The 142,830-nt window shown below is 37.2% G+C and overlaps 2 protein-coding genes and 1 pseudogene across 7 annotated transcripts in view; 1 reads left to right on the plus strand and 2 right to left on the minus strand.

The window, feature by feature from the left end:
- Positions 1-57,313: 57,313 nt before the first annotated feature.
- On the minus strand, positions 57,314-66,386 carry LOC117411254 (2-aminomuconic semialdehyde dehydrogenase-like; annotated as a pseudogene).
- A 2,699-nt stretch (positions 66,387-69,085) lies between these two features.
- On the minus strand, positions 69,086-121,410 carry hbs1l (HBS1-like translational GTPase). The gene is made up of 18 exons (XM_034018197.3): positions 121,219-121,410; positions 120,542-120,607; positions 118,710-118,853; positions 116,432-116,626; positions 88,115-88,223; positions 82,804-83,057; positions 79,193-79,358; positions 77,234-77,351; positions 76,504-76,650; positions 76,302-76,376; positions 75,714-75,831; positions 74,715-74,783; positions 74,488-74,592; positions 73,720-73,810; positions 73,183-73,291; positions 72,887-72,987; positions 72,481-72,625; positions 69,086-69,634 (listed from the first exon to the last, which is right to left on the minus strand). The coding sequence occupies exons 1-18, from the start codon at positions 121,259-121,261 to the stop codon at positions 69,623-69,625; spliced, it is 2,067 nt and encodes a 688-aa protein (XP_033874088.3). The 5' UTR covers positions 121,262-121,410; the 3' UTR covers positions 69,086-69,622.
- Positions 121,411-139,478: 18,068 nt separating this feature from the next.
- LOC117410635 (transcriptional activator Myb-like) overlaps positions 139,479-142,830 on the plus strand; it is a 12,763-nt gene continuing 9,411 nt past the window's right edge. For 5 of the 6 annotated variants that reach the window (XM_034017325.3, XM_059025209.1, XM_034017329.3 and 2 more), the window contains exons 1-3: positions 139,479-139,628; positions 141,839-141,956; positions 142,563-142,634. In XM_034017325.3, the coding sequence (XP_033873216.1) occupies positions 139,603-139,628; positions 141,839-141,956; positions 142,563-142,634 (216 nt within the window). In that variant the 5' untranslated portion in view covers positions 139,479-139,602. Of the gene's footprint in view, positions 139,645-141,838; positions 141,957-142,562; positions 142,635-142,830 lie in introns of all 6 variants that reach the window. The other variant, XM_034017327.3, reaches the window with a different exon arrangement.

Raw genomic sequence — 142,830 nt, forward strand, 5'->3', positions numbered from 1 at the left:
GTAAACATGTTTTTTTAATGGTTCATTTTAATGGGACAATAAATAATAGCATATTCTAGGTGCCCTTTAAAAGCCCTTTAATCTAAAAACCATGCCTTCTGGTTTGATTTATATTTCAATGACTTCTATGTGTACCTAATAGCAAAAGAGTTATGCATTAATAATTGATGTTAATTTCATCATCATTTGCCTTTACTGTGCATTCAATAAACGAACCAGGCAATAAATGCATTAGAGAATTGATTTGGACTAATTGTACAGTTCTTTGTGGGAAATCCCTCTAATTGCTATCAATGTCCTAATTAAAACTGATCCCAATTTGTTGATCCCACACACCTTTTCTTTTGTGCTTTGATCAGTCATATTCCCTATACACTGAGCAATGCATAGACTGATGTATTCAGGTTCGCTGAGGTTGCCTTAAAGAAGGAAATGTACCTGAATCTTCTGCAGAATCAGGAAGCCTAGCTGTAGCCATCAATCTTCTGTTTACAAAATGGTACTGCATTAGAGCAACTCGAGAAATTCATTCATCTCAATCAATATGGGGCAGGACAAATATTTCAATTAGGTCTTTGGTGTTAAAGGAAAACAATAAATATGTAATCACCTCATTAGAACTATCTTACAAAGACACCATTAATGACTCATTTTAAGTTTTAGATAGGTAGGCTTAATCTGCAATTAATGAAAAAGCCCCCTGTTTAAGTATACAGTATCTTTTCATTATCTTTAAGTACCGTATTCCTTCGAATTTAAGACACACTTTTTGAACAATTTTCTGCTTCTCAAAAAAAAGCCAGCATCTTAAATTCCAGTACAGTATAGTAATGTGTGTATTAAAATTGCCAATAAACGACATGACTACTCCAGCTCACAAATCTGAATGAATGCCGAACACAGTCACAGGCCTCGAGTTATATGAAGCAACATTTTTAACTTCTCAGGTGCGGTGAGATAATTGTGTGAATATGAGGACCATCTGTATGTATGTGCACTAGTTCAACTTAGAAATTCCAACATATTTTTCAGACTTTGACTTTGTACTTAATACACAAAGTTGCCAAAGGCATTGGGGTTATATTGTCAGTTGAAGTTGTATGCACTTGTTACTCCAGGCTGATTTAAATTCAAGCTGGCTGATGGGATTGGGGCACAAGTAAATAAAACAGGGAGTCTGACAAAAAGTACTGTAAAACACTATAGCTTCAACCTACCGTACAGGACTGAGACCTATGGCAAAGGGAACACAGCAGGTAACCATTTTGTAAATCGTCACTCACATCACACACAACATGTGTTCCTAAAGAAAATATGCAAGTGTATGGTCTGGTCTTCCCCCTACCTGCCAAGATTATTACATCTATAACCCTGTGTCGAGAGAATAAGATTTCTAGACAAAAAGTATTTAATCTACTTCTGGTTTTGGCCCCACACACTTAAAGAACAACCCAGTCCAAACCAAGTGGCAGATTAAAAAAAGTCTAAATTATGTGTGCCACCTTAAGTAAGGTGGGAGCAATGTTGGTATTAAAACTAAATTTCACAATTGTGTCAAATTGCTTGGTATTAAAACAAAAATTGAAGGCACCACACAAAGTGGGATGGGGGCTCATTTAACATGGTTAAAAACACATTAAATCTGACCTCCTTTTCTTTCCCTCCTCCTCCTCCCCCTCCTCTGATCTCTCTATCTCTGTTCCTCTGGAATCTACCACACTCTCTGCCTCTTCCTCCGCTAAGAACCTTGGAGTCACCCTGGACCCCTGCCTCTCTTATTCCCAGCACATCTCCACTCTGGCACGCACTTGCCGATTCTTCCTGAGCAACATCCAAAGAATCCGACCCTTCCTCACCAACTACGCCACCCAGCTCCTGGTCCAGGCCTTGGTACTCTCCAGCCTAGACTACTGCAACTCCCTCCTGGCTGACCTCCCTGCGTCCGCCACCCATCCGCTCCAGCTCATCCAGAACTCCGCTGCTCGCCTGGTGTTCTCTCTGCCTTGCTTCTCCCATGCAACTCCACTACTCCGACACTCCACTGGCTCCCGATCACCGCTCGCATCCAGTTCAAGACTCTTGTACTAGCCTACAGATGCCTTGACCAGACTGCACCCAGCTACCTCCAGACCCTCATCTCTCCCTACACCCCCACTCGACCTCTCCGCTCTGCCTGCACTAGAAGACTGGCTCTACCTCCTCTACGCTTCCCAGTGGTGGAATGACCTTCCTACAGATGTCAGGACTGCCCAGTCCCTGACCACATTCCGACGCCTCCTCAAGACTCACCTCTTCAGAAAGCACCTGTAGAACTCCTCTGTTTTTCCCCTGGGACACATATCACCCTTCCTTAAATGCGCTTTACTTGCTCTTATCTGCCCCCTATTTTACTGCATTTAATCCTGTACTTCAGAGTACTATGATCTGCCATGTGTTTAATCTGTAGTATTTTGTCTCTAGTATACTTTTATATGCTAATATGCAAATATCTGGGCGGTAAGATCAAGAGCATTCAATAATAAGAAAATCAAAGAAGAATACAAGATGTGCCTGTATCAGTTCAGAGAACCAAAAAAAAAAAAAAAATGCATGCACAATTATATGCATTGTATATACATTGGGCCTGTGTTGGTATGTAGAGATAATTCTTTTAAAAAACAAAAGCCATACATATATGAAACCATATACCAAATTTCTGAATGCTGTTTTTTATTAGACATGATGGTTAAATGTTGCTTTAATACTGTTTCAAAATGACCTCCTATTGATATTAATTGATTGATTAATTGCCCTGGTGCTTCATGTAGCTACATAATCAGAAACATGTGCTTTCCTTGCATGTTGCTCAACAAAACAGCTAATCCATTTGTATTTGAGGTTTATGAAAAAATGGATCCATACTGCAGCTACAGCAGGTAGGCTGTCTGTGTCTTTCACGTCCATCATTGGCTGCACTTTATCAACTTCTTTCCAAATACCAGCTTTATTTGAATTTTTGTGTGTGTTTATATATATATATATATATATATATATATATATATATATATATATATATATATATATATATATAAATACATGTGAGAATGTGACTGAAGCCTTAATTAGGTAATTGTTAATTATTGATTAAATTGGGCTCCAGCCACAGCCTATGAAAGCCAGGAGAAATCCTTTGTCTGGGTGGAATATGTTAGCCGCACGCAGGCAGGCAGGCACCCGACCTACTTTTTAACAAAGTTACTTGTTGTGTTTATTTTTTATTTGGATTTTGTGAAAACCTTTACTTTGGCCCTAGTGCCCTTTTGTTTTTGTGTTATTTAATTCAATAAATATCAGCTCAGCAGCGCAATCCCGTTTGTGTACTTCTTCCTGGTCAGATGTCACGCCTACAACCTGTCAGTGAGATTAATATATTACAAATAAAAAACACAGGATCAACACAGCAGCTCTTGAGCCTCTATTTAAAAGTTTTAGACAGCAAAATGTAAATAAACCAGATTATGCGCGTGCATAGTGATCTCTATGGGAGGCCATCTGAGTCAAAAACGCATTGTGCTGCTTTAGAGCGAGTCAGAATCTCATGGGACAGAAAAAAAACAAGCACATCATTCTGAAATGCCTCGCTTAAACAGTGCCCAACTTGTAGTAATTTTTATGTAGATTTTATATATTATATATATGTTGCGACTTTCTGTTATGTGGAATGTAATAACAAGAAACAAAACGGTGAGTTTTTTCCCCTTCATTTTACAACGCCATTTCCACGTTTGTTTTATTTGAAGTGTTTAAAGTTAAATTTCAGTTTTCGTTTGCTTGTTCAGCTACAAAAAGCCACGAGTAAACTTCATATTATTACTTTGTGACAACGTGTCTAGGCCACTGGTTTACTGCGAAGAAACGGCAATGGCAAGGAATGAAAAAAAAAGTTAAAATAAAATAAAATGCAGTGTCAACTTTATGTATTATTTATTTCAGGAATAAACAAAACAACGTTTAGCTTGAACTGCTAGTTGGCATCCTTTGTTTTGTAGTTAATTCACTGGGGTAAAGTAAGGCCGACACAACATATTTTTTACTCCTGTGATATTTTTCTATTTTAACGTGTTACATATTGTAACATAAAGTAAAATAAAGGCACACACACAGGGGCCACACACCCCTGCCCCTGCTGCTATGCTGTCTCTGCCTGCGTTCTTAGCAATAGAATGACTTTTATTACTTTTTGAAAATGAACAAATATCTGAACGAATATTTAAATTATGTGCAAACATATGAACCCCTGAGATCTGTCTATAAAGTATCAGGAAATAAAGAATACATTTTCAACATTTGATGAGATGTATATCCTGAAGACTTAGAACAGGCAATATAGTCAAATAAAAAGAGTATAAACCAGAAATATTCATTAGCTAGATAGTACATTTTCTTTGGAAGCATATTCTATTCTGTCACATTAAAATTATATTTTGATAATAGCTGAAGCTGGCAGCTGTTGTAGTGTGAGAAAGCTTCGGCAAACATAACATCTAGGGCACTGGAAGGTCAGTGTTATCTATTAGAGTTATTAACCCACCTACACAACTGCAGAGTGAAAGAGCTGAAAGTGAATTATTTAAAGGATAATTTCACAAGCAATACGCTGTCCTCATACAGGGTAGAATTATATAACACAGGCAGACTTCCTCATTACTCAAAGCATTACAATGTCTGGTTTTGTAAATTAGAAATTGTTATTTAACCTTAATTTAATATTGTAGTTATTGTAGCACAAACAACATTATATTACCTAGCAGTTAGTCAGCAAGCATTACAGGAGAGGATTTCAAAGACTATTTAAATAAGCAAATTCACTATTTCTTCTAGCAGGCTTCCTTTTGTTCACAAAGGATATAAATTATTATTTTTATTATTTATTTCTTAGCCAACGCCCTTATCCAGGGTGACTTGCAATTGTTACAAGATATCACATTATTTTTACATACAATTACCCATTTATACAGTTGGGTTTTTACTGGAGCAATCTAGGTAAAGTACCTTGCTTAAGGGTACAGCAGCAGTGTCCCCCACCTGGGATTGAACCCACGACCCTCCGGTCAAAAGTCCAGAGCCCTAACCACTACTCCACACTGCTGCCCACACAAGGGGCATTTATTCGCCCACAGATCATCAGAGCACTTGCCATTATCTGTTTAAGGATACAAATCCATTTACCTAGCAAGTTAGACCTATTTTTTCAATTAACTAACATGCTTGTAATGAAATGCTGTACTAACTACGTAATGGTAATACAATCAAAACCAGCAATGAGCTGCTAGTATGCATCTGGCTATACTAAAACATGCAGTAGAATTATTTTCAAGTCTTTTAAAAAGTATTACATTGAGACATGTCCACTGGTTTTAATATATATATATATATTTTATTAGTTAAAAATGTTTCCAGAACAAAATGAGCTGTACCTACTGGTCCCATTTCCTTGTAGAATACAATGTTACTGTAAGCCTTGGTTTACACTGGGATTTAAAGGTAAAGGACTGCATGCTTTTATTATTATTATTTATTTCTTAGCAGATGCCCTTATCCAGGGCGACTTACAATTGTTACAACATATCACATTATACATTATTCCACATATCACATTATTTTTCCATACAATTACCCATTTATACAGTTGGGTTTTTACTGGAGCAATCTAGGTAAAGTACCTTGTTCAAGGGTACAACAGCAGTGTCCCCCACTGGGGATTGAACCCACAACCCTCCGGTCAAGAGTCCAGAGCCCTAACCACTACTCCACACTGCTGTATGCAGTATACTTATGTGATGTAGATACAGAATAACAATAACAGTTGACCCCCTTTCAACAGTTGAACATTTGTTTACAATAGTTTTAAAATCGAAATGTATTACACTGGGTTTCGGTTGTTCAATGTCAGAAAGGTGTTTTAAAGGACAAGCACAGTGGAAATGGAATACCATAGATTGTATAGTCCAGTATCCTTTCATTTTTCCTTTGCTCTCTTCTGCAGTAGTCTCCATGGTTGCTGTTGTGACACCTTCAGTTAATTAAGTTGTGCTGATGTGAACCCGGTCAACTGGGCAAGAAGGTCTATGTCCAGATCTTTGGTTAGAGATAAGGCGGTAGATATTCTGTTCACAGCATGTACAATAACTGCAGATTTTCCTTAATTTCCCATTTGAATTGTGTTCATCCAGTTAAAATGCGATACCTCTCTACTGGTCAGACCTTCCTCACACAAATTGTGTTCTTTTCCATTGTAACACTATATAGAAAATCACACAACTCCATTGGGTGAAGGGACAAGAAGCGCTGAAACTTCTATAGCTTTTGTGGGTACCGGTCAACTCGGCACAAACCCAACTCTCTCAGCAAGCTTAGACCAATGTCATTTTTCCCCAAACTATTTGAATGATGCATGTTTGGAGATGTTTTAAAATTGCAATTGCAACATTCATTATGAAACCTGAAAGTAAATCTCTCTCATATGCATCCTCCAGACGATGGGTGTGTGCTTCAGCATGTTGAACAGAGACACATGGTCTCATCAAACTAAGTGATGATACAATATCAATCAACATTGTTTCACTAATGGCTTATTAATGTAATTGTATCTAAGAAAAAAGGTTCCATAAAATGTCTCCACCATGCACATCCATACATAATACAGGTCTCAAATGTGAAGTTTTGGAAGAAACATATTTTCATTTTAAAACATGCTATCTGGTACCACATTAAGTCGAAGCTCTCCATTTACAAGCCCTGCTTTTAGATTTTCTTGCACTTTGTGTCATTTCACATGGAGAGTGGAATTATCCCCACCCCTTCACTGGCTTCTTTCATGTTAATAACCAATCAGCTGTCTGATTTATTTTCAGGCAGTAACATGCTTCAACCCAGAATGCACTACTGAGGTGACATGACACAGGAAGTGCAGCTGCCAACAGGTAACCCAAGAGGCATAGAAACTGAGAGCTTCCTTAAACCTAAAATAGTACCAGATATCATGTTTTAAAATTAAAATATATGTGTGCTATAAGATAGATTTCTTTCAAACCTGCACATTTGAGAGCTAATATATAGCTAATGGAAGAGCAAAATAGGTACGATTTATGGAATTGTTTTGTTAGCTACAATTACTTTAATTGTGGTGGGGATGAAGAACAAAAATACTTAAAGAAAAAGGTATTGTTGTGAATTACCCTGGGAAATAATGTTGCTTCTATTTAACAGGAGGTATGAAACATAGAAACAGCAGCAAAGGTTTTAAAGCAGTAAAGAGCAAATTAAATTCTCACCCATTTCAATCGTTTTGTGCATCCCGTTTTTAAAGGTCAACAATATTGAGGGGCAAGGACTTGAAAACTTCTGAGATGTTAATAAAACTAGTGATGAAACCATTCATCTAAGAAAACTTGAGCTCCAATTACCTTGGTGAAGCACATTTGTGTTTAAATTAGTGCCAATGACCTAACCTATAAAGCCTGCTTAGTGTTCAGTCATAAATATAAGAAGATGGCAGCCTGGGAACCTACAGTACTTAAATTACAGAGCTTTGGACATTTAACCAGTTCACAGTTCGCTCATATCACCATATTATTATTATTATTGTTATTATTTATTTCTTAGCAGACGCCCTTATCCAGGGCGACTTACAATTGTTACAAGATATCACATTATACATTATTTCACATTATACAGATATCACATTATTTTTACATACAATTACCCATTTATACAGTTGGGTTTTTACTGGAGCAATCTAGGTAAAGTACCTTGCTCAAGGGTACAACAGCAGTGTCCTGTTCACAAGTCCTGATTAGCACCATACTCGGCCCTCTACCTTACTTTAGGTACGCTTGGTTGTAAAACAGTAATGCTAATGGTGGTCTGTAAAACCAGTCAATGATCATTGAACTATTGTAAGTCTGTCAAAGCTCTATTATTTTGTTAAGCTTTCTGGACTCCTAAGTGAATGTCATTGTGAAGAAAGACTAACTGAATTGCACAAGTGCTGCTGTGTTGGCATTTTTTTAAAAGCTTAGTCAGATTAAATTACAGTTGCATAACAGCAAACAGTCATATCAGAAGCTACTGTACATTTGAGCTTTGCATAGCCATCAGCAAGAATAGATTTGAGAAGCTTGAAACGTGTTGCAAACACACCACCAATGACTGCTATAAAAAAGGTCTCTGCCATGCCATGTATGTGTAGCAAATGTGTGCCTTGGTCCTAACATACCCACATAAACATTTTGTTTTAACATGTGGTTCGTGAGCAGTTGTACAGTATCTAATGATGGTCGACACAGTGAATACATCTCTGGTTTCTACGGGGAAGGTGCCTTCATGACTTGGAATCAGCAGGTTGCCAAATAAATTATATTGTTGTGAAGGATTAACATTAGCTCTGACATACAAGTCAATGCTAACAACAACAGTGTGGCTGTAATTTTAATTGAGAACACATGAATGAAGAGAAACAATAATATATGTTGGCAGACAGATTTTTGCAATTACCTAAATTCTATTAGCCTTGTTACCCATATCACAGTTCCTCTCATTCTATAATATCCACCAATGCCAGTGAGATGGGTGTCAGAAATATGTATAATAATTTTCGAATAGCTGCCAGATTACAAACCATTTGCAACACTTTCTATTGTATACCTTGAGGTGAGAAGCTTTTCTTGCCTTTAACCATGTGTAGTATTGCAGCAATAAAAAAGATTGCAAAAACAAAAAAAATGGGCATCGCCAACTGGCTGTCAAATAGAAATTTACAACAATGTACTGCAAAAGTAATTGAACACTGCATTAATCTGATTTACGTGGCACTGGCTGAAAATTACAGTGGTAACGAGTTGGATTTATTTATTTATCCATCACCTGCCCAGTGTGCTAATCACTGGTATATCTGTGAGTTATGTGGGTATAAACAAGGAATATGGGTAGAGATATAATGTGAATCAAATCAAGTGAGACATAGATGGAGGGCAACGGCCTTAGTTTTCAACACTGAACAATAATGGTTCCTGCACTATTTCACAAGTGACACAAAGGAGTAATCTGATGAAACAGTTCCAGTTCAGCAAAGCTGGCACAAATCTGTCTCAAGTGGAACGATTTAGAACGACTAGCTATGGCCAAAAGTTTTGCATCACCTAGTATGTTAGGATTGAGACATACTTTAAAAAAAAAAACTATATCCACATAATTTAGATATTTTATTTAACATCATGTAATCAAATAAACTACAAAATGATATCGCAAAAGTCTACCGGAAGCCAAAATAGTAGTACAGTATTTCATGTTAGATTTTTCAGTTTTTCGTAAAGTATATGGGAAACAAACCAGTATGCAATTCAATATGTTAACTTAACATTATTCAGCGGTTTGATTCAATTTTATGAAGCTAAATGAGTTAATTCTATTGGGTGATGCAAAATTTTGGCTATAGCTGTAACCTATAACCCTTCTTTATGACTCTGATATGGGGAATTCAGTGTCAGATAATTATATAAAGTGATCCCTGCACAAAAATAAAGTTTATTACATCAGTGTGATTCACACAAACATATTTAAGTAAAAATACATCTAATTTCATTTTCAAATGTAAGGCCTATATATTCCCTTATTGTGGTTTATTCTCATGGATCTGACTGCCCGAATGTGACGAACATAAGAAATGTACGGAATAAAGTTTTCAAATGTACTAGTCATTTCAGGGGGGAAATGCAGGTGTTTCTACAAAACATTTTAAACAGTAAATGCTTTGGACGAGCAAGCTAACTAAGTTATACTTGATTAGTTCTGATTTAGCAGATGATCCATCTGTGATGATTAACTTCTGGTACGCTGCAATCGGGACTAAATCAAGTGGACTAAACCTGCTTAATCCACTACACATCAAGTGGACTAAATATGGCACACTGCAATTGAGCTAAGGAGTTTTCTTTCTGAGGGTGTACAGTAGCAACATAATTTATTTTCATTCTCGGATTTCACTCAATGCTGTAGTTGTTCTGTATATAGTATTCTATGCAGGTTTTTGACAGATCATATAAGAGGTGTGTGCAGGGTGGTTGAAATCAGGTCGCCCTGCTGTCGTCAGGGGTGTAGTGCTTGGGCAGGGAGAGCACAGCTTCCATACTTAACGTGTAGAATATTGAACTGCTTTGCTCCTGTTGTTAATATATGGAGATATACATGTGTATAACCCATACAAATAAGCAAAGAATACAATAACCGTAAAAAAAACCTTGAGAAATAAATAATGAAAAAAGTTTGAATATAGCATGCCTGGTCTGGAACAACAGGTGTGAATAATGTGTAAGAGAGGTGAAGGGAAACTGTATCAACGCTGTGCTGAGGTGTCAGCATTTTACAATTAGATGTAATAATTGGAACAGTTCTTATTTTTAGACCCATATATCAGAAATCAAGTAGATAGAATAAGATAAATATAGGGTACCTGTGGCCTTACACATCTTTTTTTGCAAACGGATGCACTTCTGTTTCAAAACCTCAGTCTCATTCACTCTTAAGCGGCTGCAATAGGACAGTGAGACGAGCTGATTCTGGACCAAACCATTCAATATACGAGAAGGGGGAGTGGGGGAGTGTTATGCATAGGATTAATAATAATAATAATAATAATAATAATAATAATAATAATAATGGTGCTTTAATCATGTGTGTATTAGTGTATGAAACTAGTTTTGAAAATATGTACAGTATTTGTGTATTTATTTATCTTTAATATAAATAGCTGTAAGTCTAGTTGCTTTACAATAATACCTCAATACTTGTATTGTCTGAATTTGTAATCAATTGGTACACTTGTTAGCCCTTTCAAATACCATAACTACTAGTGATAGACTGCAGGTGGTGTGATAGGGTTGAGAGAGTGGGGGGGGGGGGGGGGGGGTAGATAATAGCGACCCATCACTTCTAAATATTGAACTACACAACTGTCTGCCACCAAATGCGACCTTCAATATTAATATGGCCAGTAGATTTTACCATAAAGTCGCCACTCATCATTTACAGGATATACGACAGAACTTCGGTTCTGTAATAAAGGCTTTCTGCTTAACTGTCAGAATCTGCACCACCCTGTTGTTCTTGCAGAGCCAATCCTTTCATGGAACCATGGGAAATAAAAATAAAAAATAAATCTCAAAATATCTCTTACTTACCCTAAATAAAATGTAAAAGAAACTGAAGCATCAGTCAAATGTTTTTGCATTTGGATTTGGAAAATCTACATCCTGGCCAACTCCATGAAAATGAGAATGTAACTGAAGGTGTGGAGGAGGAGCTAACAGAGTATATATAGTTCCCTGGCACATCGATTGTATATAGTTCCCCACAATTTAAAAATAACCCCATTACATGAAAACAAAGCATGCAAAAGCAATGGCCACCAGCATACAAAGTGATTTGTCCCATCCTGGGTGTGTGTTATACAGATGTGGATAATTCATGCAAGTCATACACAGCATGCATGTTGCACACAGAGTGTGCTTATTATACGAAAAACATTTTTGTACATTTTTTAATAGACCAATTAAATCAACATACTTAACTAAAAAAATAGAAACACAGAATATGTTCTTGGCATCAATTCTTTTTCCTAGGGAGAAAGGGTCTAGAGGGGCTAGAGGACTGGGATGGTGGAAATGTTTCAGTACAGGTGAGTACAGTACAGTATTTATAGTACATTTTGGGGGCAGAACCTGGGTGATTGGCTTTTAGAAACACACCCAAGCTTTAATTTGAACAGCCGTTATTTAATGGTTGTTTTTAAAAGTATTTATTGTGTTCAAACAAAATAATTAACTTAAAGATATTGTAGCGATCTCAATAAACGCAGGCAGGCGCATCACACAGGGCGAGGCAATCCACACACAGGCGGAGGGCAGGTGTGAACTCAAGACCTCTCACACTAAAGCATAGCGCCGATACCGCTGTACAAAAGAGCCGGCTCCTTTGCAAGGAGCGTATATCGGGCTTATGTCTTCGTGTGTGATTATGTCACCTACCAGCCCTGCTGCTGCCTTCCCCCTACACGGTACAATATATAATATCAGGTATGTCATGGTTCTCAATTATTTTCAAAAGCTATAGCAATACAGTTTTATAAAAATGTTATACAGTACCTAGATAATAATCAATACCACCTTTAATAACATTCTTATAATTGTGGTTGTTTTCTTTTAAAATGATCCCTATAAACTAGCTAAATGACACCATTCATTTGAAGTTTTCTTATTATTTAAATTAAATTCAGCACCATTTCATTATTTATACTAAAATTATATATGGTGTTTTGCTAAAATAACATTTTATGTTTAATTCAAAAAAATATGTTGAGAATGAATAATTTAGTATAATGATAATGTGCCTCTTATGTTGTGAGGGTGATGTTCCCAAAACTGTAGACACACACAATAGTCCTATTCACAACGCTTACTTAAGTGCGTATTTTTTAAAGTCTGTTTTTATTAATAAAATATAGTTTGATCTTCATGAAACTGTTTCAAGAATATTAAATATTATTGTATTCATTAAATCATACTGAAAAAGAAGTATTTTACTATAGCTTTGAATAGGGCTATTGTATTTGTCCAGTTTTGGGCTTCAATCAGAAGTAAGCATATGGGTCACGTGATTATTTCTGAGAGAGCAGACGTGAGTTGGGAAAGATCCTGTAACCCACGAACAGCATAAAACTTTCAAACCCAACAAAGATGAGTAAGCAAATGCAGAAAAATCCAACCAGTACATTGAGTCCAAAAAGGATTCAATATTCTGCTCCTTCTCCAGCGACAACGGAGGAGGAAAGGGAAAACATGACCGACATCTTGACAGAAAGCAGAGCAGAGACAGACTTGGTAAAGTCAAAGAATTAAAGAAGGCACAGGCTTCGTTACAGGCTATGATATAGGTGGTGGCTGAAGACGTCACTGCCATAAAAACTAGCATAGAAACTGTACAAAATAACATTTCTGACCTGTGTTCAAGAATGCTAACGGCGGAGGACCGCATATTTCAAGTATCAAAGACAAAATGGAGGCCATAGAAAATATGGTCACAATGACAGAGAAGCAGCAGAAAAAGCTATGGGACAAGTTACAGGACTTAGAAAATCCCAGTCAAAGTCAAAATATAAGGATTATCGGTGTACCTGAGAGAGCAGAGGAGAGAAATAAGAATACATCGGCCTTCATAGCAAAAATGTTAAAAGACATTTTCAACATGCAGCGGGAACCTGATATGGTAATAGAGAGAACAAATCACTCACTAACATCGAGACCACAAGCAGTACAAAGACCATGACTTCTGATTTCAAGACTTTGGAGATTTCCCGATAAAGAAAAAATAATGTCCAGGGAGAAAGGGAACTTACAGTGGCGAGGACACAAAATCATGAGGCTTTGCAAAGAAGGGAACTTTAAATATGCTACTCTGTATCCAGCAATATTAAAGATTGCAACAGAAAAAAAGACTGTACGATTCACAGATGCAGAGGAAGCCAAAGAATATGTATAGAACAGGGAAACTTGGGGACAGGCTGGAGATGGCACTGCAACTGCACATCACAGAAACGTCTCACTGTTTATGTAAAGAGCAATGATTGGAATGATTATCAGATTTGACTAGTTGGAGAATAATGGTATCAATGTATATAGATGTGGGGCAAAAGCTACAGAATATAATTTTGAAATGTAAACAAAAACAAGGTCTAGTGCCTTATGCTAGAGTGATGAGTCTGAGAGATACCAGTGTGGGGAACTTCCCAGAAGGGAGGTGCAGCCTATTACATTTAAGATGGAATACCTGCTTAACAAATGTTAGACAATAATATTAAAATAGTGACATGGAAAGTTAACGGTAGTAATACATATGTTAAAATGAAAAAAAAGTACTAGCCTACCTTAAACATAAAAAGCAGAAATTCTATTTTTACAAGAAACACATTTGTTGAAACAAGAGGTACATAAGCTCAGACATCCGTGGGTGGGGTCCTCCTATCATAGTACATGTGAGTCTAAGAAACATCAATACTTTTGCAAAGTCATTAAATGTAACAAGAAGGAAATAAGTGACAATGAAGGAAGTCTTGATATTATTGCCAACAGTAAACAACCATAACTGAATTCTGGCAAACTTATATGCGCCGAATGTGGTGAACCTATGGTTCTTTGTTAATGTAGGGAAGCATATTTTGGAGTTAGGAGACCTCCTTGTAGTTATGCTAATAAATAAATAATAATAATTGCCCAGTCCCTGACCACATTCCGGTGCCTCCTTAAGACTCACCTCTTCAAACAGCACCTGTAGAACTCCTCTGTTTGTATCCTGGGACACTATCACCCTTCATTTAAATGTGCTTTATTTTGCTCTTATCTGCCCCCTATTTTACTGCATTTAATCCTGTACTTCAGAATACTGTAATCTGCCAAGTGTTTAACCTGTAGTATTTTGTATTTAATCATATCCTGATGTAACTATCACTATTATCTGCTGTATTATTGAATTGTGGTTTGTCACACTTGTACTTTGCTTGAACAAAAGTTATTGTATTTCTTGCTCTTATTGTATCACTTGTATTGTAACACTTAATGTATTTGCTTACGATTGTAAGTCGCCCTGGATAAGGGCGTCTGCAAAGAAATAAATAAATAATAATAATAATAATAATAATTATAGGGGGATATTTTAACCAGACCCAGAACTTGTTTCTGGATAAATGAACACCAGGGAGTATTAAGAATCCCAGTAACTGTAAAGCTCTGACAGAACTAAGCAGAGAACTCAACCTGATAGATATATGGCGATTAATACATCCCACGGAAAGGGATTATGCATTCTATTCCTCAGTGCACAAAGCGTCCTATAGAACTGACTATTTAATCTCCAAAACTCTAGTTATGGGTGTCAGTAAATGTGATATAGGAGCTAATGAAATATCTGACCATGCGAATGTGGATCTTATAATGGATGTGGAGAGGAATCCAGAAAAATCACTGACATGGCGATTCAATACTAGTATATTACAGGACTCGGTTCAAACAGCCATACTTCAGAAGGAAATTTAATTATTTTTTAATATTACCAAAGGTTCAACACAATACAGCTCAGTGGTATGGGAAGCTTTTAAAGCATATATAAAGGGTTAATTGACTAAAATGACATCCACCAGTAAAAAATAAAAGATTTAGAAAAGGTGCACAAACTTGAAAGAGAAATAAGGGATTAGAGATGTAGCATCAGAATGGATCATAATATGATTCTGTGTATTGAAATTAACAGAATTGAAATATACAGAGGGGAAATATAAGCCATTCTCTGTGTCTGCTTAGTTTCTGGTCACAAACCCTGCCACGGACAAGGAATGCTTTTAAAAAGAGTTATAAAACTAAATACTGGACAAGTGGCTTATCTCCACCATCAGTTGAATGAGTCTTTTGGCGTCGGCAGTATCTTGCAGAGGGTACAAGCCAGACAGTTTTGGGTGCTTTGACGCCTCGGACAGAAACAGTCCATCTCATAAATCCAGCCAAACTGGGGGCGAAACAACTGACCAATTGAGAACAAGGGGCCTTCTCAGAATGAGAACAGCCAATGGGAAACACTCCACGTGGACTCGGGCACAGCCCAAAATAAACAAACTATCCAATCACGGGGGTAAAGAGAAAGTTACAAAAGCACGAGCGAGACATTCAAACAGGGCTCCCAACACGAAAGCCAAGGCTCTTGATACACAAACAAGTCTCTGAACTTTGACAATCTGAAGACCCAGCCTGCGACCGGCTTGTACAGAGATACCGTTTTCGGACACTCTAATATGAGATAACTACTCTAGTGTGTGCCTTGGTGTGGGAGTCCGCTGCATAAGACGTCTAAAATCCTAAAAATACTTGTAATCAAATCTCTAACTTAGCCCCAATTGATCACCAGAGAAAGAGTTGGATGAACATTTGAAGTCGACAGAGATTTAAATATATTCAATCTATTGAGCTAGCAGTCCTGGAGTTTGCAGTGGAATATCCCAGACACAACCGGACAAAGAGTGCACATATTGGTGGAGGAATTGCTGTTTCATTGGAATACCTAAATAGTTAATGACTCTTGTTTTTGCAAAGACATTTCTTTCGTACCCTGAAGTGGAGACGAAATGCGAGGAAGGCAGACCCCGGAACCTGGACCTGTCCTTGCCAGCAGGAGAGCCCTCGAGCACCTGTATTGTTGAAGACACGGATCACCTGGAGGATGCAGCAAACATCTGTTAAGTATTCAATAAGTAGTGTTTTAATCCTCTTATGAACTCAAGAATAAGCAGACCAAAATTAACATTTTGTTTTAGGCATAATGTAAGAAAAGTATTATTGCTTTCAATTCATGTTTTGAGTTAATGAACACTGTAGTAATTGTTTGTATGTGAGTTATACAAATTGATGTGGGTTATACAAGGCAATTATCATTCTGCATTTAAGGCTAGAATCCAAATTTAGCTGTCTTGGTAACAGATGATTCTCAATAGGTTGTCTGGACGCAAAGAGCGTCTTTATCTCGCAAGAGTGAGAATTGCCTTCTGAACCAAAACATATATATGAGACTGATTTAACGATGCTTAAAAGTAAATATTTGTGTTACTAACGATACCCCTGTTAAGACTAACATTCATCTTAAATAGCTATCAGGAATGCAGTTGTAACCTTTAAGGGAATCTCCCATAGATTGCGTTGGATCGCTAATCAACCAGCGGCAGTGGGGTGTCATTGTTTATACTTTCTTTTCTGTACTGTTTAGTTTAGTTAATTCTTCCTTTCTGTATTTTCTTCCTCTCATATGCCTCATCTACAGCATCCTCCCATGGCACTGTTAACTCTATCAGGTGAACAAGGCGTGCTGATCCAGACCACAAGACAATATCTGGTCGAAGGTTAGTGGTGGCAATCTCAGGTGGAAAAATAAGCCGTTGACCAACATCTGCCAGCATTTTCCAGTCTCTAGGGGCTTCCAGTTGTCCTGGGCGAGGATTGGTTTTAACACCTTTTCTTGGTGGTTGCTCTCCTGGGCGGAGGAATGTTGTCTTTTGTGTGTAATGTTTTGATGGAACAGGTGGCAACTTATTGGTCATGTTATGCTTGTCTTCCAATGCTAAGGCCAAACATCGCAGCACCTGGTCATGGCGGCAAGTAAACCGTCCTTGGCTAAGAGCCACCTTACATCCTGTCAAAATGTGCCTTAATGTTGCAGGTGATGAACACAAAGGACATGAGGGATCCTCTCCTACCCAGAGGTTTAGGTTCTGTGGTGATGGGAGAACATCATATGTTGACCTGATGAGGAAACTGATCCTGCTCTGTTCCATTGACCATAGGTCTTGCCAGCCAATCTTGCGTTGTTCCACACTCTCCCATCTCATCCATTCTCCCTGCTTGGCCTGGGAAATGGCCTTTATACACCTCATCCTCTCCTCCTGCTTTTGCACCTCGTTGACTACCAGCTTCCTCCTTTGAGCTGGGGCTGCCTTGTGCCATGTAGGAGGAGCTGAACTGAGACCAAGACCCCCTCTTCCATGCTGAACTTGCCCCATGATATCACCAATTCGAAGGGCAGCCTTTGCATCTTCCACAGCTTTCTTTGCCGCCCACTTTCTTCCAGTTTTCAACACAGGTGCTGCCTCCCTTACGCATTTGTCGCATGACTCTACTAATGTCATTTCCAGTCTGACATTGGCGCACTTAAACTCCTCGGTTAGAGCGGAGACTGGTAGCTGCAGTATTCCTTTACCATAAAGTCCCACTCTGCTGAGGCAGCGTGGAACTCCCAACCATTTCCTGATGTATGAACTGATTAAAGCTTCCAGCTTCTCTACTGTTGTCAAAGAAACCTCGTACACAGTCAGTGGCCACAGCAACCTCGGCAGTAGACCAAACTGAAAGCACCAGAGTTTTAGTTTGCCTGGTAGAGCGCAGCTGTATATGCTCTTCAACCCTTCCACTGCTTGTTGTCTAACTTCTCCCACACGAACTGTGTCCTTTAGATCCCCCTCGTACCATCTCCCAAGACCCTTCACTGGCTTCTCTGACACTGTTGGTATTGCCTCACCATTAATGAAGAATGTTTTATCTACTACTTTGCCTTTAATTATAGAGATGCTCCTTGATTTAGTGGGCTTGAATTGCATTCGTGCCCATTCAATGTTATTGGTTAATTTGCCCAATAACCGATTAGTGCAGGCTACTGTTGTAGTCATGGTTGTCATGTCATCCATGTATGCTCGAATTGGTGGTAGTCGCATTCCAGAAGCCAAGCGCTGTCCTCCTACTACCCATTTTGATGCCCTAATGATTACTTCCATTGCCATGGTAAAAGCCAGTGGAGAAATGGTGCATCCTGCCATTATTCCAAACTCTAGGCATTGCCATGTAGTGCTGAATTCTGAAGTTGAAAAACTAAATTGCAAATCTCCAAAGTAGGCTTTCACTAAATGTGTTATTGTCATCGGTACACTGAAAAAATCAAATGCTGCCCAAAGAAGTTCATGTGGCACTGAACTGTATGCATTAGCCAAATCCAGGAATGTCACATGGAGCTCCTTCCTCTCCTTTTTAGCTGATTGAATTTGTTGCCAGATCTCATTGATGTGTTCTAAGCATCCTGGGAAACTTGGAATGCCCGCTTTTTGTATTGAAGTGTCAATGAAGCAGTTCTTTAATAGGTAAGTTGACAATCTCTGAGCAATAATGCTGAAGAAAATCTTGCCTTCTACGTTTAATAGGGAAATAGGACGAAACTGACTGATGCTTGTATAATCTTTTTCTTTAGGTATAAAGACTCCACCTGCTCGGCGCCATGCTCTTGGTACAACCTGTTTTTCCCATGCCACTTTTATCAATTTCCACAGAATTCGTAGAACTCCTGAAGCACTCTTGTACACTGTGTACGGAACTCCATTAGGCCCTGGAGATGATGAAGCCCTTGCTTTTTTCACAGCTTGCTCTACTTCTTTCCACTTAGGTGCACAGTCCTCCATTTGGTATTCTGGTGGATTGATAGGTGGGATGTCTGACGGAATTGACATAGGCTTCTGCCTTTTTGAATCTGTATGTATTTCCTCCAAATATCTCTCCAGCTCAACCTTAGATGCTTTTAATGTGCCATTCTTCCCACTGGTGAATAACTTCTTTACAAATTTGAATGGGTCTTTATAAAAGTTAGCTCTCGCACGCTCCTTCTTTTTGTAGCGTTTCCGTAGGCGCTCAGCTCTGCGCAATGTTGCAAGCTTATCTTTTATGACCCTTAGTAAGAGATTGAGTCCCTCCTTCTGACTTTGTTCTGCTCTTCTCCATTTCTTCCTCAGCTGTCTCCTTTTTCTAACTAAGCGTTCAATCTCCTGCTGCCGTCTAGACTTTCCAGGAATAGGTATTATATGATTACAACTTAAACTAGTCCAAATACAAATACACCTTGCACCCTACAGAGACAACATATGGAAGTAATCCTTCTGCAGAAAAAAAAATCATAAAATGACAAAAGCTAAATTTGAGATTAATTCAATTTATAATAAAAAAAAGCAGAATATGCACTATACAGATTAAAACAAACCCATTATGAATCAGGGGAAAAGCAAGCAAACTACTAGCATGCCAACTTAAAAATATAGAAATGAACTCCAGTATTCCAGCAATTAGAGATGAGACTGTACAGCTACATACAGACACCAAGTCTATTAATAGCACTTTTAAAGAATACTACCATAAATTATATGAATCAAAATCAAAAGCAGGAACTCTAGATTATAGTAAATGAATTACATTAAATTTAATGTAGAACAAAAGTGTTTAATAAAAAATTACATAAGGGGAGATTACAGAGGAAATAAAATCAATGTCAATAGGGAAGGCGCCAGGGGAAGACGGTCTGCCTAATGAATTTTACAAGTGGTTCCCAGACATTCTTACCCCAGTCCTGTCTGAGATTTGAAGCATGGGATAGAGAGATGTTACCCATTAGCATGAATAGTGCAATAATAACACTTATACCAAAACCCAGAAGATACATTATGGAATGCGGAAGCTACAGGCTGATTTCTCTAATGAATGTAGATTATAAAATTTTAACCAAGGTTATCGCTATAAGACAAAATAAAATTATACATATGTTGGTTAAACCAGACCAAGTAGGCATTGTTGCAGGATGAAATGCCTCAGACAATCTACGAAGGTTAGCACATTTGATATGGGTGGTCGGAGTCCTAGATGACCCATCCTTGGATGCTGAAAAGGCATTCAACACGGTTGACTGGGGGTATCTCCATCACACTCTGGACACCTTTGGATATGGCTCTCTTTCAAACTTTGATAAAGGGGCTTTATGGTAACCCATCTGCAGTAATTTTAACAAATGGTCTGCTCTCCCCCGCTTTCTCACTGGGTAGGGCACAAGGCAGGGCTGCCCTTTATCACCCCTCTTATTTATACTGGCCTTTAGAGTCTTTAGTGGAAGCCGTAATATCTTGCAAAACCATAAAGGGCATTTCTGTGGGGCCCAGGAACACAAAATAATGCTATATGCAAATAATGTATTGATGCTCGTCAGTTCCATCATTGCTTAGCTTAGTTGAATAATTTTCTGTGATATCTGAATACAAGATAAATTCATAAGTCAGAAGTCGTACCATTATCAACATGTTTCCCCTCTTCTCTGTTTGGTAAATGGAAATTCAAATACTTGAAAGATAATCTAAAATACTTGGGAATTCTGATAATTCTAGGCTGGAAAAAATGGTGGACTCCAATTTAGAGATTACTATAGATACAATTACAACCAATTTGAAAAATTGAAGTAGGCTAAATCTTTCAATCTGGGGGGAAAATCAATGTAATAAAAATGGTATGTGCACCACACGTTAACTACTTGACGTCTATGATCCCTTTAGCAATTGAACCTCTTCAGTTAATAAAGGGGGTCATTTGAAATATTATCATTTTGCCTTCTATTTAACTCAAATAGCTTCTTTGAAAAAGACAGGGAATGAAAGACCAGGTTGGGTAAATATTGAAGTGAAGATGCAAATACCCTTTTCCCCAATTGATTACTTGGAACAGAAACAAACTGAGCAAATGTGTTCTAATCTTGTTATAGTTCATACTGTTTCAGTCTGGGGACAGACACATGTTTTGTTCAAAGAGTCAATTGGAGTGCATCAAAACTCTCCTACATGGAAAAATCCTAAAGGTGGTAAAAGTATGAATTGTGGAAGTTGGCAAAAAAGGGGTATACATTATATTAAAGACTTATACACAGAAGGAAGACACATTTGAATTAATACTAAATAAATACAACATTCCTAGGACTGACTTCTGGAGGTACCTGCAGCTACGTCACTGCCAAAGATGTTTGTTAGGGAGCGTAAATGCCACCGGCTTCAGTAGTTAAAGTTTTAAATCAGTGGATGCATAAGTCCCACCAAGCTTCTGGTATATATTGCTTTTTAATAGATAATACAACCCCCAACCTGACTGGAATCAAAATAGCGGAGGAGTGTGACCTGGGTATTACACTGAGTCTGAGACAATCTCCTTGCTAATTTGAATAGACCCATGAAAGAAGCACATCTTAAATGAATACAGTTTAAAATACTATATAGGTTGTACTGGACTCCACCAAAAAGTGGACTGAGGGACTCACCAACATGTTGGAGATGTATACAGAGTGTTGGACATGTCGTACATGTGCTGTGGGATTGCCTACTTGTAACAGTCTTTTGGAGGAAGGTTCTCAAGACTTTCAGCTCTGTGATTGGGATAAGTTAATGCTGACCCGGCACTGTGTCTTTTACACAAAGATCATTTTGAAGGTAAAATATTGAATTTGATTGTGCTGGCAGTTGCAACAGCTAAAAGAGTTATTCTGTGTCACTGGAAAGATGAAACCCGAATCCCATATGAGGAATGGTACAATACCTTAGCTGAGACAGCATCCTATGAAAGATTGATATACAAAATACAAAACAGAATGTGGGGGGTTGAAGAGGTGTGGAATCCCTTTTTAGTCAGGGTGCACAGGGCACAGAAACCACAAACAGAACCTAAAAGCGGTTAAATTACTAGATACTTATTGTCTTGTATCAGTCCAACCAATTCAAGTTAAAGATAGGACTCACTACTGGTAAACTTAAGAGATAGACATAATTATACCACTGCTCTGGTGGGGGGGGGGGGGGGGATTTTTTCTTTTCTTTTATTGCTGTGGGATTGATGGGAGGGGCATGTTTGAAAATGTACAGTACTGTATATTTGCAAATGTTCTGTTTGATGTGTATATGTGTACAACAATAAAAAGATGATATAGCAGTGTGGCTGGGTAAAAGTCCTGCAGGTACACGGTGTGTGTGTGCGGTGGGGAGGGGGTTAAACTTATCCCTGTCAAAACACGTGGGAATGTGGCTGAAGATGACAATTGAATAAATGATTAAAAGATTAATTAGGCTCCAGCCATAGGTGTATAACATTTAAAGTGTTAATTTAGAGTTATTAGGGAATTAATGTTGGTGTTGGTCAGGGTTTTGTTGCTGTGCTGTGCTGTACTGTGTTCATTTTATGTCCGTAAGTTTTGTATAGACCTTTTGTTTTGGCCCTTGTGCCGTTTAATTTGCTAATGTGTATTTGTCTGTCTTGTTTGGTGTTTATTTGTAAATAAAAGTGTACAACAGCTTAAACCTGTAGCTTGCTTGTCTGAGCCTATCTTTCTGCCCGTAACAGCTTGGGCTGTGACGTCACCCTGTCACAGATGATTACAAAAAAAGAAGTAAGCATATGAAACCTGATGCACCGCCGTACATGTCTAAGTAGCCAATAGTCTAGTTAGAAGTTTCCACATAAATTTGTTTGGGAAGAGTAAGTTTGGAAAGATTAAGTATGCTTATGACCTTAATTGTCTAGGTTAGTCTATTTAATAATTCACAGTTCATCCCTAATAATGCTCAATATCTTAAATGGCTCCATACCTTTATTCACTGCCAGCCCTGTCAGCAATTGTATCCCACATGAGTTCCATACCCCTAACGTGTCTAAAATAGCTTGCATGCTAATCACCATTTTCATTGCAGGAAACAGAGCTTCCTACTACAGGACGCTTCAGATGGCCCACAGAGACACCAGTCTGAGAGGCGCTGCGCCAAAGAAACACTCCCTGACTGTACAGGCAGATACCAGGAAATATCTCAAACAAATTGCTAATATTCTTTTTAAAATATGTCACCTTCTTCCTTTGTAAGGTTAGTTTGAGACCCTTTTTAGTTTGTTCTTTTCTTTAAATAGGCTGAGGTCAAATCCATGGCCCTTCTAGAAAAAGGAGCATGATGAGCATTTTCCATTTTTATGACTATCTTGCTAAATTTTTTTATGGGAAATGTGACAGATTTTCTCACACTTTTGTGGGAGCTTCTTGTGTCCTTTAATTATCTGTTTTGCATGTAATGGTTATTTTTGGCACTGCTGAAGCAGCTGCACATAAAAAAAAATATTGAGTGTTTGTTGGCAGTTTTAGGTGTTAAATCTCGAGATGCAATGCACTTGGAACACTGTTGCATTTTTTAAGATTCAGACTTTTACTTTTTACAGTTTGGTTTTTTAAATTACATATTGATCACTGTTTTTGGTTAAAATTTGCACATAGGTAGACAATGAACTACTGATTAAAAATCTGATATTGACATATGTATATATATATATATATATATATATATATATATATATATATATATATATATTTAAATGGTTAATATTTTTAATATGGCCACAGCAGATCTGAAAAATAATGATTATGGTCAATAATTAGTGAGCACTTTCCATAGTTCATATAATTATTTCTTCCACTTTGACTCTCTTGAAAATCTCAAAATCTCACATGCGACCCTATGGTAATTATCCCCTTTGGCTTTTACCCCTTGCTTTTTAACAAAATTCATGTACTTGACTGACCATTGTGACTGATTGATAAACAGTGTTTTTTATTCGGAAACAGAGTTTGTCTTTATGTACAATATTTCAAATGTAATTCTAGAATTCTGTTTTGTTCTGCCAATGTTTATTCACGTTCACAATGTCCTCGACATTTGCACAGTGTTGAACACAACACTTGTGCTCGTTTGCAGTGCCCCCTACATCCCTACACTTTGCATCCACACTTTAAAAGTTCAAGGCAGGATTCGGATGCTTGTGGAAGTGTAGCCCAAAAAGGCTCCCACATCATCTGGGCAAGGCATCTGAGGAGAAGGAACCAATGTCTGTCTCCAATAGTGTCCAGCCTGGTATGCAGCTCTTTTAGTGTGCTGAAGTAAAGCTGCAGCAGTTGGAGGAATTGCATCAATTGACCTGCCTTTGTAAAGAGCTGTTTGTGAGCCTCATTTACACTTGTGCATGTGCTTCTGCTGTCATACATAACTATGACATACCATTCTAGCAAAGGCATCACTTCCTTTATGATATCTTGCCTGGGGACACTGCTCAGAGCTTCAAAAGCTGGTGTAACATCTTCAAACACATTCCATGTCTCCCATGCAGTTTTCTTTCCTCTGCTTGTCACACCCAGTGAAGGCATGAAATGCAATTAGAGATCTTGCTTTCTCTACCCAATGATTGGGAAATGACAGGTGATTGGGAGATGCCAAAGTGAAGAGGATCAGTGCCTTGATTAATGCTCTTAAGGTAGTGCCTATATGCCCTATTCATAAGAATGTGGAGAGTGCTAGCAGTCACCTGGTGGGCACGTCTTGTCCGTGACACATGCAATGCTTTAAGAAAGGAATCTGCTGTGCCTGCTGATGTTATGCCACCTTGCACCAGAACACTTGTCCAGCCACTATCCTCTAGCCAGTCACCAAGGGTTTTGAGCGCAGCCATCTCAATGTGTAGGCCTCCAAACATTATAACCAGGTTGTTTCCTCCATGGGTGTCTGGCCAGTTCCATAGAATGTGTTTGGCAACTGCGTAAAGTGGCTGATCACAGGCTATGACAGGTATTTGGCCAGGATTAAGAAAATGGATGGCCTGTCCTACCACATCCATTGTATGATGCATCATGGCTGCTGACTTTGCCTGCTCCTGCAATAGTGGTAGAAGTGAACTGATATCCAATGGGGAGCATTGATCAATATGCACCTGACCTACATGGAAAGATGCCCATGATGTGTACATATCTTGTGAAGCATCTGTGTCAAGCTCATTCCTCACATGCTCAAGCCATCTGGAAATGAAATGCGAGTGAAATTGACCACACAAACCACACTTTTCTCTAAAAGCATGCACATATGCACATTATTTCAACAGCATAAACTACTTTGATTAGAATGGTATGTGCATATATTTATGTAAATATGACATGGGTCTTACCTGTATTCTGCATCGAAATCTGTAGGAATCATCTGGCAGTCACTGACAAGAGGACCTTGCACTGAGGGAACGGCAGGCTCTTTTTGGGGAGATCTACAGGGGGCTCACTGGAGTATGATTCTGGCAGTTGAACTATGCTCTTCCTGTTGGATGTTGTGCTATCAAGGACAACCACACCATGATCCTTTCCACTGAAGTTTGCACTGGGGTGTTGGAACAAAGATATCCCTGTCCCATACAGGGCACCTTGGGCTGTGGTAGAGCTAGGGTTATGGTCAATGTTGTCCACAGCAGCAGTTGTAAAGATGCCACAACAAAGTTTCGATGTACACACAACCTTTTCTAATTCAAAGTGAGCACATATACTATTTCCCATTTCAGTTGACAGAGACAGTACCCTGTCATAGGAGACTGACAATCCAAGATCGCAGAGCTTTTTCACAAGGCCACGTTTCCTTGTCTCTGCATGCACTAGCAGGCCCAAGTAAATTGGAAGTGGTGGCTCTTGATCTGTTGAGGGGTAAGAAGCTATTGATCCATCACGTCGACGAAGTGTAGCATTAAATTGCAGCAGCTGTGAAATGCTGTGTGTAGCCTGGGCTTCAATCAAATTACTGGACTGAGTTTGGGTATTTGGACCACCCTATATTATGCCAATTAATGTTGTGAGTGACTGAGGAACTGTGTCCTGTTGACAGTTCTTTTCAAATGTTCCACTGAAAACAGACTTGAAAAAATGTCTCTCCGGACAATTTTAGCTGGTTTTGCAAGAATCATGGCTTCATCATCAAAGTCAAACTCACATGCTTTCTGGAGTGTAAGTCCAATGTCTTCATTGAAGTAAAACATTTCGTCCCACCTTGTGAGCCTGCATGTCAGGAAAGTCGGCCAGAATTCTATTTTTTAGATCTGTGGTATGAACACGACCAGCAGTATCTGCTCCAAGCTGCTCCAGATGAGAAGTGTACATTTTGGTAAGGTCTACCATAAAATCTGGGAGCACATCTGAGTCTGCACAGTTTTCCTCTATGTACGTAACCATTTCAGCTAGTGCAATGCCTTGAAACCTTTTGTCCTTTCTGTCTACATTTTTATCAATATGTGTTCTTTCTGCTTTGTTTTGCAGTGTAATCAGACACTTTCCTTGGTAAACTGCATCTTGTGATATAAGGTCTCCAGCACTAAGCTTTGCAAGTAATACTGTGTCCTGTAATTCCAGGGCACATTTTCTAACTCGTTTGTCCATGCTGAATGTTGATGCTGCGTGACGGTCACCAGCAGCCTCTCCACAAAAGAAACACTCCTCTTTTGTTATACTTGTGGCTACACCACAACTATGAAGTGTGATCTTGCTACTGTCAGAAATGTCACTCTCTTCTTTTTTCTACTCTTTGCAACTTCATTTTGTTAAACTTGTTCCTACAATGTTTGTGCCACTTGGCTTTGTGTTTTATCAAAGTTTCTGCCATAGCACTACCCACATCAAGTAGGTCTGAATTCAGAGGCATTGGTAAACACCCCAGCTCATGAAACCAATGAATGTTGCTTGCCAGTGTTTTGTATCCTGTACCAAAGTCAATGTCAGTTCGCTTGGTGTCAGCTGGACACTTCAAGGCTTCTGCAGTAGTTTCCTGGCATAAGATACATATGGCCCAGTTTAATGAGCTCATCTTTTGTGATGGCTCTCGGTTGTCTTGGTCTATGATCATGCAAGTTTTCGACATTTTAAAAGTTTCTAGTTTCTACAGCAATCTTCAAGCACAATGCAATTTCCATACCCCTACTCTTCAAGCATCTATAGGCTGCTGTGAGGAATTAGCTGACAGCAGTGTTTCTGAAATTAAAAAAAGTGTCTTAGCACATCTAACATTGATACTGTGAAATATTACCAAAAATTCACAAAAAAAAATAAAAAATCTTAAATGAAGTGACATTTAAAGCTTTAGTGAAAGGTCTTTTGAGCTACTGGGATTTATAAGTGAATTATAAATACCCCAATTAGAAGCAAATTCATCTAGTGTCCTGTGTGAAGTACAGTGTGGTACACTTTCCTCAATTGAACAGTACATAATAATTTATTTTCATGTTTTCTTAAAATAAGTATTACATTAGTTGCTCACTTGCAAATTACTAGTCAAGCAACAAAAGGTTTTTGAAGTTATTTTTCTTTATATTCTAAAATACAAATTAAGAGCTGGCCCAAAAAATAAGAAAGATACATAACAAAACAAAAAGGACATACTTTCTCTACAATTATAATACAGATGGAAAGCAATGAAAGCTTCATGAAGAAATGGGTATTCTGAGACTGTGAGAAGAAAAAGAAAGCCGTGCATTAATTCTCATCACAGAGATCTACTTTTGATAACTCGCAAGGGTGTAACAGAGTTTGTATATTCAAACAGTACACAAGTAACATGCTCCATTATTTCTGTAGTCACATCAGTAGGATGAGGTGGAGCCAGTGCTGCCTTGCTAATGTTTACTTTGGAGTTAAAGAGCTGAAATGGGGGGGCGGGGGGGCTACCCTTCACTTTTGTTCTATGTGCTTCATCTCCACTGTTGTTTGTCTTTCTGGGAGTCAGAGTAGCGCCAGTGACTGTCTACTTTTGGCACTCACTTTTCCTGTTTATGATGGAGCCAGACTGGCATTCATGTCAGCCATGCCTCAGGGCAGTCAGCTTCTTATACAGGTCCTTAAAGGTCAGTCTCTTTTGTATTGTTATTGTACAGCATCTCTCCCTACTATAGCCTTAGAAAATATTTTAAAGGTAGCATACAAGTTTCGAACCACCTTAGAACTGGCATACTTTAAACATAGAAAAAAAAATGTAGCATCCAGTTTGAAAATCATTTTTGGGAATTGAGGAGGAGGTGCATTGGGGCCGGGGGTCAATGTGGTTTAAAGGATCTTGTAATAGTTCAAGGCCAACACCATTTTAAAATACAAAATATTTAGATGCAGTCAACTATCAGACGGTAATAAAAAAAAAAAAGCTGTTGGTTATTATATACTATAAATCACTGGCTTGGAGCAAGAACAAGATCATTGTTTGAGAAATTAGCATTTACAGATTTTATATTGAAACATAAATCAGGTTTATATATATATATATATGGTTATATAAAAGTACCCACCTTGACAGTCATGTTGAATGAAAAATGATTGTTCACTGTGAAATACTATTGTAAAAGCACAGCAAAGTGCTGCAAGGTAAAGCATTATTTTGACGTTTATAATGCTTTTGGGAGATTGATACATACAAAAGGAACGTTTTCAAAGAATCAATTTCAACAAAACCAACAAATAAGACTTCTAAGTAATGTACAGAAAATGCTTCTGGGGTTACTTTAGGTCATGAAATAGTTTATCCAACAGGAATGTTTAAAGCATTTGTTTGAATTAAAGCTCACCTCAAATCAGTGCACATTTAAGCCCCTTAGGGAGGCCTTTGGGGATTGAATCCACAACTAAAAACTGTTTAAATCTACAATGTATTTTTTAGGTTTACATAAACAATTTTGAATGATATGAATATGTTCACCAGAATTAGTATTTTATGTATTTATTTTCTCAAATCAAAAAGCAATACGTGTGTAAAATGCATTCAGAATGCCTCTATCACTTACGGCTAGTTCTACAGATGCTGTCTACAAATGTATTTGTTCCACTGTATCCTAGGTAACGTGTTGCTGTAAACGCTACCCTGGCCTGGTTTAGAAATAGTCAGAAGATCTTTTTTCAAGTGGGATGACCCCTGTAAAGTTGTTGTCAGCAGCCTCAAATAAAGACCATAACATTGGTATTTACTAACTGTCTCCACTGGGATGTGTGCCGCCCCTAATATGTGCCCTAATCTCCTCTTCAGATAAACATCAAAGTGCTGTAGTCATGGTAGCATACAAGACCCTATTCAACGTAACAGCAAATAAGAATGGATGTAAATAAAGAACATAAACATGGTAAAACATTAGCAGAATATCCATGTGTGTCACTGTGGAAAACATGCAGCAATAACTTGAAAACAGGCACTATTTGCTAACATTCTTATGAAATATCTGGCAGCCTGTACAAACCCTTTCAACACTGAATACCAAGTCTAGGAAAGGAAACTCCATTCAAAACCACAGACCAATAAACTAACATTTTGTTTGGCTCTAATCAATATGTGTGTGTGTGTGTAGATAAAAGTCTACCTGTCTGCAATAGTCACTGTGATGAATCCCTTTGTGTTTATATTTTCCATTTTAAATCAACTGGATAATAACATTATAACTTAATAAAACTAATTTTATAAAGCCCCTTGTGTGGTTTCACTGTATTAATACCTTGCATTCTACAGTAAGCCTGGGTACCGGGGGGGGGGGAGCGGAGAACCAGGTATAGGAGGATCAGACATCGTAGGAACCTGAATAGGGTGGAATTTCCAAGCTAGAAATACCTCTTAAGAGATAAATCCATTGAGTGCTGTGGGATACTGCTGCGTTGTTGTCTGTCTGGGAAAGTGCCTTTGCTGCCTTATGATGTAGGTATTTTTCCGGCTGTTATTCACACTTTTATGGGGCAGATGGCCAAAGTATTATATGTATTTCATAAACAAAAATAGTTACCATGTCATTAGAGCTATTTATATTACCAGTACCAACCTTGAAACATGGGCTCTCTTGGGAAGGGAATGTTGCACATTTTAAATAATTGGGAAGCTAGCAGGTCATTTATTATATGACCTACCATGTTCTTGGGGCTTTTACCAAAAATGTATTGTAATAGTTAGGGATGCTGGATGGTGATGGCTATTGTCAGTGGTGACACCTTTTGATCATTGGGGAAACTGCAACTGCATGTATTTTTGGGTGATATGGGGAAATGTAAGTACTGTATAGATTCTCATGTAAATTGTTCTTAAAACTAAAATGGTTGGAATATCTCATTTTGTACAACAAGTACAAATACTAATTGTTAAATAACTTGTTCATAGTCAGTGTTTTGAAATATATGTTGCATTCTTTCAAACCCAACAACATAATGACCTGGCTAACACTATTCCCAATTACAGAATGACCTGGCTAACGCTAAGCATTGCAGGGCTTCATCTAAGGAAACCAAGTTTCGGAATTCAACAGTTCAAATTACATTTAAACAAACAGAACTTTCTTTTCTATAAGTACACGCTATGAATGTTGATCGAATGATGTGTTTATTTCATTCATGAAGGTGGCTGTAAACAACACACTTGCCCTCTTTAGAAGCTCCTCATTTGTTATTGGGTCATCCTCATTCGTGAAATAACTACAGCATTCACTATTCTCTATAACATTTTAAATGTTGAGTTATACTCTTTTTTATTATACTTATTTCTAATCACCTTAGAATGCTTTGAATTGTTGGGTCATTCCTTCTTGAAACTGGCTAGTGGTTTGTTCATTTTCATTCCTTGAAGTAGGATGCAAAATTAGGTCAGGAAAAGCTCACCTTCTGGAAATGAGTCTCTAACAAACCTGATACATACGCATTGAGACCAGTTAAATACAGCTATTGCAAAGGTAGCTCTATGACAGACTAGTATAACGACAGAAACAGTACATGCCTCAAAGTTGTACAGTATGTCTTTAAAAACTCCCACCAGTTTCAGTTTGAAAAACAGTACATTCCATGCTACCTATTAGACAAGGTATACCTTTCAGGCAAGATGAATCACCTTATGTGACATCATATAGAATAAGGTGTGCCATGGTGGTTCCTTTTCAAAACCGGCTAGAGCAGGTAGTACTCTTTAATCCAGCTCTCTTAGTCTGTTTTAAAGTATTTGTCTTCTTTTACTGGCTTATCACATACTGTTTGTACAAAACACACAGCTATTGAAGTAACCAGTTTAGACAGGTCACACTATAACTGTGCTTAATAGCAGACAAGCTGATAAAGTCCTGATGTTCAGACCTGTGCCATATGATTTGTGCATCACTACAATTGTAACTGGAACCTGCACATTTTTTAAATGTATTAACAGTGAAAACTTTTATGTAAGCATGTATCATAAAATCCACACAACAAACACAGACGATCAAATTAAATTGTGACTTGCATATAGCTCTTAATCCATGTTTGAATTAGCAGAATCCCTGGCCTTTGCGTCCCTTGCGTGGATGTTATTTGACAGTAATGATTATTTCTGTACATGTCCTACAGACATAAAATAATCTCTTAATAGCCTAATAGGTTTTTGGAAATGAATATGCTTGTTACTCTTTATTTTAAGATTCTTTTTGGACTCCAATTAGATTATGGGACACAAGCCACATCGTTAGAAATGTTATAAATAACTATATATAATATATAAAGACTTTAACAGTATGGAGTCATAACTAACTTATTCAATTAATGTTTTTGAACACAAACAACAGTCCCTGTCCCACGTACTGTAGATGCCCTCTAAGCTATCAGGACTTTAGAATCTCCAGGGGAGGTGGGATGGGAAGTTAAGCATTTAGTGAAAAACAAACATTCTGAAACTTCCTATCTGTCCTCCTCCTTGTTCATTACTTTGCCTTGAGTTGTTAAATGTTCACATGCAGATAAATGAGGTGTGTTCTGAACAACCTGACAGGTTCGTACAAATACAGGGAGGTCCATGTTTACAAGAAACTACAAGAGAACAAATACCTCTGCTTGTTTCCGTCTGGCCTTGCCTAACAAGTTAAAAATCAGCTGGTAAACTATCCTGACAGTTTAACTGAACCCAAGCTTCGACTAGCTGGATGTGGTTCAAACTGGAAATAAATGCACTCTGTTGGACTGCAGTGGAAGGGAGTTACAGTTTGGAAGAGCTACATCTCTTTCTTTATCTTAGTAAACATTGGGGCAATTTCCACGGAAAAAGAAAAACAAGTCTCACCTGTGTGTGTTTTTTTAGCCAGCTAAATTGTACAAGGATAGAGTGCTTTCTTATGGAATGTATTATTTGTTAAACATTTTTGACTGCATATATATTTATTATAAACCTATTATACACAATATTATTAGTAGTAATATCATTAGTATTAATATTATTATTGTTAATTTTAATTAGTCATTTAGCAGATGCTTTTATCCAAAGTGACAAGAGACTAGTGGTGATCTATGAAACTGCTGCTGCAGTCACACATCTCATATGAAGGACATATACACACGTGCACATATACATGTACATGTTTTCCTACTATGGAAGGCCATCCAGGTCAAAAATTGCGTTATTTAATACACGTTTTAAATATTAAGTACAAGTATTGATTTGGACCAATCAGAATACATAAAGTAGTACGTGTTCTAAATCAATGTAAATTAACTACACGTTTTCTACATAGGGGCTGGTCATTTTACAGTAGTTCCTACATAGGGGCTGGTCATTTTACAGTCATGCAGCGTAATTACAAGAGTAGCCAATCACCTTCGGGATAACATCTTTTTAATTTCAGACATTAAATACTCTTTAAAAAATCAAGAATAAATAAAATTCTACGGTGCAAATATAGATTTGCTGAGTGCTGCCGACATCTTGAGACAGACAGTGTTGACAGTGACAAGGTACAGAATCGTTTTTTTTTCTAATTATATTTATTTCAGTTTTACACTCAAATATTGAGTTACCATAACTAATATTAGATTCATTGTCAGATCTTTCAACACTTGTTTAAAATTACATATTAATTATAGTGAGGTTACCACTGAATTAAAGCGATTTCTAAGGCTCTCAAACTGCTGGCTGATGCTCGTCTCAGAGGATCCGGGTCTATCCATCTTTCACTAGACGGCAAGTCCATATACCGCAGGGTGTCAAACTCCAGTCCTCGAGGGCCGCAGTCTTCTGGTTTTCATTCCAACTTAAGCTCTCAATTAACATAATTGATCTAATTATTTGTTCATTTGGACATATTTCATATTTTTCAAGGTCTTTTACAGTTGATGATTTAAAAAATGCAGTTGATTCAAGGTACACGACCTATGAAACATTTTGAGGCCTGAAGAGAAGTGTTAAATGTGTCCATTTAAAGTTCTTTTTTCCAGAGAGCAAATCAGGGAAGAGAGCAACCAGGACACAGTTGTTGTCAATTAAAATAATGTTTTATTGCACAGAATTAAGAATTAGCAGCAGATCATTACAATAGCACATAAGTGCTTTATACAAAAACAAACAAACAAGGGTTTTATTTAAAATAACAATAAAAATCCAAAGCATAACAACCTGTTTAAACACAAACACAAAACACCAAACGCCAGTGAGTGCACAAAATACAGTTCTTAAAAGCAACTTGCTAATATACTACACAACAAAGTCCTAGAAGTCCCAGTGGACAGCACTGAGAAATGTGTTGAACTCATGGACTACCGATATACTGGTTCATCAATAACCACAAGAACAAAATATATTATATTATAACCACATTCTACTGGAGAGCCTTCCACTGTCACTGCAGGATTCGAATTCAGGTATTTCTTCTTCATATAACAATAATACATGTACAGAATTTAGAGTTTTAACATCTAAAAAGGGCAATGTGCACTGGGTTATTTCTTAAATCAGAACCACAAAATGGTACGCAACAGTGCAAAGGGTCCGTGTACATTTCAGCCAATCGTTTTTGCATTCAGAAAAATTTCGGTTTTTCATAAAAATTTGTTTTTATGAAAAACCGAAATAGAAAAACTAGTCATACACAGACCGCAAAGCCATAACTTCTCTCCACTGCATTTGGAGACATCAGCGAACGGAAGCTAGCAGCTGCACTCCAAGCCTCGTTTTGAGTCTGGCGTGAATAAGGTGTATTATGAGTGCATACTCTGATGTTATTACGACGTATATGGTAATAAATCATACATACCAGGCTGATCCAGTGCCTTCCCATTACCTTTCAAAACTGTATCTCTATAATTACAATGATCTTTGTCATAAAGCTGTGGGTATTTCTCCATGTAAAGTATTGGTCAATTCTCTAGTTGTCACACGACAAATCACAAAAAAATAGTATTCAATTCTATTTATTTTGTGTCGCTCCAGTGTCGCCCCCGCATCACCTGTCGTGGCGCCTTTGGTGTGAAAGATAATTATCAAAAGTATAATTATCAAAAGTATTCATTTTGTCACATCGCATCTAGTGTGTAGCAGCCTTACAGCAACGCTAATTTAATAGATATTTTGGTACAAACGTGACTTTTTATGTACCAATCATAGATGGTACTTAAGCTAATGTACAGTGAATCTTATTGCTAAGGGGGACGGAACAATCTAGGCTAAAGCAATCAGCTATCCGATGACCAATGACTAAGATAACAAAAGTAAGTGTAAAGAAGGGCTTTGTTATTTATTTATGTATTTATTGCAATGGGATTTTTTTTTATGTGTAGTAGCTTCAGTATATTTTATAACCTTGCTTATACAACAAATTAACTATAAAGCACTTTTTTATGAGTCAAATGGGAATAATCTGAAACATTGAATAAATGGTGTCACGTAAAAATGCCTTGTTCCCTTTCAATCTCAAAATGTCAACCATTATGAGTTGGGAAATGACCCTCGTGTCACATGACCTGAGCACATATTCAAAAAGCTGCCTGATAGGCCCACTGGGATCACATATCTGCTGCATTCTGGAACAAACCTTCGCCATTTGATTCCTCACTCCAAGCAGACGTGTCTCTGCTTGCTTTGTTTTCGTGAGAAAATCTTTCTCTTCGAGACTGTTATTACCTCACAGTAGTTATTTTCTGTATTGATTGTATTTTTTAACTAAATCACACGGCTGCTGTTTCCAGTTTCATTTAATATTTTGGTTCCTGGTCTGCGTGCACACGTTGTGCCAGACCAAGTATTTGTTTTTTGTGTGTCTTGAAAAAAAAAAAAAAAACTCTACTTTACTGTTCCTGTTGTCTTCGGTAAGTGGTTACAGTGTGTTCCAGTGTGCCAGTGCCTCATAGCTCTGGCTCGGCATAACACAGCACATTAACCCAGTGCATAGCACCTTGGGTTTTATTCAGTGGTACACAGCCCTTCTGTGCATAGTACTCCGTACACTCACCTGGTGCCCCCGTGCTTGGTACACCTTGGTGCAGAGCAGTTCTGTGTATAGCACCGGTGTATTACTTTACTCGGGAGCACTTCTATGCATTAGCCAACAGCGTATAACACCTACACTGTGTATAGTGGCGGTTCATCTAATCTGGTAGGTATGGTGTTTCATGACTGTGTGAGGTGCGGGGCCAGTCTCTCTCCGGAGGACAGCCACAATATGTGCATCCAGTGCCTGGGCTGTGAACATGCCCAGCGGGCGCTGGCAGACTACACCTTTTGCAAGGTGTGCACCAGCTTCCAAAAAAGGACCTGTGCTAAGAGGTCTGACCATGCTGAAGGTTGTTCCACTTCTTCTGGCTCTCCGAGGCCATTATTGACGCTCTCGAGGAGCCCCTCTCATGAGTCTTCTGCGGGCCGTAGTGCCCGGTCTGTGTCCCGCTCCCCCAAATCCAAGACCAAGAAGCCTAAAACACGTAGTCACTCACAAAATTAAGACGTGTTAGCCCTATGGGCTCAAATGTCTCAGCTGGCAAGCAATTGTTGCTAGAGCTGTGTGGTCCAGTGGTTAAAGAAAAGGGCTTGTAACCAGGAGGTCCCTGATTCAAATCCCACCTCAGCCACTGACTCATTGTGTGACCCTGAGCAAGTCACTTAACCTCCTTGTGCTCCGTCTTTGGGGTGAGACGTAATTGTAAGTGACTCTGCAGCTGATGCATAGTTCACACACCCTTGTCTCTGTAAGTCGTCTTGGATAAAGGCGTCTGCTAAACAAACTAATAATAATAATAATAATAATAGAGCTCCTTGTTAATCTGGCATCTCAACCTGCACCCACTCTGGCCTTTGGGGTACTAGCCCCTCCTATCCCACAGTCTGAGGTGACTGAGGAGGAGCAGTGGGATGTAGTGTCCCTGGTCGCCTCCATGGAGGAAGGCACATATGAACAGAGAATAGAGGAACCCTCCATCGTGGAGGACTCACTGTCAGAGGGTTATTTGGTTCAGAGCGGACCACTGTCGGACAAGCTAGGAGCCCTCATGGACAGAGCTGCTGCCCGAGTCCAGATTCCATGGGTTGAGGAGACCCAGGTCCGCCAATCGGTTTAGGAGACCTCGGCATCGGCTGGACAACGCTGTAAGCACTTCCCAGTCCTCACAGACTTTTTGGAGGAGGTGCAGTCCTCATGGGGCAGCCCAGCATCGGTGCCCACTTGCTCCAAGCGGGTGGAAGTTTTATATGCACTCCAGGGCATGGAGAAACTGGGGCTTCAGCATTTCCCATCCGTTGATTCCTCAGTGGCCGCCTAGGTGCAGACACTGACAATATCAACACTGTCCCATGTCTTCTCAGTCACAGATACACATTTGAAGAAGGCATACAGTGCTGGGGCACTGGCAGCAAGACTAGCAAACACCACTAGCCTGCTGACTGTGTACCAGACACATCTGCTGCAGGACCTGTCTGCTCTGCCCTCACCTAATACCATTGACGAGCTGAGGCTAGTGAGCTACCAGCTGCTGTGCATAGCTATTATTATTATTATTTATTTCTTAGCAGACGCCCTTATCCAGGGTGACTTACAATCGTAAGCAAATACATTTCAAGGCACAGTGGCCAAGCTACAGGACACAACTTGGGGGCCCTTGTAGTTGCACGGCACCAGCTTTGGCTTTCCCAGGCCAGGGTCCTGGACGCAGACAAGGCGTTGCTGCTAACACACCCATCTCCCCTGGCTACACCTTCGGGCCAGCAGTGGAGGCAATGCTGCAGTGGTCTCACTGGGCAGGGGAGTCGTTGAAACAGAGCTGCATCCACGTCCCACATATGCTCAGCGCCAGGGGCAACAGTGATGGAAATCCAGACCTCTTGCACCCCAGACCATTGTGCGCACTGTCCCAGTGGCTGCTCCACCTGGGCCAGGTAGGCAGTACCCCTGCAATTGACCATTGGCAGCGGCGGGCAGTGCCTGGCAGAGACCCCAGCAACACCCTCAACAGAGGCAGTGCCAGCTGAACACAGCCCAGCAGGCTCGGCAAGAGCAGCAGCAACCCTGACGGGCTCTGGTCACAGGCCCTGCATCCGTTCAGCCAGCTGACATGGAGGCAATGCACCAATGACGCGTGGGTGCTTGCAACCGTCTCCTCCCTTCCAAGGGCTTGTGAGCATCTTGGTGCCCAACCCCTCACAGCTCTCTGTCCTCGCACAAGAATTGGCCACTTTGCGCACACCTAAAAATAAACCCCCCACACATTTACATCACATGTTAACAGCTCTTTGTGCAAACCAATTGGCTCTTGCTGGTTGTGTTATTGCTGTTGTTTTTCTATCCTGGTCAATATACAGAATGAATTGTCTGAGAATGCAGTCGTAGTGTCAGAGCCAGCTGACTGGTACATAAGATCCCAATAGCTGTGGACACAGACAATAGAGCCTAACGTGATGGCTGAAAAAATCATGCTTTGTTAATTTTACAGTTTAGGGAAATAGAATGCCTGAGCTAAATAGCAACTAGGAAATTTTTCTTGTAATTGTTGTATTATTATTATTTTATGTACACCAGAAATGCAGCATGCTGTTTTAAATCTAGAAGTCTGACCTCCAGTAAAAAAAAAAAAAAAAAAAAAAAAAGATGCAGTCACCAGCTCTTACCGTTATAACACTACAGTGTATACTTAAAATATATATATATATGTTCAGCCATAAATGTAAAGCTGTTGAAATAGGAGCCTTGCGTTATGATAGATGTTCACATTAAAATATAAATCGGTAAAAACAAATTAAGATAATGTTCTTAGATAACCAGATTAAACCAAATATCAGCAAAACAACTGTGACAGCTGTTCAGTGATTAAGATGTGAATATGTTCTGGGGGAATTTTTTAATGGGAGTGGGTGTAAATGGAGAATGTGTTGGATTTCCCCTACAGTGCATCTGTGATGATTGAGTCATGCCCTCAAGATTTATGCACAGATTGGATATGGAATATGGCACTGTACATGATACGTAATATTTCGGTATATCAGTCAGCTGGGGGATGTTTATTAAAATACTACTACTTTGTATGTATGTGTGTGACACTGCTTGCTAAGTGCAATATGGGGTAGAGGTTTAATTAGAAATACACCCACAAACAAGCAATTATACAATTATGAAGGAACACCATTCAAAGAGGCGAAAGTTTGAGCTGTATTTTGGGTAAATTTAAAAAAAAAGAAAAGAAAAGCTATATGAACATAATTTAGATCATTTATTTAACATCATGTAATCAAAGACACTACAAAATGATATCACAAAAGTCTACTGGAAGCCGTAATAGCAGTACAGTATTTCATATTAGATTTTGAAATGTCACATTTAATTTTGTTCAGTTTTTCGTTAAGTAGGCCAATATGGAAAACTACAAAGTGGTATGAAATTCAATATGTTAAAGTAATATTATTCAGCAGGTTTCATTCGACTTTCATTTGAAGCTAAATTTGTAATTTTTATAGGGTGATGCAAAACTTTTGGCCATAGCTGTACAGTAGTAATACTAAAAGTAACTTTTTTTTTTATAAACATTTCATAGTGAGGTATACAGTTAAGAAAAGTGAAAGCTATGGACCAGTGCATTTGTTGCAGGACTGTTAGCATATGTTTAAAATAATCTTAAAAAAAGAGTGCAACGTAACACCCGGTCATTGTGCTAAATTTCTATCTTGTTTTGTTGTTGCTTATTATTTTTTTTTTGTTGTTGAACACAATTACCAATAACAATATTTAAGTTTCCAAGGTATGTTTCCTTTTAGACCATAAAAATATTTTTTGTCTTTTCAGGTTCATTACATACTGCATTAAAAAATATTGCTGTTTTAAAACCTTTAACAATTGTTTGTAGATATTGTGACAGAGCAGAAGCCCTGCTGCTGTAAATAGTGTGCGTGTGGGAATATAAGGTTGGCAGGGATGGGGTTAAATCTGTCCCTTTTAGTTCATTATTAAAACAAATACATGTTTATCGTAATAGTCTTGTCTTTTACATAGGAAAATGTGAGACCAACGAAATAATGGCTAAACAAACTTATTTTCATATGACCCCATCATAGCAAATACAATTACATTTTGTTTTAACCCCTTATTCAAACCTAATCCCAGCCCTGACTCTAAACCAAACCTTAATTTATCTACAACTAGTGGTAAAGGATTAAATGTATTGCTTTAAACAGTTAAATGTAAGATATGCCATGTAACTAAAAAGAAACTTCCCAGTAAATACAATGGAATTTTGCTGTGTTCATTTTCATTTAGATACTTAATATATGAGTCATGGTCAGTTGGTGCTGTTAGTGTTATCATACAGACCATTCAAAGCAATTGTTTTAGTGACTGCATGTTTGATAGGTAGATGACCGTGAGGACGCCTCAGGTTTTTGTGACAGGAAATCTGATTCAGGCAGTGTGATTAGTTGCAACACTGTGGGAGTAACAGGTGGTGTGTCAGCCAGTAGCCAATCCAAAAAGAGGACAGGACTATCCCCCTGTTAAGTATACAAGATGAATGTGTATTTCCCAAGAGCTTGGCAGCGCTGTTCTGTCACGTACCCGAAAAACTAGACTGTGGAAAAAAAAAAAATTAACAGCTGTTGTTACACTTCTCATATAAAGGTATAGTAGATTGTAAATAATAATGAAATGCAATATTCATCATAACTGTCATTAACGTAATCCTATAGTGTCTAATGTAACACTCTTCTTGGAGTCTGTCCATGAAAAAGTTAAATAGCTAAGCGTAAGGTCACATTAGATTGCATCCCCACCTTCTCTTCTCAAAACCATCCGTAGCATTCTAATTTCACGCTCTACAGCTCTGGGCTCACTTTAACTAACCCCATGACTGACTGTACAGCACACTCCTCAGCTGTGCAATGCCATCTTCGGATCTACAAATGATTGATCGGCCCAGAATTCTGTGTTCAGCTTAACAAACCCTGCTTTAACCAGAATCCACTCTACAAAATTAAAAGTTGCTAGGATAGGCATTTATCTTGTGAGAGTGCACTCCTACACTGCAAAGTAGCTGACAGACAAAAAGTTTTGAGTTTTACAGCCTTTAACAGTGAATTTATATAGTTTAAGCTTTCTCCTTCCGACTAGTCTGGTATAAAAACCAGCTAACCACAAAATATTCAGATTGGAGGAGACCTCTATGAGGAAATTGAAAAAGTTTTCTATTTCGCCTTTTTAACCAGTCAGTTTGGTTGCCTTAAAAGAGGCATTCCACTGTAGACCAGCATAGTAAGTTCATACAATGGATGTCCCAGTAAACCCTTCCAAATGTAGTTTGCCTGTGTCACTTTACATCCCCTCATCCACTGCAGACAAGAGCTAAAAAATGAATGCTTCTCTGACATCTTCCCATGCTTCTTCCTTGTTTGTCGCATACTTTGATTTTCAACGAACCCTCCGTCCCACCCCTGCCCTCAAGTAGTCTTTTCAAGTGGCTTCTGGATAAAAAAAATGTCCTTTAACATTCTCCTAACGTGACCCAAGAGTGCAGTACAGTATGAAAACAGCAGCAGTTTCACTTTAAAGTCCTTTTTGCTGTGGCAGTATGCAAACAAAATGTCTACACTTTGTTTGAGGGGTATTAGTCTGGTTAATGTAGTTATTAATGTTAGATACTATTTTAACTGTATTTCGAGATGGTATAGTAATTCATGTCAGAATACTTTCACATCCTTTTAAAACAGCATCTAGTTAGCTTTGATGCATCTCTGTGTACATAATCAGTTGAGCCCACTCTTGAGGTCTATAATACATAAGAACATAAGAAAGTTTACAAACGAGAGGAGGCCATTCAGCCCATCTTGCTCGTTTGGTTGTTAGTAGCTTATTGATCACAGAATCTCATCAAGCAGCTTCTTGAAGGATCCCAGGGTGTCAGCTTCAACAACATTACTGGGGAGTTGGTTCCCCACAATTTGCCTTTTTTTAAAATATATAAATAATCTGCTAATCAATTTTACATGCTCAAGGTCAAAGACTGAGCCTAGCCTTGTTATAAGCTGTATGTTCTGTCTCTATTGTTTTCAGCCTTTTACCTTTCCTGAGCATGACATTCATTAGAAAGCTTTTGCCTTTTTCATAGGACAATGAAAATACTTGGTTTTCATTACTGAATTGCTGTGAAATAGATGCACTGAATTAGTGTATTTCAGTTTTCCATTGTCACCCATGACAGATTATACTGATGATGCAGAGGCATTTTGAAACAGTGTTCCCAGTTTGTGGTATGGAGCTCTTGTCATCCCAAATCTAGTTTAGTGGCACTGCATCTCATTTTTTCCATTTCACATAACCAACTCGTTAATCTGGAACACATAACACAGAGACCCACTGACAAAGCTTTGTCAGTTTTTTCAAAGTCTGCTTTTCCAAAAAAAAAAGCAAGCAACAGAATGGAACAGTTTAATGAATAAAAGAGACTTTGAAAAATAACTTTAAATAACGCGCCTTTGAGAATACAGACCAGTAATCAAGCTCTGTTCTTCCTAAGATATCACTGGTTTCTATTGTATTTTGATTATGTATTATATTTTTAGTAGCATACCATAATAGTCTTACTGACACTATCTAAGTTACTGTACTTACTAAGTTTGTAGTGTAAATATAGGTATGTTTGTAGTACTATGCTGTTAAGTCCATTGGAAAATCCTTACAACAAACGTAGCCCCAGTCTTGTAAAAGGCTGGGCACCACCTTGTTATAGTGAATACCTTGGTTTGAAAGTAAGTTCTAAATGCAATAACTTCGCAACCATCTATTTCCTGCTATTTATGGGGTGGTTCTCTTTTTAAGTCAGTAAGTCATCTATTAAACACTATAACCTCAATGCTTGAGCAGTCTGCAACTGTGAAACATGATAGGATTGTGGAATATGTATTTTTGCACTTAATAGGCACAGATTTATCAAGCTTATAGGCCAATACAAAATTTGCCCCTGACAGACATTTTACTGCAAAGTTCAGTAATTCAGTCCCTTTGCATATTAGGCTACAGGAGAGGGTAGTGGGTGAATAGTGGGTTATTATGTACTGGGTTACAGGAATACTGGTAGATCAAAAGTGGTTACAGTCCAGGCTGCTGTAACTCGAACTGCAACCTCACTGCCTATAATGAGTCTGTGAGACATGTAACTACTGCTGCCAGTGTAACAATCCGTGTGACTGGCCCCAGCTAATATGCTGAGTTTCCAATACCTCAGGCAACTAGTGTGTTGCTCTCTCAAAGGACCAGTTAGTTTACACAAGGTTAACCTGGATACACTAAATTCTAGAACAGTTAGGTTCTGGTACTTCTAAAAGATAGCAGGGCAGGAATGAGGAGGAAGGAGTCTAATGAGCCTACATACTACTATACAGTGACACAGTATGTACATAAGAAGATTTAAGTGTAATCTAAATACACAGAAAATTACTCTATATAGAGAGATCCCCAAATTTTGATACTTGTGATAATAAATAAGCTGATAATCGTGGTCGGAATGTCTTTACCAAGTTTCATCACAAATGGTTAAGTGGTTTTCTTGATGTGACAAACAACAAGTGTGACTTACATATGTATGGATGGGTCCTACAGAACTACAAGTAAAAAAGGGGATGTTTCTGCTTTCTTTACACCCTAATTACTGATACAACTCTTTATAATGCCTAAGACATCAACATTCACTCTCTGTCCTTTTGAATTATCTGAGCTTGTTTTGACAATCTAGGAAACACATGTTAAGGAAATGATCAGACAACACCACTTTCGTTTTAGGCATCAAACACCTAATGAACAATGGGGCTTTCCTTTCCAAGGAAGAAAAGCTGGCCTTGTTCATATACATATACAATGAGTGACATAAATGGGCAACATTGTGGAGTAGTGGTTAGGGCGCTGGACACTTGACCGGAGGGTTGTGGGTTCAATCCCAGGTGGTGGACACTGCTGCTGTACCCTTGAGCAAGGTACTTTATCTAGATTGCTCTAGTAAAAACCCAACTGTATAAATGGGTAGTTGTATGTAAAAATAATGTGATCTCTTGTAACAATTATAAGTTGCCCTGGATAAGGGCGTCAGCTAATAAATAAATAATAATTGACCACTCAGCAGGTGTTAGGTGGAACACAACCAATTCCCCACATGTGAGTACTGTGCTTCAGACCTGTATCCTTTGCACAATAGGACAAAATCCATTTTTTTTAAAAAACTGAGCCACTAAGTTTACTTTTTATTTGTATACTGTTCCAACTATCACTGCCAAAATAAAAAGGCATGATATATTGCAAAACTTGACATTAGGTAAAACCCAGAAACCAAAAGAAAATATTAGATGTTAAAGCTACCTGTTCTGTCCTGGCTGCCCATTATAACCCCCAGAACCCACAGTGTTATGTCTCTGGACTGTACCTCTCAATTATTGAATTGTACCCACCACAGAGACCAGTCAGACACCAATAAGGCGTGGCATTCGTTGTTAATAGTGGTGCTCCGCCAGTACTAAACGTTGCAGTGAAAAACGAGAGCAGAGCAGAGCGCTGGTGAAGAAAGGCTTAGAACTTTAGCATGCATACAGAACAGGAATTAAACATGCTGCCTTCAGCTAAACTTCTTTTAATTATACTTAATGAAACTTGGTATTGTAGTCATACGGCACGCACAGAAGCAATTTAGAAATGAATGTCTGTGCTTAGTAATGAACCTCTCTTCTTACAGATGCATTTACAAAGCTTGAACATGATTTTAGAACACAACTTCGCTTTATGGGGTGAACAATGATTACTGTACAGTAGATTACTATGGTAAAAATTACAGAAAATGAGAACAAAGCATTACAGAAAAACCTGTCAAAGCAGAGAAATGTAATACTAGTCAAGTGTTAATATATATATATATATATATATATATATATATATATATATATATATCAATTAACCCTATTATTTAACACATTTGAATTGCGTAAAAGGTCAACCGGAAACTTCAATTTAAATAGTATTGAAATTACAGATTAAATTACTCTATTTGTAAATTATCAGTTTTCAATGTTCATCTCATTACCAAGTAAAATAATTAAGAATTGAAGATTGTAGAGTTACATAAAATAAGTAAAAATAAATAAATAAATAAATAAATAAATAAATAATAAAAAAAGATTAATAAGCAAAGAAATGGCACAATTTGTTTTGCATACAGATTGCATGGTCAAATAGTGTTTTCTGTTTCTTTGACAAACACGTGTTTCAGTAGAGCCCTGTTTCATTATGAGTCACATCCAGTGGATGTGTTTTATTTTTCGCTGGGGCAGTGGTGGTATAAACGAGAGCACAGTGGGGCAGTGGTGGTATAAACGAGAGCACAACCAGAGAAAACTGGTTCAAAGTGGTGTCCCTGAAAACCAAATAGAGACCTGCAGAGTCAGGCACACCTTTCTCAGGAAAACACGTCCATTTTCGGATTTATCTTTCCCGCCCACCAGTAGTTTGAAATGTGTTCAATTCCTCTTAAATATATTTTCTAAATCCAATGTGGCAATCAAAGGTTTTATATAACAACTACAACAGATACATGCTGGGAGGTCGGTCATGGCAGTGTTGATCATGGCAGTGACACGGAGAGGTTGGGTGAGGCTGTGTTGTCCCTCCCTCTCTCTGAGTGGTCGGGAGGCAGGCTGGGCAGGGGGGGGGGGGGGGTTGGGGGGGTTGCTCGACCTATAAAAATAATGCTTTGCTATTCCTTAGCCCTGCCTATCTAGGAAGAATGACAGCGGGAACTCTGGAGTTCAAACCACCACAGAATGCCAGTGTCTGGAGCGAGGAGAAGAGACAGGCAAGCAAGGCTGAGGAAGACAGCCAAACTTAAAGAAAATATTATTAGTTACAGAACCAAGTTGGGATGCGTGCAATTAGCAGGGAAAACACTGGGCAACCCCACAGTGTATAGTAGGAAATAGAAAAGCTTAAGCTGAAGACCCGAGCCGTGCGAGTAGCCACGGTGGGGGATGCTGTAAGAGCAGCAACTTTTATTTGTAGTTTTGTTACTGTGTTTTATTTTCCTTTTTGCTTTCGCCTTTTGTTTGTATTATTATTTGACATACCTGTGAGTGCATGAAATATTCTGCTCCTCCTTTACTATCGATGGTATTGGAGGGAACCAGCAGCACAGTGCCATCTTGTGGCAAAATAAATAAAGTGCATCCTAGCGGTGTGTTTCAACTCGAACTTTCTGTCTTGTGTCCAGTGAATTCCCACACCCTCCAACAGTCCTATATAAAGTTGCTTTAACCTTTAACGATCTGATACATAGGTATGAATGTTCCATGTAATTAACAAAAGTCTGCACAAGAGACATAGAGCAGCAGTAATAGCTAGCTTCTGGTCACTAATTTCTGCAACTGTTTTGCAGTTCCATTTTAATCATTTTAGAGATACCCAATGTGCAGCTGCTTCAGATATCTTAAACTTTCCCTTATAAAAGTTGACCATAGAAAATAGGCCTAGCAATGTGTAACACAGCATAGTAAAAGCATGGTAAAGCACAGCTAAGCATTGTAAAGAAAAGCGAGGTATGGTTAAGCATACAACTGTAAAAATACCATGCAGAAATACAGTGGTAAAATTTTGATAAATCTTACTGTGAGCAGCCTTATTTCATCCCCTATTCATCATTACAAACCTTGATTTACAGTGAACTGTGCTTGAGACAAACTAAGGTTTTTTCTACTATTTCCGTTGCATTAGTCCACCTTTGAACAGCACAGTTTGACTCACCCATTCCAGTACTTTGTCAGAATAGTCTGTCTTCAGTGATTTGTCAACTGTTTTGCAAACAATAAAAGCCATACCTGTACAACTGTTTAGTTTAGTTTGTGAAGTGGGTTACTTTCAAGAGATAGGATTTAAATAAATGTGAGAGTTAGGTCAATCACAGAATCAGTTGTTGACTTCTAAAGCCAAAAACAGTGAGGCATTACAGGAATGTTTTTACAAAACATCCAACTGAAAACATTAGGCAATATGTGGACTACTTTTTTTTTTACCCAATATTAAAAATATGTTTAACTCTATATTTGTCAAATATTACAAGGACCTACTATAACCTTTTGTTTATAGTGCCGGAAAAGGTATTTGCAAAGAACAGATGAAGAAATAAAAAACAGAAAACAAAACCGAATAATACATGCACAATTCACTGCAATATCCTCTACAATGAGTGGCTACACTGCATTAGCCTCTGCAAACTAAAGATAACCTGGTTACAACTGCCTACCTTTATTAACAGTATGTTATTTTGTATCCTATAAATGTTAAAAAAAAAAAAAAAAAAGTTTATTGTTTCATTCCATGGTCAGCACTTGTGAAGCACAGTACCCACATGTGGGGATTTGGTTAAGTTCTGTTCCACCTAGCACCTGACGAATGGCGCATTATGTCACCCATTGTATATGTATATGAACAAGGCCAACTTTACAGTAATTTGAAAGTAACAAAATGCAGTTTAGAAACCAGCTTTGCCATCAATCCCAACACAGTCTCTCTCTACTTCACAGAGTTTGCTGACAGTGTATTACAATCACACAAACAGGCTGTAGAGAGTAAGAAATGTCCTATTACATAGAGAAGCTGTCTGCAAATGTCATAGCCAGCCTTTAGATATTATCCACATTCAAATGTCCCCTCTCCCATCCCCCCCAAAAAACTAACAATCTTTTTGTATTCACTTCTTTAGGTCAGTCAGGAGTCATTCTTGTACAGAAACCTTATCCCTGAAAGGGAAATGATACTTCCAGTGTCAGGAAGCTGCTTTGTGTCTTTGTTGACTGATATCCGACAATGCTATATCCAACAGCCTTCTTTTAACACTATTGCCTTTTATTAAATTGTACCTTGAGTAATTACAGTTACAATTACAGACGTACAGGGGTGCTGGAACTAGGGGTGCTGGGCTGGCTTCCATCATATACAGGGGTTACAGTTTTGTTCAATGGCTTTCAGTACCCCCACTATAAGAATTGTTTCAGTGCCTCTGCAGCCGGAAATAGGTCTTTACATCACCTGCCACATGACCTGAATAGCAGCATGGATGTCATGAACAGGCTTAACTTAAGCTACAGTATGACAGTAGCTTCAGGTTTCTAGTATTTTGCATATGTGGGAGGAGTGTGGTCTTCATTTGTACTACTTAGCTTTCAGAGTGAGTACTAAACTGCTTATGCAAGTGATAGACCTTGTGGTTATTTCATCAAGGTTTGATATATGCACTAATCTTAAGAGGTCAATAGAGGCCTATTTGTAACTTAAAACCCAGAGAGCATTTGGGGTTATTCCATTTCCTGTTTTTTGACAGGTTATTTAATAATGTTTTAAATCATTTTAGAGCCTGTAATGTAAGAGATTTCAATATATTTTAAAGAAGTGCAAACCAGTGTTTTAAAATAAATTGTATTTGCTCTTGTTAGTTTTTGAAACATTCTTATCGAACTAAGAATATTATCACGTATTTCACAAGTGCTGCATTCTGGTACCTTTGCTGTAGGTCGCATGGTCTAATGGAAGTGAGTTTTAAAGAGTAAGTAGTGGGGTTCCAAAAAATATATACGTCCCCATGTGTTGCTACAACTGTTTAAATAACATACCTGTAATTTTTCTTTTCATTTTTAACATCCTGACAACTTTTTATACTTATATCATTAAAGTCTGTTTCAAAGTTCTTTTCAAAATGTCTGCTTAAGGGCAAGGTCTGAGATCTAAATCACTGCAGGAAGAGGGATAAAAAAAAAAAAAACATAACAATAAGTGCTCTGACTTTTCCATACCACATCATGGATCGTTATTGCTGTGTTACCTGTTTGACAATGAGGGCAATAATCCTTACACTATCAGTGCGCTAGAGCTGCCATTTTGAAAACAGCTTTGAAACAGACTTTAAAGTTATAAGTGTAAAAAGTTGTCAGGATGTTAACAATGAAAAGAAAAATTACAGGTAGTTATTTAAACAGTTGTAGCAACACGTGGGAATGGGTAATGCTATATTTCTCATCCCCGCTACTTACTCTTCAACAACAAATTAAAGATATATAAAAACAAAGAACCAAAATATAAAGGTGAATTTTAAAGCCTTAGGCATGACTTCTCTAATTGTTCCATGTTACTGTGTTTAAAACCTGCTTGGGTTGGTTGGGATGTGGGGGAGTTAGAGGTAAGGTAACCACCAAACTTCTAATCGTGTAGCATTATTGTTTTTGTAATTAGGCCTTATAACTCCCAAGAATCTTATCAGTTTTCTTGTGACTTTTGTAAAGTCAAAAATAACAAGCTCTATTACATTTACTCAAGCATTAAGCAATTTTACCAAAGCTTGAGTGAGTTTCAGCTCTTGTAGATGACTGACAGATCAGAAGCTAAACAGAGTTATCTGTCTCTACTTACAATCCGTCCAATAACTGTGCTGTCTTGTCTTGATTTACAGTAACAGTCTATAGTCTAATTGTGTATATAGTGTTCATTGTGTAGAATCTGCTCCTTTAAAAAGTATTGAGGCCAGTGCAAGACTGCCCCTTGCAGTGTAAAAGAGGTAAAGTTGTTAGTTGTTTTCCTAAAAGACCTGCAGAGTCATGCCTGCATAAGGCTGGACTGAAATTAAACTACATTGACTGAAATGTAAATGGCAGAATTTCTCACTGCCATTGCCCTGAGCCACTCCGTATGGAGCTTTACTGAATTCAACAGCAGACAAGTCTGTAATAAGTGAGGCAAATAATAAGTTTGTTGTTACAATAGCACCCACTTGTGTTTTTCTCACTGCCTTTGTTGCCATTGATAACTTTTTGCTTCATTAATGGCCAAAGGTTTTGCATCACCCTATAGAATTAACAAATTATGTTTAATAAAGCCGAATGTAACTGGCTGAACAATGTTATGTTAACATATTGAATTACATACCGCTTTGTAGATTTCCATATACTTAATGAAAAATTGAACAAAATAGAAAAAAGTGACATTTTGAAATCTAATATGTAATACTGTACTACTATTATGGCTCCAGTAAATAATTTTGTAGTTTATTTGATTACATGATGTTAAATAAATTATGCTAAATTAAATCTTTTGACCATAGCTGTATAGTGTACAGTACTTACTTATATATAAAGCATGTACTAGCATGTTTTATGGTGTCCAGATTTGTCTAATGTTTACTATACCTTATTTGCACATACAGTATTTAAAAATAATTAAAATTGCAGGTCACTAAAACGTAATTAAAGAACACTCCTTTTCTGCTTCCTAAAATTAAAACAGATCCCCCCAGCCTTCCCCCAAGGGATACTGTGGTGGTCAGAAATAATAAATACCTACATGCCAGTTTTGATGGTACACTCCAAATCAGAGTCTCTGATAACCTTACAACCCCAGACTGCTTAACAGCGTATACAATGCTTTAAGTTAACTACTCAAAATAGTTCAGGCCGAAACAAAAGCTCAAAAAAACAATTATACTACCTCCATCAACGGGGCATAACAAGCGGGGGTGTGTCCGGAATTCCTGTAGCCTCAGTTATCTGTCTGTCTGCGTTCTGTCCACACTGCTCGCCCAGCACTCCTCCTTTTTCTGATTAGAGGAAGTTGGCGCATGCCATCTAATAACCCTTCTATGATATTTTTGTCTAGATGCATCCCCATTTTCCAGTAGTCAGTATGTATTGTAATATATGTCTTTCTTTCCCTTTTTGTTTTCCCTTCCCCTCCTTCAATATACAGTGTATTGATAAATGATCCACCTCTAATGCCTTCAACTGATTTATTAATGCCTCTCTTTGTTGTTTGAATTTATTACATTCTAATATATAATGTTGTACAGTTTCTAACCTTTGACATTCTCCACATAATCCATCTACACATGTCCCTATTCTAAACACATGCTGACTCAATGCTGTATGTTATTATTTGTTTTTATTTAGCAGACACCCTTATCCAAGGCGACTTACAGAGACTAGTGTGTGAACTATGCATCAGCTGCAGAGTCACTCACAAATACGTCTCATCCGAAAGACGGAGCACAAGGAGGTTAAGTGACTTGCTCAGGGTCACACAACGAGTCAGTGGCTGCGGTGGGATTTGAACCGGGGGACCTCCTGGTTACAAGCCCTTATCTTTAACCACTGGACCACACAGCCTCCAATTCTCAATCTGTTCATTACAGTTTCTTCCGTCCTATTCAATTCCCCTCTAGATGTTTCACTCCCTAACCTGACCTTTGGCTGTATTTCATAATAAAACCTTCCCTTATGATTGTGTTCCCATTGATTTTGCCATAATTCCATAATTTGTTGTTAGTTATTGCATTTATTGCTGCCTGGCACAGAGGGAGTACCATATCTACTTCCTTTCTCAGTAACCCATTTTTTGCCATTAAATCCACCTGTTCATTACCTAGCACCCCAGAACGGCTTGGTACCCATGCAAATATACTATCTATGTCTCTGATTGCGCATTCATTTAATGCTATTAAAATATCATATATAATATCTTTCCTGACTCCACTCCCTGTCTCAATAGCATTCAGTAAACTCAAGGAATCAGTAAACAGGAATGCTCTGTCTGGTTTTATTTCCATCACTTTATGTATCACACCTAACAATGCCAGTGCTTCAGCAATAAATATAAATAGGTGATCAGATAATCTTTCCCTTCAACAAAACTCCATCTCAGGTATATATATTGCCATAGCCACGTTTCCTGACCTTGGATCCTTTGATCCACATGTATATACATGTAATGCTCCCTTCTATCCCTTTCACATATTCATTTGCCTGTTTTTTAATTAGTTGTTTCCCACTGCACTTACCTATAATTTCTGTAAGTTGTTTACAAATTTGGGTATTCGAATATGATCAACGTTTTCCACCTGCTCTAATTCATTGATCTTTAAATCTTCTATCTACTTCCCTACATGAAATCCAAAAGTACCCCCCCTTTTTCCATTGAATCTGTTTATACTGCCAATACTAATATTCATTTACACAATTTCTGACTGGATGCTCCATACTCAATGCCTTAAGTTTACTCCAATATTTAATATTTAATAATACCCTCCTGAGTTCTAATGGCATTTCTCCCATCAAAACCTGTAATGCTGCAACCGGTGAAGATCACATTGTTCCTGAATAAATTCGCAAAGCATGAGCCTGTATGTGATTAAAAACCTGCAATTTGGTTTTGTTTGCAGCTCCCAGAACTTGACTTTCACCCAGCTCTTGTCTGCATTCCCATTTTAAAGCCAGGTAATTAGCGCACATGCCCCTTTCCCTTGCATTCTGCACGTGTATAACAGTGCCTTCTGTAATAGGTGTCTACAAGTGCACATCTAAAACACAACTTTAAAGGATGGGTAAATTGCCTTCCCATGCAAAAAAGCAGTACAATTGACCAAAAACGTTTCCATGGAAACATGTCAGGAAGCTGTACTTTATGCTTATGGGACTTAAGCAGTAAAAATCCTATTTGTGGCATAACCTTTCTACTATAACTAAAAGCCATAACAAGCAGTGATTTATTATCGAAGATCTGCTGGAAGTAGCCCTGGCAAACTTCTTTTAACAAATTGGAAAAAAATAAGCTTACAGTACGAGGGGGTTAGAGACATCTTCATTCAGTCGTCTTTTTTTCTGTGACACCATTTATTCAATGTTTCAGAATACTGCCATTTGACTCATAAAAAGTGCTTCATAGTTAAGCTGTTTTATAAGCAAGGTTATGAAAAATACTGAAGTTACTACAAATAACAAAATTACAAAGTACAAAAAACATGAAAAAGAAAAAAAAAAAGTTCCACGAATTTGTTCAAAAAGACAAATACAGGACTTAAAATCAGCTTGCTGCAAGACTTGGGCTACATAATGAAGTGCTGTGCGAATGTATTAGACATGTTGCATTTTTCTAGTCTGATGCATTATGAGCATCAACAATTTACTCAAAGCCTCCACTAGTGTTTTCTACTATTATAACAATTTTGACTTGCATAAAGAAGAAAAAACATGAAATAACTTGCATCACTCGATTTTCAAGGTGTGGTATCCAAAGCTTAATCAAGTACAGAGAAACATCATCTGTAATTGACAAACCCAGGACTGGAAGACCCCAAAAGCTGTCTAACAAGAATGAGCAATACTTGAAGATAATATCCTTAAGGAATAGAAAGAAGACAAGCGTTGAATTGACAACAGAACTGGCAGAAGGCACAGTTGTCGTTGTCCATCCATCAACAGTCCAAAGCACCTTTAACCACTGTTCCATAGTCCAATTTCTGTGTTCTTGTGCATATTTTAACCTTTTAATCTTGTTCCCCTTTCTCAACAGAGGTATTCAGTCCTGATTTCAAGAGTGACCCTCGTACTGTTGATTTGATGGACAATGACACCTGTGTCTTCTGCCAGTTCTGTTGTCAATTCTACTTTTGTCTTCTTTCTAGAATAATGCAACATGTCTAAGAGTTTTGCACAGCAGTATATATATATATATATATATATATATATATATATATATATATATATATATAGCCACATTCTACTGACGAGAGCCTTGCACTGTCTCTGTGGAAATCAGATTATTATTATTATAAGAACAAAATGTAGTGGGAAATGCGGACGAGTAGGGTAGCCTATTGTAGATTTGCTACCAATATTTAAAAAATGTATTGTACCGCTGCTGAACTTTTTTTTTTTTTTAAATTTTTTGGCTTTTTTATTTAAATAAATTGGTGGCCAAATGAGGCAGGTTGCACTTTAATGCTTCAACACAACCTAAAAACTTTGTGGAAACTCAGTTTAAGAAAGCTGCACGATATCACTAGTTGCGCAAGACCAAATTGGAACAGACAGAAACATTTAAATGTACCCTCCCGTATTTTAATATAATTAGGTTATTTGCATTTGGAAGGAAAAGGTGATACTTATTTGTCTTTTTCCCTGGAAACTGCCCCATTGTTTATTTAGTTGCACTGTACCACAGTATATACACATACTGTAGGGAGCCAGTTGGAATAATTATTGAGACTAATTTCTCTAGTTCAGAGGCCTCTTGCTTTAGTGTGATCCTCCTGGCACCAAGACACCAAAGCAATGTTCCAGACCATGTCTTGGGTGGGTCACGCTAATAGGAGCTACGTGACACCCCAGCTTATCTTCCAGGCCAGACTAACAAAACAATCGTTTCCACTAGGAATTCCCTTACACGTACAGAATAACAGAATATGATTTTATCACGGTGGAGTGCTGTAACTCAGTTCTGATGCTGAAACCAGCACGCCTGCATTCTGCCCTTTTCGCATTTCAGGATTTATGAAAGCACTCTGTTCTTGCAAGTCAACGCAAAATTGAGCAAACCACATGCCCGGACATAACCTTTTTCTGAACGTATTCAAACTTAACTAAATATGGAACTGGGTTATCAGTGACGTTCATGTCAATTCAACAGCACATGTACAATGGCCAAGAGTGCAAAAAAAAATAACTGCCACAGTTCCAATACTTCAGGCAAACACACAAAATAAGAATATATGAATTTATTATACAGTTGCAGATGAAAGTATTGCAACCCTACACTTAATATAAGATAATTCAATAAAAGACCAAAATACACAATTCCTAGTAGTTCAGCAAATAATTGTTATACAAAAAAACAAAAGCACTTCAGCAGTTTCAAATATTTGTTCATGACAAAAGCATTGGCACCATTATCTTAAAAGTCTGTACAAATGTAATTAAACTAATGAAAAAATATATTAAATTGATTGAAAACCATTACACAGTAACTAAGCTGCATTATAAAGTCAATAGCCAGAAAAAGAAGTATTTCCAACATCTGTTGAAGAAGAACATTTTGGCAACACAGCAGATGATGGTCGAGACAAAGAAGTTGGATTCATATCTGAGGAACACACTTGTAGCAAACTACAACAAAAGAAATGGCTATAGAACAGTATCAAATATGGAATACCAAAATCCAATCAGAGCAATGATCAAGAAGTGCCACAGAACAAATTCAACTGAAACACTTAAAAGAAGTGGGCATCCAAAGAAAATACGGTACAGCAGGTAGGTTAAAAAAGTCCAAGATTAACAGCCAAGGACTTAAAGACAGATTGAGAAGCATCAGGCATACTAGTGCACGAAAGACCTGTACAAAGACACCTGAACACAGAAGAGTTGTATGCATGTTGACCTCGCTGCAAAACATTTTTAAAAGAAAGTTCATAAAACAAACTTGCAAATAAATATAAACAGACATTTGAAGCATTCTTCAACAAAATTCTCTGGTTCAATAAGACTAAAATAGAACTTTCTGGACCACAGTATGTTTGAAGAAAGAACCTTCAGTGAAGAAAACCTTGTGCCTACAGTTAAACATCGAGCGTTTTCGATCTTGATATGGGGGTGTTTTAGCAGTTCAGGGACTGAAAACATTAATGTGGAAGAAGAATGAATGAATGCAGCCATGTATCAAAACATTCTACAAAGCAGTGATACCATCTGCTCATAGGCTGATTCGCAACACTACAACGACCCAAAGCATACGGCTAAGTCAACTCTGGAATTCTTGAAGAAAAAGATAATAACAGTTCTGGAATGGCCTTCATAATCACCAGATCTCAATCCAATAGAAATGCTTTGGACTGATCTGAAAAAAGCTGTAGCCAAGCATTATGTATCCAATCTGTCTGAGCTGAAGAATGGCCTCAGATTTCACCAACAAGATGTAACATACTGGTTAAGAATTATCATAAATGTATTAAAGCCATAATAAAAGCAAAAGGAGGACACAAAATACTAAAGCAGGGATGCCAACACTTTTGTCATGAATGAATACTTTAAATTAAATAATCTTGTCTGTTTAATTACTAGAAATTGTGTAATTTTTGTGTTTTGTTTTATTAAAAAGTGGTTAACGTTTACTAAATGCTTGTCTGCAACCGTATACTCTAGCTTCTAAGGAATTAATAAGTCAATTGTCTGAACTCTGTGAACAACTATTGTTATTGTACATTGTAAAGAAAAGGCAGTTCAGTCAAGTCATGGCCCATAGATAACAAAAAGCTTGTACATCCCATATCATATTTGAGAACAGTAGTATATTTTCTCTGTCTTTTTGGTGTATAGTTTTAAATGCTTTTCTTAGGTGTACACCATACAGATCGGCAAACATGTTGATGTATATATATATATATCTCCTGTGTTGTCACAACACAGATAAGACATTTTCAGCAGTATTATTCATGTTAGTGACGCAGAAGTGATGCCATAGATTGTTTGATTATGTGAGAGAAAGTGGTATGCACAACAAGTGAAAGGCCAATCCATGTTTAAACAATGAAACTCACAACAACCTTAACCCCACCACCAGTGCCAAGGTTGGGTCAACACGATTTACAGAAAAACACACAGTAACTGCAGATTGTTTCAACCCACATTCAACACTGTGACTGATAAACACTACTCTTTGAACTACCTAATGTTACCTTTAGTGCTAATCAGGGTATGTGAAACCATTTGTTAGTTCTAATTCAGATGATACTGATTCAAAGTGCTATCAAGCTTGAAGTGTTTGGCCACCACTAAATTTCTTCTGTGAGCTTTATTTTATGTGTATGTTGCAATTGCTTTTATGGAAAGGGATTAACAAGTAAATGATCGATTAAGGTGAATTACGTATCTGTAAGTGTTCCTTATATCTTACATGATCATAGTTTTGAGATATGATCATTTAAAGTTTAAACATTAATGAGACACACTCATATTACCAATTGAATTTTGTAGTTACTATGTTAAGACTTTAGTTTACTGATCCATCATAAACAGTCAATACTGCATCTATAAATGTGCTACAAAGGCTGCTATAAACAGCATTCAACATTAAATAATAACATTGCAAAGTAAGCATTGTAAGAAGGTATGTCAAACAATATGGTACAGCAACTGGAAAAGCAGGGGGAAACTACAAAATCACTGTGCAAATTTATTGTGGTGAACTCTTTAGAGACTTATAGGTGTTTATTTTCTTTAAAATCTTAAAAGGAGCTGACAAAGTTAATCCTAATTTAAATCCACCACAGAAAACAGCAACAGATAAGAGGACACAGCTGGAAATTTAGACAGACTTAGGGTAGGAGGCACTCTTTTACACAGTGCTGAGGTTATTGAATGGGTTACCTAGCCATTTTGTTGATGCTGTATCATTGCAATCATATAAGACCTGACTTGACAAAGGTTTGAACCAGAGAAGCACTCATGGGCTGAACGGCTTTCTTTTTTTAGTGATGAAAAGCATATTAGATTTGAATCCTTAAGGTTTGACCAGTATTTTTTCTTCATTAGTTTTCTTTATTTGGTGTGTAGAGGATCGACCTTTTGTTTATTTCAAGTTTGCGTTTTCCAACATATCGGACCCCCAGTGCAAGACTAGCAATTTAAAACTATTACAGAGCTATACATTTTAACCACTGGTCCAAGGACAGCCTGACTTCCATAGTGGTTTCTCTTAGGAATCCTTGAAGCTACTGGGGACCTGGGGTGCATGAATAATGAGCAAGCATTCAATGTTATTCCAGTGGAGGAAGCCAGTATCACCTGCCCATGCCTTAAGAAACTGCAGCAGCAAACAGAAGCCTCATTACAGCAGAGACCCCTCAGAAGCCACATTAACAGACAACTCTGAAGAGCTGTGGGAAGTCCCAGGTATGGATTATCAAAGCTGTCATTGTGATTATCCAGCAGGATCAACATCATTACAGGGACAGGGGATGAATGTTTTCTTCACTAGGAAAGTCAGTGTTCAATTGTAATGGTCTTGACCTCAGTAAAGCACTCAAAGGAGCCCTTGGCTCCTTCCAGGCCCACCCCGGAAAACTTCATGCCACCGAACGGCAGATTTAGGTCTCAAATTAGCCAGCAGTTGGTCCACACCAGCCCAACCTGCAGTTTCTTGGCCATATGATGGACTCTGCCCATGTCTCTCGACCACACTGTGACCCCCAGACCATACTTGATGTTACTGGCCTGCTGGATGACCTCCTTTGGCCCTGTGACACAAGTCACAGGGCCAAAGATCTCCTCCTGCATGCAGTGCGACTCGTCCGCCACCCATGTGATCACCGTAGGCAGCATGACTTCACAGGTCTAAGGAACTCACTCTTTCACCACACAGCACTTTGCCTCCCTCTGTCTGAGCTATCTTCACATCACCGTTTACCTGGGGAAATACAATTGAGCCAGACTGAGATAATAGCTTTGCATATTCAGGGCTTAGTGTGGTCATGAGGACATTGCAGAGGATACTAATAATATCAGTTTGGGAACACAAATTACTCCAGTAAATGCAAGCATGTTTGTTCAGCAGATTTGCCCAGAAACCTCTTTACAGCAGATCAGTGATGGCATGTGACAGCTTCAATATCCTTTTGAGTGGGAAAACTAGTTTTCAATAAGCAAAGTTAGCAAATTTAAATTAGGACTATATTACTCACCATATTACATTAGGTATACATATGTTTGATGTCAAAGTGAAAAAGCTGACTGTATAAAGTAGTTATCATACTGTAACATTTCATTTTTACCATTTAATAAGATACTTGGATGTTCAGATCAGCCATGTATTTGGTTTAATTTACACAGGGTTCTATTCACAAAATGTTAATGTATGTTATTTATTTATTTATTTTTTTAAAGTCTGATTTCATAAATGAAATAAAGATAGATAGATAATCAAGAATGTTTTCTAGACTGCTAAATAAGCCAATAACAGTTTCATGAATAACTAACTGGATAACAAACTTAATAAAAAAAACAGAAAAAAAAGCTTTGTGTATAAGCCCTCTCCTCTGGTATGCAGTGAGTTTATGCTAATGTGCAGAAAGGTGCATGATGTGCCAGTTCTATATGCAGTACCTGTGAAGTCCTGAAGAAAATCCCACAGCTTGTTCTGTGTCAGTGTGGACTGTATGCCAGCCCTGTATATACAGAATACCTTTTCTAGGTGCTCCTTGCTAATAAGAGCTCCCATGTTGGCTGTGGTATCCAAGGGAACTCCAGTTTTCCAGTTCCGGGCAGCTTCTACAAACTCTGCAGGAACTCATTGAAGATACCGTTCTGTACAAAGATCCTGCTGGTGCATAGACAGACCTCCCCCTGTCAATCAGGTAACATGTAATGAATGGAAGTTACACTCAAGAATAGTACACTAACTCCAAACCAATCCAAAGGATGTGACAGCGTAAGATAGGTTGAAATTTGGAGAAGCAGATCTTTGGTTCTACTCATACCCACAATCAGGTTTTTTTTTTTTTTTTCTTTGGTATTTGCACCAAAGCTTTATGAACTATCAGTTGATATTTCATTTACACAATCTGACAACTTAAACCCCAACCCCAAAGACTGAGTGGCCAATCCAGAAAATTGAGCATCAGCAGATAGAATTAATGTGGAAGTACTGCATAAATATGAATACACTGTGCCAATAGCTCCCTCTTGTGGTCATTGGTTGATATGATTGGTTACAGAAAAGTGCATGTCACAGGCGCTGGGCATGCACCAGGAAGTGCCTTGCATTGTGATTGGATGCACTTACGAAGTATCAAATTCATAAAGAACATCATATTCCAATGTACAGGATGTTAGCAGAGGTTTGTGTTGAACTTTGGATCTGTAGAATAACCCCTTTAACCTGAGATCAGTTACTGCTGTGATACTTCATAGTAAAACACCCCTGACCACTAAATATTATTAAGACAAGTTTTACATTGTGTCTTAAAAAAATGCACACATTAACTGTGTGCAGATTTTTGTTTTGCAAATATAAGGCATATAATACTGTACATACAACACAAATGACCTAATAACCACCATTTAACACACTTTATTACAGTATGCAAGAGGCTTCCCTAGTAGCATTTATACTAATACTGAGCGCTTTTTCGGTATCTTTGTCGTATGTCCCATTCTTAATTTACAATTTGGAATTGTAATATTTCTCAGTTTTCTTTGAAGTCAAGATCTATAAAAAGTCTGACAAGTTCCACCCCTGCCACTATCTACTGGGAATGGGCTGCTTTATGTGCCATTTTTCATTCAGTTAATTGGTTTTACCTTTTTGTTTCGAATTTCTACTTGGTTTATCAGAACTATAAAAATAAAATTAAAAAATCACCATTAAGTCCACTATTATTATTCACAAAACACTAGCCTGTAAATAGACATCACTGGAGTGCCCCTGGTATACTAGTGCTTAATCTAGCCTTCTGACCTTGGTCTTTAGACTCTTCCAGGTGGGCGTTGATGAGGTCAGCCAGTTTGTTCAGGACCTGAGACCTCTCTTGGGGGCTCTTAGAGGACCAGGCAAGAAAAGCCTCCTTGGCTGCCTTCACTGTGGCTTCAACCTTTGAGAAAATGAGTTTTCACTATATTCATCATGAATGTTGGAGCACACAACTTCAAAAAAAACTAAAAAGTACCTTAAATATAAGTATTGGATTGTGTGAGAGGCTCACTGTTGCACTGGCAAGTGTGTGTCACATGCTGATTACCACATTAGTGTGAAATACTGTATTCGACAACACATCACATTTAAACACCTTAATACACAATACAGGCAGAGCCTCTATCTTCATTAATTTTAGTCACTAAAGGAAAGAAAGTTATATCTGTGTTTCCCAGGTACCAACCCAGCAATACTGCCAAAGAGATTACATTTGATTGTTCAAGTAAAACACTTGGTCACACTTTATCAGAAGAGCACTTGGATTGGACCTGCATAACCCTCTTTTGTTTAGTTTGGTACAAATAAATTATTAACATCTAAGCCGTTTAAATTTGACCTACATTCATTCAGTGCACAGTACCAACGGTTGCCTATGAATCATCAAAAAATGTATTTCCAAGGATTAGCATACATGCCTATATCAAAAATACTGTTTTTAGTTTAATATCATAATATGACTTGAATAATTACTGTATATTTTTCAAAGATAGATTTCAAAGGGCAAATACAAATAGAGATTATACAAATCTGTGCAATTCCACATAGGCTGCTGACTGGCGTGTTGGTATTTTAAAGACATTCATAATATGCTTATTTAAAAAAAAACACAACAAAAAAACCAGTTCTACTGTACGCTTTGCCATCAAAACTGTACAGTTATTTTCTAGTCTATTGCTTAATTTCAAGACAAAGGACTTTTAAACATGTCACAGCGCAAACTGGGTACCTGCATTTTGTGTTCACAGAGTAACAGTTTACCACATTTATGGCAGAAACTTGAGATTTCAAACCGTTATGTTGTGAGCATGAGATAAATTATCTCGAGATCTAGACATAACCATTTTTTTCATGTCCTCAAAGAGCCACCTTATGTTTTAACTTGATCATGAATAAATCAGTTTGAGAAATATGGCTCATCAAATCAAGGTTAAATTATGCTACCTGGGCTGTCTGTACTGGGTTTCGTTTTGTTGATACTAGGTCATTCTGTGCAGGAAGCCCCAGGCCTCCAGACTTCTAAGTGGACATGTAGATGGTTTGGAGAAAATACAGACAAGACAGTGTCCTAGTCTACACCTACAGTAAACTGCAGTTCTCTACTAAAGAAGCCTGCAGTAGAAACGTGACTAGTATAACAGTTCTGTCGTTTACACTCTAACTAAAGTATAATGTTTGTCATTGTATGCAACAAAATAATTCCAATACTAAAAATACATGCAGATAGATAAATGTAGCACAGCAAAATATGTTATGTGCCATCTGACACACAGGCAGTGTTCAAATTCAATTCCAGTTTCTTCTTTGGCTTGGGGTGGAAACCTTGGCCAATTGTCATTGTATATGACTTGGCAATTCTACAATCGCTCCAGAAAAGGGGATGGGGCATTTAACAAGCTAACAGTCCGAAATCAAAGCCTTTTGCATTTTTTTTTCTAGAGAATAGGCTGAAGGAGTGCATGGGCACTATTTTCAGAGGAATTTAGGCCTTATAATTATATAATATTTCCGTAGGCATCACTGAAGAAAAAAAAAAACTGTTTGAAATACAAAAGAAAAGCATATGTCTGCTTTTGAAATTCATAGAACTGAGCAGATTTACTCAATCCACTTAACACGTTTTGAAAACTAGGCCCAGTGTGCCACCCATTTGTGCTGTTGGAAATTCCAGAAACTGTTGGTGTCAGCATCTAAGTTGGGTATTTGAACAAATACGTTACAGCCTTTTACTGGGCATCCAGCATGAACTAAAATTAGAGTCAAGGTTTACAACAATTAGTAAATAGAAAACAAACTGTTGACTTAATAAAAAAGTACAGTAAAAGGTTAATGGGCATATTTTCTTGGACCAGCATAACCATCTCCTCAGTCTTTTCAAGCAACTAACAAGCCACTGGCATACAGTAGTGCTGGTGAATGCTGGAACTTCCATCAACCACAGAAAGTTCCTAAATCTGCCCCCATCTCACACCACACCTCGTTTGTTGTACAGCTGCTACACTTGGTTATACAAATGTCATTTGGGGAAGGACTTTTATGCAACCAAGATGCCTCTTTTGAGTTTTGAAAACCACATGCAAACTATTCTAGTTGTTTTCATTTTTTCTTTCAGATTTTATTGGTATCGATTTGTATAACATTTGCAGATTCTTTATTTAACAAAAAAAAAAAAAAAAGTGGAGGCTCCCAAGTGGCGCATCCAGTAAAAGGATGCGCCCTATAGCCTGGAGGTCGTCGGTTCGAGTCCAGGCTATTCCTTTGCCGACCGAGGACGGGAGGTCCCAGGAGTGCCGCCTGGGAGAGGGAGGGCTAGGTCGGCCAGGGTGTCCTCGGCTCACCGCGCACCAGCGACCCCTGTAGACCCCGGGCGCCTGCTGGCTTGGCTGTAAGCTGCCCAGAGCTGCGTTGTCCTCTGACGCTGTAGCTCTGGGTGGCTGCACAGTGAGTCTGCAGTGTGTAAAAAAAATTAGTCGGCTGACGGCACACGCTTCGGAGGTCAGCGTGTGCTTGTCTTCGCTGCCCCGTGTCAGCGCGGGGGTGGTAGCAGTGAGCTGAGCTAAACAAAATAATTGGACACTACTAAATTGGGGCGAAAACAACAAAAAAAATAACTGGCGACTACTAAATTTATTAAATTGAAATTCCATTGTTGGTACCTTCTGTCAGAAAGGTTTGAAGCCGTGGTGCAACAGCACTACCCTTTCAGCTGGGTTATATTCCATTTTAGGTATCAAATTACATGTATTTGGTCTCCCATGTTAGCCCCCAGTACTCAACACAATTGGCCCTGCACACCTTTTCTGGCCAATATTTGGCCATGGAGATGGAACAGCTCCCTCACTCCTAGAGAGAGTGGACCCCTTCTGTGGCTGGATAATAAGTAATAGTCAAAAGACACTGTAGGGAAGCACACATTATCACTGCTTGTTTTATCCCTGATAAAAACATGCAGCTTTAATTGTGTTTGTAATGAGGTAGTGCACAAGCTGGCTATACAGCAGGTCTGTAACTGCTCATACAAACCGTGCCTGTGCACTGGATTGCCAAACTTCTCCATTAGGAAACACTTACTGTGCTAAATAAGGCTCCACCCACTTTTGTATACCAAAATCAGGTGTGACAAGTTCCTCTGAAAGACACTGCAGAACGGCTTGCAATCTCCTCTACATTTCTTTAACAAGAGTTAACAAAACCACATGTTGGCTAACGATTTCAATAAAAACAATCTTGGTTCCTCTACCAACAGCTGTCTACTCTCAGTTTAACCCTTTAAGGACCAGTCATTTGGGACCTGTCTATTACTCAGAACACGCTTTTTTTGTTGTTCAAAGAAGAGCTTATCATTCCATCTTTACAACTGATGATAGCTTTACAATCTTTTTTTTAAAATGAATACTCATCCTGTCTTAAAGGAACTGTATGCTTTTCATGAGCATACAATTAACACCACTGATCTGCAGTTACTTTCTGTCCCTGTAACGATTTTATAACCATTGCATATTGAACGACAGTTAAATCTCACCAACTTCTCATGTAGTATTTAACAGCACCACATACCAGGAACATTTGATCAGTATTCTGCACAAGATAATGCTCACTAACTTTAATCTCCCCAAAGCATAACGTTCTATTTCCTCTCATAAACAGATTCAGATGCTAGGGTTGGTTAAGCTGATATTAAGTATAGATATTTGATATTTAAAAACAAATGTTTGCAAGTCTTTGCCATCACACACTGAAACACTGTCCAGTACGATTAGCACAATAGCAAATGCATAGAACTATAATTAATGACACGGTAAAGCCAAAAATATATTTTAAAAAATGCACTGCTTTTAAATATACGTGTACACAATTCAGCTCCTAAATAGGTCTTTGGGAGACACATGTGAACAAGCTGGGTGTTGTCTACTCTGAGCCCTAAAAGCCTCCAAAATGGCTATCTAATATATGGCAGTTGCCTTTTTTGACCTACCGTATTATCGTGCACATGTACTTATGTAATGGGAGTGTGGTTGTACATGAGATACGTGCATTGGCTTTTATGCAGGACTTTAGAAACAAGTTGAAGTGAAGTGAAATGAAATGTGGTCCTTTATCAATGTTACTGTCACAACCATGTTGATGTAGAGTAAAGCATAAACATCTGTGCCCCATGCCTTGTATTTAAACTTATATGGGGTGCTTATACTCGGACACAAGTGCAAGTGCACATTTTCTCAAAACCAGTGTGTACCCAAATATAAGTCCCTGAGCCTATCTGCATCATTAGCACCTGACATGAGCACTAACAAATGAGACCCAGTTGTCTTACATGGAAACGCCACAAGATGGCAGCATAACAAAGTAAAAAGGGACCACAGGAATAACCCTCTTTTACTCGTTAGGTCTTTTTTACCTGGTAATACACAGTCCTCATTTACGTTTTCTAAACATAATGAATGAAGCCTGAGCAACAGTTTTAAAACTGCATGTATAAAAACAGTTCACCCATTTTTTGCCAGTGAATTGATTCATATTTCTCCAGACAAATCACTAAATACCTGAATTACCCTAAACTACAGTAGCACAGTCTTACTGCTTTTTTTGTTTCAGACCATCATCATATGCAAATTAATAATAATTTGGTATTCTTATTTAGTAACTTTCAGTACTGTTTTGCTTAGCAGAAGACAGAGAAAGTTAGAAAAAGTGCTATAGTAACTGGAAGCCACACACTGCAGATGTTTGAAACTCTTCACCTATACTAGTTTCCTCCGAAACAAATTTAAACACAATAAAGTCCCTATGTATTAAGTTGGTTAAAATAAAAGCTTAATTGAATACATTTAAAAGATAATGCCTACCATGATAGTAAATATGTCAAAATATTGGTGTAACATACAGTAGAAGTATATCCATATAAACCCACAATCTAATCTTCACAATAACTTGCTCTAAAGAATGTCCTTACCAAGTTTCATCCCAATTGCGTACAGACGCTTCCATTACATCACCGGGAATATGCATCTCCAGCAGATGTTTGTTAAACTGCTTACACTGTACACACACAGAACACTACCTGGACAAATGAACAAACTGATAGAAGCTATGTGTTTATGTGTTCATGGATCTATACCGGCCTGCACAACAAGTTTATGAACTGTGGTAAGTAGCTTATTTATTTAACAAAGCTGCTAACAATTCAAAAAGGCATGCCGATTGACGCGTGTACAGGCAGTTGTGATGTCCTGACACCGAGAAACAGGGTTGTGTGGTTGACACGGCCATGGTGGATTCATATTACTGGATCATTCTACAGAACGGGGACAGATTGGGGTTCCAGAAATTGATGTGGTATTTTCTTTAGTGAAACAACCAAAATTAAGTAAGAAAAATATCTTATGTGCATATAACATAACTCATCCAAGCTGAAATTTTTATGTATTTTGTAATATTTTTGTTAAAAAAATGTTTTAGCACATAAATCTGTCATTATCGTAACACAACTAAAAACTGTTGTATAAAGAGAAATATACATCAAATCGATTTGGCATTATAACATTACACATTTGAAAATATTTCTTTCATTTTTCAAAAGGTAAACTTTGATTTTCATATTTACTGATTAATAAAATTTAAGTTAAACTTCGTTTTGCCACTTATCAGGTTTTGTACTGATATTTCTTAATTAAAAAATATGTTGGCAATGTTTAAAAGTATACTGTTTTATTTTAAAATAGGAACCACCTAATCCTTTGCTAATATAACTTTCACTCCTGCCAATGCTGCTGCAGTTTTATTCACTAAAATAACTAGTATTACGGTAATTACATTAGTTATGGTAATGACAGCTTGTTACGGTAATAAGACTTAAAGATTTAAAAAGTGATTTAAAATAAATATGTAAAGAAATAAACCATTTATAATGACACGATAGGTGTAGTGCAAACAATTGTGGCTTTAAAATCCAAATTGCCTCCCGGCCAGGCAATTATTTTGCACTGTGGCCTATGTCAACTTAAGAGCAATGCAAATTACTCAACACGCACAAATAATGAGCTGCAATCATGATAATAAGGGTGGCAATGAGCGCTGCCTGTGCATCGGGATATTTAGCGGCCGCACTTACAGCCCAGAGGTGAGGTGAGTTAGGAGTGCAGAGAGCAGTAGGTGCTGTATGAGATTTGTGGAGCACGAAAATCAAAACAAACTAAATAATGGAAGGCTTGTCACATCGCGTCTGGTGTGTGGAGGCCTTTATGCCAAAAAAAAAAAAAAAAAAAAGTGTAAATACAGTAAAGCATTAGGATATGCACTGACTGGTCACTTTATTGTGTAGATTTCTACCCTGTTGGATTTGGTGGGGTTGAGGCCTTTATCGATCATTTCACCTTACATAACCCCCTGACTTGACTAAATATCTTAGCATTGTTAAATAGAGCAAAAATTATTATATATTAGTAGGCAAATATTTCAATCACAAGACCATCTTACAAGGGAATGGGTACTCCAAAATATTGTAATGACCTGTGCCCTTGATGATAAAGCAGAAGACGGAGAGCGTTGCCAGGTGCAATTAATAATCAATTTATTAATCAAAATAACACGGCCCCTGTTCCTCCAGCTAATGAAGTGATCTCCAAACACATAATAAATACTACGCAAAAAAACACTAGAAATGTTCATTATTGTACCTGACATGTTGTGTACGTTTTGGTGCCTCCGTAGTAACATTCAGGTATCAAGGATGTTTTATGGTTACAGAATTGAAACCAGGAGAACAATTGTCAAATGGCTTATCTTGGACCCATACTGATCTATGTTACAAAAATGTTTGTATTTTAGATAATAAATACAACCGCTCATTGAAAAATCTTCCTGTCACAACAGACAATGTTTGATGCATGCGTCCCCGCACATCCAAAGAGCAAACTGAAGCGCCGGCGCTCTGATTTTTCTTTTTTTTAGTTTTCCATTACAATCTTCTCTTTATTTACTTACATATCTGTGGTGAAAACATGCTAATTAAACTGTATCTTCATTTTAGACCTCTATTGAAACAATTGGTGAAAGTTTGTGAACATCTTCCTTTCACCATCTTATGATTCGGAAAATATATATATATATGTAGTCAAAACTATGGCCATAACGTTATGGGAATAGCATTTAGGAAGGAATAGTTTGTAAACAATTAGTAAAATGGGCCAGTAACCTATGAACATCTACTGGGAATCAAGTTTCCTTTTGCATTGCTGTCAAAATACACTAGGTGTTCTGGATGGCGCCGTCTCACACAACTGTGCTTTTACTTTCCTGATCTAGCCAGTTATATACTGTATATGGAGACAGAGAAACTGCCAACTTAAGAGCTGCTCCTGAAATCAGACAGACAGAAGTGAATAATAGAGCTTGAGTAATAACAACAAGAACCACTCAGAATGACTGCAAACACCAGAATAGGTAAGAGGACATGTTAAAAGTGAAAATGTAATTTGAAGCTTCTCACTCGTTTAGATTTGGTTCTTGGTTACCAAAGTCAGAACTCTCCCACTAGACAACGTCTCCTCTGTCTTTATTAAGGTCACTACTCATATAATTGAGTGGAATTTGCATATGGGGCCCAAACTGCATTCCTTGTAGAGGGGAGCTCCCCTTTTACTAGATGACAATCATCATATAGCCTGTTTTTTTTCAATATTGTACAAAGATTACTGTGATAATGAAACCAAACAAGAACATTAAAAAAGCAATATTCCTGCTGTGTTGAGATGCAAGAAGTGAGTGCACTGTGGGAAATCAACATAGCACATCTCTGGGCGAAACCAGAAACTGTGCACATCTCACAAGAGACCGAAAGTTTGTGTTTCCCTGGAAAGATATTTATTAATCACTACCAAAAAATATTATGCTTGATTTAAACCAGGGTGGTCCAACTGATGGCTCTTTCGCAAAATATTGCTCACAGAGCTCAGCAAAGCGACTTTTGATTGAAAAGACTACAGGGGAATCAATAGTCTTTTATAGAAGCAAGTACAGTTAAAATGTAGAAATAAATATGCTTTGTTTAAACATGTTTAATAAACACAAAACATACTGAAGCTACGTCTTGGTGCAGCCTGGTTAAACCATATAACTTAAAAACGATCAATTAGAAACTCAAGTCAAATAGATACATTTGGCAAGTGACTTTTTCACCTCTTTAAAGTCAACTACAATGCAGTCAGGGGCTTTTTAAATGGAGCAGTTATGCAGGTGTTTAGTGTTCTATGATAGACTGAAACTAGTTGATGTCACTGTACATGTATTTCTGTTTTAAGTAAGTGCTCTCAGAACTATTTTGAGAATGCCTTTATGAGTGAGGTGTTTGAACACCTTCATATATCCATTGTGTGGCAATATGTCAGCTATGTCTCCTAATCTTTTATCATTCATTTTGTCTTTGAATACATTTCTAAAACTCAGATCATTAAAGTATACACCTGGGATTGAAACTGAAACTACAGTGCTGCTTCTTGAAAATACTTTACCTAAGAAAATATATCCCAAATGTAGCCTTTACACAGCATTGCACAATGTTTAAAATACCCTTCCCACTAGATAAAAATTTTAGATCAAAGGATTAGCAACCATAAGTCATACACTGGTTAAATGTACATTCCTAGGGAAAGCTGCATTCGCTCCATGTACATCATTCACATGCTCTGTATGATTAGGAATACAAACAGAGGAGTTAAACTATCAAAGGCTGCATAACAAAAGAACAGAGTGGAAGCTAGGTTCTGCTCCTTGAGGGTGTGATTCTTGAAGGCCGATATTCCATTTGCAGCACACTGTAGTTTTTATATGGTATAAAATATGCAGGGCTAAGCTGAACATCATGTATTATAAAATTACAGAAATGCTTGGGGTGGCTTCTGAGCACTTCATTCCTTTGATTTAGATGCTGAATGTTATATAAACAGGGCAACTAACTTTACTACTAGAATCAATCGTGATTCATGAATCAAAGTTCTGAGGTAGATAATACCAACTAAGTAAATGATTTCATGTGTGTTTTTAGCAAAGTAACCAGAAAGAGACACATATATGCTTAAACCATGGTATACTTTATTATTATTAATTCATTATCATTTCTCCACATTTATAGCATTAGAGTTTTTCACATCTTCCCCCAAAGTATATGGAAATTGTGTACTTGCTACTTCCCTTTCTGGCTGCTGTATACACTACATACAATTCTCTCAAACAGAGTTTCTTAGTTTAGAAATTAACCTGGAAGTAGAGTCAGATTACCAGTTAAATATATATATATATGTATATATTATGCAAGCTTAAGAAATACCTGGATTCAGGTAGCCATTTTCTACTCATATCTGGGACACTGTCAGAGACCGTTGAACACTTCAGCATTGAGGTCACACTGGTTTTAATATGTGGTCAGTTGCAAATCCATAGAGGTACAATGATATATAATATCATAAATGGACGAAATCACATTCACTGGAAGTCCATTTTGAAGAAATTTGAACAATTGCACTTTTTTTTTTGTTTTTGTTAACTGGAGCTCTTGGATGATTAAAGCTGGGAGGTTCCCTCTCACTGAGTTGGGCTGATAAGTCACTTCATTCTTTGATCTAGGGGAATAAAATGGGCTCTTAGTCATTTCAGTTAAAGAAGGGTTAAAAATACTGCACACAGTACTTTTACTTTTTTGCAAGCACACTCACTCAATAGGAGATACATACTTGGTTACAGTTAAAAAGTCCCATAATCAAACATTCAGATAAATGCTTCATATTGACACAGTACATTAGTAAAACATAGCTTTCATTTTTTAAATCAAAAAAGTTCTTCACAGTAATCCGTCGTGTATCTCCCCATCACATCTGCCATAACCGTTTATCGCCATGATCAACCTCTTCAGCAACATTAGTTTATTACTGAACAGAGAAGATTAGTTCAGAGACTGTAGATCCCACCAAAGTTTTCGTACACTGTATTATATGAACTCAGTGCGCTGCCATTGCTGGTAGTGTCACGTGAGCCAGGGCCGGAATGAACCTTTGTGGGCCTGGCGCCAAACAGATTTGTGGGCCCCCATTTGTGGAACCATTGTAAAAGACGGGATCGACACAGAAGTTGTCTTTGACACATCACATTTTTGAGCGTTGCTTAAATATTTTTTCATTATTTTCTTAGTCACTAGTTCTTCCTCTATGCTTACTCTCCCGCGCTGCCTCTCAGCCGCGCGTGCACAGGCAATACACGCTGGTGTAGTACGCTCAAAACACTCAAAAAAACATTCTGGGGAGCATTTTTAGTGTACGTTCAAAACACTCGCTTTAAAAACACTCAGGTCAGGTTCATAACACTCTGCTTCTACTTTCAAAACAACACACTACGTACTTTCAAAACACTCTACAGTACATTAGGTTCAAAGCATTTACGTTGTTTTTTACAGTTATGGTATTACATTTGTATTTTTCTCAAATGTTTTTCAGCTAAAGTGAACTGAATTAACCAACATAACAATGTACTAATAGAAACTAACTATACAAACGTACGGCATATCAAAATACAGAGCTGAAATATAAAGCAAACAAAAAATAAAAATTACCAAAATTAACTACACATATTAAATAAAAACACTACCACATCCAGAAACACATGCACGCACACACCCCAATACAGTAAATTGGAATCTATGGCTAATGGATGGTTTGAGTTGTTTTGCACCAAAAACAACAATCATTCGAGGGATTACAAATGTTTTCGCTATACATGTTTTGAATATTATCTTGTTAATAAGACTTTTTTTAATGAACAAAAAATATGTTTAATTGATATTATGACAAATACTAACATACTGATGTACATGCTGATAGAATGTGTATTTTGTGGCTCACCTTTGTCGTTTTTTTGTGTACCTTGTGTTTGTACATTAGTTAGCCACCTGTAATGAAAAAACACTGGCATTGTCTTCGAAAATTAGCCTTTCTTCCAATGTACCCTTTAAGCGCATCTGGGTATTTTCCGTTTGATAACGGAATATTTCTTGAAAGTTGGGCCCTCTTTTTTGGATAATACTGCTAATCTACACTGTTTATTAATATGATTGTGCTACACAGGAGTGTTTTTGGCGTACATAGCTACAGTGTTTTAGTCCTGAAATGTTCCCTTGAGTGTTTTGAACATGAATTCAAAGCGCAGCAGTGTTTTGAACATACTCTCGTTACACTCTGCTCCCTTTATCCAAACTGGTTTTCCGTCCTCTCTCTCACTTCCCTCAGTGGAGGCTCCAGGGGGATCACAACAGTGGATAAAATGCTTGGTTAGCGGTTATAATGGTGGTCGTCTCCTTCTCCCCCTCATAGCAAGCCTGTAGCCCTTATATACTGTCCCGCCCCCTCTCGCTTCTGAGAATCCAGTTGGCGGAGACCTCTCAGTAGCCTTCGCCTCTCGCCCAATCAGTGCTCCCGCCACCTGTCCATCACAGGGGTCCTCCGAGGATCTTAAAGGGGCTGCCAGCCCTCCCGAGGTTGTTACAATATAAACACACATTTTCTATTGAAATGTATCGCAATGTGTACACTTAAACATATTTAGGTCGTTATGGCCCCTTCCAAGTGTGGGCCTGGCTCCGTGGAGCCATTGTAAACCCAGCCCTGACGTGAGCTGTTCAGTGTGTTGATATGTAAATAAATCCTGTTCGCCTGTGGGGTTGTATCAACATCAACCTCCGTCTCGCTCTACCTGTCACTCAGCAGTGAATGCATGCACCCACGCGGCAGACGGCTACCCTGTCACAAGCATTAATACCCTGTATCTTTCTAAACAAGGGATTTAGGGGAGCTACCTAATACGCTGAATCTCAAAACAATAAGTGTGTGAATATAGTAATCGTTGCAGCTTTCTATAATGGTATTTAAAACAGGACTAATTTAACAGCCTTTTTACATATCTGCCCTTACTCTGGTCCCACGACAGTCGGATATGCGACGGATTACTGTACTGCAAATATCATTTGTTTAGAGAATCTTAAAACTAAAAGCTGTAGTGCAATGTCACTCAAAGCTAAACAAAAAGATTTTTTTTGCCAAATAAACCTTGTTCACATTATAGATAATACAATAAAACAACGAACAAGCTTTGAAGACACCACAACATTTCAGCAGGTATTTTTGAACATTTTTAAGCGAGTTCTATTAGAAATGATTAGTACCTTCACAAACATTTATCTGCAATGCAATTACCAACACTATTTTTTTTTTTTTGCCTTGACATTTTTTATGTCTGTTTTATACCATGAGAATTATTTTGTTCTTTTATGGAGAATTTCCCCGTGCACTTCGTTAAAGGGCATTCAATGTTGATTTATGTTTGCTATTTATAATAAATGATAAAAGGTACCTTTGTTCACCAAAAAGGATTACAATTTAAGCATACAGAAAAGGCAACCATGAAACGTGAAAGACATTACCTCTGTGACAACGCCTGCAGCTATAGTGGATCCGACATACCGCAGCATGAAGCGTCCTAGCTCTTTAAAGTCTTTGTAGAGTTCGAGAGAAACTGGTCTCTGGGTCTGTAGTTCCACCAATGCATTCTGACCTTTAGTCAAGCACCTAGAATTCACAAGGTACTCTTATTACCTTTCAAAAATTGTACTTCCATCCATGCAAGACACGACATATTTAAAAGGGTAATAGATTAACAATTATTTTTGTTTATACATGAGCCTTAAGTAACTGAATAATAATTACAAAAAATATATATACTAACAGTAAAATGTACAACTAATGATAGTTATACACAGCTCTTGAGGGAACTTAGAGGTCTCAAGACAGTTTCATTTTAAAAAAAATTGTAGGCTACACATGACTTACTTTGGCTTCTTCTTCAGCACTTCTCCGCTACTTTTGTGCAGAACACTTACTAATTTTCTAATAGTGGCAGGTTCGCTGACAGTTTGGTAATGCAACAGCACCTAAAATTAATTTATTAAAATAGGAAAAAAATGTTTTAGCTTCAGGTTACACATTCTTGGTACCAGAAATAATTAAAAAAAAAAAAAAAAATGTCCAGGATTTAATTCAATAATTTACGGTAACTTATTTTATTGAGTTTTCAATTCACACTCTTGTAGGTATGGCTTGTGTGGATTGTTGTCTTCCAAACTTACAGGAAATCCTTGTGTTATTGGAACTTCAATATTGAACAGGAGGATCCTCGCCCGAAATCGTGTACACGCTTTAATAGGTTCCTTTGGATCACAAAACACACACCCAACACTGAAAACAGAAAAGGGATGTATTAGTTGTATGAAACTCAAAGTTCTTTATTGGATTAACCGATAACATATTATTCACTGAAATCAAATAATGGTTTGTTTTTTTAATGAGTTTAATTTAGACATGATATTTGATGAAAGCAGTGGGAAAGTCATATTTATAGGGGAGAATCTGACATCAATGTTAATTTGCTTTTTGTTCAGCCAACAGAGCATTATCTTTCATTTTCACTTTTCCTTTAGGTAAAGATCAGTAATACTCACTGATTGAAAAATAGCTTATCAAAGGACAATATGCTCAAGAGCCAAAGACAGAATACAAGGGAGGGACAACTCGAGTTGGAAGTGAAGACTTCAAGGTTTTGAGACGTTTACTTCGTTGTTCTTGACGACAAGTAACTAGGTCTGATGAAATGAGTGTGCACCAACTTGATTTTGATGATATCCATGCCAGTCACTGTGAGACTAACGTGATCTCCGGCTGCTGCCCAGTCGATTGGCTCGTCATGCAACGTGATAGCTGGAAATGAGTCAAAACAAGAACTGCTTGGTCACCGAATTCAGTTTTCAGGTAATGATAGTAGCAGTTTTATACCTGCCTGAGCTTGCTCTGACTCACAAGATTTCGCTATGAACAGGCAGAAACTAAAAACATGCGGCCAACATATTATGCAAATCACCCCCCCCCCCCCCCCCCATCAATTCCAATCTTAGAGATTTGATTACAAGTAGATTCTTTATGTCTTCCTCCCCACGTAAAAGGCTGATGGTTTTCCTAATTCTTACTTCTGCCTAAAACTAACTGAGGGAACAAAGCTGGGGAAATGGAAAATGCCCTTTTTTATGTACAAATTAACAGGTGTCGTGTTATTAGGACACCTTTCTATCCTTCACATGTGTTGGTACCCCTTGTGCACTAATATTTTCATTTGCCTTAAATGACCAAGAGAGGGCACACTATTGTACAGTTCTTAAATAATTGCATTTTTGGTATACAGGGCACATTACAAAAAGCACATTAGACATTTACAATTGAATCAATTCAGTTAAAACTCCAGTATCACACAATTAAAGGCAATGAATTAAGAGCTTGTCTGTTGAAAGGGAATAGAGAACAATACAAATGTAACCAATTAATTTCCATTACTCTTAAATAACACAAGGGAAGGAATATAATTTCAAATTTAACAGGAGTACCTTTAATAGTACAGGTTTCATTCGGGGGCATTGCTAATATCCGGTCCCCTGTCTGTACATAACCTGCTTCTATCTTTCCAGTCACACAGAATCCTGATCCTTGATCTGTAAAGAAATGGACAGGTTTGTCACCATGGAAGGTTCCTAAACAAGTACTGTATTACTCAATATATTTAAAACAACAACTCCATCCTGAAAGAGGTGAGTGGAAGTTTTATCACACACACCTTTAAAAACATCAGAGACACACAGTCTAAAAGGTTTATCCACTGGTCTTTGTGGTGACTTAAAGGCATCTAAAAAAAAAAAAAAAAAAGATTTTAAACATATGGTTAACATACGGTACCAAAGAGAAACAAAAAAATAATCAATTTTATCTATTCCACTGCACCCTAATTTGAAAAGCCCAATTTAAATATTGTCTCACTACTGCAACCTACTTAATTCTTTAGAGGACAGAAAATCAGCAGGCTAGCTATTACTATTATTATTATTATTTATTTATTAGCAGACGCCCTTATCCAGACAACTTGCAGTTGTTGCCAAAATAAAGCTACTGAATCCTGGAGGCTACACAATCTGCAAGTGGGATTTCAACCACGCTCCTATGGCTCACCCCGTACTCCATATAGCAGTACTATGGCAAGTCACTGGGGAGTCTACAACACATTTTTCAATAAACTAATTGTGGTTTAATAATTAAATCAAAATATTGCTCATCCATATGAGAAATAATTTCATTTATTACTTTAAAGAAGTACATTAATATGGTCTTTAATATGGTTAAAGGATCCTGTTACAATCGTTATTATTTAACCCTTTGCGGCCCTATGTCGGACCTGGTCAGACATTGCAATTTTCCCTTTCCGGTCCAATGTTGGACCCTGTCCGACATCATCAAAAAGACGCAAAAAACAGGTCTCTAGTCGTTTTTTCTCCGGAAAAGCCGAGAAAACCATTCAATGGCCGAGTGAGATGGCTAGGAGCCAAGAGAAGCCCGAAAAAAAAGGGGGCGTATCTCATGAATGCAAAAAAATACTTTTAAACAGCGCGTCTAAAATAAACAGCGCGTCTAAAATAAACTGCGCGTGTGAAAATAAATTGGACCTGACGCGCCTGAGACGCGCTGAATAAATGGACCGCAAAGGGTTAAAATATTTTGTACATGGTCACTATTGCTCAGTCTAAAGTGATGCATTCACAATGCCACACAAAGAGATGCTCACCAATCTGTTCCAGAAGACAAGGTCCTTTATACCAAGCGGTGAGCTCGGGTTCTTTACTCTTAGTGGTCACGTTTTCACCAGAGAGCCCACTAGTGGGGATATAGGACACATCAGTCTCCTACAGGGAAAACAGAAAAGCACTGCATGTAAATCCAGTCTGATTACTGGAACACTTTACTAAAATACACGAATGAAAAATAGTGTCTTAGATTTAGGTAGGTCGTTTAAGGTATAGCATAATCAGCCATGGATAGTTAGACAACTTGTTATTAAAATATGTATGTAAATTTAAGTGTGATGGTTATGTACAGGCAGCATAAAAGGCTATAAAAACATGGGCATGTGCATTAAATATGTCTAACTTCTAATCTTATTAAGGCATCACACCTGACATTCCTATCTAAAGGAATACAAAGACTTACCATGTGCCAGCATCATTTTTTAATAATGTTTTTTGTTTTGTATGGTGCATTGTTAACTTTTGTAATCATCCTGTATGATCTTGTCCAATTCTAATTCAAATATGCAAACAGTGAAATGGAAAGGCGGAACAGCAAAACTATAGTATAGAATATGCTTCTATCTTACCTTGAAACCAGCTTGTTTCAAGAACTGTCCAAGTTTAGAGGAAATTTCCTTAAACCTGTCCTGTTGCCAGTTCACCTGTGAACCACACATGTGTTATTAACCCTGGGAAAATACACAGCAGTGGGCAAATGGTGTACATTTTCTCACAAGCGAGAGGAAGTTGTGGTGCACCCTGCAGTGCAGAGATAAGCCTTCAGGTTACCTGATCCATTTTGTTGACAGCGACTGCCAGCTGGGTGACGCCAAGAGACCGAACCAGCAGCCCATGCTCCCTCGTCTGCCCGCCTGCGTCAAAACCTGCTTCGAACTCTCCGCGGCTGGCATCGACCACAAGTACTGCCACATCAGCCTGCCGGAGAAAACAAAACACCCTGACAGCACGTGCAGAGGGCATCCTCAAAACACCTGGCAATTGTGCAGAGGGAACCTCTTTACCTACGTTAGCTAGGAGGGCTAATCTTTTCAGATGAAGATTCCAATTGAAACATATTGCATAGTTCAATGAGTCATATATAATTGTGTGTGGCAATATCTTTGGGTGTAAAAAAAAAAAAAAATTACTTTGTGGAATATTATTCAACTCCTCATGCAACACAGCCAACAGTTATTTAAAGGCTCCAAATATGAACTAATCTGTATGAATGTATAACCGTACTTCATAGAAATTAAGAAACATGAGTAGTATAAATGGCAAGATCATTCTAGTGACACACCCTTACGGTAATGTATTAGCAACTTAGATTGCGGTTACACGATCGGACAGTGTGATAAACGTCTGCTGTTGTGGTGTCTTTGTGTACGTGACCATTAGGCAGTCTGCATGTTGTTGAAAACTGTTAGTTCTCCCACCACATCCCCTAGTGTGTCATCCACCATGTGATGGTAATAATCAAATATTATCTTAAGAACCGTCTGCAAGAAATCTTTTGTACCTGAGCAGCTCCAGTGATCATGTTGGGTATAAAGTCTTTATGACCAGGTGCATCCATTAATGTGATCACTTTTGTCTTTGTCTCAAACTTGGTCATTCCAACATCCATGGTCACACCCCTATGATAACAAAACAAGAAATCAACAATGTATACAAAATACAATTACACAGTAATGTTTTTGGGCTATGTTTAAAAAAAATACAAAACTGCAATGTACACCTATTAAATTTGTGTTGAGTTTCATAATAAACAAACAATTTGGCACGGGTTATTTGGTCCAACTAATACATTATTTATATTTGCACAAAAGTCTAGACCAGCGGCTCTCAAACTTCGCTGCACTGCGACCCCCTTCTAGCATTAAAAATGACTATGCGACCCCACTGCCCTGTGTTATTGCAGAATAGTTAGTATTGATAAGTAAAATATGCATTGCAATAAACACAACTAATCTATAACCATTGGTTATTTGAATTAATTGGTTAAAGTAAAAGGCTTGTAACCAGGAGGCCCCCGGTTCAAATCCCAGCTCACTCACTGACTCACTGTGTGACCTTGAGCAAGTCACTTAACCTTGTGCTCCGTCTTTCGGGTGAGACGTTGTTGTAAGTGACTCTGCAGCTGATGCATAGTTCACACACCCTAGTCTCTGTAAGTCGCCTTGTATAAAGGCATCTGCTAAATAAACAATAAAATAATACAAATTGCACGATTTTTTTACAGCCAACAGTAAAATACATTATTATTATTATTATTATTATTATTATTATTATTATTATTATTATAATATTATTAACTTAATGGGAGGGATGGGCTTGCATGGATGAACCCGGAAAAGGCATGTGTGCTTTCAGAGCTGCAGATGATAGTACTTGGTATTCTTGTCGCAGAGAAATCCAAAAGTAATCAAGAGGTTGTTGAGAAAATTTGAGCTTCAGTGTCTCGTCACAAGAAAGGTCCATTAATTCTTCTCCCGCCGCAAGTGGCAAATTAGTACTTGCAGTCTCTTCTGCAATAAAGGGGTTTCTAATCCACCCCTCTGCTTCCCGATCCGTTTCAGGGAAGTACTCTCCAAACTGAACCTGAATGCTGTCCAGGTGGCTGGCAATAAATGGTTGTAAGTAACTCTTTAACAAGGCACTCTCATCCAAAAAGTTATCTCGTAAAAAAATGGTTTCCAGGCTGTGACGGTTTACGTGATCGTACCACAAGGACAGCTTCTTGATTCAGCATTCGATTTAGTCAGAGAGATAAAGGACAGATGTATCTCATCCTTGGAGTGTTATGAATGTTTAAGCTATCAAAAATATCTGCAAGGTAAGCTAGAAAACTAAGCCTAGCATCTACAAGCTTTTTGAGTGTTTCTTTCCTTGTTGTCGGCACTTCTTTTGCTGCAGTGCCACTCAATTCTGCTTCATTACTCCCGTTTCCAACACTTTTCTTCAGAGAACTGTCAATTTTTAGATATTTATAAAGCAACTTTTTTTAACTCACTTCACAACAAAAATCACAGAGGCTGGACTACACACTACAGAAGTGCATTCCTCTGATTGGCTGACAGGGCAAGTTGGTTGCTAGGTAACCAGTTCAGAACGTTCAGATAGGGTTCAGGTAGGGCGAGGGAATAAAACGGAGTAAAAAATGAACGTGCCTGTTCCTTAAACTATTTTATTTATTTCTTTATTTTTTTAAATTGCGCAGGTATTCGCAATCCCATTAGAAGGCACGTGCAACCCCATTTGGGGTCGCGGCCCACAGTTTGAGAACCGCTGGTCTAGACTAAACCAATGTTCATCTTGCACATCAGCAGCTGTTATTTAAATAAACAAACATAGGACCTGACAGACAAAACATGTATGTTTTAAGTATATTCACCTATCTCTATGCCTTGCTAAAATCCCACTACACTAGTCACTAAAAAAAGAAGCAAAAAACAGGTGTGTATGGTGGACCAAATACCTGTCTCTTTCTTCCCCAGTCTCATCCAGTACCCAGGCATATGCAAAGGAAGCCTTTCCAGCCTTCTTGGATTCTTGTTCATACTTGTGCATTGTCCTTTTGTTAACATTACCCAGCAAGTAAAGAAGATGGCCCATTAATGTGCTTTTACCTGCATCTACATGACCTGCAATTAAATTAAAAGTATATCAAGTAACCATAAATGATTTATGCTGATGCACAAAATAAATACCTGTATGTACAAATGTAAAATAAATGTTCACTGGGGTGCGGTTGAGAACAAAACAGAGTGACTAATCTGCAGCATGCGCAGGGGGTTTCCCTGCTTGTTGCACTGACAAAGATATACATATCTCCATCAATTTAGCACATTTTAAATATATATATATGTTTCATAATAAATGTGCATACACGAACAATATTACATGACATACTGTATTTGCTTCACATTACTCACTTCAGGAATAGCAAAATACCAGTATTAAAAAAATAATACAAAAAGTCTGCAAAAAGCTTAACTGTCCTAGAAAAAAAAAAGGTGTCAATTTGAAATACTCATATAAAAAAAAGACAAATCCAGGCTAGTCATCATCTTTACATCAACACCTAACAGAGATTATGAAAAATAGCAACAAATTAAAAACTGAATATTCTACACAATGTAATGGCAATGGTTTAGTGTCCATTTTGTTCTGGATACGAGTAGCACACATTAAAAAATGTTCTTTCAAAACAATTTAGAAAAAAAGCTTTTGGCCTCTAATCTGTTGTTCCCATTAGTCTTGCAAATGACCCCACCGTGACACAGAAAATTCACTTAAGCGGAAGATCATCCGAAAACACAACACAAGTCAAGCAGTGAACAGCAACATCACAGTGAGCGTCTTCCAGTTAAAGCTACAGTACCACATTAGCTGCACAGTACACAACAGAGTACCATCGTTTTTGCATCAAACAGCAACCCAAATATTCTACATTTGTTTAGTTCAAACAAATTAACATTAATAAAATAAATCTGAATAGTGCAACTGGTCCAGAATGCTGCTGCTGCTGCAAGAATACTGACAAGTACAAAACAAACTGAACATATTACATCTGTCTCGGAAACTTTGCATGGGATACCTTTCAAATATCGGGTCATTTTTAAGATTGTTCTGCTGACCTTCAAGGCTGTCCGGCCCTAAATATTTATCGGACTTGCTACATGCCTACATCCCGAGGTGTCAGCTGCACTCTTCAGGTCAGAGCTGCTGGCTGTTCCCTTGCCCAGGTGTGTCACTCTGGGAGTTGCTGGCTGTTCCCGTGCCCAGGTGTGTCACTCGGGGAGCTGCTGGCTGTTCCCTTGCCCAGGTGTGTTACTTGGGGAGGTCGGAGTTTCTCCACTAGTGCTCCTAAACTTTGGAACTCGTTGCCACTAGTTGTGAGAGGCTCTCATTCGCTTGAGAAATGTCTAATGTAGAAATAGTCTGATGTACCACCTGCATGCTAAAATTGCTTTCACTTCTCAAAATACACTCTAGTAGTTTTTCTGCTACAGACAACAACAATACAACAAATGAAACCCATCAGTTTAGACAGAGCACTCTTTTTAGAAATTCAGGATCGCTGCAAACTCATGAATCAAGCTACATACGATACTATAAGTATAACCATATATATATATATATATATATATATATATATATATATATATATATATAACAAATTAATGCACTTACCAGTCACATATGATTTCTGACTGTCACCAGTTTTCTGATACAAAGCCCATCTCTTCAATGTTATAATTGATCTGAATATCCGTCACAGCCCACTTTTTTTTTTTTTTTTTTTTTTTTTTTAATTCTCTCATGCCAAATCAGTCTGTCTTATATTATGCAGTTACACAGCGCTTCCTCCAGTTTCACCTGAAGAAAATGCAGCCAAAACAAAGCGAACGAGACAAGCTATGGTAATATAACAGTTAATCATTAAACAGTTTTAGATACTGTGATGTATTTTTTTTTTTTGTCTGATCTTTTGTTGCTTTTGTGCATTTTCATTTGCAAGTGAACTGTGACATTAGGGCCTTATTGAGCACAATATTCTGCAATTTTGAATAATGTCTTGGGATACTGTTAATTCTGGAAACTTTTTTTTTAATCTTTTGGTTTTGCTAAACTGCATTACATTTTACGCAGTTCTGTGCATGACTAACATTTAGATTTAATTTTGCTGTTAGGTCGTTAATGGGAAATTTTACAGACCGCTACAATACATATAGATTTAAAAGTATGTACTGTATTACAGTTAACATGTTGTCTCTTTAGTGTTAGCAAGTGATATTTTCAGAATCATATCGTTCTGAATCAAAATGACTACTTTTGTTGAAAATATAGTACTGTACCACCAAAACCAATACAGTACATCTAAATGGAAGCCTACTTATACACAACTGTTTCAGATATGTACTTTTGAAATCTTTTTTGTGTTCCTTGAAAAACAGACAAGGGTTGGAACAGGCCAAAATGAAATAATCAGATATGCATCACACACATTTAACCGTCACTGAAGTCAAAATTTGATAGCGTTTTATGTGAGTGCTGACTGTATTATTATTTTAAAAAGCAATGAAAAACATCAGTTTATGAGTAAAGGAAACCGATAATTGTAAATGCAGTAAAGGGGTGTAATAAACTGACTCCATTGTGATTTAGCAGTTGGTTCAAACAATTTAACAACAATGCTGGATTGTAAATAAATATAAAACTATAAAAGAGAATCCAGAAATAGAAAAAACAGGGTTTTTATGCTGGGTTGTTTTTTGGATGATGATGATGACGATGAGGACGAAGACGACGACAGTAATAAAACAAACAAATGAGATGGATGCAGTAATTGTATCAATTAAATGTGTGATTAAAAAAAAATCTCAGTTAATCTCAATTAATTTTTTTAATCGCTTGACAGCCCAAGTAAAAACATTTGGTAATGGGAGTTTTTTTTTTTTTTATTAATGTAAATTGTTTTGTAACGATTATAATCATGTTTTTATTTTAGTTATGACATTGTACTTTGTATTTTTTATATATATTTTTTTCCTGTAAATCACTTTGGGGTGGCATTGCCATGAAAGGCGCTATATACAAATACATTGATTGATTGATTGATTGAAATATTGTAACCTGGCCAAAACAATAGAAAATACATTCCAACAATGTAGAATTGTTGCACTATTCAGATTATTGTATTAATGTCATTATTTGTTAGAATTAAACAAATGTAGAATATTTAGGTTGCTATTTGAGGTGTTATTTTATTCTGAATACAGCAAAAACGATGGTACTAAGTTGTGTTCTTCGGTGCTAATGTGGTACTGTAGCTTTAATTGAAAGACCGACTCGCACTGATGTTGCTGCTCATTGCTTGAGTTACGTTGTGTTTTTAGATCTTCAGATTGGGGTCGTCTTAAGTGAATTTTCGGCATCGCGATTGGGTCATTCGGCAGACAACCCCACCCCCTAAACATGAAAAGATTTTGAGGTTCTAAAAATTTGAATTAACCCCATTAAAAAATGTTGGGGTCCTAACATATAAACAAAGAGAAAGACAGGCAAGATAGGCAAAAACATTACCTATAACAACAAGGTTCAGCAGAAGCTTTCCTCCTTGTCTTTTCTCCAGTTCTGCTTTGATGTTGATCTGCTGCTTGGCTTTGCTGGACATTCTGACAGGGGTTGGCACAGCTGGAGACTCCTCGGAGAGGTTCTGGCTGGAGGGAGGTGAAAATGCAACTTTGGACGGAGCATCTGGGAGTGCTGGTGGGGGAATTTCTTCAGGAACTTGACCCCTGCGGGAAGTGCTACCCAGTACCCCATTCTCTTCGGTACTGGAATATAGAAAAGAAAAAAATATATATAAATAACTGTTATATAAACTGTTATATAACAGTTAACCGACAACATGTATTTAAAAACATGAAAAATTGTAACATTGCCACAGGGAAACAATACTAAAAATGCTGAACATAAAAAGGCAAAGATTTATCTGAAGAGTTTACACAAAAGTGCAATTTGAACAATTTATTGTAAAAGTAAAAAAATAAAAGTTAGTGACAAAAGAAGTAAACTATTCAGAAGGTTAATTTCATAACTAAAAAACGTTTGTTTGCTACTCAAGTAACATTAAGAATTGTATTTTCCTGTCACAAAAAACAAAATGCACATTTAATTTCGATGTAAAGATCTTGATAAATCTGGCCCAGTCTTTATAACATCTCTATAACATTATACATTTACGAAGAAGAGACTGAACAATTCTGTTACATTTGAAATCCTACATAATAGGTTGTGAAACAATATAAAGTTAATAGAGTATCAGATATTCAATTATTTTGGGAGATAATGTGTGCAAAAAACATATGCATACAAGTCTGTTTCTAAATTTCTTTTTTATGACTATAAAAATAAAACTTACTAATTAGTTATCCTAGGGTATGCTTTCTGTAGTTTAGTGCTGTAAAATGTGCAGACAGAAAGCAGGTTTATTACTATCGTTTTCTAGTTTTGCTTCAACAATATAAATTATCAATGCCTCCTAAGCAAGTAAAAGTTTAGGGAAAAAGTACATTGCAGAAAAGCAACCAGATCAATGCTTTATCATTGCCAGCGATTTACTTCCTTGCAGCCTTTATATAGGTGACATTTGAGGCCCCAAAGACCAAAGTATCTTAAAGAAAAAAGGTTAAACTTATCCACTGCTTCCCACACCACTTGAGCAAGAACAAAAGTGAAAACAGTACACAAATCCATTTTTAGTCCTTTGCACGCTAGTTTGACCAAAAATAGATATGTAGCTACTGGGGGAAAAAAAATGGCCCTACCATACTGAATTAATACCTTTAAACAGTGTTTAAATATTTCTCGCTTTCTAAATTCTACCCATAAAAGCTAATGGTTTTAATTTGCTTAGCTAGTATGCCTCCTGCAAGTTTGTTTTTTTTGCATGATTAAAGCTGCATGACCCTAAATGAAGTATTAAAATATATATTAAAAAATATTAATATTTGTAAAAAGAGATTCAGTTTCTCAAAATGATTAGACCAATTATCCCCCCCCCCCCCCCTCCCATGATGCTATTTCTCCAGCTGCTAATCTGCACTGTGTAACCTCTTGCTAACCAAAGAAAATGGAAGCAACTATTTTAACTCTAGTTATATTTGACTCTAGTACATGTAGCTCAAGTTCAACTGGGGACAAATTCAGTTTAAACAGTCTGTGGGAAAAACAGCTTAAACCACAACTTCTTCCTTTTCCTTCCACCAAGGTACAGTACCTGGTTATTAATTTACACTCTGGATAGAGCAGTAGAATTGATAAGATTAACCCGATGAAACAAAGGAAATAATACATCTGGTGTTACATTTCTGCACACAAGTTTCTCAGCTGTACTACTTCACCAGGTTTAGTTATTAGATTTACAATTACAAATGTAAAAAGATTTATAGGGAATACATATGGGAATGATCTGAATCCACATAGGACTGAAAAAAACTACACTTTACACAGCAGATGATAACCAAACATCATGACATTTGAGACAGCCACTTACTTTTTCTTTCATATCATTATTTTAAAACCAAAGTTTTTGGTTAACTCTCAAATATACATAATGTTTAAGTTTATATATTAACTTTTCTTGATCAATCCAAGCACATTACCTATTTAAAATGCCCTATACAGACTACATTCATAAAATGTGTTTTCCAATCTCCGATATCCAACAAGCTATGAAGATTGTGCCTTGTAACAGTCGGGAGGAGAAACATGGACCTATAATCATGTTCTGTAGGAGGTGGCTATAGGGGGTCAGCAGGACACCATCTTACTTATTAAACGTTGACCAAGCTCAAGTGAACCTGCAACGTGGACATGGTAACTGCTGGTAAGTGCCAACTTCCAAGCACTGCCTACATTGATATATGAACTTCCAAAAATATAAAATAAAACCTACCCTTACTGCACTACAGACAGTAGAACGCCGTCAATGCAGATAATCAAACCAACCTTCTCGCGTTCACTTGTCACGCTGAGTTTTTGCTATATTAATGCTGACAGTCTATACTTTACCGTGACCTGGAAACGTATCAAATACTGTGTCGTCAAAAGAAATAATATAATCATGTATAATAACGTACACATGTGTGTTATATATATATATATATATATATATATATTTTTTTTTTTTTAAACGTGGTTTAAATTACATTAAAACACTGAATGTTCACACTTACAGATTGATTACAGATTTATATAAAACATTTATGGATTTGTTAAAGAAAGTGTTCTATAATATGCCAGCAAGCCAGCGCAACAAAATGAAACAGAGAGCAATACCTATGATCTGTCTAATGACTACTCATTTTTTATAAATAATAATAATAAATAATAAATATAAACAATGATACACATTATATATATTATATATATATATATATATATATATATATATATATATATATATATATATATACACACATACATATATATATATATATATATACACACACACATATATATATATATATATATATATATATATATATATATATATATATATATATATATATATATATATATATATATATATATATATATACACACACACACTGCCTTGAAAAAGTCTTCACACCCTTGAACATTTTTCACATTCTGCTGCCTAAAAAATACAATTCAAAATGCTTTAAAGTAGGAGTTTGTTTCACTGATCTACACAGCAGCATCTACACTTTCAACATGAAAGAACAATTCAAAAAGTAATTTTAGGCAGCAGAATGTGAAAAATGTTCAAGGGTGTGAAGACTTTTTCAAGGCACAATACATATATTATACAGTGTGAAGCGGCTCATTAGTATGTGAGCTGTGCATATACGCTATATATACACACAGTCATGTGATGCTGTTTATATATATATATATATTTTTATATTTGCTGGGTGATATATTGCATCATAATCCAAAGAGTGGTAGGGGGGGGGCGCTCCCAAGTCCTTTAGAATCACAGACATGATCCAAACAACGTTCACTATCCCATTACTCCAGTGGATTGCGGCCTTACAGAGCTGGTAGCGAAGGAGACCCACCTGTTTGCATCATTGGTATGCATGCACTGGAAACACCTCCTCATGTTGAGTCATACAGTCAACAACTGGATTTTTCATGGTTTCTGCTTCGTCTGGGTAATAGTGATTCTATTTGAGAAAACTATGACAGAATTGCTATTGACAAAACTATGATCAAGACTGGCACATATTCATCAACAAGATGTGGAAATTATGACGCTATTTTAATAATTAGTCATTTAGCAGACACTTTTATCCAAAGCGACTTACAAAGACTAGGGGATGAACTATGCACCAACAACTACTGCTGCAGAGTCACTTACAATAGGACCTTGGTTTTAAGTCTCATCCAAAAGATCATGTAGACGATTTATAGATGTGGAAGCTATGTGCAAGAACTTGAGCCTATCTGTGTGTGAAGCTCTGCCCAGAATGCATGCTTTCACAGGCTGTGACACAACCAGTGCATTCTACAGAAAAGGGAAGAAACTCTCCTTTGACTTAATTGTCAACAATGCAGGACATTGTCAGTCAATGAGCAAACTGGAGCAGCATTTTGATACAAGCAAGGCTTTTGTCCGTTCCTTGCAGGAGATGATGTTAATGAGTGCCGTTACAAACTCTTCTGCAGTAGAAATCTTCACAGCAACCAGTTACCACCATGCAGAGCTGCCTTAAAGTAGCACATACAAAGGGAAAACTACCAGGCTGCGATATGCAGGTGCACTGGAAGTTAAACTACACCGGACCATGCTGGACGGTGGTTGAAGGGGATCTCACTTTTAATTGGATGGATAATTTGCCTGCTCCAAATGCCCTCATGGAGCTTGTCACCTGTGGCTATTCAGGGAAATGGAATGGAGTCTGTTGCTCCTGCATCACCAACAAGCTGGCTTGTACAGAACTCTGCAAGTGTGGACAGAGCTGTGAAAACTCTACACACTGCCAAAGTTACAGAAATACTGACAATCCTCCTTTTTTATGTGATCAGAAGACATTAGTGCAGACATTAATTGGGGCAGAATAATCCCCAGCTCCTTTCTCCCAATCAGAGCTTGACTCCAATATCCTGCCTTTACCGTTTTTACTTACCAACTGACTACAATATTTGACAATAAAAAATTAATTTATACAGTATAAAAAACCTAAAATCAAGATAAGTAGTATTATTATGTTTATAAACATGATAAATAACACTTGTCTAAGTAAACTGATATTGTAGAAGTTAGCATTGTGTAGCTTGGTGAAAATGAATCCATCACAAACCTTAGTTTGACAGGGGGTGCAGCCAACTTGAACAGTTCTGGTCTTGGCCCATGGACTATGCTATTTTAATAAGATTTAAGTAACAATTCAGGCACCTGATGGAGGAAGTATATAGAAGCCCGGGGAATCCCCAGCCCCGAACAGTTCAATGAACAGTTCTTCACTGTGAAGGAGTTGCTTATAGAAAAGTCTTTCTATTTTCACCAGAACATGTACATGGTTTATGCTGCTTCCTGTGTGTGCAAATTAAACCAAAACAAAAAAGGGGCAAGGATCTCATTGCACAGACTACTCTATAGAGATAAAAGTGAAACTTTGGAAAAGTGCAAAATTCACATTCCGTATAGCTTTCATAAGCAGCATGGACATTTTTCTTTCAAAATAACTGTGGTCACAAAATGAAATGTGCTATGTAAAAGTTCTGTAGGTATCTTTTTCTTTTGTAGTAGCTTCTGTTTTCCTTATGGAAAGTGTTTGTAAAGCAAACAGATTTAAAAAATGGTTATTAGGTTAGGATTGGAAGTATAACGTAATTAATATAAAAAGGGAAACATGTTTACCTTGGAACATCAAATCCCATTGTCTGCTTTTTTCCAGACACAGTCATTCTGGCAACTTTAGGCACGATTTCTGAGTCAATTTTAGTCACCGTTGGATCTCTTGCTCTTCCTATAAAATAAGTCACAAACATTATCACTGAATCATTCCATAAAAACACTTTTGGGAGGAATAGGTTACTTGATTAAATGCTTCAAAATTGGGATGCATCAAAGTTTTTGGTCCACAGCACAAATGTCCCAGAATCCAATCTACCATAAAAAGAAAGAAGCAGGTATTGAGCAGTTGAAACTGTTCTGTTGAGAAAAATGGTAAGAGACCTCTCCCGGCATTGGACACACCATGAAGAAACTAAAATAAATCATTATGTTGGACAAAATGTTAACAAAAATATATTGCTGTTGCAAGTTTTGTCAATGAAAGTTAATAAGTTTAACTTGGAGACAACAAATAGCTGATTATCTGAAACCACAAGGCATCAATACACATGGGCACCTACAGTAAGATTTTCCCCTTAGAAACAGCTGCAAGATACACTTCTCCTTACACTTGTCATCACAGATGCATATCAAGAAGCTTCAAAAGCCGCCTTTGCAAACTGCTTTGCAGAACCATCAAGAGTCATAATGGCACCTTGACTCATAGTTTGTGAAAAGGTGTTGCTATCTGATCCAAAAGGTAGTCAACAGAGGAAGGGGTTAAATTTGCAACATGTACTGACTGTTACTCTTAATGCTGAAATATACAAAAAAGAACAATAATTGGTATAGAGTTTGAGACAAAACAATTAACCGTTAAGATAAGACATTTTTTACTTAACTGCAAAAACATGCAGTGAGCCTATGAAATGACTAATTATTTCCTTTTTTAGCTATACAATTTTTATTTTATTTATTATTAAATTGTGTGCAGTTATTTTACCCCCGATTTTCTCCCCAATTTGGAAGGTCCAATAATTTCTTCTCCACACCGCAGCAATTCCCCACAGCTCCGGAAATCCAAAGGTTCATTGGGCATCCTCCGATCAAGCCAGGTTGTTGTTTTACATCCAGGAACTCAAGAGCGAATGTCAGCGAGCTACCAACCTCTGGAGGACAAGGGTCAGCCTTGCAGGTTTCAGCTCTGAGCTCACTGGCCAATAGGATTCGCTGTAGTGCGATGAGGAGAAGCAGTCCCTGACGGGTGTGACTCCCTAACCCACAGGAGCACCAGAGCCAATGGAACGCAACTCTGCACAGCCATGATGCGAACCTGCGCTGTATGACACCCTGCACACCACACAGCTGTGCTTTTACCAGGTGAGCCCCAGACCCCAGCTATTCAATTATAAAAGTAGATTATGCCTAACAATGACTGTTTATGGATGCTCAGTAATCGTATCCCGCTAAGCAGTGAATGGCAAAATAACGCCGAATACATTTCAGTGTAGTTCTCGGACTTAACGGACCGATATTAAAAAGAAAAAAAAAGCGTCTCCACAGTGCAGCGTTGGAAGGACTGGCTCAGCAAGAATGGAAATACAAAACGGCAATGAACAGTGAGTAAGCAAGATTCACAATAACTGGACTTTTGCTGTCTGGTCAGTGGTTCTAACTGAACATTGTACAAATTCCCTTAAAATTGGATGTCGGGTCAAAAACCGGACAGTTGGCAACTATATACCCATGAGTTGCAGATTCTCTTTGTCAGTAACTTGCGAAGAGTATTATCCAGTTTTATTAAAATTGTTTAAGCGGTTGTAACTTACAGTATGTATACATAAAGACTGATAAGCAGACAGCTCCTATTATCCCCAGACTCTGATACTCCACAATGTCCTTGTCACGTGGGATATGCATCTCTAGTATACAGTGTAAACAGTGTGGTCAGCAGAATGGTTAGAGAGGACTTTTAACAGTAGTGCTTTTCAGATATAAAGCTGTAACTACCAACATTCATATAAAAAAACATTTTGAATAGTGCTAGTGGAACTGCTTAGTCAAAAAGTCAAGAAAAATGCCCCAAAAAATTACTTGTGTTTTGACTCCATGTGCCAATGCATGACTCAGGTACTCAAAGCTTGCTTCAAACACCTTCAAATACTGAGGATAGCAAACTGCTCTACATTGCATTACAATCTTCACATTGACACAGAGGAAATGACTCAGAACCCCTGAGAAACCTAAAGCAATATTTAACCATGAAAGTTAAAGAATTGTGATGAATCACTACATATGGGCTTCCATTTTTAAAAAATAATATGACAAAACAATGAATTATAATGCTGGGTGAATTAAATAGCCTCACTTGATATTGTTAGTAATAACTGTGTTATATGGTGCGAGGGAAGGATTGGTTTCAATAAAACACATTTTAAAAAGTTTTGAAAAAAAGACAAGAAAGACCTAGAACTGCATTAACCATACCAATCATATGTCACTGCAAAAACATGTTAGCATAAGCATTTTAAGCATACCAGTAAATAACCTGCATTTCTGACTGTACCCAATGAAATATTTTTTTCTGCTTTTTTATTTAATAGAAGTTTTACTGAAAACCAAGTGTACAGGGAAGAAAACAAAACTTAGATTCTTAGTTGTGTGTGTGTGTGTGTGCGCGCGTGTGTGTGTGTGTGTGTGTGTGTGTGTGTTTGTTTGTCAGTCAGTCTTGGGAAATTCCAGGGAACAAAAAGAAAAGTGACATCAATTTAAGGGAGTTTCCATGGGGAGGTTCTGGGGAAAGGGACCTTGGCGTATACAGCTGTAAGACATGTTTAAACACAAAATTAGAGCAATAGGAGTCATAAAAGTGGCCCTTTTAAATTAGGTAAAAGATAAATAAATATGTTGGCATCTATTTGCTGTCATAATGACTGGGTGGAAGATGTGTTATTTTTACTGCAAACAAAAAAATAAAAATAAAAAGGGTTTCTGGAATAGTAACATTCAATGTGATACCTGTTTTTTTTCATTTCAGAAACCCATGTTTGAGATTAAATGTAGAACACATATCCCACAAAGTAATTCTGCATGAGTAATGAATGGTATTTTTATATATATATATATATATATATATATATATATATATATATATATATATATATATATATATATATATATATATATATATAAAAAAAAATCAGTACAAAGTTGTATTTGATTTGTAGGATCACTAAGCTTTCAACTAGTCATCCAATCTGTATTAAGTTATAGATTAGCCGAGATCAATATGCCCTGAAAAATTTCTGCTAAAGAACGACATTTTTATGAGTGGATAGCAAGATACATGGCAATTGGACAAACAAACAGATGCAACTACCCTATATCCCTTTTAGCAAGAACTAGTATTTATTCAAAATTACTCTAAACATTAACAACCATTTGTAGGAATCATTAAATTCATTATTGTATTACTTGTATTGTAACACTTGAAATGTATTTGCTTACGATTGTAAGTCGCCCTGGATAAGGGCGACTGCTAAGAATTAAATAATAATAATAATAATAATAATAATAATAATAATAATAATTAAAGCTGCTGATAGTTTGTGAGAGGCAATCTAGTAGGCAAAGAAACCAATGCCTTCTTTTTCAGAAGGTGGCAAAGTGAAGTTTTCTTTCATAGACAAAAAGATGTTCGTTTTCTATAATTGAGGGAATGAATCATACCATGCGAATTTAAGCAAATTCCATCATCTTCCAGTGATTAAGATGAACACTAATATTTTAAACTCAGTGTGCCTGTCAGCTAACAGGCTGATCCGATTCCCCAAACCACCAAGTTGATTGGAATCTTATACATCTTCTCCGAGGGCTCGGTACGGTAAGGGTACAGGTGGTTCTCCACTGGCTATTTGTCAAGCCGAGCGAGAACCAAACCGTGAAACTCCAGCCTCACAAGACATCTGAATCCGGCTGTGAGCCAAGCCAAGCCAGGGGCAGGGTTAAGGATTTTCGTCATTACGTTGCATCTCTGGACTCTGAATATCTGAAGTCGTGCGTCAGAAACGAGAAAGTTTATGCCCGAATTTCTGACAATTTGAAGCAAATGGACATAACCTGCGGGTACGGTACACAACTCAGACACTCAAAAACACAGAATTCTACCAATTTGCTCATCCTTGGCCTTTACTATATTAATATATAAAAAAAAAAAAAAATGCGGAACATAAAACAATTCTAAACTTATTTACAAAAATATAGTAAAACAAAATACAGCTGTACCACATATACAACTACGGCTCTCGTTGCGCTCACACTTTTTTTTTTGTTTAAGCACCCAAACAAAAAAAACTACTCTACAAAAATCAACTATCCTTAAAAAAATGGGTTAGCTTTGGCAAATCATATTTTTAAAACCTTCTCTCACCCCCCCCCCCCCCCCCCACCCCCCTTCAACAAAATTAATTGAACTTTAGTAAGTCGATATAAATCAGTAAACTTTGTGGATTATAAAAAAATTCCTAAATATATTTACAAAATATAGTGATACAAGACACAGCTGTACCATTGGTCTATTAAAGTTTTGGACGCCATTTGTCTGCGCATCTTTTTAACTGGGTTAATTAATACCAATAATCAATAAAAACTATCTTTTGTTGCGTGTGACGTCAGTAGCACGGCTCGGCTCTGCAGTGGAAAAACAACCCAGGCTCTCCTTAACCGTACCGTGAGGGCTCGTACAGCCCTGGCGTGGGTCGGTTGTACAGTGGAAGAGGCATTGTGGATTTCCCGACTTCTCAAAAATCTGTCAACAATCTCCTTGGAACTGAGCTGATTATTGCTAACCATAATTCAATTCCAGGCCCAATATTTCACTAAAGACTAGAGGGTTCCAATTTAACTACAGTCCCTCCCTGCTAGCGCTATCATTGGCTGCTTCAAGTTTTTGTAAAAAAAATGTTGAGTGATAGGTGAAACCACCAGTTCATAACATGAATAATTTTCTTTTAATGGGCACTTGAAACAACCAATGATAGCAGGGATTTCTATTAAGCCGTCCATTCAGAGAAGAGGGATGCAGTTATGGGGAGTGGAGTTATGGAAGCTCGCTGAGGCTTCTCTTCCCAAACTGAGCGCGGAAGAGAGGAGTCGATGCTTGAAAGCTGTTGCATTTATAAAGGTGAGTTTAAAAAAAATACATTTACTTAACCAGTTTACTTAAAATAATATATTTTTTCCCCATCAGTTATAGCCTTATATACATACAGTTGTGCCGTCAAGCTAACATGTTCAATAACACTTACCTAATAAGAACCTAATGATAAAAAAGGTATGCGAATCCCTGATAATATGGATTGATCTAAAATCAATAGTCAGCAGCTGTATGTTTATTTCACCTACAGGAAGCAAGAGAAAAGCAATAGTATGTAGAATACAGCCCAAACAAGACAAGACGTCAGTAACTGGTTATTCAACCTTTGATGGGAATTTAACTAAAAAGGTCTACAAGCTCAGAGACAAACACCACACCTTAAAACCACAAGATAAACCCAATGCCCAGGTTGGGCTTGTGGTCAGACTTGTAAAAGATACGGTTCATGTTGGGGGAAATAGAATACCGCAAGTAATTGCAGTTCCGCTACACCTCAAGTGCAGAAAGCAAGGACAAGCTCAGTTCATATTACTGTCTTTCCTGTTTTTGATTATAATTAGATACTTTTTTTTTTAATCCACACAGTATAAGAAACAGAAAAAAGACAATGCTTTTTATTGTTAAACTATAGCTAATTATATATATATATATATATATATATATATATATATATATATATATATATATATATATATATATATATATAGGTCTTGTCACCCTTTCTAGAACAGATACCATCCCACTCATTTCAACAATATTTTTTACAAATCTTTTAAGAAAACAACTCTCCAAAAAATCAAAACAGTCTTGGTATTTCCACAGCTCAAAAACTACACCCACATAGATAGCCCACAGGGAGACAAAGTGGTTGTCTACACTTCCGCCTATGCGCTCAGAAAGTCTACTCAGATACCACGTCCTGAGACCCAACATGAACTGAATTGAAAGTCAGCACTGATCAAAAATCAAAATGTTGCAATAGTAAAAGGAGCCATCAAAAGTTAAAACTGCAATACCATGCTGGATTTAATTGACCATTTTTCTCTAAATCCAATTATTTATTTATCTTTTTTTTTTTTTATGAATTGTGTTCACCAGAACAATGTTACAAACAATGCATAAACAGTGAAAGCACATAAAAAAGGTACAGACTGACTGAACTATTGTTAAGTGCAGAAATTTGCATTGCAAATTGATGCATTCTTTGACTGGGCTGTAAATGATCTATCCCTCCAATGTTCAGACTGATTCAACTACATTGGAACACTGGCTATAGAACCAGATTTTGCATAAAAGACCTGGAAATGTATTTACAATAGTCCTATGCTAACCTAATATTTATCATACAAATCCTTAAAGCGCATTTTAGGCTTAACACAATCACTCCCTCACAGGACCTTTTAAACCAAACATAACACTGTAAAATGGAAAGATGTACAGTATGCATAAGATATATTATACTGTACACTCTATGAAATCACCTCTTGTGTTGAAATGTTGTTATTTTAACATTAAACTTAATGATAAGAGGACTACTGAGCAGTTGCTGGAGTCCGTTTATAAAATCTTGACTGCATACCTGGACTACTAACTTTTGCAGAAATAAAAAAAGGGTGATTTCCTAGCTAACAAACCACAAATCGGGGATTTCCGAGGTAAACATATTTTTGCTCAACTTAATGACTGCTAGTTTCACTTTTTTAAATGTACCAAACAAAGTTCTTTCATAAAAAACATCAAACTACTAAGTTTCTAAAGTACTGATCTGGTGCAGTGTATTGACATCACCATGCACTGTCATCTGGAAATTAGGGATCAGATTAATTAGGCAGTTTACTGTTAAACTAGACATTGGTGATTTTATGAACAAAAATAAAGCTTCCCGGTAGCATATTGCAAGGGGATTGACACTTTTGATAAAATGGTAAACGCAGTAAAATAAATATGGAAAAATGAGTAGCCTAATTGCTGCAAACGGTTTCTGGTGGGAGGTTAAAACATATGTAAATCTGTATAAATGATAAAAAAAGCTTTTAAAAATAATTTAAAAGCATATAGTGTCTCTCATTAGTGGCCAGAGGTTAAAACAATGTGGCAGTAAAAAGCTTAACACCTGCAATGGAACTTGGTGCGTCAAACAGGCTATCACAAAAACAGTTCTGCAGAAACCTAAAAAGTTACAAAACCGAAGAATAGCAGCCATATTGAGTCAGAGGCCAGGTACATCAAATGGTCTCTGAGATATTAGGTTTAGAGTGCAGTGGTAATGTCACGCAGGATTCCCCCACAACCCTGCAAGCTGAACCCAAGCCTAACCTGAACAGTTTGGGTCCCTTAATAATTGGACAGAACTGGGTGGTGGTTTGGAACTGGGGACTAATGTCCATTAGACGTGAAAGCCAACACAACAAAACTGACTACATCTACTGTGCCGCAACGATAGCAAAGTATGTAATCAAATAATGTAAAGCGAGTAAATTAAACAAGAGCTTTTTTTTGTTAATTATTATTCATGTTGCAACTATTTCCAAATAAAATAAAAATGAAAGGCCAAGTTTGTCCCAGTTGTGTAGCCTACAGCTTTACAGGGCTGACCCTTTTTTTGTATAACTTTGCCCCTTTCCTAGATGCAGTATCACATCTTTATATGGCGAGACGCTTTACACTAACTGGACGTTTTTGTATACATGAAATGTTTTTGTACAGATTCTTTTAAACCTTTAGCAACAACATTAATGTTCTTCTTTTTCATTGAAGTAAACTGTATTACCAGAAGAGGGAGTATGTGGCACTTGTATATTATGCAGTCAACCAGTTAGCTTCCCAGTTGTCCTTAAATTCAACAACAACCACTTAATTTAATCAATATACAGCTTTTATTGTGATTAAACTGTCTCTCTGTTTGTGTGCATTTCCTTTAAGTGTGCCCTGCTTTTACAATCCAACAATTTTCTGTTAAATTATTCCTTGATAAACAAATTCACCATACAAAAACTATGCAGAGACCGATCATGGGATAACAGCCTGCACCTACCTAAACAAAAGGAAAGTGCCAACAATGAGGAACTTTATTCATCAGTGGTTTATGCTGTTGTACAGAAAACATCTGACTGTTTAAAATCTGTGTCTTATTTATACATTGTTTCTAAATTAAAACCAGATTACTTGTCTCACAGTTTACTGAATAATCTGCGTCAGGTGATGAAGCAATACAGTACAAATGCGGTCACATTAAGATCTATGCACATACAAATTATTGTAGCTCAGGACAACATTTGATCATATTTACAGATACTCACTGCCCAAACAATGAAGACCAATAACAATGAGTAATCATAAATAAAACAATTCTCACTGTCAAATTTCCCCAAATTGAATAAAGTCCATCTTGTGTTTGTCCCACTGTACTGGCTAACCACAATTCACTCAAATTGGTAGAACTGTTTACAGTTGTTCTATGGAGAGTCATTCGCTACCTGGGTACCTGCAACAGAACTGCCATAGAATGCATTGTCAAATCAGATTTAAAATGTCCACAGTTTATATATAAATAAAATTACATGACATCCATGTGAAATTTGTTAAAATCTGTTGCAATAACTGAAAAATAAGACACTGATATTAACATGACTAAAGCCTTAAAAAATGCAGGCAACAATATTTTATTCTTTGAAAACACTACCCTGACCTAAATAGCTATAAAGCTACAGGTGCAAAAAAGTAGCACAAGAAAAACAATACAATGGCAAATCGCACATAAAATGTCATGTTCATCACAAAATGTAGCTTTGTCTGAACACCAGATGGTAAAGTTCAACAGGATTCTAACCTTTCAAAAACAAAAACAGAGGCTTACTATGTTAATATAAATGTAAAAATAGCACTACCTTTGCTATGGTCCTATCCTTTCCAATGCATGAACAGTTTACAATATAAACTAGATAATGTCTTGGTTGTGAACAAGTAGCATAATGTAAATGTTGTATCAGAATAATGCAGCTTATCTAACGTGAATGCAACTTTGTAAGGGTAGTGTTTCAGACAGATATTAAATATTCAAATCTAGGGACCTAATATGCCTTTATGTTATGTGCTTTACTCATCAAAAGTAAAAAAAAAAAAAATGCTTTGAAAGTAAGACCCAAAGTATTCTTTCATACAAAAACCAAACAAGTATGACTGCCATATTAGGTCTGAGGTCAAGATGACAATCACTGTCAAATTCCAACAAATGTACATAACACTATTGTATTGTGGGGAGATTAATACAGAGAGTCAATAGACATTGGCAGGGTTTACATGCAGTTCAGAAACTTCAAATTCTCTCTCCATTGTCCTGAGAATGTGACATAGCACGTGCATATCCAGTGCCGCCCGTTTGCTCGCACAGTCCAAAAGATTTTAGTGAAGTACAGGTATTAAATAAGTTGCAGGAGCTTAAAAAAAAAATCACTGGGCCCAGGTATGATTCATCCAGGGCTGCTTAAGGAAACAATGGTAGAATTATGTATACCACTGGTTACTATCATAAATAGTTCTATAGAAACAGATGAGATCACTGAAGACTAGATTTGTGCCTTTGTTTATAAAGCGGGATAAGACATACCCAGGTAATTGTAGACGTAATAGTAATTCCAGTAATATTGCTTCTATCATCATTCCTGTAATATTGCTTCAATCATTTAGTAATTACTGTAATATTGCTTCTAACATAATATTATTATTATTAGTTTATTTAGCAGACGCCTTTATCCAAGGCGACTTACAGAGACTAGGGTGTGTGAACTATGCATCAGCTGCAGAGTCACTTACAACTACGTCTCACCCGAAAGACGGAGCACAAGGAGGTTAAGTGACTTGCTCAGGGTCACACAATGAGTCAGTGGCTGAGGTGGGATTTGAACTGGGGATCTCCTGGTTACAAGCCCTTTTCTTTAACCACTGGAACACACAGCCTCCTGAGGTAAGCTTGAAGATAGCAACAATATTAGTATTATAGGGGATAGCCAGGATGGATTCAGAAGAGAGGTCATGCTTAATGATGTCACAGCTAATGTAGATGATGGCAATGCTTACGATATAATTTATCTTGGTTTTCAAAAAGCCTTTGACAAAGTACCACATGAAAGACTTATACTTAAATGAAAATCAGCAGGAATACATGGGAGGACATGAAACTGGTTATAAAAAAAAAAAAGCAGTCATTTTGAGAGGTGTAAAATCAGAGACAGGTGTTTGGGGGGGGGGGGGGGGGGGGGGGGGTGTATTACTTAGTGGGGTATCACAAGGGTCAACCCTTACTGTTCCTCATTTATATAAAGGACTTGGACCAAGATCCACATTGCAATACACAGCCCTGGTAATTCAAAGGGATTTGGCACTTCTCTGTAAATGGGCAAACTTGTGACAAATTCATTTAAAACGTTAAAACATGCAAAGTATTGCATATTGGGCATAAAAATCCATGTTATAAGTATTAAATGAACAGGATGAAAACTTTGAAAAGGATCTCAGGGTTATAGTGCAGTCATCATTAAAAGTATCTCGCCAATGTGGTGAGGCAACTACAAAGACAAATAGAATGTTAGGTTATATTGCAAAAAAGCATGGAATACAAGTCTAGAGAGGTTATGCTAAGATGATACAATGCCCTTTTTTACACCCCACCTATAATACTGTGTGCAATTTTAGTCACACTACAAAACACACAATATTGCACTTGAGAAGGTAGAGAAGGGCAACTAGGCTGATCCCAGGACTTAATGACATGAACTATGAGGGCAAGTTAAAATAATAAAATCTCTTCAGCCTAGAAAGGGACAGAGGTGACTTGATTGAAGTATTTAATCATAAATGATATAGATAAAAGTTAACCCAAGAAACTACTTCAAGTTTAGCACAGACAGAAGAACAAGGGGATATAAACAGAAGTTTAGAACAGAAGGTAGGAAGCACTTTTTTTTTTTTTTTTTTACAGAGTTATAAATGCATGGACTAGCCTACCAGTTGAAGTAGTGGGATCTAAAACGCTGGGAACATTTGAAAGGTGTGCTAACAAGGTACAACAAGCCTTGATGGGCCGAAAGGCCTTTTCTCATTCCAAAACTTTTATGTTCTTAAGTACTGAACAATATATTTTGACTCAATAATTTTTACATATTAAGTGCTGGATTTTAGCTTCGTTGGTAGACTACCATAAGGATCCAAATTGCTGAAGCTACGGTTCTGTAGGAAAACTTGTATATATTATATATACACATTTACAATAGGTTTATAATAAATATATATACAGTCAAAAAAGGTTTAGCAAATGCATGTATTGTACATAGTGCTTTCTAATGGAGTGTTTTGTTTATTTTGCATTTATGTAATGCTACATCTAGGTTTTTGTTTCCCTTGCTTTTTTTGATAATATTTTTTTGGTGGGCAAATGAGGCAGGCTCTACTTGTGGTTCTTCAACACAACTTTGTGGAAACCCAGTTTAAGAAAGCTGCACGATATCAGTAATCACGCAAGTCCAAATTGCAACTCAGACAGAAACATAGAAATATGCCCTCCATGTACTTTAATATTAATTAGGTAATTTGCATTTGGAGTGAGAATTTCACTCTCTAAAAGAAAACTACATGGAAACCCAAATAACCTCAAAGGTACTACCAAAATAATGTGAGAAAGTTTAGACTTATTTTTATTTTTCCATGGAAACCCTGCCATTGTTGTGACACATAAACCATAACCAGAAATTATGCATGTCCACTGATACCCTCTCTTTAAAAAGTTAAGCTACATCAGATGAATAATCGTATTTAACCAAACACCATATTGTTGTCCAACAGGAACATTAAATCTTATGATAGAGCAGCTTTATCACCAAGCAGTTACTTCTCTCTTTAATCTGCAGGGTGACTGTCACAAGGCTGGCTGAGTGGCGACACATCAGACCCGGAAGAAACACAGACAGACAGTAGTGGTGAGTGAAACTGAGACGCAATGGTAGCGTTCAGAAGGTTTATTGCAAAATAAAAAGGTTTTAAACACAAAACAGGACACGGCACTTGCGGCCAAAATAAACAGGTAAACAAAACGAACTAACACACAAAACAAGTGGACGAACGTTAACAAGTACTGTGCTGGCACTTCCAGCACGCTGTAGCAGTTGTTATCTTTTTAGTTCTCCTCTCTCTCTCCCGTTCTCCACTCACGAACACCCAACCCCGAGTGAATGAAACGTGCATCTATTTATACTTTTGTGCTGGGATTCAATTACTAATTAATTATTCACTTGAATCCCAGCACGTGAATTGATTATGTGCAACCTCGTGCGCGCATATTACTTACTTTAAATGCACGTGCAGTGATGTGCATTCCCGTGCCTAAATACAAATATACATTTTTAAATACACGTGAAACACAGACCCGTTTATATCCCGTGTACCAATGACTATACACCAACATTAACACACGCACCATACAACACATAACACACAAATGCACACAGGGGCGGGGCACATTGCCACAGTGACCCACCCACATTTTCGAATTCTTCCCTTTCCAATCTTTTGGGTTTTTTTTATTTATGGTAGCACTGCTTACATTATGACACTTCTGGTTTATGGTAATAGTCTGCAAAGTAGAGAGAAGCAATCCACAGGCACAGGGGTGCTCAGATTACAAAGATTCTTATAAAGATAGGTTAAACACAAAACAAATACCTGCAAAATAACCTAAAGAATGTGTACAGCTTCTGTGTAATTAAATACTTCTGAAACTAGCGGTGTAAATTGGCAACCTAATTTCTTAAATCGATTATCATATACACATTTATTGAGAAAATCAAAAATAAAAACACCAGGATTTTATCAGAAGATCCAATAACTAAAAACACACGTGCATAATAGTTAAACAGCAAGGCACAACTTGCATTAAAATAAGAACACACATGACTTGTCCAACGTTCTAGCAACGTGCTCATGCTGGCTACCTACCATACTAGCATTAATATACATGCATTACTACATAAATCAATGTTTTTATGCAAACTGGCAATGAGGCTCTAATTTGCTGCATCGAGTCACCAATTTGTAATTGAAAGCTTGGGAAATTTAAGGACGGATGACCAATAATTGATGCATCGATTAATTGTTGCATCTCTATCTGACACCCAAGTTATCTAAAATTATATATATAGTCTTTGAATCTTATTCATTATATGGTCGACAGATCAATGGAACAACATTGTTTGCTGAATAATACACACACCACCAAGATTTTTTTCTTTGTGAAGCCCCTGTATTGAATATATTGATTTTGACACCAGTGGTAAAAACAAATTGATACCAAGTTATACAAAGTGGTTCTCTAGATGCAAAAATAAATTAAATCGATCCCCAGATTTGGATACTTGTTAAACAACATAGGCTACTTAGGCTATGAAGCTTCTGCTAAGCTATGCACTTTTACACTGTCGTGGAGTTTAGAGTGTCTTACAGTGCTGTGGCAAGGTGCCTTCAATTTCAAAGTACAGGACTGGATCCCTGTTCAGGGTCATTCTGGTCAAAAACATGTTATTTAATAAACATTTGAAATATATTTGTGATATCAATTACTTGAGGTTCTAATCCGAACAATCAGGAAATTAAACAAATACCATTCAAGTAGATGTGAACCACAACGTTCTAGCCCAGTGGTTCCCAGCCTTTTTCAATGTAGGGATCACCTTGGTGTTTGTATCCCCCCCCCCAGGACCACCTACCACACATTTCTTCACAACAGCATTTTGAAACGAATGTGTATAAGTACATGTAGAAAGTAAAAGTATTTATATAACGTACCTAACAAAAAATCCCTGGGCTTGAATCTTCAGTTCCAGTTCATCAAGGAATGTTGTCATTTTGCACATTTAAAGTTGCTGATGGAAAAGTTTCCGTTCCTTATGTTTAAAAAAAATATATATATTTTTTTTCACATTGAATGCTTTGTAGATAAAAGGCGTCTCAATTTTGCAGGTTTAAGAGTTTCGTTTGATAAAACCTAACAAATAATGCACCGGGGCTTTGGGTCACCCTCGGATCCAGTAAATGATCCAGTGCTGGTCCCCCCAACATTTCTAAAGCAACTTTGTTTGCACAGAGTCGCCAACTTTGCTCGACGTACATATAAAAAACACACTGGAATACGAAGATGAGGTGGGTGGGAAGCAATTTGAAAAATGTAAAAATGATTGGAATGTGTACAGGATGTTACATACCACTTCTGGTAGGCTGTGCTGTGTAAACTAAACAGGATTGGTGGTGCATAGTCGATAGGATTTATAGCATTTTGGTTAACTATGACGGTGTCAAGAACAGACTATACACATTATTTCCAGAAGTAGTGTTAAGAGAAGTAGTGTTTACAATATGCAGTTAACCTCTCTAAAAACGTATGGAAATAATAGGGATATTCCTATATTCCTGGCAACAATGTAGCACATATTTTATATTGTTGAAAACAAAAAGTACTAAAACTGTGGTTTTAATGTTTTTTTGTGTTTTAATTTAGTCATTCCAAACAAATTAAGAATATTCAATGCAGCGCGCTACTTTTATGCAGAGCGAAAAGGCTGGAACAGCCAGATTAGTGAATGCTAGATATATATATATATATATATATATATATATATATATATATATATATATATATATATATATATATATATTTTTTTTTTTTTTCAAATGCTGGCTAAAAAAAAAAGTCTGTGACTTCAGACATGACAAATGTGGCTTACAATTATATATAAGATGGTTAAAGCTATTTGTTGTGTTGCTTAGTAATACATTGTAGCACAACGTGTGATTGTGTAGAAATGTTTTTATGCAAGTTTTTAACTGCTTAACCGAATTTTGGGAGCTGTTTGCGGACCACCTGGAGTTTACTCACGGACAACAGCTTGGGAACCACTGCTCTAGCCCAGTGCTATTGCAGAATACTCAGAACCTTTCTCTGTCAGAATCTCTCTGTCAGGCTGTGTGGTCTAGTGGTTGAAAAAGGGCTTGTAACCAGGAGGTCCCCGGTTCAAATCCCACCTCAGCCACTGACTCATTGTGTGACCCTGAGCAAGTCACTTAATCTCCTTGTGCTGCGTCTTTCGGGTGAGGCGTAGTTGTAAGTGACTCTGCAGCTGATGCATAGTTCACACACCCTAGTCTCTGTAAGTCGCCTTGGAGAAAGGCGACTGTCAAATAATAAACTTTACACTTTCAAAAACCTAATTGATTTTTAAATAAAATAGCCTATTATGAATTGTTTCTGACATACTAGATGCTATTTGTGACTGAAATAAGTTTAGGAGGTAGCTCCTGTAAACCGTGTAAAAAGTATTGAATCTACATTTTTTAAATTAAAAATTAGTCAGTAATTTAACTTTTTACTTATGCACAAGTTATCAATTAAACAGGAACTGTCTTCAAGATCCCTTTTCATTAAGTCTATATGCAATAAATAAAATTAAATATTTTAGAACAGTTTAGACATTTCAAATTATATAAGTTATAACAGAAATGTGTGTTATTGTATATTGCTGGAAAGCTATACTTAATTTATATTTGGAAAGATTTTCTGTTCTAATAAAGGATAGAACAAACACAATGGTGGAAATATGGTGCAAGTACCAGTGTTTGATTTGGTTGTTACAGAAGAGCAAAACCATGGAGTGGTTCACTTTTTCCAATGTAGGTGGAGAAAAAAGTTGTACAGCACACTTTGTATCGCTGACATACTTTTTCTGTGAACTAAACCACTTCCTGCAAAAAGCCCACACAGCTCTTTCTTCGTGCAGAGATTCAATTAGCCATGTTGACTTTCGGACCTGCATGATTATCAAACGGGATTCTCAGCACCAAAGTTTCAGGGTTCAGCATGAAAATATAAATAAACCAACAAAACATGAAGAACTCAGTCCCCTCCCAGCACCCCAAATGAACAGAAAAAGGTTCATAGGTCTTTCATATATATATATATATATATATATATATATATATATATATATATATATATATATATATATATATATATATAGTGTTTTAATTCAAGCCATTTATAATGTTGTATAAAAGCTATTTATACAATATTCAAATCACAGTGTAACAGAGTCATCAATGAGGGTTGAAGAACACTGTAAATATCTATAGTTGTACAATACAGTGCAAAGTCTTAGCTCTCTAAAACTGATTTCTTTTTTAGCAAAAACAAAACATGAATACAATACCCCTTTCACACAGACGAGTTATGCAAGGTGGTTCAGAGACGGCGCGTAAGCGTCTTAACTCCTGTGTGAAAGGCTATGCCGGCACTGAAGCGCTATAGTGGGCGTGGATTGAAAGTCAACATCCCACGTGACTGTATACCGGACGTGTTGGGTATTTTTGTCGTTGGTGCTACACGCTTTCATTTTTTTCAAATACAATGGCTGATCAAGAACAAGATAGTACTTGGAGACCGGAAGTAGTTAAGGAATTGTTAAGTTTACAACAGTGGCAGCGACTAAACAGATTCGGCACTTAACTGTGCAGTAGAATTTGGGGCACAGACACTGCGCAAATCCAGTTAATGTGATCGGGGGACTTCGAGAATGCAGAAGAAACTCAAAGCAAGCTGTTTTTTGTAGCTGTTGGCAGTGTATGCAATACCTTTAAGCCTACAACTTTTAATACACTGCAGTAGGTATCAGACGGTTGAATGAAAATAATAATGCGTCCCCACTTTTTATTTCAATTTTCCACATATATATATATATATATATATATATATATATATATATATCTGTATCTATCTATCTATCTATCTATCTATTACATACATGCCAACAGACTCTATATTGTCGGGACAGTCCCGATTTCCTAGCAAATCTGCAGAGTTAGTGAAAACCACACGCTGTGCTCTTCGTGCGGCTGACACATCTGCTAATCACTAACTTATACAAAAGGTGTCTATTTTTACTATCATGATGGTCATGTCATGTTGAGTTGAGTTGAGTTGGGGGGGAGGGGGGGGCAATACGTCTATTATAATGACAATGAGCGTTTTTTGCTTAGGACTCCTCCCATGTGTATAATGCATGTTCACATCCACAACTGCATTACATTAACAATTTGTATCTTCAAAATGTTTTGAAATTTGTCATTTTTCCAAAACTGTAGCGCCAGGCAATTTAAACATGCCGCGGCCACTTTTTTTGGACTGGTTTGCTATATCGTACCTGATGTGGTCAGACCTGGTTGCAAAGGAACTACATCATCACGTAGCAGGGAGGCATGTGCTGGATAAGAAAGCGACAGGGGAACAGAGATACACATTTCAAGCTATTTCCACATCTACAATGGCTGTTGAGAAGAGTTTGATCATTTAAGCGGTGTGTGGGAGAACGAAGCAACGGAGATTATGTTAACAATCTGGACTAACTGAAATCTAGAAACAGTTAATGGGTGCTATGCTGAATTATACACATGTTCGACGAATGTTCTTTCAATTGCAGCATCCATTGCTAGGGCTGTTTTTTTTGTGTGTGTGAATGTAGTACTTCAAAACACTACACAATACTATCTTCACTGACTTTTTTATTTATTTATTTTTTTAATAAATTTAGTCGTTGCCAATTATTTTTATTATTTTCTCCCAATTTGGAATCGCCAATTCTTTTATTATGCTCAGCTCACCGTTACCATCCCTGCGCTGACTCGGGAGGGCGAAGATGAACACATGTTGTCCTCCGAAGCGCGTGCCGTCAGCCGACCGCTTTTTTTCACACTGCAGACTCACCATGCAGCCACCCAAGAGCTACAGCATCGGAGGACAACGCAGCTCTCGAGCAGCTTACAGGCAAGCCCGCAGGCGCCCGGCCAGACTACAGGGGTCGCTGGTGCGCAGTGAGCCAAGGACACCCTGGCCAAAGGAATAGCCTGGACTCGAACTCGCGACATCCAGACTATGGAGCGCCTTTACTGGATGCGCCACTCAGGAGCCCATCTCAGTGACTTTGACACAGGACAAGAACTTCCGAGGTTGGCCACATTTGGAAAAAGCAGTGAAACACGTTTTTCTTGGCTGTGGCAAGTGGAAATGAGGCATTACTTTAACAGCAACACATTATAAGAACAGATAGAGCCTCACTGCCTTGGACTAATAGGAGGCAATCAAGAGGCAGGCACTAAAGGATTGAAGGAATGTTGTAAACCATGTAAAACTAATGATAATTAGAAAATAAAAAAAAGTGACAAATATCTAAAAATAAATAATTAAGAGCTGTTTTTGCACTCTTTTCTCTTTCCATTATTTATATAATGGAAAACAAGCAGATTACTTTCTTATGAAGGTTTTAAAAAGGAGGGGCTTAAAAGGTATGAACACGAGTTAAGGAAGAAAGGCTGACACCTACCACCTTAATGAGCCACAATACACACCTTCACACATTTACCACATGGCACACGTCTGAAATCAAATTTTATTGTAATATTTTACATAAACTGCAATCACAACACCACATTCTAAATCTGCATAACCAGACATTGGTAATATTCCCTGTACAGTAATACTTGTTTTAAACCAATTCATACAATAAAAAACTACAAAGATACTACACCTGTTAAGTGTTCATCATCTTTTTTTTTTATAAAATGCTCAAAAAGGAAAAACAAAATGTTTATGTAATGTAACACCACAAACAGATCACTTTAGCCTTTAAGTCTCATAAGGCTCATAATATGGTTACCTAAAATGCCAGTTTCTATCATAGCTGCATAGTCACCTGGTGCAACACAACCATTAAATACCAAATATACAAAAATAGAACTTTCATTAGATGTACTATTTACATTACAAAGACTCTATGCTTATTTAGAAACCAGTAAAACTAAACAGATTTCAAACAGGTTTGAATTCTGCATGCATGAGAAACTCCAGGTGCCCCTGTACCCCTGAAAGCCTTACGGCTTTAGCTCAGTGTGGTAAACCAAAAGATTACGTCAACTGTTCATTATTTCCAATGCATTTGCACCTGTGAAAAGTCTTTCTTTTAAAACATTAAACTGTGGTTTGCAGTCTCTTCTGCTCATCTAATGTTTCCAACCACTATTCATTAATTTATTTAAACATCTAAGGCTCATGCATACGCTTTTACCAATCCACGGAGCACGGATAAAATATCTTGCTTTTGCTACATTTGTCAGTTATAGGAAGTCGTATTAAAACTATGCATGACTGCCGATACAATAGAAAGATCAATCTCACAATCCATACATGGATTTCGTTGACAGTGCAGCAATTGGTCAACACTAGAAAGGGAAGATTTTAAAAAATAAATCTAAAATATCACACAGGGTTAAATTAATTTGCTTCAGTGTCTTAAAACAAGGTAGAGGTATCATGAGAACAGTAATATTACATATTAAAAAATGGATCAGAGATTTCCTTTAACCTGATTGGTCAATACCAGTGCTCAATACCAGTGTTCTATAGCAGTGCTCTATTACGAAAGCGACTATAAAAAACAATGCAGGAGCCAGTGGCCAACAGCAATGTTCCCTCTAAACTGTGCACCAATCTGGCATGAGCTGCTCAGCTCGGAAATCCTGCTGCGCACAAGCAATTTCGATATCTTGCTAATGGTGCCAGGACAACATTTACTAGTCATTTCTGGATCAACAACTCCCATCAGCCAATCACAATACATATTTTGTCTTCTACTGGCTCTGCCAAGCTACTCTGCAGCATCCTCAATCTGCATCCTGAGGGTCTGGCAATTTGTTTATTTTGCGAAAAGGCTGGACTCCGGAGATTCAAATTGGTGCAATTAAAATTTGGTAAGGTAACGTTAATGGCTTTATTATCCAGAAACGTTATATTTAGAATGGTATGTTGCTGTTTCTCATTTTCGTTTGTCACATGTAATTGTTTGCTAAGAATGTATTATGGTAAAGCCAGATCTATTCTTTAACATGTTCCAACTCTCGAGTCTTAGTATTATTACTGAGTCTTCTAAAACCGACAGATACGCTTTGAAATGGGGGGACGTCAATGAGCAAATCCAGGCTAAAACCAAATTCTGATTGACCGTGTGCCTTGCTATAAAATAAAAATAATAAATGCATTCATGTTCACACACTGATGACCAATTTAACTTGCCCGGGACAGATAAACGATAAAAATTTGTCACTGCTGAGGATGACAGGGAGCGGCACTGAACCCAAAGCAGGAAACAAACAAAAAAAAAAATAGTGGTATTTATTCGCTCATGTTTGATTCAATTATTGTACGCAGTTTTATTGTCTGTTTTTCATCATTATTAGAATAAAAGCAGTGTTTTTATTAAGCAAAAAAAAAAAGTTAATATTTTTTTAATCAAATGATTATGCCCTTTGCAATCATTTTTATAACATTGTGCCATGGAAGCATTTTAATTATTCGATTATTATGATGGCTTTGTTTAAAGTTATTTTAAAGTACTAAATTGTAACAGTATTTTACATAGTATGTGTACGGGGCCCTGATGAGTCCTATACATGTTTAAAACAAATAGAATAAGTTTGTGGGGAAGAGAAAGAAAATTATTACCATACACTTAATATATTACTTGACTGTGTGTGAATTTGGCGTTTAAAATAGGACTTGTGGCAATGTTTGGGAGTTTTATGTACACTAACAAGTACAGTATGTAGAGGAGAGTAGTGTTTGCTTCGAGTAGTAGAGTGTGTGTGTGTGTGTGTGTATGTAGATATGGTTTAAATGTTTAAATGCTGACATTGCAAAGAGTTTAAACGTTCATAAAAATTTACCAAAAGAACATCTCTATAATAGGCCCAAATAACAAGAATGTTTTTTTTTCTGTTTCATTGCTATCAAGCACTGACACTGTACTAAACACTTCAGAACAGGCTGCAGAAATGCTGCCTGGCCAATGGTAGTTGACACAGAGGTGATTCTGGCCAATGGGAGTGTACAGGAGGCGGAGACAGCCTGCCTTGTTGTGGGAGGAGGGGGGGGATGGACACTTTTGAAAAGGGAACTTGGAGAGTATACTGTTTCAATCCACTGTATGCCACACCGACTAGAGCTAGTAATGGTCACTACTCAGCGCTCGATACCAATGGTGGGAAAAATTTACAAAATTCTACAAATGGTTTGGAAAACATACCATTACAGCCCAAAATCTAAGAGAGAGTTAAAAGCACTAGGTGCTGAGTTTGCTGAGAGCAAAGCACATCAGCCAAGAAATGGAAAAACATGCATTTGTTGGTTTTAGCCACGAATGTGTGATCTTTTTTCAGTTTTGTCCGAGCTCAGCCTGACACTGCAAAAAAACTGTTTAATTTTGCCACAGGCTTTTGCCGCACTCAGGAATTGTATCTCTACGATAGAGCATGGAAGTAAAACCCCTTGGTAATGGCTACTTTTTTTCACCCTTTATGAACCACAAAAGCAGATATACACAGAACAGACACCTAGTGTAGCACAAAAAAGTCAAAGGAAAAATCCACAAAGTCTCAGACTCACCAGGGTATAAAATTAAAAGGTGCAGCAGACACATTTAAAGATGATCTACAGATCCCAATACACCAAACTATAACCCTGCAGGAAATGGACAGAAAATCTGGAGATCTTATACATGACTCAGAACAGGATGCAGAGGGTCCCTCAAAAGCAATACACTGCTTTTGTCTTTTGTCATGATGCTTGGCCTGAATCTTTTGACAACCTGTCTGATTTTGGAGAAGAGCAAATAAACGTTCTGCTAAATTGGTATAAATATCTACTGGTGAGACATGGATGCAATTTGGATGTAGTTCCTCCTGAGTGAAAAATGCTCAAATCTCTTGTAAAAGGTCAATTCATGGACAAATCATACCCCGGGCTCTCGGAAATCATTCTAACCAAGGAGCCCTTCTGTTCCAGCAATAAAAATGTCCTGCACTTAGTTGAGTTCTTCCCATCTCTTCTGCCCAATGCGAATGTGGCTTTAGTGCACAAAACCAAATAAAAAAGAAAGTGCAAAATTGTTTAAATGTTTCCACCCTGGAAGTTCTGATCAGTATTAGCTCAGAGGGACTGGAGCGTGAACATTCTGATCAAGACCCAAGTGTGAAACGTTAGCTAAATTCAGGAAAAAGAAGGCAACGGCCCTACTACAGTTGCTGGCCCTGTGACATGGACATCCTTTCAGTGGATTACTGTGAGTCAGCGGATGAGGATTTCTAAGAAGGATGCTTCCTTTTTCTATTTGTAAATAGTTTTGGTAAGTACATTGGCAAATGTAATATTACTGGCATCCAGATTTAAGTCCTGGCACCTAAAAAATGTGGTTGGTAGCCAAAGGCTCCCTAGAGAAAAACTTAGTATAGAGCACTGAATACGAGGGCTTTAATCTCGGATAATGGAAATCAAATGTTATCTTTCGAACTATGCTTAATTACTGTTCCAGATCAATCCACCTGAAAATACATAAATACAGTATTTGTGTACTTTACCTTTTTTCTGCTTGATGAAAGAAATTCTTAGTTCTTGTACATGCCCTCTAAATGTTTACACAAATTATTCTTCCCCACTGGCCTATCTATCTATTTCAATGCAGTCTGATTACTTTTCAGCAACTTTAACACAGTATAACAACACAGGCACGGTGCTCTCTTCTCTAACTATTAACACATAGACTACAAGACATGTTTAATTACTAAAACATTTATTTATTTATTTAGTTCGCTAACACATTTTAGGACCCAACGGTAACTTAAAGACTGAAACTTACAAATACACAAACATGCACGCAAATCCTAATTAAAAAATAAGTCAGATGTACTTTTATTCTTTACATGTTTTACAAACAGTTCACAAATCAAGTTCACCCACGAAGCATCCACTGCTAGAATTACGAGCGAACCGCATTACTCATCAAATGAGTAAAACGTTTTATTCGCAACAAAAACTAGTGCTGCATAAAAAAAAAAAAGAAAAACTTTAAAGGTCTTTGGGTTTTTTACGTATACATTTTCTAATAGCAACAGAATCCTCCATAAGAGGGCTTTATAAGGCTCTTCTCGTCATGTTAAACGCCCTCACCTTCGGCTCGGGACATTTAACTACACGATGCAGGCCTTACCAGATGATAAAGCCTTCCTTCTTCGGGTTCTACTGCTTAATGAGATTCAAAATCAAAAGCACTCCAAAGAGTTTGTAGCAGGAACGTTACATTTTAAACTACATTCTCATTTTGGATTGTTATTGAGAAAATACTGTTGGTACAAATATTAACAATTCTCACAATTTATTTTTTCATGTAAAGCACATGCAAAGAGAGCAGCTGATTTGTCCCATCATAGTGCAATCAGTTCACATTTACAAACTTTCAGCTTTCCCGTAAGTTACTCATTTCCTACTGTATGACCTTTATTCCAGGGGAAAAATAAGCTGCTGTCTGTAATTTATACCTAAATTTGTGAAGTTTAACAAATTAGGCCTAGTTATTTCATTAAACATGATTCTGATGAATATCAAACCCAAGGAACAAAAAACTATAAATTTACAAAATACTTTGGGTTAGAAGATGTTTCTTCAGAAAAATACATTAAAAAAGAGAGGTAAGTAACAAATGCATGTATTTTCTTCTAAATTTTAATCCCTTTTATTGCACTAAGAATATTTTGGTTCTTGACTTATGTTAAGAAAATTATGTAGATAAAATGTTACAAAACCAATTAAATATAAACTTCTGCAACCTGGTACCTTGCAGCTTGACCACTGGATTGAGTGTGAACTACAAGTGAAGGGATTAGGCACCAGGGAGCAGCAGCAAATCTCCATCTCTATCAATAACTGCAAATATCTGCATATTCCAAATTGAAGTCATTAAAAATAAGAACCAAATATTCTTCAACACAAAAAAGCGATAAACCTTAGATAGCAATCCTTTAAGTGGATAAACTATTCAATTATGATACAATTCCTTACAAACTGAAGTGTATTTGTGAACGTTGCACATACAGAACTACAATCCTATCATTAAAACTTCAAAGGTTTCTCGTCAATGAAGGACTGTTTTACACTTCTTTTGGTTAAAAACTGTAAAAATGCTGGTACTGTACCTTGTTTAAAAAATAAAATAAACTTTTAAGACAAAATAACAGACCACTGAAGAAATGTTAGTATAAAAATCAAAGACAAAAGAAATATAATTTAGGTAACAAAATTAAAGTAAAAATCATTAGGATAACCGTCATACTTATTATCTGGTAAAAGCCGCCTTTTGTTGAACTTTTATAATATCATCTGGAGAAGGTGTCTGAAAGTCAAATGGTGTGATTTTAAACAGAGGTCCCTGTTTTTTTCTTTTTACCACTTGCATCTGCTTGCTATACAAGAATGCTTTATGAATACCAAGCACCTTATTCCTGAAATCCTGAGGGGGACATTGAACTGACAGAGTCAAGGCAAATACAGAGGGATTAGCACTTAGGTTTTTCGACCAAGAGAGAGTCATGGTTCGCCTTTTAGACACTTGCACTGTTTTGCCCTTGCACAAGGATTGGTTGTTACCAGGATGGCTTATAATTTGATCTTTTGACGATAAGATTTTTGTCATGTCTACTTCAGGTGGTTTCTGGATAAGCATACTCAAATCTACATTCAAGTCTAATCCCACAGAGGGCTGCGTCTCTGGGACATCGTGCTTATTATTCATTAACCAAGTCTTTGGGGCTCTCTTAACACTGTCTGCAATCAAGCTTGACAAAGACACATTTTCTTGCTCATTGGCTTTGGTAGTTACAGGAGTCAGTAATGAATACAAAGATTCTGTTAGTGGAAGAGAACCAGTTTTGGCCTCATGTTCTGAAGCTAACTCTGACAATGACAGAGATTCAAAAGACAAAGGTACTCTGTCTTCTCCTGCCACTGTCTTGCCCTTGATGTCAAGCAGGGTATCATAAGGACTCTGACTATTTTTTTTATACTGGATGAGCTCTGCCAGGGATGGACATTCAATATGCTGTATTTTACAGCTGTTATTTCCACTATTAATATCTAAGGGCTTGCTCTGAAAAACTGAGTGGAGACTGCCAAATGCCTCAGGCTTCTGGTTTTGCTTTGGATCTTGCATGCTTGTCAGAGTGCCCAGAGAGGAAGTCAAGCAGTTGGTATTGGGACAGGGGGTATTAAAATCATTCAGGCCACCCAGGGCAGAGGTACACTTGGGGCGCATTTCTGCACTAGTGGCTGAAAGCGACACTTTTTGTGGCAATGACAGATCTGATATTTCTGATTCACTCTTGGGCACTGCAGTAGCACAGCCATCAAAAGCCAGATGAGTGAAATGAACGCCTCTTTGACTGTCACGCTCATGCTCTGAAATCAATTGTATGAGACTGGTTTTCCCCAGTGCGTTACCTTCTGTGATTTGATGTTCTGTTTTTTTAAATGATGCATTACTCAGACCTGACAGTGAGCAATTAAACAAATTGTTTTGGCAAGTGTTTGATCCTCCCTCATCAGAACAGTGTATGTTAAGGTTTTTAGAGGAAAGTGTATCGCTTAAAACAACCACTGGTAACTCATGTTGTGCTATAAGGCTGCTAAGATCCAAGGAAGTTGATGTTTCTGTATTAATCAATGTCCTTGTTGCTTTAAATGACCCATAGTGCTTAGATATTCCTAATTTTGATGAACAAAATAGGTCTCCTTACCTTACGATAGCCAACAATATTCAGATTTGATGACGAAAAAGGACAAGAATTCCATGAAGAAGATTGTGATGGCCACAAATGATTTAGAAAAACATGTTGGGAAAAAAAAATAGAAAAAAGGCATTTTATTACTAAATGTTACTTGAAATAGTTAATTAAATTAATGAATGTGCCACCTCGCCAAAAAAAGTAATGGGGTCTATTTTAATGAACTAAAATAGTCCCCAGGGCAGATATTAATACCATCACCAGAAACTTGTAGTTCTGCTCTATATTGTATAGAGCATATTGTATAAAGTTGGATAAATAAAGTAAAAAGGTTGACAATGTTTACATCTTTAAATTAGACACCACTGTCTGTTTGATGGTCTTGACTAGAATGTCCAAGTTGTGTACTATCCTAAATGTGGAAGCCCTAGTACCACCAATGTTCTTAAAATGGTTGTAACAAAAAAATAAATAAAAACCCATGAATCCAGTCGTGCACTTCAGTTTGCTATATACAATCAATTGTGGTTAAAACGTTTACTGTCTTGTTCAGTCGTCTTAAAATAACGTTTTACGTTTTTTTTGGTGGGAGGGGGGAGGTCCTAGTACTTCAGTTTTGCACCAGGGCCCGGTAAATCCTAGCGGCGGCACTATGCATGTATTATATTGTTGTGTATTATGAAAGCATATATTAAATATCATTACAAAGTATAAATCTTTATGCTAAGGGTACGCAGACAGTTGTCTGGAAGGGGGTACGCGACAATCAAAAGTTTGGGAACCGCTGCTATAAATCACTCACAAAATTCGATCTTTTGATTTGTATAATGCATATTACTTAAACAAAAGTTGCTGTACTAAAATCCACTACCAAATCGTTATACGTAGCAAATCTATATGGCACAGCTGCCATGTATGTAGTGCTTCAGTTAAATATGTACTGAATACCTAATGTACAAGAGTGTAAGATAAGTGCTATGGTAGAATGTTTGAAACATACAAAATATACGCTAACACTAATACTTTTAATTTCGAAAAACAGAGCACCGTCCGCCCCTCCCCCCTCCAGCTTGTCCAGAGGCAGAACTTCACTTTCTTCTTTCGCCATCTCGACGGCAAAACGTTGTTTAGTGTAAGCTCTATTGAAAGAAATGTCTCGAAACCCCTCTGCTGTTTGGGATTTTTTTGTTAAAAAAAAAAATAATTGAACGCAAACTGTGCAAGCGACTGTTGATGTATCATGGAGGCACAACCAATCTCTGGGATCACTTGACAAGCGTAAGTTCATATTATTATTTTATTTTTAGTAGTAGTAAAATGTGACTATGACTGATAACCTGCTTGGAACAATGACTGTTAAATAAAGCTTTGTTTTGCCCAAGTCTGCTGCAGTATTTTTATTTTATTTTATTTTATTTTTTTTTAATTTGGAATCGGCAATTGTATTTTACCCCATTTTCTCCCCAGTTTGAAATGCCCACTTCGTAAGTGCGGCTCACCGCTACAACCCCCGTGCTGACTCGGGAGAGACGAAGACGAACGAAACTTGTACCGTCAGCCGTCCTCTTCTTTTCATTCTGCAGTCCCGCCATGCAGCTACCGCAGAACTACAGCGTAGGAGGACCACGCAACTCTGAGATGCTTGTAGGCAGGCCTGCAGGCGCCAGGGCAGTCTACAAGGGTCGCTGGTGCACAGTGAGCCGAGGACACCATGGCTGACCTAAGCCCTTCCCATTCCAGGCGGCGCTAGGCCAATTGTGCGCCGCCTCCTGGGAACTCCCGTCCACCACCGGCAGTGGAATAACCTGGACTCTAACCGGCGACCTCCAGAATATAGGGCACATCCGGCACTCCACTGGATGCACCACTTGAGAGCCCCCGCTGCAGAACTTTTAATTGGCTGTAATGCAAGCTTACTGTATTGCAAGAAGCATCAATTACCTGTACTTAAACGTGTATTTTTATTTAATTGATAAAAACATGATTTCTGTTCGATACAAATTATTTTTAAACTATATGTGAATGTTTTATTCCATTTATATGGATTACCTGTAAAATAATAGGATTTTCAATCAACAATTGAAAATCAACCAGTAAATCATGCAAATTAGTACCATCGAAGGTTCGAACCTTCCTTCAGTAATGTGTTCCGAACCTTCAAAGGTCAAAATGCACCCTTCGTTGTAGCCCTAGAAATGCATTAACTTGCATCCAGATTAGCGCCTCTGTATTTTAGTGCTGTTTTGGTCCTACTGATCCTAGGATGTATAGTGAGTTCCCATAGTGCTCACGCATCAATGCCATTTCCATGAAGCAGCGCAAAAACAGGCGCTGTCCTTGCAGATATAAGTTGAGGTTGAAAGCAGTGGATAATGCACCACCATACATGAAAAAGAAAGATGTTGCTGCAGATTTTTACATTCCTGCGAACACTTCCCGACTATTGCATGTGGATATAAAAGGCAAATTCCATTCAAGTTTGATACGTAATAAGAGCAAAAGCAAATATTGCAAGGTCTCTCTAAAGGAAAATAAAATGGTACATATAAACATACCTTTGGCAGCTTTCCCTGTAGAGACCTCATTGTGGTTTCTTGCACTTGGTGTCTTCTTGCCTTCCTCAGATAACATGAGGTCCAGGGCCTTTTGTAAATCAAACCGGCACTTAAGAACCGCTTCCACCAGAACAGGATCTGGGACAGAGTCACCGAGGACCTCTCGCATCTGATCAAGGCATGAAAACAACTGAGCTGATGGGGGGACAAAAATAAAAATATTATTAATCTGATTTGATCAATTTTAAGCTGCTACTGTAAACAGTTAAGCACTAAACCACTGCATCATAGAAATAAAATGAAGTGTCAACACAGTAAAAGCAATTTGTGTTTTGGGGTGAGAGCAATGTGTTATGATACAAGTAAATAGAAACAGGAAATCCCAGCTTAGTCCCTGACTTCCTTGCTGCCAAAGTATGAAGCAGGACTCGAGAGGTAAGATATTGTTTCAAATTCTAAATAATTTCTTAAAGACCTGCAAAAAACAGTTAATCTTTCCAGTCTAATGTACATTTACCGTGTGTTATGTAACAAACCATGACAATTGTTTGTGGAGAAAATGTTTGTGTCTTCATCCATAATTTAGTGTGTGCAACAAATTTGTATGTCGGGGTGCGAGTTAACGAAATCAAGACACAGTCAACCTCAGTTAACTCGACTGGTGGATAACTCAACACCTTCGCTTAATTCATAGAAACGTTTTTTTTTCTTTTAATTTGTTTTCGTTCGAACACACCGACACTCCACCATTGCTCTCTCAGCTCCAATCTTCCTGGTGACATCACACAATGCCTTCCATCATAGACGGCATGATAGACAGGAACAGCCAACCTCCATACAGCACCCGTAGAGACCTCTAGCGAGCCTCCTGAGCAAACTCACTGTTCAGCTTTTATACAGCAATTTGTTTTCTTCTCTTAAACGTACAGTATCGATTTACTGTGTATGCCACAGTCTTGGTCCTGTTAAAAACTGTTAAAAAGACTAGTGGAAAACTCGACAGTCACCTCACGTAACTGACCGCTGACTGGAAACCGATCGTTCATTCATTCATTTGCAAATACCAAGTGCAGCTGGTTACAGTGTTAGTTCACAATGAGCGAGAAGCGAAAAATTACTTCTCGTTCAATTGGCTTCAAAGCTCAGGTAAATCGGGATAACAAGCTTGTCAGCAGAACTTTTAAAGCACATGTTTATACATGCAAAACAAGCGACAATGTTTGATTTCTGTGTGAAACTTAAGTTGTTTATTATTATTTTTGTTCACCGAATGAATTCTGTATAATGTACATTTGTTAACTTTTGCTATTTAAACCATCAAATTAGACAGTACAAGCCAATACCTAAAAGTATAGTCCAGTTTATGCACAGTTTGTGGCTGGATTGTTTTCATAAAAATAACGCTGTTTTTATTTTATTAATTCTTACTTCAATTGAACTATACGAGTTGTACTGAGTTTATACAGTACTGTATACTGTAATTGATTCATTCGCTGCAGTTCTTTCAACCATTTTCATAAGGACATTTAAGTAGAAATAAAATTGGAAATACTGCAATACTGTAAACGTGTGAGTTCTGTTACTTATATGCATGTTAATGCCATGGCTCATGTGCACCTGTGGTTAACTCAACACCTTGGATAAGTCAACACTAAATGGCATCCCCATGGGATGTCGAGTTAACCGAGGTTGACTGTATTTCTTAGTAGCAAAGGTATGTTTTCAATATACTATTGTTATTCTTTATAACCATCTAAATCCAAACATTTTTGTTTCTGAAGTTTGATCCTTTTGGGGTTAGCAAGGGTACTGCAATGTTTGCAATGAAGAAACCATTTAATTAAGACAATATAACTGACACATGCTCTTGTTTAAGCAAATGCAACTGTTTTTAAATGAGTGTATATGCAATGATTTACTGTGTGGATGTGTAACATGTTTGTAGTGTTGCACTGGTAGTACTTCATGATTTTACTTTGTACTGTTGTCCAATTGGTCAGGTCTTCCTTAAACATTTCAGTGTGATTCTGTCCTGCTTGTTTGCACTAGATATCCCTTTTGTCTTGTCGGTGCACTTTCTGATATATAATCTTTATAGAGTGAACCACTGCATTATGCATTAATATTGGCCTTCTACAATAACGGCTTAGATGCCTGGTGCAGTAGCCATGGACAAACTGATATCACATAACACAATTTAATTTATGTAAAGTTGAGTTTTACTTTGTGTGTATTTGTTTACATTTAAAAACATGAAAATCTGAATTTCTTACAGTACCTTGATCTACTTCACTAAGTTTTTCATGGTTCGTGCTGGGGGAAGAAGGGGGTACAGCCTGCTCCTCAACCTCAAACTTCTCTTCTTCAAGGGGCTCTGTGAAGACTGAGGGCTTATCGCGCTTGGAATAGATGAACTCGGCAGCTGGAAAAAAATACAAATAGGAAGCTTTACCATAAGCAACAGAAAACCTATCAGGTGAAGATACTGCACACTAAAATAAATATCTAGGCATTTCAACCTGCACCCTCCCCAAGAATGCTACTGCATATTATTGTGTACTGAGCAACCTATTATTTGTTTATTTAGCAGACGCCTTTATCCAAGGCGACTTACAGAGACTAGGGTGTGTGAACTATGCATCAGCTGCAGAGTCACTTACAACTACGTCTCACCTGAAAGACGGAGCACAAGGAGGTTAAGTGACTTGCTCAGGGTCACACAATGAGTCAGTGGCTGAGGTGGGATTTGAACCAGGGACCTCCTGGTTACAAGCCCTTTTCTTTAACCACTGGACCACACAGCCTCCTCCTAGATTGCAGTTATCTTTTAGAAAAATACAAATCCATCCAATCAATTAAAAGGATAATCATGCCACAAATAGCAGTTTGTGAGACAGGCCTGATGCTTCTTCCATACTTTTGTTAGACTAAGAACATAAGAACATAAGAAAGTTTACAAACGAGAGGAGGCCATTCAGCCCATCTTGCTCGTTTGGTTGTTAGTAGCTTATTGATTCCAGAACTAAAATGAATGGAATTTAACAACTGCATTATAGACAGAGAAAAGCCTCAGCAAAGGCAATTATTACAGGTTGAAATGTTGCACAAAAGTAGACGATATCAGATCTCACAGTCAAGTTCTATGCTGAGCAGCTTTGTAGCAGTCTCAAGCAATGGTGCTCAGGAACCACCCTATTTTTCACAATATACTGCTTATATATTGTACAGTACTGATCATATTGGTGGTGCTACTTTCAACATACTGTCATTTTAAGGGCTAGTTGTGGCAAAAGCAATTTTTTTGGCTATGTTCATTTACGATTAGGTGCCACCACTTTTGGACAAAATCTCAATTAGTAGACCTTTACTTACCTTTTGATACTAAAAAAAAAGTGTAGCCACTCCCTGCTTCCTCAGTGCAACAAATTGCATATTTTCAGGTTTCAACCTATTGACTACACTCAGTTATCTGTCACCCACTGTTACAAGTTTAGGTGATGGTTAAAGGAGCGATATCTGAATTTATGTACTGGACACTCATATATTATTATTATTTATTTCTTAGCAGACGCCCTTATCCAGGGCGACTTACAATCGTAAGCAAATGTGTGTAGACTGTCTAGTCCAAAACTAGGTTCAAGTGTTCACAATCTTATCACACTTAAATGAATGCTGCCTTTAAAAAAAAAATCTTAACTACAGAATTAGTAATATTATTGTTAAACACTTTTATTTGTATAACATTGCAATCAATTGTATATTAGTTGCTGTATATGTAAAGTGCTTTGAGAAGTTTCTACATGCTACTGGGGCTACATGTTAAGGGCTCCAATAGCATGTTGAATTATCACTGGTACTGTACCATAAATTGTGGTAGAGATTTGTTTTGTATTTTGCTTATTCAAATCCAACAACAAAGACATTTTTGCATACATGTAGTCCAAAAATAGGTTTCAAACTTTTGGAAACCCTTATTGGAGGCGTTGGTCTAAACTTACTTGTACTGGGTAAAACATTTTGTTTTCACGTCCTCGATTTTATGAGTCAAAGCTGTGCCTTAAAAATGTCACAACCCCCACCCGCCTCTCCTCAGTACAAAAGTACACAAACCTGTAGCCGGTGAAATGCAGTAGTCATCATCAACAGACTGCCCATATATATCGTCGTCGTCCAAATCTGTATTAAAACAAATAGTTAGGAGTGTACTTTGTATCTAATAATATTACTTTTATTACGGGGATTAATTGAGGTTTTGGTAAACAAAAAATCGCTTTACATAATTGTTTACGGAAAAACAAAAACGTAAACACTAAACCCGTTCACAGTAGTGTATTGATCAAAATAAAATAAAACAATGCGTTTTCAAAGCTCCAGTTAGTTGTACGGATCTTCATTTTCAAACTGACTAAATGTATAACACACACACACACGCCACGGAAACACATAAGAGGCGACGTGATGAATTAATACAGTCAGCAATGAAGTTTCAGCCGGGACAGCTGTTGTAGTTTCTACGTGTGGACCATGTGTATGTTTGTTTTCTTAACAAATAGATCATATTTCACATTAATTTACAGTGTTCACTGATGAAGTAGACACACTAACACTGCAATATATGTAGTTCTTCTTAACAAAAACGTAAGCTTGAATGATATTAAAACTCTATAACACACAGGCCTACAGCAATGCAGTGAGGGCATCCATAGTCGTACTTCAATACACGACAGCAGTTTCAGAATTCGGTCATGGCATCACTTTACATCCGCGTTACATTTCAGTGTCTCTACCTTCATCGTAGTTATAACCCCGGACATTTCTGTGTCGAGACATCTTTCTGTCTTGGACCTTTTTCGGTGATATATAATTAAATCACACTGTTGGCTACATGAACTGTTATACAGAACTGGACGCCTCACTCTCCTATCGCCATGTTTGTTGTCATTACTGCGCAGCCGCAAAGTCCAAGCAGGCGCACTTGTCAAGCTATGGTAGCGTCAGATTGGGCAGGGTTGTGTACTGTAATAAAAGTATGCAATATGTGGTAACATTTGCTATGTAACAAGGCGCTAGTGTAGCTATCTGCAGAATCTCGAATTCAAAAAATCAGTTACATTTTCCCTTAGTGAATGCCTGAAACACACAGCTTCCCAATCAGATCTATATTCCCAATGGAAAACACCTCACATTTTCTTGGAAGGTTGAATTGCTTGCATTGGTACCAAGATAAGATTTTAAGCCAATTGTTATTGCTTCAATGCAAAGAAATAACTTAGGAGTGCGTGGGAGCACTTATTGTTTTTAGTTTTGAAACAATAGCAGTTTGCATTTCCTTAGTAAATCTAGCCGTTTGTGTTATAGGTGTTTATATGTTTTTGTGATTTCCATATATAGTACAGTAGTTAAAATCAATCAAGAAAATAAATAATGTTGGATATACTTTTTATATATATATATATATATATATATATATATATATATATATATTATTTTAATATTTAAAAATTAATAAAGTTATCCTTATCTTAGTTTTTATTGTCCCTTTTATGATGTTACTCAAATATTGTGGGTTTTATTTATTTATTTATTTATTTATTTATTTATTTTGTGAGATGGCACTGACTCTTACTTTTATAGAGACTTTGGCTGATTTATATACAGTTGTAGTCAAAAGTTTACATACCCCAATGGAAATTTATCATTTCTAGAAATGTCTCGAAAACAAATAACTATGGGAAACATCTTTTGTAGTAAAAATGTTGCTTTTGTCGATGAGGAAAAAAAGTTACAAAAACTAGATTTTTTTGCAAAAAAAATGCTAATTCAAAAGCATTCATACCCTGACAAGGAAAGTGCAATTAATAGCTAGCTGAGGCACCTTTAGTAATAATAACCTATTTTAAACGATTAGGATATTTGTCAATGAGCTTTTGGCATGATTCTTTAGTGATTTTTGACCATTCTTCAACGCAAAATTGTTCCAGTTCATTCAAATCCCGAGGACTTCTCTTGTACACAGCATTCTTCAACTCATACCATAGATTCTCAATCCGATTTAGATCAGGACTTTGACTAGGCCATTCCAGAACCTTGATTTTATTCTTTTTTAACCATTCTAAAGTAGATTGTGATGTGTGCTTTGGATCGTTGTTGTGTTGGAACGTCCAGTTGGGCTTTTAACCGTTTTGTAGTGGAGGATTTCATATGACTGGCCAATATCTTTTGGTATGGAATCCATTTTACCATGTATTGTAAGTAAATTTCCTGTGCCATTAGAGAAAAAACAGCGCCCATAGAAGAATATTACCACCTCCCTGCTTGACAGTAGGCATGATGTTCTTATCTTTGTACGCCTCACCAGACTTTTTCCAAACGTAACGACTATCAGAGTGACAAAATAGCTCGCTTTTTGTTTCATCACTACACAAAACCTTTGACCAGAACTCATATCCATCATTCAAATGCTGTTTTTCAAACTTTAAGCAATTGTCCTTGTGACATTTTCATAAGAGTGTCTTTTTCCTTGGCCTGTGACCATTGAGACCTACACCATGCAATACTCAACCTATGGTTGAAATGGAAACACCAGTCCTACTTGCAGCCAGTTCACTTTGAACGAGTGGTGACGTCAGGCCAGAGTCAGGAAGCAAAACACACAAGGTACTGCAGTTCAAAAAGACGCTGCGCGCACCATTTATTTAAATACAAAAGTAAAATAAAATATTTTAACAAAAATAAACTACACTCACAGAGCAAAATAAAGGGTTTAAACAAAAACAAAATCACGAACACAAAATAATATATAAATGATTCAGGTCAGGCTGGGCAAATCGCCTTCACTGTTCCTAGATTACTTTTTTTAGTTTTAGTTTCGTTTTGTTTCTCTCCTCTCGCTCTCCAGTTCCTCCTCCGAACACCCACCCGGAACATGGAGAGCTGCAGGTTTATATGCAGGTGACCATCTCCCGATTTAGCAACAAATTAATCACTTAATTAGTTCGAGAGACGGCCACCTTCTGCACGAGGTTTTTTTAATAGTGGATGGGGCTTCCCATCCACACTACCAAACGGTACGAAAAAACAAACATTCGGCTACGCCGTCAAATTTAAATAACAAAACCCGGCTCCGCCACTATATTTATAAAACAATAAACCGTAACAATAATAATAATAATAATAATCCAACAACACAACAAAACAAATACAAAATAATACACTGCACAGGGGCGGAGGGGTACACCGTTCCATAAATAAATAAACAAATAACACATACAGGCCTCCTCGCCCTGTTACAATGCACAGGAACAAAGAAATTGGACTATAGAACAATGGCCAAACGTGCTTTGGACTGTTGATGGATGGACAACGACACCTGTGCCTTCTGCCAGTTATGTTGTCAATTCAACGATTGTCTTCTTTCTATTCCTTAAGGATATTACAACAAACAAAAAAAAAGATTGGATCCTAGCCTTTATCGTCCATGCACGAGACATTCTACGCCTCTCCGCTTCCACAATCAAATCTTACATCTCCGGAATTCAGTTCCATTACCATCTCATGTCAGTATCTTCCCCGATTTTTCTGGCCATTCCAGCAATCCATCTAACGCTCCGTGGCATATCTAAGAGCTCCCCTCCTACTTCCCCATCTCGACTTCCCATCTTCGGACATTCTACAGTCGCTCATATCAATCTTGCGAAAAGGCTGTTTCAACCCCTTCGACGATCTCCTCATGGAAGTCATGTGCTCAACTGCTTTCTTTGGATTCCTCAGATGCTCCGAATATACAGTCCCATCCCTTTCCAGCTTCCCTTCTCTTGGCATTTGTTCCAACAACATCTCCTTAGTTCCAGATTCTCATTTCCTAATTATGCTCTGCATCCCTAAGACAGATCAACTTCGTCAGGGTCAATTTATACAGTTGTCAAAGATTAATTCTCCTTTATGTCCCTATAACTCCATGTCTAGATACATCTACAGCAAGATCCTCATGATGGATCCACTGTTCACCAGTTCCTCCAGTGCAGTAGTTACAAGACATTGGTTCTCAACTCACCTTGCCTCTGTCATCTTCAAAGCAGACCTTTCTCCTCAGTTCTACACTCCTTTAGAAATGGAGCAGCCACCTCAGCAGCAAAAGCCAACATCAATTAGCATCTAATTAAGAGCCTAGAGCATTGCTCCTCCTCAGCAGTAGAATCACACATACGCACATCTGTTTTCGATATAGCTACAGCTCACCAAAAAATTGTTAGCATGCCTGGAGTGGGGGCTACCTGATCCGCCTGATCTTGTTTGTCTTTTCCTCCTTTTATAAATGTTATGCATTGGCACGTGAACTATTGTTTGTCTCACGGGTGTGGGGTTATGCGGGGAGTCGGGGGTCCAACCTCTATAGCCGCTGCCATCCATGCCTCCGCCGTGGGGGGGTTCTCACTGCATGAGTCAGAGGGGACCCCCGGCCACACACTCTATCCTTTAGCAGCTCCTGCTCTTTATCTTCCTCAAATTGAGACTGGGCTCTATTTCCAGCTCCCTATTCTATCATTCCTTTTCCAGGTTCTTCAGCGCAAGAGCCTTTTCCTTCTACACGATGGCCGCTCCACAGAGCCTGTCGTGGGCTTCGCCGAGCCAATCTATCTCATGTGTTTTCTGGTTCCCGAGGCTGCAGAACAGCCTGCCTTCGAGGCCACTCTCTCTCCTCTGGCCAAGAAGGCTCCCGCCGGTCGGGAATCTCTTTCCTTTCTTATCCTATCCCCTGAGGCCACTCCTCAAACTACCTCTCCAAGTAACAACCTTTCACTCCAGCCCCGGCTCTCGCCCCGTGGATTGTTAATTATGCTTCAGATACCGCACCTTGAAAATCAAGTGATGCGAGCTATTTCACTCAATGTTTTTCCTTCTTTATGCAAGTCAAGGTTGTTATAATAGTAGAAAACACTAGTGGAGGCTTTGAGTAAATTGTTGATTCTCATAATGCATCAGAGCAGAAAAATGCAACATGTCTAAGACTTTTGAACAGCAGTGTATATATTTTTTTTTTACTTGTTTGAAAAAATGGAAATGTATGGCTATACATTTACAAGGATGTACATTACGGGGCAATTACCATTTGGGACTGGAGGAATAAAATGATATATTGATAATTATTCTATGATTTAGGTAAAACTGTTTTAAATTGTTTAAAATGTAAAAAAAACAAAACAAAAAAAACCTTTCAGAAAGGATTGCAAGGAACATGCAAAAAAGTATGATGCATGCTCCCTATTTGTACACTGCATGGTTCTTCTTAGATGAGTCTCAGTCTATATGTAGGTAGCAAAAATATTTAAAATAAAGCTGGTTTAATCTTCAGCCAAGTTAAGTCAATTTGGTGTTTTTGTAAAAGAAAAGGCCACAGTTGCTGAGCAGAAATGGAGAACACACAGACGTGCTTGGAGACAAGATGAGCATCTAATGATGACCATTTCTCTAGTGCTGTCAATGCTGGGTTTGAATGATGCAATCAACCAGGTTCCTGGAAATGCTCTACTTTTTTTTTTTTTTTAGCCATATCACAGGTCCTTGCAGAGTTTCAGCCACCCACTCTTTCTCAGCAGCAACATTTAATGTAACATTTCAGAGATGTGACCTGCAGTCTAACTGGCAGTTCCATATTCACCAAGAGATTTGAAGCACATCTCTGTCAAGACACTGTGCCAGAATTTTTGCACCAGTGCCAAGTTCACACAAGTTACAAGAATCAAATTAGCAATTTGTTTAAACCTTTAAGGTACAAGGAACATATGTGGCCCACAAAAATAATTATGCTGCATTTCTTATTTTTAGCAATGAGGTGCACGAAACAGGCTTTCAAATGTATTGACAGGCTGGATCTGTTCATCCAAATTGTCAGTTTCCTCATGATACTTGAGTCACTCTCAAATGTATTTTAAGAAGAAATGGTTTGAACAACCGCTCAATTCCTTGTGTATCTTAAGGGGTTAAATTGCTTTTAAAATACGGCTAAACAGATGGAAAAAATGACACAACGTTATTGCTGTTTTTTAAGATTGTTTTTCTGCTTTCAGAAAAAGTGTCAAACCATTGAGGTCCTAGTCCAGAAGTAAAGCTACTGAACCCCTTATCAAATCAGTCAGCGGGTGCCTTTCTCACGCAAGACATTATAAGTGAAAGGACCTTTTTAGACCACTGCACCTGTTACATGCTGGTCAAGATCTCATGTATACCATATAAAAAGTGTTCAGGTACCAATTGATTTACATTTGCATGAAACAAATGGGCACAATTGATTTGCAGCTCTTCATTTCTTAATTACTGTTACTAAAAATAAAGTATTTAAAATGACACGGCGTGTGATTGAGTCAATGATCTTTGCTTTGTTCCCAAGAAGCCTCATTGTGTATGTTAATTGTTATTTATACAAAATGATCCCAGAGAACACCTTTGAAATCAAGATACACACCTCAATGGTTTATTTCTGGGAGTAAAACATGTTTGTCTTGTGTTTTTTAATTTGTCAGACAAGCATGCTGTGTTTGAGATATAAAGCAGGTAGATGGAAAATCTCTAAGATTCAAAGGAACTACTGGTATCAAAAGAAAACAATCTTCACTGACATTGCTGCTTACATGTAATTCAACCTCTGACCATAAAGGTCAAAACCTTTGATGCTTTTATTTGAAGCATGATGCATACAACATGCAGAATTACATCAGTTTTTCCATCACCATTAGTTAAGCATTGCTTGAAAACAAAAACAAGAGTGAAGCTTGTTATTTAAAGCAGCTACACTAACCCACCCTTGTCAGGGGTCTAGGAAGTGCAATGAAAACCATCTTTCCAGAAAGTACATATTCTTTTGCATGTCTGATTTACTTGATAAAATTAGACCTCTGTATAACAGTGTACAGTGTGTGATCTAAATAACAATCACTAAAAGTATACCTGGCTGAATAGTGGTTGCTAAAACCTTATTAACACATTTGCAAGGAAGAGCTACACAACAGTAAAATATTGACCCAACTTAAGAAATGAAAAAAGTTTGCCATGCTTTTTTCATGGTTATACTATGCATTTATTGAGCTTCATCATGTATTTTTTTATTTTTTTTTTACTATGTTTTACAATGCTTGCCAGGCTTCACTGACAGAGGTATTAACTAACTATTAACTTTATGAACATGTGCTATACTTTAACCATAATGAGGGACATTTTATGGTTTCCTGGTATAAAAAAAAGTCATTGGCAAATCTATCACCATTTAAATCATTAAACTGCGGGCTTTTCTGGCTTTTACACACTTGTTCAGAAAAAAAATACCCTGCGTACCCTGGTGTCTCTGAACAGATAATTGTCTCCTCTATAAAAATATGCTAAATATTTGAATGAGCAAGACATTTCACAAGTAGCGTGGGAGTTTGTTGTAAGATAACTTCACTCAGACTACTTTCTCACTAAATACCTTGGTATCCCTGCATAGAAAAGTGTCTCGTCTTTAAAAAATATGCAAGAGATTTTAATGAACAGTCTCTCCCAGAAGTGCTGTGGTCCCCAAATACGTTCCACTTACTACCAATGTGCAACGATTGGGTATGACATTTGCTCTTCATTTTTCTGGCTGAGGACTAACAAGACTACACTACATTGAATATCGTACCAGTCTTGTCACTCACCACTCAGAAAAATCTTTTTTGGGGGTAAAATAGAGAACAAATGCTACTCCCAGTCATTCAGCATTGTTAGTAAATACATTAGGGTATCACTGAATTTGTGAGCCGGATTACTTATCATATTCATGGATACCAATATCTCTGATACACAAAGAGTAAAATAAAATAATCTACTGTAAATAGTGTCAGTATTTATTTCCACCATTGTTTAGATAATTTTAACAGAGCCTAATATCTGCCATCTGGACTCAGAAGAATATTTTCTGATTCAAATAGGTTTTCAAAAACTGTTGTTGGACTACCATAAAAAATATGTGCATGGCTTTCCTTCTTTCAGACACGTAATGTAATAGAAAGGAGCTACTGTGTTCCATTTTTACGTAGGAGCAATCTGTCTGTGGTCAGCAACTGAAACATGGCAAAATAATGACTGCATCTTGGTAAAAAAAACGACATGGATTTCCTCCTATATTGATCTTGTGTTTGGCACATAATGGCTGCCTGTACTGTTGACTTTATATGGAATGCATACCTCCAGCCTAAACACATAAACATTGCTGAAAGCAATCTTGGCTATGAAGCTGTCACTACTACTAAACATTACAGGAGCATCTCTAAGCCCTAGGATTTACCTTATAGGTTATTAAAGTTTCAAAAAGCCATGACCCCTAGGCAGACTTTTTATCACTTCCTGTATTTGTTCTTATCATTATCAGATGTGTTAACCACACCTTATAAAGGTTACAAGTGCTCACTCATGTAACATAGTAACCCAAGTTAATATCTCTGTCAGTCGCAATTCCCAGAGCTAATAGACTTCTTATATGGCTTTGACAGTATCATAAGACAATTATATATGGAATATGTAGGTCTAGAGTAGATTGTTTAGTAGATTTTTTTTTTTCCCCCTCTGTGAAGTGCCCTGGAATACTTGTTATGAAGGGTGCTATATAAATGAAATGTTGTTGTTGTTGTTGTTGTTTAATGTTTTTTTGATAACTGACAAATGAAATAATTTATGCTAGGTGCTTCTTTCCAGCGTACTCACTGGGGTCTCTTCAGTTGATCTAAACATTAGCAGATCTAAACACCACCACTGTTTAGATTGTTAAAATAAGGCCCTTTGTGTGTCAAGGTAATGAAAATCAAACAGCAAACAATTCATGTGAAAACTCCAAAAATGTACTACTTAGATCAGTTGAATAGAAACCTCATGTAGATTTGTACACATATTGCTTAAAGGGGATATAATCTCGCACACTGAAACAGTGCATTTTCCTGTGGACATTCGAAGTGCTTTTAGTATTTACCTTGCTTCACAATGCTTTCATGATGCATTGCTATGGATTTGCCATACTACTCTGTCCTTTACAATGTTTTTGCCTTATAAAAATGTGCCATGCTTTTCCCATAGTTATACTATGCATTTACCATAGTTTACTCCGGTGTCGGTGTGCCATGTTTATTAATATACTTTACCATACCTCATTATTCTTTACAATGCTTACCTACAACAGTACTGTTTACCATACTTTCACTATTCTGTAATACACTTTGCTATGTTTTTACTATGGTAAACTTTTACAGTACTACAATTGATGTGTAGCAATTGTCCATGGTTAAGCTATTTGTTCATTGTTGTCCTGTTTCTGACCACTAACCCTAACCCAAGACTTAGCACCACTGCTGATACAAGACTCTTGATATTGATACAAAACATGACATTAGTTGACACCACATTATCTACAATTGTAAGAGTCTGGAACCAACTCCTCAGTAATGTTGTTGAAGCTGACACCCTGGGATCCTTCAATAAGCTACTAACAACCAAACGAGCAAGATGGGCCTAATGGCCTCCTCTCATTCTTTCTTATGTTCTTATGGTTAGGCAGGAAACAATACACAACTTGGCTTTCAAACACTTACAATGAAGTATTTTAATAGATAAAGTCACTTAACCTAGTCCAAAAAAAAGAAAAAAAAACATAAATGGCTCAAAAAACTTAACAATTGACATAAAAATACTTTAAAAAAACAACTATTCGGAGGTTAGAAATAAAAGGTCCAAATAATGCAACATCCACACACTTTGGTAAATGTGAGTACTGAGAAACAGACATGATAGCATTTACGACCATGCTGTTTGCACCTGTTTGAGATTATTTATAGTCATCAAAGTTTTGTTTTCATTTTAAAACCAAAACAAACAAAAAATGGATGCTTCGGGAATATAGCCCCGAGTGTTGGAGATTAAGAAATTGTGAAAATATTACAAAAATAGCCAAATTTACATTTTTTTTTAAATCAAGTTTTATCATCATATCAAGAGTACCGTATTCCAAATATGCATGACCATTCTCAGCAGCAGTAAAGCAGGAGACTATGTAGTACAGTAGGTTAAAAATGTAGTCATGCAATTTATTCGAACTTCATAGACTTCATAAATATAACTATGCAGACTAGCAAAATTGTTCCACTTACCCTCTAAAGACTGATTTTAATTATCTTTATAGTGAACTTAACAGTAGCACAGTTAGGTTTCTTTCTGCAATGATTTACCATGGAAAATCTCCAACAAACTCATTCTTTCAGGGGGAATACATTCCAAGTGCACATATCAGTGGTCATTTTATACTGGCCTCAATGATGAAATCTCCCAGACTGCCCCAAGGTGAAACATGCCTAGTATCCATTAGTGCAGAAAAAGTAATAATTGGAGATTAGGAAACATATCATGGGATAAAAAATAAATATTATGTAAATTGTGAGAGTATAAAGTGTGTCTTCAAGCATAATTAGCCATGCAAAAGAATAAATTATGAAGTTCTAGTGGGATTCTTTGGACCGTAACATGTACAAATGTGTAAATATGTTGGAATTATATACAGTAAGTTACACTTTTTAATAACACGTACCTTATTTAAAATACAACAAAGGTATAATGTGCCTGCAAAATCAGCCAGTAGGACAAGGGTCATGTGCAGATTTCTACCAGTAAAACTGAGTAAAATATAACACTGATAAGGCAAACTGCACTGAACTTTCTTTTGAATCCCATTATCTGATTTTTAAGTCATTTAGAGATCATAAGAAAGAACAGCTCAGTAAATGGATGATGCATATCAACACATACAGACTTTATAAATAAACTTATAATTATACAATTCTGTAGCTAGGACATATAATGAAACCATAAAACATATGACACTCACAGTTGACTATTAACACAGCTGCACTTGCATCACTCTCTAAAAACAATATGATTTGCAATACTTAAAGTCGAATTATCAAGTATCCTACGTCAGTAGTATAATCTTGAATGTATACCAGCTCCTAAAAGAGTAAAAGAGCCGATTTAGTAGGTCTACTTTCATTAGGTCTACTTATGAAATATTCACCACCTTGGAATATAATCTCCTAAAGCGAAGCAACATTTTATTTGTTTTGTAGGTGGATGGGTGACCTCCATGGAAAACCAGGTGCTGCAGGAACTTTTTGATGCCCCAGTAGGGGGCAATCTTCCCTAGAGAGCTGATGTACTGCAATGGTGTTAGGTGGCACTGGGCTTGATTTTCACAATTTATCAAGCTATGTTAAAAAAATAACTTTGAAGTAGGGACATGCAAAATAAAGTGCAATTCCATTTAAGTGACATAATTATAGAAAGTGGCACTTCAAAATCAAGATTTGTCCTTGCTAACTGTGTTTTTATTGGGTTTCATGTAGGAAGGACTAGCAGCTAAAAGTCAAAAGTCATATAAAAAATGTAAACTATTGTCACATTGTCTGTTGTGCAAGTAATACCATGATCGGCGGTTGCTATCACCACAAACTCAAATTTGATTATGGGAGGTAATGTGGTCTGATGGTTGCAGATGAGTGAGGACTAAGAGCAAGAAGAAGCTTGGTTTGAATCCCAGCTCACCAACTGACTCACTTGACCTACTTGTGTTTGAGCCCCAGATATGGGGTTAAACAAGACCCCAATGCAAACCAATGTTCTACTGAATCCTTTCAAAATTAGAAATTCATTAAATGTCTCACACCATTTTTTCCTTTATTTCTTAAGGCCTATTCACACCATACGCGAGGTGATTTGTCCTGCGATAAAATGATACGACACTACCTTTCACACCAATAGTGACAGACGCGTGCAATATGATAGGCGACTCTCCTCGGATTGGTCATTGGTCAGTTCCCTGCCTGCCGCAGGACAAAATCGCTAAAATAGACACCAATCCTGTTTTTTTACGCATCATTTCAGTGCCGTTTCAGTATCGCCCTGTCGCATCGCAGGCAATGTGATGATTAAAATCAGGACATGTGTTCAGCAGCTAAGTGTATTTAATTAATATAACAGCCAATTAACTTTGGAATTCCATACTGAAAGTGACTAACGTGTCTTTCTTGTTTTAAACTAGAATAACCAGCTTTGGAACCAGCATAACCACCTCCTTCAACCCACTCATCCAGCTTTAACAATTGGAGAAAGCTGACCACCTTAATAAACATGGATCTGCTGTATGCTACATATATATATATATATATATATATATATATATATATATATATATATATATATATATATATATATATATATCTATAGACACACACATACACACACGTACACACACACACACACATTTTGCCCCGTGGGGGTTAACTAGATCAAGGGAAACAAAAGAATATGGCCCTATCCTAAGCCTTGCGGGAATTCAGATAACATTTTACAAGGGATTTGTACTTTGGCAACATCCATGCTTTAGACTAATAACCTCCCCTGTCAATCTAGCCCTACCCTGCTCCTGTGCAGACAGTGTGGACAAACTGAGGCTTGAATCTCAAAGTTCATAGACTCATTCACATATTTTCATGGATCCCGATTATCAGTAATCTTGACTACCTTACCTAAAGTAACATTGCATAGTACAAGATTAGTGCTACCCGGGGTGTGTGAAACCAGCTGCTATTGCTCCCAATGTATGCGTTACAGTAGATGTATAAAATGACAGTGATAAAACTAGTCTCATACACAAACACACACACCTTTTTTATTAAGCATTTCTTCATATCTGGTTTTGGCTGTATGTACATTTTCCTATCTTAACAGACAATAATTTAACTTTTTTTAGTTCTATTATTTTGCTCCAGAACCCCTAAATTACAGGGGCCAGTATGTCTTTAGTGTCAGCTGCAGCTTCCCTCTAAATGGCCAGACAGGATGGATAAGGCGTTGTTGTATGTGCTTTTAATTTTCTTGATATCTAGTATTTGCCCACTCGTATGTATTTTACTACCCTCTTTATATTTATTTACTCAATGTCTTTGACTGGTACTTGAACCTTGGAATCTCAGCACTGCCCCCGCTGTTCTCAAAGAGCCGACTCCTTTAGGGCAGTGGATACAAGTGCTGTACACATTAAATTGTATTTTCTGTACGTGCACTAGTATTCTATAAAATTAGGTAATTAATAGCATATCTGGCCTCTTTGATGTCACTAGTGGTTCCTTTTGGGTCTCTGATGCCTTATAAGATAAGGCCTAGAGAAGACACACCTATATGGGTAGCAGAGGTTTTGAATACATAAAGTGTCTGTCAAAGCTGTATGTCAATGGATAATTTGGAATTTGCTAGATTTCCCCGTAACTTTTTCTCAGGACCATATGAGATTGCTGTTAGTTGTATATTCTCCAATTTACAATGCATTTTACACGTTAGTGTGTGTATTCTGTATACTTGTGTGAATTAGTTATTTTGATTAACATGTACACATTGTAGAAATTGCATATGCAGAGTTGCATGTAGAGTACTACATTAATTACCTAATATGAATAACACATGCAAAAATATGGTTTGTTTTAATATATAACAAAGTAAGTTGTGCTGTAATGCAGAAAATCTAAATGCAGCCATATTTGTTTGTTTGGAAAATGAACAAAATAATTACCCAGTACAGAAAATTGTGGGGTTTAAATTGGGCGGTGCATCGGTAATGCTAGAACAGCATTGTGAAGTATGTTTATTTTATATTATAATTAAATGTACGTAATATTAGTGTGGTTAGTATTTTGTAAGGTGTCAGTCATGTAACATGACTGAGCCGACCCCTGCATATGATGCATTATTTAAGATGAATTACTGTAACTGTTCTGTCCAGTGCTCCCAGGGCAAGTTGTTTTTTGATATTACAAAAAAAACATAGGTGATTCAAGAATTATTAATTTTGATAATTAATATTGGGGGGGGGGGGGGGGCAGGGGATGGGGGGGCAATTACAGCTATGGAAAAGGTTTTGCAGCACCCTACAAGGTTTTACTGGTTGCTAGTAGAATGAAACCTGCTGAATAATGTTATGTTAGCATATTGAACCATTTTGTTGTTTTCTATATACTTAAAAAAAAAAAGAAAAATGTGACATTTACTACTATTATGGCTTCTGGTAGAATTTTGTGATATAATTTTGTAGTTTCTTAGATTAAATGGTGTTAAATAAAAGATCTAAATTATGTAGATTTGATTGACATATGATATGTGTCATTAAGTTTAAATTAAGCGCCCAGTCTGGGTGATGTGCTGCGATGACCACGTAATATATTATTAAACGTGTATGCAGTTTATTTAAGACAAATAACTATTATGTTATAATGCCAAATGCTAAAACACAAATATTGACTTATTTAAGTGAAAATCTATTTGTTCGGTGTCATAAATGCAGTATATCGAAGTGGAATCATGAGTTAAAATGGCAACCAACTTTAACTGTATATTTACAAATGAAAACAACAGCTTTTTTCTACAACAGTTAATGCATTGTTAACAAAGTGTTGTTTGAAAATCTACCATGAATGGGGTTGGAAATCCCTGCTAATATAACCAGTAAAAATGGAAAAAGAATATGTTTGTACCGAAAATGTAAACACAAATGCAAGGAAAGTTAGAGAGAGACTAGCAGTAGAAAAGCCATACCTAGCAGTAAATTAACCTAGCATATAAGTTTGCTTGGAAAATTCCATCAGAACTTGTGCAATCTTGGATGAGTCACTTCATTTTATTATCTCAATAGGTTTTAAATGATTCACTACATAAACTATTGCCACTATTCTGATCTTCTTTAACCCAATGTATTGTTTGGTTTGTAGAAAGTGCATCCTAAATGTGATATACCATGGTAAAAACATATCAAATTGTAGTAATAGTATACTGAAAATAAAAATAATGAGGAAACTCATGGTTGACCAAAGAAAAGCTCTGTACATGCTTAGTACACTGCCCCTTCCTTATTTCATTATTTGAAAACAGTGAAATATATAAAATAGCACATTAGTGAGGGATCTTAAACCGTTAAAGATATTACCGGTGTAGGGCCAGAAAGTGGTACATCGTCAGAATGTGGTACGCGTACCAAATCATGACCCGTGTAAGGTCAGAAAATGGTATGCTGTCAAATTGTTACGTTTGTATTTCAATTATTTAATGCATGTGCCAGTTTATGTACCAGTTCTTTTGACATTTTTCTGATAGCGGTATCGCCTCAAGTACACTGTGAAGCAAGAAGGTTTTGAATAGGCTACTGATGTATGCTTGCTTTTAATATATACATACATTGTGTTCATAAATTTCTACAGACCTTAACATTGCACTAAAACAATATACAGATTTAAGCTTGAGGAATCTACATTATTTTCAAATTTGTACATGTGAATGTGTTCGCTCATTTAAACAGATGGCTAGAAGTAAAAAAAAGTAGTACTTGTAGTGGTACAATAGATTACAATAGATTACCCACAATTCTATAGTTACTGCTTTCTCCCACCTTAACTCTAAAGCTGCTTGTATCCATCCATCTATCCATCTGTCTATCTATATTTTATGCTCAAATATATAGGAAAACCATATTCTTTTATTCTAATACAATTACTCAATCAGAGAAAAAGTTTTTTATTAACAAGTTGTGGCGGAGTGTCCCACCCCTATTTATTATTAGGGCAATAATTAAGAAGTTCAAAACCACTGGAACAGTGGTAAACTTGCCTTGTAGAGGACGCAAGTGTATCTTGCCTCCACGCACAGTGAGGCAGATGGTTTGGGAGGCAAAGGGAAATTCAAGGGCCACAGTTGGAGAATTACAGAACTTGGTTGCATCTTGGGGTCACCAAGTCTCCAAATCTACAATTAGACGCCACCTCCATGCCAATAGGCTATTTGGAAGGGTTGCCAGAAAAAAAGCCTTCATTGAGAGCAACCAACAAATGTAAGCGCCTGGAGTTTGCTAAACGGCATTGGCACTTCGATTGGAACCGGGTGCTATGGTCAGATGAGATGAAAATAGAGCTCTTTGGCCATGCACACCAGCGGTGGGTTTGGTGTGGAAAGAAGGATGCGTGTACAGAAAATAACCTCATATCTACTGTAAAATATGATGGTGGATCTTTGATGTTATGGGGCTGTTTTGCTTCCACTGGTCCTGGGGCCCTTGTTAAGGTCAACGGCATCATGAACTCTACCCAGTACCAGGACATTTTAGCCAAAACCTGGTTGCCTCTGCTAGGAGGATGAAACTTGGCTCTCAAGTGGATCTTCCAGCAAGACAATGACCCCAAGCACACATCAAAATCCACAAAGAAATGGTTAATTGACCACAAAATCAACATTTTGCAATGGCCATCTCTTGAACCCCATTGAAAACCTGTGGTTTCAATTGAAGAGGGCAGTCCATAAGCGCAGACTGAAGAATATCAAGGATCTGGAAAGATTCTGTGTGGAGGAATGGTCTAAGATCCCTTTCAATGTGTTTTCCAATCTCATTAAACATTATGCAAAAAGACTCAGTGCCGTTATCCTTGCAAGGGAAGGGTGCACAAAGTACTGAAAACAAGGGTGCCAATAATTGTGACACTTCATGTTTAAAAATTTATAATTTGAGAAATGTGTAATTTTGGTTGATTCCATTGAATCATTAATAAAGTCACATATATTCCACATGTTGGAAAATTACAATATAGCTCAGTACTGGTATTATTTATTTTATACAGTCTTTTTTGCTCATCTTTATCAAGGGTTATATATATAGTTTATATATATATAAACTGCAGTGTACAAAATTGAAAGACCGTGCTATTTGTGTTCTGCCTTATAATGAGCATAAAAGGGCTACTGTAATGGCATTATGGAGCAAATGGGAGTGTTATAACAGGATATATATATATATATATATATATATATATATATATATATATATATATATATATATATATATATATATATATATGCTTTGCCTGTCCAATCTAGCTGCTTTGCTTTCTATTGAAAGCATGATGATGAAAGGCCATTAATGATAAACAATTTAGGCCTATATCTGAAACAGTGATTTGGATTCAGCAGTGCTTACTGAAGCATGCTCTTGATTGTGAGGAACCAACTGTTGTGATCTGAAGACAGTCTATGGATAGTATCTTAAAAAGTGAATGTTATTTAAAAATGTTTTTTTTTAAAAGCTCAGAATACCTAGTATATACTTTAAATTGTTTAGAATTTATTTTTAAACGGTGGAAATTATATTTAAATTGGTGATAACAACTTAAATATAGTGAAATTGGTGATTTCACTGCTCTCTTTTTAAGGATAACATTTTTGTTTTTGTTTTTACTAAAAGGTGATTAGATTACCTGGTCTTTCATATTGCTGTTATTGCAGTATATTTGATGAGAAGGAAAGAGTAAAATTGTTAGAAATTCAAAATAAAATGGTTTAATTTACATTTGATCAAGTAATAATTTAATATATATATATATATATATATATATATATATATATATATATATATATATATATATATATATATATATATATATATATACAGTCACCTCCAAATATATTGCATCTACGGTTTTACAGGGATACAAAATCCAGAAAATGTGATTTGCTATTTCCACAGCTACTTGAGCAGTAGGTAAATTGCTGGAAACGCGTGCCATGATTGTGCAGTGTGCAGTGATTGGACTTTGGAGTTCTGTTAAAGCTTTGCTTGCTTTATCAGATGATGATATTGTTTGGCTGACGACTAGACTTTTCTACCATGCAGTGGTTTACTTTGGAAGAAACTTTTTTTTGGCTTCCAAATAATGTAGTAACTATGGAACTCCCATTTCATGAGCCCTAGCAGAAAAACATGATACATTGTGTAAGCTTTTAGTTTCGGCGATTTTGTAATGCTCTGCGCCCTCTAGCTGATGTTGTCATTTGGTACACGTGTATTAAAGCTGGTTTTCTGAGCGTAAATCAAGACATTTATTTCCGGTATTCAATACAAGTATGCATGTCGGTGTTTCAACAATACTGATATCACTGGTGACACTTTTAAATCTTCACTAGGCAGGGAGGTTGTATTTATATTTCACATAGGGATACAAAAAAAAAAAGAAATCACTTCCTGAGTTTAGCGAATGCTTACAGAAAAGTATGCTATGTAGTCTAATGTATTTTGGTCACACAGTAAGTTTAAAGTAGTAAGCTACACCAAAAAGTCCAACATTCGTATGCGGTACACTACTGATATATATATATATATATATATATATATATATATATATATATATATATATATATATATATATATTAGGCAACTTCACTAAAACGGATACATATTCATGTCATTGTGCACAACGTTCCTTAAGCAGCGGTTATGCAGACAAAAATATTAGCAGTGAACTTTATTCCAGGAAACACAAAAAAGCACTAGCATGCTAGCGTTTGGATTGTATAGTGGTTTAATTTAATCCCCGTAGTAAAATATTGTTCCAATAAATAAACTGAAATAACAGTAGTAGCTACCTATTTGTGGATAATGATTTGATTTAATACAAATGTATGTCTATGAAAAACAAATATTTAACCTGTAATGTGGTTATTTATATATAGCAATTGTGAAAATGTGTGGTGATGCAGCATTATCACGATAACAGCAATTAACGTTCATTTGTATTAATATTATTATGAATTAGAATACACTGACTGCATAGTTACTTTTCAGTAGCAAGGTATGGACAGAATCGCAATGCAACACTTTGTTCAGGGGCACTTTGCTACGCCCTGGTTATAGATGTGAAATATATATTATAGCCTACACGCGCTGAAACACGCTGGTAGCTACAAAGGCGGTCCGGCTACTCTCGCCAATATATTGACTCATGGTTTAGTGTCCCGTGTAACAATAAAAAATCTACTTGAAACAAATGTATGTATGTAGTTTAATAATTAAGTTTAGCGGGGATTGGGCTGTAAAAAGGCGCCTTTGCTCTGCAAACTCACTGTGAACTGCTTGACGCGTGCGCAGAGGCCAGCGGCGCCAAATTTAGCGGGGAGGGAGGGCCCAAGAGGCTTTTGTTTGATGGAATCTGTTTACAGTCACTACACTTTAATCTCAACCTGCTTCCTCCTCTCTTGAGATACACGCTTGTCTTTAGCTGAACACTTGCAGTAGCAGTCACTCCTTCAGTACCTTGATGATGGCTAGACGGCCAAGGCACAGGTACAATAACAGATTTGTATGCTTACTTTAATGCTTTGGTGAACTTTTAATGTATTTACTGCTGGTGATAACTTTATGGGTAACGTTGTTGTATTTTTACTGGCTAGATTACTGTTGTGCTTTCTGTATAGTACTAGTATAACATAAGCAATATACATGATTCGTTGGTGGAAAGGTAGCGCGTAAAGTGAATGCTATAATGTGGATTCTCAAAGTAGAAATTAAGTAACCTGTTTGATTTTAGAGTTAGTATACAGGTGAATTATAGGTTTTGGTCAGGTGAGCATATGGCATATGCATCTACGTTCCAAACTTTGTTTTGTGGCTGCAGGTTGTTCATTTAAATGTCATTCATTCTTTGTGGAGACTGCAAGATGCGTGTCACAGGTGGCAGGTGGGCATTTAGAAGAATAAAATATAGATGGACTGACAGTTAATAAAGAAAGGCATTAAGGATCTAAACAAATACAAACTATTGAAACGTTTTTCATGTGATAATTTAATAAATAATGCAGTTATCAAAACGTCATTAGCTGTGGCATGTGTGTGCATGTGGTTATTTGTTCACTCAAATTGTATATCATCTACTCATTTTAGTTATGTGTATATTAACTTGTTTGTGGCGTTATTTGGATTGCGTGTTTTGTTTTGTTTTTTATCTCGAGGATTTCACTCACAGCAGGTCATTGTTAAAATACTTCCTATTTATGCTGGCGGTCTACTTACAATGTTTTCATTCATGCGGTAATTGTTCAATACTACTTCTGTACAGCGCAGCGCTAACTCCACAGCTTTTCTTCTCTTGATGTCTATAATTTTTCATGATTTATCAAGCATACTGTAGTGCATATCAGTAGTTATCATCTACCCGTAAAAGACAGCGCTGTAATCTAAGTGACCGTGGAGGACTAGAAATTAATTAAGAAATACTGCTACACGTACAGTATCACAGTAGTACTCAGACAGTATGTAAACAAGATACAGCAGGTCCTGTCATTCTGGATAACTACTTACTTAATATGTATTATTTGATCACTGAAATTGAATGTGGCACACCATTTGTTAGTTTTATGTCTAAAATATTAAAATATAAATTGTCCTGGTTAGTCTCTTTTATATATCAACAAAAACGTGTTGTTAAGGCTACAGTCAACACACACCTCTAAACTAAAAACTGGGTGTATGAAAGCATGCTTTAAAAAGAAGAAGTAATTGTGCATATATTTGTGGTTTTGTTATGCGTTCTGCATTAGTGGATTTCGTGAAACATGTCCTCGTTTTCAGTTGTTATTACAATCCCTGATGGTAGCGGTTACGCTTAACCCTTTAGTTGCTGCGAAAAAGTTAAATAAGCATTTTATATTGTGCCGGAAAATAGTGTGTTTCACATAAACTGTAGTTTTCAAAATAAATATCTACATTTAGTGTCAACTATTCCACCCTAAAACAGTGTTTCTTTACTTTTTTCACTATAAGGAAAATGTAGATATGTATGTGAAATTCTTCCGTGATTTTTTTTTTTTTTTTAATTATTTGTTTGTTTGGTTTCCTTCTGGCTGGAATCGTATTTCATATGTGAAGGATATTAACTGGACTATATTTTGAATATAATTTATTCTGTGTAGTTATTGGTAATTTAGGTTTAAAGTTCAAACTTTCACTTTTTGTGTACAGTAGGGGTAACTTAATGTACAGATGAAGAATGGAAAATTGTACTATCAATAGAATATATTACAACAGAGTATTAAACTTGTATTGGAAAGCAGTGTTATCAAAATGTTAATATTAAACTTCCCGGAGCCACAATAAAACTTATAGGACTGTAATTTCATGTAATACATGAGAACGCTAAGGGTTAAATACAGTACATACTGTAAATGACAGATCTTGGGCTAGAGTTTAGTATCCAGAACATTTACCTGTGTTTTAGACCATGATTAGTTGAATGGTTGCCAGATGTATAATGAACCAGTTTTCTGACAATACAAATACAAATACAGGTCCCAACATGTACAAATAATTCATGTTGCCAATCCCCTGAGATGTATCTGTGGAAACCAAAAACATTAGAACCAGTTTTTCAAAATATGTGCAACTTGGTCCCACACCTGAATCTGCAAGATATACAGGTTCTGTTATTGCAGAGTTTACTGATGCATTTGATATAATATTATGTTTATTGGCTAAATCATCCAATATTTCTTTTGTAGTGTTTACAGCAGTGATGAGGATGAAGAAGAAATTGAAATGTATGACCATGATTATGACGGACCAGTGCCAAAGTCTGGGAAGCGACATCTAGGTAAAACTAGATGGACCCGTGAAGAAGTAAGTAAAAGTTAATAGAGTACAGTCAAACCTGCCTAATCCGGCATTATTACAACAAACTATTACAGTACATACAGTAAAAGTAGTGTCCAAGTACAACTTGGAGTTCAAGGCTTGTATCAATTTAAATTTACTTTCTCCATCATGTAAGCAAGGATTTTACTGTATATTTACCATATCTGCAGACATGTGTTTATTTACACAACATACTTGATTGTAAGTTTAGACAAGAAAATCATGTGACATGGTGCCAGACTGCCAGAATCCAGAATAGACAGGTTCTGGATTGTAGAGGGTATCGCACCATTATTTTTATAGGGATTTGGTCTGGACCCAGAAATTATGCCAAATTATTTATACTGGTTTGTAGAAAGGCTGGATTGATCAGGTTTTACTGAACCGTACAGCTATGGCAATGTGGCCCTTTATTTTTTTATCAACACCAGCAGTACATGTTGTTTACAGAAATCAGAATAATGCTTATGAATCTATTTTCTTAATTACAAAAGAGAGTTTCAAAACTCTGTGAACATGCTAAGTTTACATATACCAAAATAAGTAATTATTTGCTTGTTTCTGAATGTTGGACTTTTTTTTTTCCCACAGGATGAAAAACTGAAGAAACTAGTTGAACACCATGGAACTGAAGACTGGAAAGTTATTGCCAGTTTCCTTCCTGTAAGTACTACCTGTTTCTTAATTGTGATATATTATCTCTGGCATCTCATATAAATGCACATGCCAAGCTTTATCTTTTACTCCACATTGATGGGGGTGGGGGGGGGGTTGTATTAAACATGCTGGTTTATTATTATTTATTTCTTAGCAAACACCCTTATCCAGGGGGACTTACAATTGTTACAAGATATCACAT

This window comes from Acipenser ruthenus, chromosome 6, assembly GCF_902713425.1.
Source record: "Acipenser ruthenus chromosome 6, fAciRut3.2 maternal haplotype, whole genome shotgun sequence".
Lineage (NCBI taxonomy): Eukaryota > Metazoa > Chordata > Actinopteri > Acipenseriformes > Acipenseridae > Acipenser > Acipenser ruthenus.

Excerpts from the sequence above, each read along its gene's own strand:
- hbs1l (XM_034018197.3), bottom strand. The coding sequence starts at position 121,261 with ATGTCTCGACACAGAAATGTCCGGGGTTATAACTACGATGAAG. Across the intron at positions 120,608-121,218 it reads GGGTTATAACTACGATGAAG|ATTTGGACGACGACGATATA; the intron begins GTAGAGACACTG and ends GTTTTAATACAG. Across the intron at positions 76,651-77,233 it reads TGATCACTGGAGCTGCTCAG|GCTGATGTGGCAGTACTTGT; the intron begins GTACAAAAGATT and ends TTTCTCCGGCAG.